At 46.4% G+C, this 122,021-nt stretch overlaps 6 protein-coding genes across 7 annotated transcripts; 4 read left to right on the top strand and 2 right to left on the bottom strand.

Annotated features, from left to right (window-relative positions):
- Positions 1-5,324: 5,324 nt before the first annotated feature.
- Positions 5,325-18,613, top strand: LOC149371746 (proton channel OtopLc-like). The gene is made up of 8 exons (XM_089585231.1): positions 5,325-5,397; positions 7,909-8,086; positions 12,322-12,608; positions 14,807-14,915; positions 15,318-15,564; positions 16,016-16,182; positions 16,280-16,418; positions 17,017-18,613. The coding sequence occupies exons 2-8, from the start codon at positions 8,069-8,071 to the stop codon at positions 17,922-17,924; spliced, it is 1,875 nt and encodes a 624-aa protein (XP_089441357.1). The 5' UTR covers positions 5,325-5,397; positions 7,909-8,068; the 3' UTR covers positions 17,925-18,613.
- A 6,901-nt stretch (positions 18,614-25,514) lies between these two features.
- Positions 25,515-52,364, top strand: Mtmr6 (Myotubularin related protein 6). The gene is made up of 14 exons (XM_089566032.1): positions 25,515-25,701; positions 26,073-26,189; positions 26,282-26,444; positions 26,557-26,714; positions 28,252-28,377; positions 29,042-29,176; positions 36,231-36,363; positions 36,638-36,870; positions 41,375-41,625; positions 42,047-42,178; positions 42,567-42,693; positions 46,574-46,778; positions 49,184-49,320; positions 50,433-52,364. Exons 1-14 carry the CDS (start codon positions 25,678-25,680, stop codon positions 50,577-50,579), a joined length of 2,088 nt encoding a protein of 695 aa, XP_089422158.1. The 5' UTR covers positions 25,515-25,677; the 3' UTR covers positions 50,580-52,364.
- A 5,653-nt stretch (positions 52,365-58,017) lies between these two features.
- On the bottom strand, positions 58,018-91,411 carry unc-45 (unc-45 myosin chaperone). Its single transcript, XM_089566031.1, has 20 exons — positions 90,244-91,411; positions 89,970-90,145; positions 89,728-89,817; positions 89,485-89,655; positions 89,252-89,420; positions 89,033-89,191; positions 88,763-88,940; positions 88,626-88,695; positions 88,131-88,223; positions 85,888-86,022; positions 85,620-85,714; positions 85,347-85,488; positions 79,947-80,087; positions 79,218-79,333; positions 70,563-70,629; positions 69,296-69,409; positions 66,844-66,959; positions 64,907-65,024; positions 61,766-61,912; positions 58,018-58,361 (listed from the first exon to the last, which is right to left on the bottom strand). The coding sequence occupies exons 1-20, from the start codon at positions 90,470-90,472 to the stop codon at positions 58,080-58,082; spliced, it is 2,808 nt and encodes a 935-aa protein (XP_089422157.1). The 5' UTR covers positions 90,473-91,411; the 3' UTR covers positions 58,018-58,079.
- Positions 91,412-91,737: 326 nt separating this feature from the next.
- Oscillin (glucosamine-6-phosphate isomerase Oscillin) lies at positions 91,738-95,836 on the top strand. 2 transcript variants are annotated; one of them, XM_089566030.1, is made up of 6 exons: positions 91,738-91,862; positions 92,411-92,536; positions 92,600-92,701; positions 93,059-93,241; positions 93,321-93,505; positions 95,379-95,836. In XM_089566030.1, exons 2-6 carry the CDS (start codon positions 92,413-92,415, stop codon positions 95,634-95,636), a joined length of 852 nt encoding a protein of 283 aa, XP_089422156.1. In that variant the 5' UTR covers positions 91,738-91,862; positions 92,411-92,412; the 3' UTR covers positions 95,637-95,836. The 2 variants fall into 2 exon arrangements, with proteins under 2 accessions (XP_089422156.1, XP_089422155.1); XM_089566029.1 differs by lacking the exon at positions 91,738-91,862 and adding an exon at positions 91,876-92,063.
- A 4,067-nt stretch (positions 95,837-99,903) lies between these two features.
- Positions 99,904-101,211, top strand: LOC149371742 (AH receptor-interacting protein-like). Its single transcript, XM_089585230.1, has one exon. It carries the CDS (start codon positions 100,114-100,116, stop codon positions 101,110-101,112), a length of 999 nt encoding a protein of 332 aa, XP_089441356.1. The 5' UTR covers positions 99,904-100,113; the 3' UTR covers positions 101,113-101,211.
- A 3,649-nt stretch (positions 101,212-104,860) lies between these two features.
- Positions 104,861-106,711, bottom strand: LOC149371741 (uncharacterized). The gene is made up of 2 exons (XM_089581009.1): positions 106,694-106,711; positions 104,861-105,733 (listed from the first exon to the last, which is right to left on the bottom strand). The coding sequence occupies exons 1-2, from the start codon at positions 106,709-106,711 to the stop codon at positions 104,942-104,944; spliced, it is 810 nt and encodes a 269-aa protein (XP_089437135.1). The 3' UTR covers positions 104,861-104,941.
- Between the last annotated feature and the right edge of the window lie 15,310 nt (positions 106,712-122,021).

Here is a 122,021-nt window from a genome sequence, read left to right as displayed (position 1 = left end):
AGCGAGCTATGGAAAAGAAAGTGATTAGTATAACGAAGCAGACAGGAAGAGAGCTGGTTAGGTCAGAGAACGAGCACCAGTTATTGACTTCCTTGTCAAAATCAAGAAGAAATGGGCATGGTTTGGTTTGGTTTATGTGGGTTTAACGTCCCAAAGCAACGCAGGCTATGAGAGACGCTGTAATGAAGGGCTCCGGAAATTTCTACCACCTGGGGTTCTTTAACGTGCGCTGACACCGCACAGTTGTTGTGTTGTTGTGACTGAGAGAAGGATGAAAAGGAAATTGCACGGGCCTGCCTACTGGCTCGAGCCAAGCCACCACCGCTGCCACGTGCAGATAGAGGAGAGTTAAAAGATCAGAGGAAAGAGAAAAAGGAAAGAAAAGACGCGCGTCGCAGCAACAACTGCGTCCGCCGGAACGGAGGCTGCTGAAAAAACAGATAAGCGGCCGAAGCCACGCTCGCTGAAAACACGGCCTCTAGAATTTCGCCTCTATCGAAATTCGACCGCCGCGGCCGGGATCGAACCCACATCTTTCGGGTCAGCCGAGCACCATAACCACTGAGACACCGCGACGGCTTAAATGGGCATGGGTAGGGCATATAATGCGAAGGCAAGGTAACCGATAGTCGTTAAGGGCAGCGGACTGGATTCTAAGAGAAGGCAAGCGTAGCAGAGGGCGGCAGAAAGTTAGTCGGGCGGATGAGATCAGGAAGCCATCACACTGAACTGGATCAACTGGAAGAATATGGAAGGGGCGTTTGTCCTGCAGTGGGCGTAGTCAGGCTGCTGATAATGATGACTATTCCGAGAGTAAGTGGCTGTATTTTTTATTTTATTTTATTTTTGCTTTGCAGTATAGAGCTTTGCATCGGGCGAGGGAGTTGGCGAAACTCCTCCTCTCTGGACTGTCGGAAACCGGTTCTGCCGCCGCTTCCACCGTGCTAGAGCGAGGTGCTCACGACAGTCCAGTGAACAATATGGCAGCGCCCAGGGAGCCCTTACTGCAAAGGTCTATAGTCGCTTCGAAGTCTCTGTTGAGGGTAAGCGACTTCGACTCTCCCTCAGCAGGCCTCTAACGGACACTATCGCAACAAGCCGTCCTAGCCCAAGTTCTGGCCGTAGTACGTACGCTTAAGAACCCAAAACTGTTGCGCTTCCAAGATCGTCAATAAAAGTCTTATGCAGATTTGCCGGAGAGGGGACGTGTTCAGTGATGTGCCCGGTTTGGTCATGCGAGTCGGGTGGAGTTCGTTCATGATGATTACCATGCAGGTCTTCGTGTGGGCACCCTCTGCGGAGGAAGAAGTCGCGGATAAGTCGCGTTATAGCTATGACCGTCACTTCGCTCAAGAGGAGGGCGAGAGAAAGAGGAATTGCACTGATGCTCACCAGCGAGACTGCTGAATTCTCCGCTTGCCGGTGTAGATATACATATATGCTACTCTGAAGTCATTGTCGCCGCCATATTGGAGAACAGGAGCATACGAAAAGTTGCGCTTTTATCTAGTCCATTGATATTTTGTTTGAATTGATGAATTTACATATCTGTTTAGTTATTTATTCTCTCATTCACTAATCGGCTTATTGCAACGTGCTCCGACATGCAATGTGCAAGCTATGCTTCCACGCACTACCATTGTAGCGCCCCTGATGTTAAGTGCCACTCATCTGTATACGCACTCTCTGTGAGGAGGAGGAGGAGGAGGAGGAGGAGGAGGAGGAGGAGGAGGAGGAGGAGGAGGAGGAGGAGGAGGAGGAGGCCTACTTACAAAGAAGGGCCCCTCTTGGCTCTGCACGGGAGGAAGGGGAGAGAGGTGCGAATGCAAGTCGGCGAATCGAGGTCCGCGCTGCTTAAGAAGCGGGGGTGCGCCGAACTGCTGCCTGATAGGCAATTGTTAACCAACAGAACAGTTCAGACCTTGGAGAAAGTGCACTTGCCGCATCACGTTCTCTTTGACAGTGGCTGAAGGTACATCAGACGGATCCGGTACCTTTCTTTCCCGCGAACGTCGGGCGAATCTGACCATGTGATTCTTAGTCGAAGATCTGCTTGATTTTGTTCTCGCTGCACTTCTTTGCATTAACGTGTACGAGGACAGTTGCACTCTGGCTCGGGGACGTCTACTCGCCGCCCGGAATGGGGGGATTGGTGAACTTCGAGAGCGCCATCAACCAACTTCTTGTTGTACTACGCGCATGTCCTCCGTTGCACCGTTTGCCGATCGTCGTATGGTCGCAGCGCGGGAAATACAAAACTTACTCCTGACTATTTACATGCAAGCATGGGGCACACAGTGCTTAAACTCAGGGGAGGGTCTCCAAAGGTTTTAGACCTATCCCCTACCAATACTGACAAGAAATCTGAATCTCTCCCCCCTCCCCCGGCCTTGTGCTAGAATGTAGGGACTGCATGAATCCGAAGCAAGCAACAATTTTTTTTTATTTTTCAATGGCGGTAATAAATTTTGTTTTAAAAGATATTTATTGTCTCAGGGCATAAAAGGAGTATGTAATGATGGTTAGAAGCGAAACTTCTCTTGTTCTGAAAATTTCACTGTAGTTTTTAGCAAGAATCAGTAACACGTTTTCTAAAACCCAAGAGAAAGAAAAATACTGAGTTGGAAGCGCTACACAAGGGGTGAATGTAAAAAGGGAAATCCGTGCCCTCGCACAAGGAGTCACTCCAGAGCTGGCTGCTCAGCTCCAAGGCTGCATAACAACTATGAGCACGCTGTTAGCGCGTGGGGATCGTTTGTTTCAGGCCTATGACACAAATTGAGCCAACAACCTTTAAAAATATTCAAGGAAAAAGCACCGTACTACCACAAACACGAGGGAAGAAGGGACGAGACACGTGTTTGCGCTTCTTTTTCCTAGAATGTCGTACCAACTCGCCCACCAGTCTATGCTGTTGTTTAAAAATAATTTCTCCCCTTTGCAAAAGCCATGCGTAAAACAGGCCGCTTTCTCTCTATCTCCCTCTCTACCTGTGCTCAGATCACTTCGATGAAAACATATTTTAAGCACTGGGGAAACATGTACTTTTCTGCCGTGCCCACTTTGTAAAATTGGAGACTTATTGTTTCCTTGAGGAGAGCAGCTGTCCTCCAATGGAAGTTCAGCGAAAGCTGCATCAGTGCTCCAATACATGTGTGATGGCGTGCGGCGATGGCTGAACGTGCGTCCTTCGCCTCACCCGAAACTCAAACCCGCGGATTGGTTTGGTTTATGGGGTTTAACGTCCCAAAGCGACTCAGGCTATGAAGTACGCGGTAGTGAAGAGCTCCGGAAATTCCCACCACCTGGGATTCGTTAACGTGCACTGACATCGCACAGTACACGGGCCTCTAGAATTTCGCTTTCATCGAATTTCGGCCGCCTCGGCCGGGATCGAACCCGCGTCTTTCGGATCAGCAGCCGAGCGCCGTAACCACTGAGCCACCGCAGCGGGGCCCGAACCCACGGAGGTTTAAACTCAATGTGCTAAAACTTCTGCGCGAGAGAGATCCGGGCACTTTCCTCGTCCCCCCCCCCCCCCCCCCCAAAAAAAAAAAAAAGTCGCAATTTCGCGGAAGTGGCTCGTACACACTACCTGCTTTGTTGCTTCTTCCCCGTGTATTGTAGCGAAGCACATATTCGCCTTCGCAGGCGCATCGGCCCGGTCGTCGCCAGGCCATCGCTGTTGTGCCACCATATATAGTAACCGTAGGCCACAAATAAATTCTGCACCCTATTGCTAAACTGCCATGACCGTGAAGCATAATCTGGAAAAAAAATTTAAAGGTAAACCTTCTGTTCACCTAGTACGATATTTCTTAAGTGTACGGATGGGTGCTGTGCAGGGTGAGATGAGCGCTGCACCAGGTACGGACGCTCGGTATACAGTTGCGTTTTACAGGTCGCTACAGAATTCGCGCCGGCACAAATGCTGATCATAGCAAATCGAGGTGATATATTACGAGACAACTTACTAAGACGGAGTGTGAAGGCACAGAGCGAATACACATATCCGCTCGCGTACGTCGCATCACCTGCCGCCGCTGCTTGCATGCAACTGTATACCAATTGACGACGCTGGTCTGCGCGCACAATCGGGAGTGAAGAAGCAGATCTATGCAAATTTTAGAAGTGCTCGGAGTGTTTCTCTACGTCTGAACATAATCGAATCAATTTTTGAATGCGGATTCTTCGACGAGCGGGGCAGTTAGATTCTCGTCATCGCGCTTCGACTGAAACACAGCCGGAGATAAAGTTGCGTGCCACATTCCGGCTACGAAAGCCGGAATGTGGCACGCAACTTGCAAACGCTTCGCGAAGAAAAGCGCGAAGCAAGTAGCGCTGGTATTATATGATGCGCATACGTTGGACGTGGCGTTGGACGTTACTTTAGCCATGGGCCTACAGCGACGTCCGCCATACCTTTAACGAAAAAGAACTGGGCCCGTCGGACGCATCTTTAGTCACTTCATTGTATAATTTCAAGAAGAGCGAAAACAATTTGCGTGCTGAAATCGATGACTGGAACATACGGTGAACGAAAGGTGGATGTCTCGAGAGTGACTCCGTATATGCCGATGACTTGCACCTTTGCTGGATGGAGAAGGGACTCCGTCCATGCAATCCGGCTGGGTTCATTCAAACCCAGCTGTTTCGCTCTGTGACGTGAGCAGTGTCGGCGGTCTCGTCGCTTCTGGGTAACACCATATGCGGCGGCACGGATCGGGGGTGCTCCGCAGCCTCAGGCGCCCTCGGTGACTCCAGATTGATTCCTGTCGCCTGGCGCCCCCCCCCCCCCCCCCCCCCCCACCCCAACACACACACTTATTTTTTTGCTTCCTTTTTCGCTGCATCTTCCGCTGTCGCTGAAGCTCTTCATGATGTCACCGTTACCTCACCAAAGCTAAGCTTTCTTTTTTATTTTCCTCTTTATCGCTGTCCTTTCCGTGGAAAAGAACGGAGAAGCTTCCTAGTTTTTTTCCACAGCGCGGCTATACCTACAGGAGCCTCCCGGTTTTTTGCCGCCGGAGGCGGCCTCATTTATGAGTGGAAAAAACCAGTCACAAAAGACGAGGGACAAGAGGAGTGTACACGCCACAACGTCTGGACTAACAACTGAAGTTTATTAGAGTTGTCGACCACTTCATCGAAAATGACCTGACCCTCCTCCAAGCGGACAAGGAAGGTGGCTTCGTGGTCCTCCCGAAAAAGTATTTTGGAGAGAAGGCATTGGCTGCTGTAGCGAAGAACTTCGTGCCTGCCATTCGGAAGCCCTCAATGTTAAAGACTGCTGCCATGAAGCTCCTGAAACAAAACAACTTGGAGAAACTTTCGCATAGTGTCATGAAATGCAGGGGAGACCGCCTGCAAGTATTCTTTTCAGCTAAAACACACAAGGTGGGTTGCCCTCTGAGAGCAATCGTCACGGAGACTGGTTCATGGCAGAAGGTAGCGAGCCAATTTCTTCAGCAACAGTTGACAGCCCTTCCTGTGCAGGACCCTTTCAGCGTGGCCAGCTCGGCCGCGGTTGTTGACGCACTTAATTGCGGTATCCCCGGTGCGAACATGGCTTTTTCGGTTGACATTGAGGACCTCTTCTACAGCATTCCCCACGATAAACTCTTCGTAGCCGTACGTGAACTTATTGATCATTGCAGTCCTGTGAACTTTCGGAACGCATGTAGCATGTCGGTTGATTCTTTTTTGGAGTTGTTATCTTTTTGCCTGTCATCAACTGTTGTTGAATTCAAAGGTTCCTTGTTCCTTCAGAAAAATGGAATACGTATTGGCTCTAGCGTTGCTGCAGTGCTTTCCCAGATATTTTTAGCAAAATTTGACAGAACATTTCAAGACTTACTTCATGACAAGCGGGTGTGCAAAGTTTTTAGGTACGTGGACGATTTTTTTAGTACTTTTAGAGCTTTCACCTAATGACACTCAACCCGCAGCAGTAGACGATGTTTTGACTGCTTTTAAAGCTTCTTCACGCACTCTAAATTTCACTCATGAACTCTCTACCAATCTTTCTATCAGGTTCCTAGAACTGCAACTAACATTCCTTGACGATGCCCATTTATACTGTATTTTTTTCCTAGAAGCAAGAAAGCTTTGTTACCTTTCGGTTCTGCACACTCTAAGATTGTAAAGAGAGGGATTGTGATGAACTGTTTCCGCAATGCACTCGAAAAAAGCTGTCACCACGCTATCAAAAGCAGCCTTGACAAACAAAGCTATGGTTTGGAAGCCGCTGAGTTCCCTAAACCCCTTTTGAAGGCAGTGGCTGAATCGCTGCTTCAGAACCTTAAGAAGGACGCACGAAGCGGGCTGACGTTGGGGCAACTTAACGCAAGAAATTCGAGGTCATGCCGTACGTGCATAAAGTGAGCCATAACATCAAAAAAGTTGCGGCCAAGCAGGGAGTGAGTGTGGTGTTTTCTGCTCCTTGCAAGCTGTCGGGTCTGTGTTCGCGCATTTCTCGAGGCAGGGAAAGGAACCACGTTTGCACAACGCAGCACGAGAACCGTTTCACGGCGTGTGTCGCACAGGTGGTGTACAAGTTCCCCCTCACATGCGAGAGCCAAACTGGTCGATGTGTTACTGACCGGCTGCGTGAGCACCGCTCCTCCCCGGGGTCCGATGGCGGTGCAAGCTTGCCTCGCCATTGTAATGAATGTGGCTGTTATCCTTTGTTCAGCAATGTCGCGATTCTTGGTAGAGGCAAGGGAAAACAAGAGCGAGAAATCTTGGAAGCGTAGCATATCTTTTGTCAGGCCATGATTGTATTAGCACAACCTCGGTGAGCTTGCTCGAGAAAGATTTTGCTTTTTTAGGTCGATCACGATAGATAAGATTTCTTGTCTCTTTTGCTCTGTGATTTGTGATGCTGCTGTTGCGCATGCTCTGCTGGCCTTGCTGGGACTATGTATTTTCTATTAAACTTCAGTTGTTAGTCCAGTCGTTGTGGCGTGCACACTCCTCTTTTCCCTCGTCTTTTGTGACTGGTTTTTTTTTTCATTTACAATGTACCAACTGGCCCCCCGCATTTCAACTGTTCTCATTTATGAGTTCTCGTCTAGAAGCACCGATCACGTGCACTCTATAGAACAACTACTACGGATATTCCTTTCGTGCACGCGTACTGCATCTCTCTGGGCATATTCCCACCGGCGTGTACACCTTTTGTACACTGATGGCGGTGTGAAAAAGAATATTTCCAAAGTATGTGGTATAGACATCGTAGTACGTCGCGAGTGAAAACTCTGAGGTTCGACTGTTTATGCCCGAGAAAGTTGCCCAAGTGACGCTGCAGCATAACGAACATGTGCGCTATTTACGATCGGTAGCAGCTCAACTACCGCTATCCTTTCTTCGCTCTTCTCTCCTGGAAGAGAGAAGAATGTTCCCTGACACGTCTTTCTACAGATGAGCATCTCTTTTCATTTCTTTTTTTCGTGCAGTTCAAAAATGCGTGAGAAATATTAGGGAGGGAAAATAAATCAAGGTGAAGAGAAACGAAACAGAGACTCAATGTCTCCTCTGACAAGTGCGCGCTGCAAAGCCTCACACTGACGAGATATTCAAGGTCGCAGGCGTAAACGCACGCCGTACATCAAGGCTTTCGGTACCTTCTTGCTTTGTCTTTCGAAACATGAGACAGCCGTGGCGAAGCACAGCGCGCGGTGTGGTGAAGACGGCTCGTGCGTCACAACGTGGGGCCGGTACCGTGACTTCACGCCAGATTGACTGACAGCCATGCGACCACCTGATATGCCGCGCACAGGTGCACGTGGCAGGCAGCGGAGAGAAGTGTGAGAGAACTACACTGCGCCTGCGTGCATGCTACCGCATGTCCGAGATTGGCTCGGCATTTCTTATTTCTTCTTTCCGATGGCGCCAACCTTCCAGCAGATTCGCCAAGTAATGTACCACCGGCGGTGACGCAGTGGCCCTCCTCTCCACATCCGGCGCAATCTGTAGGCGACGTACAGGTCCGCCCGACCTGGCAGCCGCAGACGTGTCCGTCGATGCTGACTGATCGGGATCACCAGGGTACCGCAAGCGAAAAGTCATGGACTCCTTGCCTGAGGTAAACGATTCTCTGGTTCCGCTGTAACTCAGCCCAGCTGGGATAAATCTCATCGGTCAATTTTACACTGATGCCCTTAATGCTGTCAGTAACTCACGACTTTGCAATTTTATTTGCGTGCAGTTTTCTCCTTTCTTGATTTTTGCAATCTGGCGCTCATGGACACTTTCAGGGACATTTTTTTTCCTTTTCTTGAATTGTGGGCGCTGTTAGGCTCAACCGGACGCAATGAATCTACCCCACTGCCTTCGACACAGCCCTGTAAATACGTTTTCCAGCCGCATAAGAGAATGCGGCGGTACGTTATTTATTCAGATTTTATTGCTTAAAGTGGCAGCTCAGTAGAATATCACGCAAGTTAGTATAAACTTCTACAGACGTAGCACAAGGAGGTGACTTTCATTAGATTTAAACGCACATGTGTACCGACCAACACGCGGACCATAATGTAGAACGAAATGTATGGGCAGCCCCGACCCACAAGCCAAGCAACTTTCGGCCGCAGGGGAACAGCGTCGGCATACGCCTATCGAGCGCCGCCGACCCAATGCATGCACTCTCACGGATCGCTTCTGTTGCCTCCGCTCCGAAGGAAGTGTGTTGATGTCGTAACTAAGAGGCTTGCCGGTGAGCCTAAGTGGCCATGGCGTTCGTATGCTGAGCACGAGGTCGTGGGTTCAATTCCTGGCCACGGAGACCGCGTTTCAACGGGAGCACGTATTGTGCGAATTCACGTGCCAATAAAACATATTCTTATAATTATTATTCAAAAAACTATCGCTTACAGAGATTTTGGCGCACCACAAAGGAACCTAGGAGATCGACAAGCAAGAAAATACAACGGTAATTAATGTAATAATAATTCGTAGCTTAGTGCGTCACAACTTGGGGCCGGTACCGTGACCAGAAGGCCACCGAGATAACAGTTAATAATACTGCCATTCCCTCTTACGGCTTTGTGCTGCAGTTGTTTCGTTTTCCTTTTCGTTTTGACTCATTCCGAGTGAAGTTGAGCATTCTTTTCAGCTGACTGCTCATTAATTACCACCCCTGTCAAATCCGAATGCCGGGTGTTTATGTTGTTATGAAGTAAAATTTGAAGCGGTTTGAAATGTGCTCACAGCGCGGATAAACTGCAAGAAACATACTGCTAAATGTGGGCGAGCTGGATACTAAAATTGTTTCCATCTGCTGTCATTTGACACAAAAATACAGACTCTGAATTTCTGACACCGTTCCTTCGACCTTATGTAAAGGCTGTGTTGGTGCACAAAAAATTACAATGCGCCACTTGCCCAAAACTTTATTCGGTTCCGCGTAAGTTCCGAACCTTTCTGCGTGCTTTTGGATCTTTCCCTGGGAGTTTCGTCCACTCCAGAGATCATCACGAGTCCGTGGTATGTCCTAAATGCGGAAGAAGTATCGTCACGAGAAGAAACGCCGTAGGTTCGTTCTAACTTCTCAGCGTTATCCGCTCCTGACCTCGCCTGTTTCGCACACGTTCGAAGATGTCTTCATTGGCGATTTTATTGAGGAAGGTTGCTAGGAACTATTTGGCGCCGCTGACAGGATCAACAGGAGGTCACGTTTAAACGAGCTATATGAAAACTACAAGTTGGGGCAAAAGACTTGGTTTTGATACAGGCCGTTGCAGCGTATAACTGGTTCTACAAGGCGGGTTAGTGAAGGAAAGGAAATGGGAGGTCTATTTTGTCGTCTCCAGTGCCTACGAGCGAGGAAATGTTCGTCTCCACAGTAAGCCATTTGTGAGTGCTATCGTCGTCGGCATGTTCACAAGAATGCCATCAAGTATCCATTGGACACGCTTGAGTTACCAGTGGCGTCACGTGTTCATAGCATGCACACAGCAAGCAAGTTCCACCGCATACGTCGGACAGGGATGAATCATTCCGTAGCTCGTGCCCGATGCAGGCGCAACGCAGGTACATACGCTGCGCGAATGCAAGACACGCTTGCTCACGCATTGCCTTTCTCTCCGGTTTAAGGCGGCCCTCAATCTAAATGGCGACGTTGAATAGGTGCATTCTCGACTGCCTTGTTCTGCAGGCCAGGTTTCATCGGCGAGGCGTACACATCCCGCACAACTTTCACTCGTCCTTGCTCAGAGAAAAGCTCAACTTATGTGGATCCTCCTGGGGCATGCACACCGTTCTATGTTCATAAAAGATGCGCCATGGAAGTTCTCTTAGGTATTCTCCGAGATTATGAAACTTTCGTGCGAAGCCGAATCACTCTGGCTCGCTCTTTCCACCTAGTCTTCGCCGTGCACGAGACAAGACTCCAGTCAGCCTTCGAACACTGCATCCTACGGAATGGTCTTTTATTCACGAGGTAGCGTTAAGGAGACCGTATAGCAGAAAAGCCAGGGTAGTCGTGGGCGTCGTTGTCTGTGAGCGCAATGAGATGCGAGTCTAATGGACATTCTTTCCTTATTGTTCGCTGTAAATCATTACAAAAATATACCCCTCCCAACAATGTAAGAAAACATGGTCCATTGTTTCTGGAAGATAACGAATTAATATACCCCTCCCAACAATGTAAGAAAACATGGTCCATTGTTTCTGGAAGATAACGAATTAAACAATGCGATCCCTACGGCAAAAAAAAAAGTCCCTTGCCTCAAAAAACTTCTTAACCGATAACGTTCCCGTATGTAGCTTTAAAAAGAAAAAGATATTTGCTCCAGGCTGCACCTCCATTTCCTTGACTCTTCTTAAAACATCCCTGTCTGGCCCTGCACTGTACAAGGCTTCGTGCATGGGCTCCGAAAAACAAAGTCGCACAGGGCCCGGTACAGTTTTTTTCCTATTGTCTTCACAAAGGTATTCGATGGAGTAACGCGTTACCAGAAAACGAACACTTGCTACAATTTCTTTGTAGTAACCACAAATCCGCCCCGAAACATTTTCGGTGGACGCAACAAAATGTGGCAGCACGCGGCCAAGTCACATTTGGCAGATCGTAGTCTGGAAGGGGTTCACTGACGTCCCGAAGAAACAAAAACTGGTTTACCAACTGCCGTAAAGACAGGTGCCCAAGCCCCCCATCCTGTTTTTAACCCGCCTGAACAAATTCGTCCTGCTACACCTCTCCCATTCAGAAGCCCATACAAACACTGCGAAAATCCTATGTAGCCTCTGAACGTTTAGACGTGTACAGTGCAGTACAGAGTCGATCACACTTGTCTAGAGCGCTCGACCGGTGCCGTCCGGTGGAAATAATGCGAGATTCTAAAGAAGGCATTGACTTTCACAGATAATACTTGCGCTGGGGAGAAGCCTAATAGGCATGTGCAGCACACAGGCACCAGTGCCTTACCCCCAGCAAAGCAGCTGCGATAAGATTTAACTTCACTTCCTCCCCAGCACACCGCTCTAGCGCTCTAGACAAATGTGATCAACTCTTGTACTTTTGTGTTTTTGCATTACATACCAGAGTTTACTGATAAAGAAGGCGCTGCAAAGAGTAGCTGTGGCGAAAATTGAGAGATTGGCCTCTTTCCGCTTTTCTGCTCTCTCCCGTATCACTTTCGTCTGCAAAGTCCTGCTCGCTTTCACGATGAGCATCAAGGGGGACACCCAAGTTCTTGCCAGGGCTCCTCACTCAAGGCGCATTCGCAGAAAAACTCAGGCTTGGACCAATTTAACCCACTGCCGGTGACTTGGCAAAATTCGCGGACACTTTTCACTAGGCATGTTCGGCTGCGGAGAGAGCCTATTGGGTAGTGAGTAGGACCACGAGGTTAGCGCCGCAGCCGAACACGCCTGGTGTTAAATTCCACCACATTCTAGCACTGTGCATTGCAGAGCTTCGTCTTCATCAACTTCAATCTGCTCCGTCCCGCGGCACTAGCCCCTCATCGTCGTCTTCTACGTAGCAAAAACCCGTGCTTTCGCACTCATTCGAATGTAGTATACATACTCTGTGGGTTTAAGCTATGTTGGTGCGCCTTTTTTCTTCTCCTCTTGTTCTTTTCTGATTGTCTGATATCCTCAAATCAAGTGACATGGCGCTATCCCCTCTCCTTTTCTTAGCATCTTCTGCAGTCTTTCCGTCTGCTCTCCTCTCTCTGTTCTTCAAGGGCCGCACCGGTGTCGCAGAAATGGCTATACGCACCGCCGCTGTCTGTACAATAACCATAAGCTTCCCCCTATCGCCTCCCTCCAGTTTGCTTGTCGCATTTCTGCTTTATTTTTATATTTCTTACCGCGCAGCAGTTCGCGGCACTGCGCGACCGGAAGGTCGAGTTCGCGGAGTGCAACAACAACTCGGAGAACGAGGACCACCTCCTGTCCAAAAAAGCGAGCGCCGTGGCCGACGAGCCGCTGTCCATAGTGACGCTTCCGGTCAAATGCGGCGACCAGGACAAAACGGGCTGCCCGTCGGCGGGCAGCGTCCGGAGCTCCAAGTCGGCTGGGGTCACGTGGAGCCAGAGCGTGGTAGAGCATGCCGTTCAGAGCACGACCAGATACTCCAAGGAGGAGGACGTCGCCAGACCAAGGTCCGGTCCCCGAATTGACAGTGCACCTCAGTGTCGCTCATATTTCTTCGGTTCTACACAAGGACAAACTGTGGAAAAGAATCACGAGTTAACTGACCACAGTGGCCATTACCTCCAGAAATACGCTCAGGGCTCTGTTTGTAGAGAGCAGCACACAATAATTCGCTTAGGTTTCGCATGCTTATATCCTTAACTTATGCGGTTATTTTGCGGAACTGCATCCCCTTTCTTGTTACTCTCAGTTAGTCTTCAGTATTATTGTGTAGTTGGTATACGCTTCTTACCACCACGTTGGATTTGTGTTATGATTTTGCATTTTCTGCACGACATGACGTAAGCCAACAGTAAACGAAACCAAGGTGCTGGGGGTGTTTTTTTAGTGTGCCAGCACTTATAGTGGCCATTCTCCGCACTTAGCCTTGTGTGTTTGTTTGTTTGTCTGTGTATGTCTGGGCCGGTTCTGTGGCAGGCTGCTCATCTGAGATGGCCTACTGACGCTCGTGCTGAGAACTGCTCTGTGTGTGTGTATATGTATATATATATATATATATATATATATATAGCGAAGTATACGCTTCGTTAAAGGAAACATATTTATTCAACTCGACGTTTCGATCGGAAGACCGATCTTCTTCAGGAGTGATTTTACATTGTTAATGGATCCCCTTTTATAGGGGCGGGCACAGAACAGGTAAGTGGGAAACACGAAGCACATAGCAGAAAAATACGCATAAAATATTATTACAGGCAGTGCGACCCACACACACACACACACCAAAAAAAAAAAGAGAGTGCGAGGAACAGGTACTCAGTCAGAAAATACAATGTCCAGATGCGGCCTCTGCTTTGTTAAGCACCACAGGCTTGCTTATTGACAGTCGTGTCCAGCTGGGAGGTGTTGCACGGCCACGCACCTGTCGAGCACCTCCCAGCTGGACACGACTGTCAATAAGCAAGCCGGTGCTCTACCTCTGAGCTACGGCGACGGCTGTCAAATCTGCTTTCGGGGGTATTTATGTTTACAAGTAACCTAACCTTGAGAGTGTTCATCAGCGCCACCCACGTTCATAAGCGGCGGACGTGGAACGTCCTGAGTTACCGCAGGTGTGACGTAGAACGTCATCGAACGAAGAGGGTGGAAGCTGCGTGAGAACCCTCTTATGCTTCCTATGGCGTCAAGGCTGCCAGAACCGAGGCCCTCGCTAAGCTATAAAGCAAAGAAGGGAAGGGGTGAGGGGCTCGTTATAAATATGACAGAAGCCAACAGCCACAGAAACCAAGGGGCACAGGGGATTTTTTTTTTAAATTGATTTTATTTAATTTGTGGTGTTGATCAATTTAGAATATTACTGAATATGTTATCGCTTAATGCTAATTGAATAGAAAAGCAGAAGAAAAAACAACCACATGCCATATATATATATATATATATATATATATATATATGTGTGTGTGTGTGTGTGTGTGTGTGTGTGTGTGTGTGTGTGTGTGTGTGTGTGTGTGTGTGTGTGTGTGTGTGTGTGTGTGTGTGTGTGTGTGTGTGTGTCCGCTATATATATATATATATATATATATATAAGCCTACCCATATACGGGCAAAAACGGAATAATTATAAGCGCTGCATGGGAAACGTGTGAACAGCAGTCGACCGGACCTGCTGATATATATATATATATATATATATATATATAGCGGCAGGTCCGGTCGACTGCTGTTCACACACACACACACACACACACACACACACACACACACACACACACACACACACACACACACATATATATATATATATATATATATATATATATATAGCGGCAGTTCCTTGCATGGTCGGTAGGTCCATGATACTATTGGCTGCATATCGCCGCCAATCCTAATGGCAGCCACTGGTCAGGCCCGGTCGACTGCTGTTCACACGTTTCCCATGCAGCGCTTATAATTATTCCGCTTTTGCCCGTATATGGGTAGGCTTCCGACGGACCATTTCGGCATCAGCGTCAACGTCAACTCGCCATGATTTAGAGCTCATGTTCGACTGAAAAGGGCCAGAATTGGAGCTAAACGCATTTCAGGCTTAACCAACTAACAACCAAGTACAATGAGTTAGGCTTCAGACTCCATGGTCACACCAATAATGCACACAGGAATTTGCCCTGACCATTTTTTTATGTTCTGTTTTCCATCCTTTCTTCAGGGGATTTTTCAGCGTCGTACTTAGCTGCATTTACGGTGTCTTCGTTTTCACCATGGGCGCTACCTTCTGCGTTGCCGATAGAGTCTTGGACGAGTTTCATGCTCCTGAGGTAAGTCGACGACTTATTCGTTTGTGTTACCGCTCAGACAGCACATCTGCGACACACTGACAGAGAAAAGCTTAGGTGACAAAACCATGAGCTCCGTAGGGTTCAAAACTCGAGTTCAATACGCGCGCCTCCCCCCGGCCGCCAACTCCCATGGCGGAACTTGGCTGGGGACGACTCACCCAGTAATGACAGCGTACCTAAGACACAGCAGTGCAATGTCTTGTCTTTCGTTTCGGATGATAAATCCAACGCTGATAGCTGTACGAGAGACCGTATCTTTCCGCTGTTAATACAATATCTAGTATGCGTACCACCCTTCGGAGACCTGTACCTCGAAGCAATATTTTACGAGGGAGTTGTTCACGTCTTCAAAGCTCATTTGTATGGCGTGTCCGGGCGCAGATCTTCAGCATCGCCATCGCGTCGGTGGGCATGGGCTGGCTGGCACTGTTCCACCTGGACATCCTGTGGTACAAGCACTCGGCCAGCCGCCAGGTGCGCTCCAAGGTGCGTCCCTCGCAAAGTGGCCTGTACGTGCACAGCGCCGCCAGCGTGTTCACCACGTACGCCCGCAAGACTCCCGCGCCACAGATGTGGTTCCTGAGTGGACGGCACAGCGGCAGTTTCTATCTCAAGGGCGGCATGGTCGGTAGGTCCATGATATTATTGGCTGCATATCGCCGCCAGTGACAGCCACTGGCCAGGTCCGGTCGACTGCTGTTGACAGAGCGCAGCGATGCACCTCACCAATGGCTGCATATTACATCCAATTTCAGCCATTACGTTGCTCACAGGCAACCGCTAGACTGGTCCAAACCATGGTCGAAGACAGACGTCTATATTGCTGTGTGGCAGATTCTAAAACACTCAGAGATGTAAAACTCTTCAAGTTGCAAATAGGTCTGGCCCTGCCCGTTTTCTTGAGTTTTTGTTTCGTTTTTTCTGCATTTTTTCCGCCTAAGAACATTCTCGCCTGAAGCATATAACAAAAAACCGATCAACGCTTCATGGAGCCGAACGCACTTACATAACAGACGCGCTTCATAGAGCCGTTTCCATGTCACACAACTTACTCGTTGGCCTGTTTTCTTCTTTGCTAGTTTTTTGCTTCTGCCACCTGGTGAATGAAGGCCTTTTGCTACAGCGAAGCATTCAAGCTCTGCTTTGGCGCGGCTGCAACACCAAGGACGTCCTCAACATAGTATTCCACGTGCAGAGGCCAACGTACTCCTTCTACCAACTCTTCATGGCCTTCAAGTACTCGAATGTAGGTACCGCTTCACGTATCGCACCTGTGCCTTTGTTTAATATGGGCGTCGACTGAGAGCATTGATTTCGGTATTCTCTCTCCTTTTTTTGTCCAGATTGTGATAAACCATTCTACCGGTCTGGCTAAGTTTGGCTTCATGCACATGATTGGCACCTGCCTCTACTTTTGGTTCAGCAGCATCGTGCAAGAGTACCGCCATAATGTCCACGATGATGAAGACGACGTATATTTGGGTACGTTCGCGGTGATGTCAGAAGTGTAGTCGCGGATTAGCTAAGTCTGCAAAAACATGGCTATAATGCTACTTACACAGTGACAGAGATGCTACGTAAGAAATGGATCATCAAAAATGAGGAACTCTTTTACAAGTGATCGATTTGCCTGAGTGCAACCGGTTAGAAAGCTTCGAGGTGTATGGCAGCTGATTCATACCATTGTATTGAATCAGGTTCCACCGAATTCTTCAGGAACGAACTAATACGATCTGACTATCAATCTTCAGCCATGGACCCCTAATAGTTCACACAGGGCGGAAGTTTCATGCGAATATGTCGCTATCATGAGCAGTATAGTTAATATAAAAAGGTTAAGAGACAGGCTGAGAGAGAAGTAGTCTCTCATCCCCTCTTCATTAATGTCAAGTTTGTTGCTTCAAACCGACGTATCTTTCTATAGGTCTGAAGTTCCTGAAAACCGCGACACTGCAGCAGCCCATGTAGCAAAGATCCGCAGACATAAATTTGTTGTTAATTTATTATGCACCAAGACCATAAGCACCAATAAGAAAAGAAAAGGAACCGTATCTCAGCACAGTTTTTTTTTTTTTTACAGCAGTGAATAACGCATCATCCCATGGTAACGGGTCTAGCGCGAGCAGAGGAGGCCCGATGTTCGACACGATTGCCATCACGCCCTACCTGCACCCGTTCACGATCGAGTACAACATCATCTTGGCCGGCGTCTGGTTCATCGTGTGGCAGCACGTGGGCACGGAGCCGAGCCACCATTTGGCACGGCGGGAGTCGCTCAGCACTCAGCAGGACGCCAGCTACCACAGCAACCTGGTGGTCAGCGCCGACTGCCACGCCGCCAACAAGGGCCTCTTCGCTGGCATCTTTCTCCTGCTCACAGCCATCGTGTCGCTCGTCATCGGACAGGTGGCCTTCAGCGGAGCAGGCTACGATGGCATCGAGAGCATCATCTTCCTCGTCCAGGACACCGTACTCGTGGTGGTCGCCCTCCTGGCGGTCGTCTGGGGCTACGTGGAGATTTCCAAGCTAGACTTCAATGTTCATCCCATCACGCTTCTGGACGACGTGCTCCTATACGTGCCGCTGCCTTTCTACTTCGTGTACTACATCATGTCCGTCACGGCAGACGTCTGGTACTGGAACTTCACGAGTGTGGTGAGCCACCTGCTAACGGTGGCACAGGTAGTGCTTCAGACTTTGTTCCTGAGCGACGGACTCCGGAGATGCAGCAACTCGAGGAGGCATCGGTTCACCAAGCCGGGCAGAGAGATGGTCACGTTTCTCATCATCTGCAACGTCACCATCTGGGTCACCAACACGTTCAATATGGAAAAGTATCACCTTAACCAGCACGTGCGGCTCTGCTTCGGAGACGACGCCTGGGTCATGGTCAAGCACGCGACGTTCCCGCTGATGCTGTTCTATCGTTTCCACGCTTCCGTGTGTCTCGCTGACATTTGGAAGTCGGCGTACGAGAGTGGAGATTGAGTGCCGCCTTCGCCGACATCCGCCAGATACTGTTCTACGCTAAGGGCTCTGTACCTGGCTCACTACACCCCGCGATCTTGACAGGACATCTTAGAAATGGTTTTCACTTTTTCATATGTTTAGCGATCATTGTTGCGTTGTTTTGTAGCTGTCATTTGTTTGGTGTGTGTATAATGCCTGAATTATTCCGTGTTTCGTAGCGCATACCGCCACCCTGTCCTGCTTACCGCAACTGCGCATGGGCAGATGATGCCGACGCTGCAGGTGTGCAGCAACTGGCGGGTATGTGACGCCATCAGGCGCCCTGAATGCGATCAGGGCACATGTATGCGTCGCAAGTTTTCTTTCGTCCATAGGTTTTTTTTTTTTGCTTAAAATATATCTGTAGCAGATTCCTTTAAACGTGTGAACCTGGGGCCTCTCACTTCTATGTGGCTGTGGTTGGCCAGGCGTTTGTTACGTGTAGTCTGCATGCAACAATATAGTAATGGCATTCAAAGCACCTCCAGTACGCCTTAGCGTTGTAATAATTTGCACCACTGTCCATCAGGAATTATTTCTCAAAAGGCGTACATATGCTAGCTTTGCCGCGTGACTGCTTTGTGCCACGACTTCATGCACCGTCGCCCTCTCGAAATACACCTAACCACGAGGTTTGCTCACTGAAAACGACCAAAACACAGCAACTGATTTGCATTTAGAAAAATCTTTTTTGTACGCGTACATCGCCATGAAGAGTCCGTCCAATAGTTCCTGCACGCGGGGTTGAAGAAACGTATCCCGCGAGAAGGACTAATTAAATGCGACGCGATGTGGCTGTACAAACCATAGAGTTTCGTAGCTTTTATAAGCTACGAAGCTTTTATAACGGAGCTTTTATAAGCTATAGCGAAGGTTTAAAGCAAAATACAGGCGCCGCTATCACTGGCAGATTTAAGCTTGCTCTGATGGGGCAAGGAATGGTTATTTCGGGGAGGTCTAGACTGCACCGCGGTGTTCGCGTCCACACCGTAATCATCGAGTCTTTGACGTGAAGAGCCTGAATCGAGTGGCGGCAAAATTTTACAGTGCAGCTGTTAAGCGCTCAACGTAACCAACACAACGTTTACTGAGACTTGTTAGCGTAGCATGTGTTTACTACCAAAGGACTTAATAATTACCCTCTGCAGACATCTTGCTTGAAAAGCTTAAAGAGGTTTTCGGCTTTTAAAAATTTCAGGGGACACTTAATCCTCGCCTTACCGGTATGATCTGATAGCATTAATTGGTTAATGACCATATATGTGGAATTGGTCATTTTCTATTTACATTCAAAGATCGCTGGGAGTCCTCGTACAACTCCTGCCCCAGGTGCCGTGGTTAAGCGATGAGCCACTGCCCTGTGATGGCAAGTTCTGTGACCGGTGGACCTTGTACGATCAAATTTACACGTCCCGAGGGAGTAGAGTTACTGTTTTGATATTCAGAGTTGCGCGTAGGTTTGCCAAGCTGCCGCAAAAAACATCCAAGTTATGCAACAAAGCCGCAAACCGAGACAAGCTTTCCGAGCCTTTTACTCTGTATAATTACATAAATCAGCCGTGTTCACGGTAAAATATCGGCAATGGGATTGCCGAAGGTAATCGCTCGATGATTTCCGCGTCTGAGTTGCGCAGTTGCGCAGTCGGAGTTGCGCAACCAGTAATTAATTTAACTGCCACCTTCCACGGTGGGCAGTTTGCTCATAATCTGGTGGGCGGTCTGTGATGACGCCACAAGGTCACGTGACCTAAGTGGCCCACCTCCCCTCAAGTTGCTTCTCTAGGGATTTTTTATGAATTTTTCACTCACGGCCATCGTCGACGACGCTGGCTTTTTCTGTGGCACGAGCTCTTTAACGCTCTCGCGTTAAGACGAAGCAGCAAAGCATGCGTTTTCTGGCAGTGGCATAGGTTAACAGTTCATGCCATTCAGGTAGAGAAGTAAAACTGTGTGCTTGCGTGTGAAATGGAATGTGTTCGCGCATCGCATTATCACGACAGTTCGACGCACATATGGACACTGAGGTAAAAGATAATGGAGTCGATTAGAAAACACATATTATTATGCTGAAAAGCCTACAGGGACACATAAGGGGCTCCAGGAGCGGGAAATTCTCTTTGATGCTACTATACTCCGTTTCATGCATAGCAATCAACGCTGCCATAGCTGCCGCTCCAGTCTGCGCAGGCCGCGCCCAAAAAAGTAGTTCGCCGTACCACTAAAGGGAACTCAGGCATATTTCGTCGCGACAGATACCAAGTACAGTAACTGGCAACCTCCTACCCTTCGTTTTTCCTCTTGCCACATTTTCGTCTGCGACTCATCGATATTTCGAGAAGAGGACATTTGAGGACACGAGACACGAGAGGACACGAGAGGAGGACATGTGCAGGTGGCTGGTAGGGCGAAATGCTCTGACTCGATCCGCGCCTTAAATATAGTGCACAATCAGTGCATCGTATATTCAGAGGGTCCGAACGCTGAGCGCCTCACAGCTTAGACCATGAATCAATGGCAGCACTTCGTTTCATACCGCTCTTTGGTTTCATCCAAACAATCACTGCGGCTTCCCGAAGAACGAACGATTGGTGGCGGAGTAATATCATTTTGCAGGCGCACTATTTCCGTAGCCTCGGCTATACCTTCGCAACGTTGACTGCTATGTATGAAATGCAGTATATTCACGAAATTCGGAATCGAAATATGAGCATGACCTATGGCCGATTTCCGAAGCAGACCAAGCCGCATGTATCGGCGGCGCCTTCTTACTTTTCATTCTGCACTAATGCCGTGTTTTTAGCACCGTAGAGCAGCCTCTCTGCATACAGTATCTGACGCGACAGTCAGCCAACCTGCGAGTTTTACGAGGATCAGAGCGCTGTTTTTTCATTAATGGGTTATATGAGAAGTTTCGCAAGATTTACGGCTATGGCTTTGACAGTTCAGCCTTCGTGTTTAAAATGTTTCGGGAAGCAACGAAGGCGCGCTTGTCTTTCTTTTTAATCGACTTGCAAGGACATTGCTACGCATATTGATATACGCGTTTTAACATATTTAGGCAATATTGCAATCTCTTGCCAATTTATTCACCCTCTTACGTTCAAATTGTTGGTCCAGGCAGTTCTCTGTGGCACAGAACGTTCGCGGAGTCTATTTCTTCGTTGATTCTCGTGTTCAACTATATGGAGGAATTCCATCCGGGAGGGGGTACAGTTAGAGGAATACGGACACCGACTCGTTTTGCTGGGAACTGCAAAGTCTTTTTAACTTAGCTGGTCGGTGTCCGGGCTTTTTAAAACTATCGTTTAATAAACAAGGCAAGTGCCGCTTCTTACTCAGGAATAAACCTTTAGGCATAGATAGGCGCGATTTCATCCTTTTTCGCGTGCATCTCGGTTAGCGAGGGCCTCTCCTGAGTTTTCCTTCCTCCATGTGCTACGCTAACGAAGCGAATGCGCCGAGCGGTGCGTTTGCTCACGAAGAGGCGACACTATAGCTAGCCATCCCTTATAAAAATGGTCTATAGGCAGTCTATAGACTTCTTATTGACTATATTGACTTCCTATAGATATTGCTTTTTGTCTATTCATAGTCTATAGACTGTCTATAGACAAAAGTCTACTAGAAGTGTATGGCTATAGATCTATAGATTGTCTATAGACTGTCTATGGCATTTGTATTGCCTATAGACTGTTCTCTAGGATTTGCCTATAGACAGTCTATAGACCTTATAGACAGATGTCTATAGACACTCTATAGACTGTCCGCAACGTTTTTTTGTAAGGGATAACCTCGTTGCAAGCGCGTTCGAGGAGCACTTGTAAACGCAACCACGTTGGCACGCAAGGCCCATAGCCGTGAAGCGCCAAAACATTGCTCCAACAAGTGTAGGTTTTATTGGGATTCCAACATGCGGGCCATGCGGGTGGTCTTTTTTCCGCCTGTCTTGTGTGATAAGCCCGTTGTGCTCTAAGCGGTGCGGGCCGGGCGCTATTTTTTTATTTCCTTTTACACGCCCACCCTAATTTTTTGTCTTGTGTGATAAAAGTGCACTAGCAGTTTCAAAGTAAAGCTTATATTCTTCAATATCGATTAAACGCGTAAACTTCATGCGCATTTGTCAGCCTCAGAGATCCATGTCTTCTTTTCCGGCTATTTCGTCATCGCGCTTGTATACTTGCGAGATTGGCCTGTGGCAGTGATACCTCTCCTCAGTGTCCCTTTAAGATCACGCCGTTCGGTCTTTTTAAGGCCCTCCGGTCGCTTTCGTGCGAATGATGAACTCTTTTCATTGGGGCTTCATTTGGACCAGTTGTCTTTTATAACTACAGCGACGATATTGTGGTCTTCTCACCTAGATTTTTTACACACGTCCAACAACTTTTACTGTAAGTGAAATTATTTATTTTCTGTCTTGTCGATCCCATCCCATCCCACATATACATCATTCTATATACGCCGACGACATCACCACATGGACCAACTCCGGATGGAGAGATTGCAGAGTCATTACAACGAGCTATCGACACGGTACACTCTTTCGTGCAGGGGAATGGCCTTGCGTGTTCACCGGCTAAATCGGAACTCTCAGTTATCAGGAACAAACAAGCCTCACAGGCAGCACCCGACCCTCGGGAACCCATCGAATTGCACATTGACAACCACCCAATGCCCCCGGCAGCCACGATCAGTGTTCTTGGCATGTTTATTTAGAATAATACTCACAACACGGAAGCGATCCGCCGTCTACGCGTCACGGCGCACCAGATAGGCGGGCTGGTGAGGTGCATTGCCACCCGTCGCAGGGGCATGAGAGAAGCCGACCTACGCAGGATCATGTAGTCATTCATAATAAGTCGAATCACGTACGCCTGTCCGTGCTATCATCTGCGTCGCAGGGACGAAGACACACTTAATAGCATCATTAGAACAGCATATATACAAGGCGGCCCTTGGCCTGCCGGCATATGTCAACTCAGATCGACTGCTGCAGTTGCGAATTTTTAACACGCTCGCTGAGCTAATCGAAGCCCATAAGACGGCACCAGTGACCCGCTTGTCGCGCACTGCTGTGGGACGCGTAATTCTCGACAAACTCCACATCCACCCCGCTGAGGAGGCATGTGCAACATCACATTTATCAGTCAACATTACTAGTAGACTTGTTAAACTAGTAGACAAGAACATGATGCCAGGCAGACGCGACGCCCGCAGGAAAGCAAGAGCGCAGGCCCTTGAGAAACAGTACGAGTACGAACCACGAGCAGTGTACGTGGACGCAGCTCAACACATCCATGGCGGTACATACCAGGCATATATGGTCACTCCAAAGTCAGCCCTCGTTAACGCCACAACCTTTAACGCTAGCTCTATACGCGAGTCAGAGGAAGTAGCTATCGCACTGGCCATCGCGGATTGCCGCACCGAAACTATTATAATACTCTAAGAGCGCCATTCAAAATTTCGCAAAAACAAAAACTCTGTAAGCGCGCTCGCAGTGCGAATTCTGCGGAACCGAACTCTCGATCGCAACATCAATCCCGTATGGGTTCCGGCTCACGCGGGTAACTCCGGAAACGAAGGGATCGACCGTCTAGCCCGAGGTTTAACCAACCGCGGGACTTTCGGTAACGGACGGCCCGCCGAGGCGCCTCGCTCGTACGCGGAGATTACAAACTTTTATCGCGAGCAAAGATGCACGTATCCCGCCCCTCACCCTGACCTGGACAGGGCGCAGGCCACGACACTCAGACTCCTACAAACAAAGGAAATTCTTAGCCCCTACCGATTATGTCTAAACGCAAATGTTAAATATGACCCTGCATGCCAGCACTGCGATGACGCGATGACGGGATGCACGCCATTCCAGGCCATATATTTTATGGGAATGCGCTAGCAAACCCCCTCCGACGACACTCTTGCCAGCTCCCTCAGCGGAGGAATGGTACAGGCTCTTGGCCAGTTCAAGAGTTACAACGCAACTGGCCCTCATCACGCGAGCTCAAGAGGTCGCCCCCGACTGGAGCCCCAGCCCCAACTAATCCCTTCCATATTGTGGCAGTAAAGTTGTAACCACCACCACCACCTTCCTGGGACGGTTCTCGCCTGCTTCGCGGCTCCCCTCCTCGCACGTTTGGGCAGTACCTTACAATATGCCTGCGACTCTGACTAGCGAAGCACAGATTTCCTCAGAATCTCGCATGATATCCTGCATTTCCAGTGAATGGGCGCTGCTGAGTCCGCGCTTCATCGTTTCGTTCCACCTGATGCGCTAGCATATGTTCCAAGCGGTCTAGCTGCTCTGCCAAAAAAGCAACCTCGGGGTTTGACTCTGTTCTCTCGACGACGCGTACTCTCTCTGTGTTCACCGTTAGCGCCTCATTTCGCTCCTCATCCAATGCAGCCTCCACAGCTCGGTCAAAATCGGTCGGCTTGCGTGAGAGCACAAACCGGCGCACGGGGTCTCGCAAACCGGCCACAAACAAAGCGGTAATTTCCTGTTTCACTATGTCCTCCGCGTATTTCTTCTTTAGCCGGTCTCCTCCCTCCTATCGCGTGCTTCGCACGTCCTTCGCACACGTTCGCACGTCCTCCCCTCTGTCCGGCCTCTCGGAACTTCTGTACACGACCATAACGTGGTTCAGTATCTAAATGCTTTGCTTCGTTGAGCTTGTTTGGGGATGTGCTATTGCAGACTGCTACGCAGCAAGTCATTTGTGACCACAGAACGCTGCCAATATAAAGAAAGAAGGAAGAATATAACGTACGGCCGGTTAGTTTCGCCGTATCTGTGCGGCGCGGGCATTCGAGCGCACGTCTCAGGTATGTGCCTGATTTGCGGACCTTATTTAGCACTTAAGTTGCGCTACGGTAGAGCAATTGCCGCAGAATCCGCAAGGCTAATCCCTCCTGTAGCTCGCAGCCTGCCCTTTCCGCCGCAAGGGGCTAAAGGGGCGTGCACAACCTCCTCTCCGCACGCCCGTGTGCTGTGCGATGTCAGCGCACGTTAAAAATCCCCAGGGGACCGAATGTACACCGGAGCCCTTCAATACGGCATCTCTCCACCCCCCCCCCCCCCCCCCTTTCTTCTTATTCTCCCTCCCTTATCTCTACCCCTACGGCGCGGTTCAGGTGTCCATCTAAATGTGAGACAGTTACTGCGCCATTTCATTTCCTCAAAAAACATCAAATTCGCCGTGTTATTCTTTGCCATATTAAACCCAGGGCGCATTTATTCGAGAACCACCTTAAATCCACTCAGACAGAGTTTCTATTGAAGAACCGGATTGAGCTCTTGAGAAATGTGCATGGCCAGAAACTTCACCTTGGTTAACCTGGCAAGAGGAAACCAGCATAAACCTGGCAGAATCGCCATCACAGGCCAGTTTGGGAGTCTTAAATTTTTCAGGGAGTACAATTATTAGTTCTGCTGGCCTGAAATGCCACCCAAGTGTTATTTTGCGTTTGATGAGAACGTGGCAGTGATTGAAATGCGCGCCATTTCGCTTGCAACTACACACGTTGGCCACGTTGGCGCTTCAGGCGCTCGTTTTGTGCCGAGCGTGCCTAGCGGAACGCAGCGACAAAATTACAAATGTGAGAGATGTAGCAAAGCGGCAAGCCTGCGTGTGGTTTTAGGGGGGACGTAAACAAAACTCTTATCCCTCCTCTGTACTTGGGGGAGGCCGTTCCTGATGTGTTTATAGTTTATTTTCGCCTTGATTGGACCGTAATGGAAGCAATTCGAACCCCCAAAGTAAGTATCCTCCGCCACCCGTATGCTGACATGACTAACCTTTCCCATTACGTGCAATCTGGTACCGAGCCAGTAAAACTTCATAGCAACTGCGATGCCGCCTCCGTGGTGTGCCATCTCCTCGTCTCATGAGCTCTTGAGCGAGCATATTTTAATTAGTCACACCTGTGGTTCTTGAACTGTATTCGGTATCTATATCCTAGTGCCCTGCTGCTGACAGGGCGCCTGCTTTAACTGCTGGCACACGCCTCGTTTCTATCGGAAAGCATGGAAGCTTATGCACGGAACACATAGATGCTGCAATGGTGTAATGGTGCATCTCTCATGTTAATCGCCGTTAATCGGCCGTTTTACGCCTTCTTTCCCGACAGGTCGAAAATGTCCGCATGCTGGATCGATTCAACAACCGTAAATCTTCTACCGGGTCCCTTTACTTGACTACGACTCACCTCATTTTTTTCGACCCAGATCGCAAGAAAGAAACATGGGTAAAATTTTGCGGTCCGCTTGTGTTGTCGCATGCACTGACCTGCGAAACAAAGTTTGTGGCACACACTGTAATTGCCTATGTTTGTCGCAGATTCTTCACATGCACATTGCATCGATAGCGAAGCTTCCTATTTCGGCAAACGGCACGCCGCTCCAAATCCGGTGCAAAAACTTCCTCTGTGTAACCTTTTTGATTCCTAAGGAGAGGGACTGCCATGACATCTTTATCTCTCTGCAGCAACTTTCCCAGCCTTGTGAGTACAGACGGTGATTGCATTCTGACACCGCTTTGTTCAACCAGTTGTGCATGGTGTTAAGAGAAAGACTGGTTGTGCATCTCTTGAAATTTTTATTGGACTTTTTCAGTACACATAAATGACCTGTACTGCTTCCATTATACTGCATCAAATGAAGACCTCACAAAGCCTTCGGGTTGGAACAAGTTTGACTTTCAAGCTGAATATGTGCGAATGGGTGTTCCGAACACGTATTGGTCTGCAACAAATATAAATCAAGATTATGAGGTATGCTTCTTCAGTATGTAGTCGTGCAGCAATGTTAACAGTTTATGGTTGCTTCATGCTTAATAATACTGGGAAAGTATCCTCATGCGAACTCAAAAATGTGGGGTGCACTGGATACGGTTTGCAGTACAGAGCACATATCACAGTGACACTAACAAAAAATGGGTGTGTGGGTAATGTTATTAGGTTTGAAGGGGCTCTGACATATAGGTACAGATTTCATTTTGTTTGCAGTACTGTATATGGAGTCACTCGGTATGAATAACTGTGGAAAATATGCCATACTTTTAGTGGTATGGAACATGCAGACAGAGTGAGACACCTTATCAGTGCAAAAACATCATAAAGTGGACGCTTGGTTATTATGATGAGTTTGTTACATAAAAACTTGCTCGTCATTGCTTATAGAGTGGTGGGATGTGAACAATGAGCTGTCTTTGTTCCTCCAGGGCATATAATCTACATTTTTAATAGTTGTGTCATTGCTTAATTCTGACGTCACATTGCGGGCTTTTCTTTGTCGAAATTGAATTGGAAAGTACTCAGTAGTCAGAATTATTGTTTATATTGGGCACTGTGCAATGTGTTGCGTTACAATTAGCTATGACATTTTAGCATTTTAGTGCACAAAATGAAATTTGGAATTTTGGTGTCATCACGTCTGTAGCATGTTGCATCCCGTTGCTCTGTAAGTACCTTAAAATAGCTGTGCAAAAATGTATAGAGAAGGCATTATGCATGGAGAGCATAGGCATGCACAGTGCCCCACCCCCCCTCTAATAGACCACGAGGAAAGGGGATGCAGTTTTTACACCATATTGTTCGTAGGCACTCAGAAGACATGAACGCGCACACAACAATAAACTTTGCCCCCACCCCCCCTTTATTGAAAGACCTGTGCATGCCTATGGTGAAGGGGGTAGCATATTTTTGTCTTTATTTTCTTTAATGTAAAATTATACTAGAAGCACAGTTTTTATTCAATGTCAGGCATTGTTAAAAGAAAGCTGAAAAGGCACTGAAGTTTTGTTTTTATAGCTGTAAATGACCTTGAATGCAAATATGTTGACAGACGCATTCCATGTAAGCAAAGGTAAGCAAAGGTCGAACTTCTGTGGCCTAGGTATCAATTGTTATGTAACCTTTGGTGCAGAAAAGTTAGTGATCATTGCTGATTAGTAATAAAATGAAAAAAAAACCTCCTGCATCTGAGGTGCAGAAGTTCTAAACTGCTGTATCAAGTGCTGAACAGGATTTTATTTCAGAGCACAAGAAGTCCATGGCATTTATATTTCACTAAGGAGGAGAATGATTGTGTATATCTATTAATGGTGACATTTTAATTCATTAAATTGAATAAAATACAAGGGTCTTTATGGGAATTTTCAAGGGAAATTACATTTGTTTTATATATTTCTTTCTTTATTAATTTCTTTATCAGCAAGGTTCAGCTGTATAGGTGACTAGTGAAACGGCTTTCTACCTCTCTCTGAAGTGTTGAAGAATATGTAAATGAACTCCTGCCGGTGTCTTCCAGATTTGTGACACCTACCCTAGGCACCTCTATGTCCCTTCTATGGCCAGTACGGCAATACTCGTTGGCAGCAGTCAGTTTCGCAGCAAAGGAAGGCTGCCTGTTCTTTCCTATCTAAATAAAAACATGGTAAGTGCCAGCACAGGGAGCCCAATACGGGCCATGCAAGTGGCTTTTTGAAGTGTCCATATTGAATTTTGCTTCAGCATAATTTGAACTGTTCCATCCAGGTCACCAGGATTGTTTAGTGCTTAGGCTTAAGGTAGCTGTACTTGCCTTTATTGGTTTGTGTGTGTGTGCATTTGTACACTAGAATTATTGTCATAACTGTTGTCACTCAGATTTCAGTGGCATGTGGAGCAGTCTGATTGAGGCGAAAAGGCAGTGGTATGGTTTGCGGGGTTGGTTGCAGAGGGTATAGATTGATGTTTAAAAAGAGTGTAGCTAGCAGATAACGAAGATACCTGTGAAAGAGTGTATGTAACTTCTTTAATTGCTTATTTGTTTGCACAGTTGAGCTTAGTATTGATATAGTTCCAGATATGTCAAGAAATGCTTATCTTGGTCTCTCATCTGCAGTTTGCTGTATTCTTTTCTTTACCATTGGATACATCGTTAGCAGAGCGTTGTGCTTCTATTAAAGATTTGTTTGGTATAGAAATAAATGTCACGTGACACAGTATGCACTATGTGGGACAACAGTGTGTACATTCGTATCAAAATCCGCACTATTTATTTTAGAACACTGAGTGACTGCAATGCTTGTGTTTTAAGTGCACTCACATGTTTTCAGGCAGCAATATGTCGATGCAGTCAGCCTTTGTCAGGATTCTCGGCACGATGCGTTGAGGATGAGCAACTCTTGAACTGTATCCTCAAGTCGAATCCTACCTCAAAATTCATGTATGTGGTGGACACAAGGCCTCGGGTAAGAGTCACTCCAACCTTTTCAAACCTTGTGAATTACTGTGGCATTCGCAGATTCATTATAGCAAGGGTTCTGAAACTGTGCTTCATGAGACCCTTGAGTTCCTTGGAGCATTTTTGGGTTCCTCAAGCACCTAAATCTATTCTTGCCTTAACCCCGCTCATTTTATTTTGCAACTTATCGTACTATAATCACTTATAGCAGACTGTTTTGATATGCGGCCAGTCATTTTTGTTTGAATTGCTTTATCTTGCACCTGGTGTCAGGCAGCAAGGGATGGAAGCCAAGAAATGCAAGGTTCCTCAGCATCTTTTCAAAGCTATGTGGGTTCCCTGAGGGTAAAAAACTGATTACCCTTCACTTAAAGATACCACAAATACCAGCATATAATACGGGCCTGCATATAACAGGAGGTGTAGCTTTGGGATAGCAAAAACGAAAAAAAAGTTCTTATTGGCACATAACGAGAGGGGGAAGGCTTATCAAAAGCATTTATTTGCACAGCATTTCGATTTTTGTGGTCATCATCGTCAGGTACACTGTTCGAAAGATCCTTGTCAGAGGTACCTTGCGACAGAAATTCGTCTTCAGTACCATGGACTGCACTTCACATCCTGCATTTCTTGAAAGCACAACCAACAAGCTTTTCGAGAATGATGGCCCAAACTTGTATGATTCAGCTATAGAGCATGGCTGGAAAGGTCTATTCAGCCGTCTAGTGATAGTAACTGCAGGCTCTCCCTACCTAATCCTGTTTATGCAGCAGCGCTTTTGACTTGGTACCAATGTCTTCGACAGCTACCACTGTTGTATAACATGTCATCCCTCTGCACTACAGTCTCTTACACGCCAAGGTATATGGGTGGGATTGCTAGTGAAGGGCTGTTTAACATTTTTTTCTTTTTCCCCCACCTGTCAAAGATGACCATCGCTCTAGGTTTTTGAACTATGATTAGATTGGGTATGTTTCTAACACAACAAATAGGCTGCATTGCTGGAAAAAAATTTTATGCCTAAAGTGCACATTTCATCACCTGAAGGTCCAATTTCCGCTTTACTATCCTGGGTAGTGCAATATCTTGAGATCCCCGCAGGGGGGCGTCTGCAGCATGCAGACGTTGGTGAGTGGCGACACCACGGGGTTAACCCGAGCATCCGCAGGGACATCCCCGCAGGGGGATGATGGTGAACATGCGTCACCACGGACCCGAGCATCCGCGCTTAGCCGTGCGTGGCATCGCCGTGTCCAGGGAAAAGGGGATCCTGGTGGTTGAGCCGATGCCGAGCGTTTGGACCCTTAAGGCCCCTCGGCGGAGGCAACACACCACTTTGGCCCCAGCTTCCTGTAGACGGCACCTCCGGCCTGACCCGACCGGGGGAAATCGGCAGTCGCCTTTTCCTATCCTCCCCTCTATCTTTCACTTTCCTATTTCCTTTCTTACGACTCTCCTGTCTCCTCCTCTTTTCTTCGTTTTTTCCCTCTTTTTCCTGGCGGCGAGGGTTAACCGTGTGTGACCAACTACCCTGAGTTGAATCATATTAGGTTATAGTTAAGGTGTACAGCTGGCGTGGGCATGACTTGCCTTCAAGTTCCTGTCGCGTCCCCTTGTTGGACTCCATGGTGGGTGGCTGCCACCATGACCGAAAAACCAAATTTTTTTATGGCTCCCCCCCTTTCAAAACTAGATCGCTCTCTCAAAAGAGTGCGGAACGAAGCATCAGACTTTTTTTCGAAAAAGAAACCTACATTCTCAAAGTTTCATGTGATACATAGCAACAGTGACCAAAAGCAAGCTCGAATAATTTCCCCATTTCTTGTAACCAAATGTTTAACAGATACCTTAGGGCCTGGCTACAAGGTATCCAAAATGTCCAGCGGCGACCTACTCCTCGAACTCCGTGAGAGCATCCAATGCTCGAAACTTTCAAACATTGCTTCCATAGGGGACATCTCTGTCTCCGTGACTCCCCACCGATCTCTTAACACAGTTAAAGGCGTTATCTCAGAAGCTGACTTCATCCATCTAACAGAAACCGAAATGCTTGAAGGACTTTCTGATCAAAATGTAATTGACGTGCACAGAATCAAAATCCGCAAAGACAACAAAGAAATAGACACCAAACACATGGTCCTCACGTTTAACACCAGCAGTTTGCCCGAAACAATCGATGTTGGATACCTGAAAATCACCGTCAGACACTACATACCCAATCCCCGCCGCTGTTTTAACTGTCAGAAGTTTGGCCACGGCTCACAGAGTTGCCGCGGCCACAAAACCTGCGCGAAATGCGCTTCGAAGGACCACCCTTCTGAGGAATGCGACGCAGCCCTACGCTGCGCGAATTGTGAAGGAGATCACGCTGCATACTCCAGGGCGTGTCCGTCCTGGAAAAAGGAAAAAGAAATCATCACCATTAAGACCAAAGAAAACATTTCATTCAAAGAAGCGAGGAGGCGTTTTGCGCTTACCAACACATTCTCCTTCACAGCCAAACCTAACTTCGCTGATGTGGTGCGCGGGGGCGTAGCACCACACAGCGCTCCGGCACCTGCCGCGGCCACTTCCACCGCGCCTGTGGCAGTGCCATCCACGCCCCAGGCAGAGACAGTGAAAGCTGCTCTGCCAACTACAAGCCAGGGAGTGCCGGCCCACAAGTCAGCATCCCGCAGGACTTCCCCCCGTCGGGGGAGGCCTGACACCCACACACCCGCGGCTTCTTCGCGGTCGTCCAGCACCTCTTCCGAGGTGATGGACCAAACTCCCAGCCCGCCTGCTCTACAGCGGCGGAACAGCTCTCTTGAGCGAAAAAAAGGCAGGGCTACCATAACGGCCCCAGAACATAAGTAAACCTCTCGTAGCTCCTACCCCAAAACATAAACATGGCTTTTCTAGTTCAGTGGAACTGTAGAGGAATATTGAGAAATTACGATGACATAAAAAACATTTTAGGGTCAATGTCACCCGTAGCCTTATGTCTTCAGGAAACCAATCTTGGTCCACAACATGCAAATATCCTGAAACACTATAAAACTTTTAGACGAGATCGTGAACAGGCAAATAGACTCTCTGGAGGCGTCGCGATTGTCGTGTAAAGCGGCGTCCCTGCTCGAGAAATCGCACTCAAAACGAAGCTTGAAGCTGTTGCGGTCAGTGTCGTCAGCCATAAAACAATTTCTCTCTGTTCTGTATATATTCCTCCACATTCTACATTAACAGTCCCCGATTTACAAGAACTTATCAATGAACTTCCAGAACCGTATCTAGTAGTTGGGGACTTTAACGCTCACTCCCCCTTTTGGGGAGGCGAGCACTGTGACTCTAGGGGTCAAATAATCGAAGATTTTATCCTCACAAACAATGTATGTCTTTTAAATACAGGAAAAGCCACCTACCGCTCCCCTGCCTCGGGGAAAATGACCTTTTTAGATTTGTCTTTTAGCTCACCTTCTGTTTTTAATGATTTTAAATGGGATGTCATTGACAACCCATATGGCAGCGATCACCTCCCTATACTAATCACTTTAACATCCCCACCGGAAATAACCCCACAAGGCCACGGCGCTGGAAGCTTCACCTCGCCGACTGGTCACTTTTTAGAGCGAAGGCAAATTTAGAAAATATACTTTTAGATAATCTCTCCATCGACCAGATAAATGAAAAGTTCACTAATTGTATCATAAGTGCCGCACTCACAGCTATTCCACAGTCGTCGGGAGTGGTGCAACAAAATCATAAAATATGGTGGACAAAAGAGTGCAAGGAAGCAAAAAAAGTACAAAACAGAGCTTGGGGTAAATTTCGCCGGTATCCGACACATGAAAATCTCGTTAATTTTAAGAAGGCAAGAGCTAAAGCTCGGTACATCCGTCGGAGTGCCGAGAAAGCATCATGGCAGAGTTATGTTTCATCCATTAACAGTCAGATGACATCTAAAAAAATGTGGGAGCAGGTTCGCAAATTAAATGGAAACTTTTCACCCTTCACAATTCCTTTTTTAACAACACCCGGCACACAAACAAGCATAGAGGAACAGGCAGACATACTAGGGGAACATTTCGCTGCAGTTTCAAGTTCATCTCAGTATACACAGTCTTTTTTAAAATACAAAAACACAGCTGAAAAACAGAGGCTCCCAACAAGTGGAGGCACAAATGAAAAATACAATTGTGTAATTACCCTCCAAGAAATCAATAAAGTACTATCTGCCGGCAAAAAAACTGCTCCAGGACCCGACGAAATACACTATGAAATGCTTGCACATCTTTCCGAGCCAGCCGTGAACGCACTTTTAAGATTCTTTAACACAATATTCATGTCTGGGAAAATACCGGAAGTCTGGAAGAAAGCTATTATTGTACCGCTTCTTAAGCCTAGTAAACCCCCAACTTCTCCTAGCAGTTATAGACCCATAGCCCTGACTAGTTGCCTTGCCAAATCCTTCGAAAGTGTCCTAAATATAAGACTAACCTTTGTTCTTCAATCTGGTGAACTGCTTGATATCCATCAGTGTGGATTTAAAAAGGGATGCTGCACTACAGACCACCTAGTCCGCCTTGAAAATACTGTCAGAGAAGCTTTTATACATAAGCAACACTGTCTTAGCGTCTTTTTTGATTTAGAAAAAGCATATGATACAACCTGGAGGTTCGGGATCCTCCAGGACTCAGCTGAGCTTGGCATCCGTGGCAGAATACTGAACTCAATTAAAGACTTTTTGACTAACCGTTCATTTAATGTTCGTCTAGGCTCAACCCTTTCAAGGGATTTTATTCAGGAAAATGGAGTGCCTCAAGGGTGTATTTTAAGCACAACTCTTTTTATTGTAAAAATGAATTCTCTTAACAAAATTATACCAAGGTCCATAACATATTCAGTCTATGTCGACGATCTTCAGATAGCGTGCACGTCTTCCAATATATCTACATGCGAACGACAAGTACAACTTACAATCAACAAACTGGCAACATGGGCAGACAAGAATGGTTTCCAGTTCTCACCACAGAAAACAGTAGCCTTACTTTTTTCACTCAAACGAGGCTTGCACACAGATCCCACATTACACCTAAACCAAACCAAACTGCCTTTAAAAAAAGAACACAAATTTCTAGGCATCACCTTCGATAAAAAGCTTACTTTCCTGCCTCACATAAACGCACTAAAGAAGAAAGCGTCGCTATCACTGAACATACTGAAAGTCCTTTCACGCAAACACTGGGGTTCTGATCGGGTATGCCTTCTACAGATTTATCGCTCTGTAGTACGTTCCGTTTTAGATTATGGCTGCATAGTGTATGGATCAGCAAGGCCGTCGTACTTGAAGCGACTGGACCCTGTGCACAATATGGGTTTGCGTCTTTCAACTGGTGCTTACAGGACATCACCCATAAAAAGCCTTTACGTAGAAACCAATGAACCACCACTTGCAGACAGACGAACAATGCTCACATGCTCATACATCTTAAAGATCCGTTCCCAGCCTAAACACATCTGTTACCCACTCGTTACAAAGTGTCCATCTCGAACAATATTTACCAACAAACCTCTAGCAATCAGACCACTTCTTCTCCGCTTTGAAGAGAAATGCCAAGAACTAGACATAATGAACATATTACCTAATATTGCCCACAAACCTGATCCACTCCCGCCTTGGTACTGCCTACCATCTGTGTGCGATCTCACATTAACACAATTTCGGAAAAAACATACACCACATGAACAGATATTACAAGAATACTTAGCACTCAAGGAAAAATACAGAGAATACGAAGCATTTTATACCGATGGATCAAAATCGGCGCACTACGTGGGAAGTGCTGTAGTTCAGAATAATTGGGAAAAAATAGTACGGCTACCTGAGTGTACATCCATTTTCACCGCCGAGTGTTACGCAGTCTCGGTGGCTGTAGAAAAAATAATAAATGAGAACATTCAGAACAGTATCATTTACACTGATTCTCTGAGCACACTAACCTCACTTCACCATAGAAATGCAGTGACACCTCTAATTGGTAATATCATACACAACATAACGAGCGCCACAATACAGGGACAAGACATAAAATTTTGCTGGGTTCCCAGCCACATTGGAATCACTGGCAATGAGAAGGCGGATGAATGTGCTGCGAAAGCTCGCAACAAAGAAATAAAGAAAGTGAACATCCCCTACAATGACTGTATGAAGTTGGTACAGTGCAAGCTAAAAAATAAATGGCAGTCGCAATGGAATATTGAACGAAATAATAAGCTCCACTTAGTAAAACCATTTATAGAAGAATGGAAGTCATGCTCCCACCAAAAACGTTTCATCGAAGTTATTTTATGCCGTCTCCGTATTGGACACACACATCTCACACACAACTTTCTACTTACAAAAGAAGACAAACCTGTTTGTGAAAAGTGCGGAGATGAACTAACAGTAAACCACATATTATTCTCATGTACGGAACTCGAATCACTAAGAAAAAAACATTTTACTACCTTTTACAAAGAACACATTCCTTTTCATCCAGCATTGATATTAGGCAAAGATGCACTTGTCAGTATACCCTGTGTTTTTAGCTTTTTAAGGGAAGCCAGTATTCTTCATCAACTCTAATCTACTCACCCTGTGCTTCGCTACATACAATTATACACCTCAGCCACTTTCTCAATCACGAGAAGGAGGCTGAGGTCTTTATCTGAGTTGTTGGGAGCCTCGAAATCCTTGCCGAGCCAAGGATGTCTGCGGAGGTAACCCAACCTTCAAAAGTTTCTGCTATCAGACATTTTTTAAAATTCTTGTCTTTCTTCAGCTAGTTTGTAAAAATAACTTTTAGGCCCTTTACACCACCGTTTTTATCCACTTTGTTTTCAAACTCTGCTCAAGCATAGTTTTTCCATACCTTGTTCTTGGCGCATGATAGCCTTAGCTGCTTATGCGCCAATAAACCCAACACAACACCAATATCTTGAGAGGAGCTGCACTGCAGAATTCCAGTTAGCTGTGCATTTTCTTAGATACGTTGATATTTCATGTGTTCTTACAGTTGTCCGTTTGTGTTTTCTTTGTGCAGATCAATGCAATGGCTAATAAAGCCGCTGGCAAGGGCTATGAGAATGAAAACTTCTACGAGAACATCAAGTTTCAGTTCTTTGGCATTGAAAACATACACGTGATGCGCAATAGCCTGCAGAAGCTCATCGACAGTGAGTAGCTGCTTTTCCTTGGTGTTGATTTTGAATAGGAATTATGCATTACTTATGATTTGTGAGTTTCGAACTGATTTGTGAGCACGCAGTCTGGAATAGATGAATGTGCTGATATCACATTGCATGGACTGCGAAATAATTTTGTTTCGTGTCAGAAGCTCAAACCTTTTTTCTGATATATGGTCATCAAGAGGCAGGGAAGGAAGTGTAAAAACTGTGGAGGTTAGCATTGCTAGCACATACTTGACGGTAGCATCCTTCTCTGTCTCAGCGTGCGAAGCAAGTGAACCCACCATGGGGGCCTTTCTGGGAGGTCTGGAGGCCAGCGGGTGGCTGCGGCATGTCAGAGCGATCCTGGAGACTGCACACTTTGTGGCCCGGGCTGTTGAAGACGGTGTCAGCGTGCTCGTCCACTGCTCAGATGGCTGGGACCGCACAGCACAGACGTGCTCCTTAGCAGGCCTCCTGCTGGACCCCTACTATCGCACTATTATGGGTTTTCAGGTGGGTTTTGAGTGAGGCCGATCGACCATACCGCATGCGCATAGTTATTGCAGGCAGCAAATGTTGATGCATCCTGCTGAATAAGTGGTGTAGCAATGGAATATGTGTATCTTTTGCAGTTTCATCTCTCACTGTCTGGTGCTTTGCCGTAGTTGTAATTTGAACAGCTGCAAATGCCCCTCATAGGATGCTGTCCAACCAATAGCATTGTCACAACATCATGACAAGTGCCTTGCACCTGCTAGCATGGCATCGCAGGTAGCTAGCAGGTGTGAGGTGGTTGACGGTGATGCTATGACAATAGGTCAACATCACTGGTTGGCAGGCCTCCTTTGAGGAGCATTTGCCACTTTTTTTATAGCCGTATTCAGCTATGGTGCACTTGTTCTCGTCACTGTGCGTTACATTGTGTATTGTTCTTTGCTGTGCTTGTTGCTATAAATACGAGGTTGGTTTGAAGAAAATTAACATAACAAGTCTTCTGCGAGAAAAGGTATTAAGGAAAGAGATACATAAAAATACTGAGGCATTGGTACATATTACTTTTCCACACAGTCACCATGGTTGTCAAAGTATTTGTTCCATCACTAAACAGATCTGTTAAAAACAGCATAAAAGAAATCAGGGTCCAGGTCTAGGAGCCACTTGACAACAGCCTCCTGAACTTCAGCATCAGTTCTGAAGTGGCGACAGGCCAGGTGTTTCCTTAACGGCAGGTGTGGAATTGCTGCGCCATTTGCGCCATGACTCGCTATAAGGATTTCCCTGCGTCATCCTGCTCCATAGACGGCAAATTGCACCTTGAATACTTTCTGGCGCCACTGCGCCACGCGGAAAACTGTGCGCGCAAAAAAAAAAAAAAAAACTGACAGTTGCGGTTTCTGTTTACCTGTGAGCGTTTTCCTTGGCTACGGCTTGGCTGAACACAGCCCTGAAGCTCGCATCAGCGGCCAGTGGCGCCACCTAGCATGGCAGAGGCGCGTCCATACCTGTCTGTGCGTGCATAGCCAGCGTAGCACGTCGCATCGCATCATGCATGTGCAGTGAACGGCGGCAGCTGTGGTGTTGTGCGGAGTCGCAGAAAATAGGGAAATGGCGAAAAGTAAATACCATTTTCCTTTATTCAGTGCTGTTAAACTGGCAGGAGCGAACCAAGCAGTGATGACGCTATGAAGGAGTGAAATTACAGCCCACGTGCGCTGCGGCCGTTGTTTCCAACCGCTTTTATCATTCTCTGTTTTCGTCACAGTCTAGAAACTGTGTATTGCCGCAGAGTTCAAGAAAGAAATGTACGACAGAAACGTCGGGCTAGAAGCCAGACCGTGCAATCGCGCCGCGTACAGTGCAGCGTGTGCGCCGGGGCGCCCCAGCGTGCTGCTGATGCTGTGAGCCAGCGGATCAGTTCAGGCGACAGTGTGTACGTGCTGAGGGAGTTTCTTCTTGCGGAAGGGCTGCTTTGTTCTCACATATGAGGAAAGGCCGTTGCGCTAAGGCTTGCGTTCGAACTGCGTCGGCCAAAGGGCCTTTACCAAGCTTCCAGGTTGTCCGAAACTGGGTTTCGCCCGCGAGGGGCGCAGCAGGGTTTACGGAGCTTCTCCCAAGTGTGCACCCCTAAAGAAAGCCGGGAGCCAGGCCAGGAGACGCTTGTACCCATATTTACCGGTGGGTGTCCGGCGGTGGGTTTCGAACCAACCGCCTCCCGCAACTGAGACGGGCGCTCATACCACTGGGTCATGACTGCGGTTTGTGCTTTTAAAGGAAACAAACGGCAGTCTACCAAACATCCTTAAACGTCTGGAAAAAGTTGATTCCGCTCTGATGCAGCATAAGTAGACAATTTAAAACTGACTTTGTGCAGTGGTTGACAGTGTGCAAAGAACCTCCTCTCATCATCTGTTCCTCTGTTATTTATCTCAATTTATTAATATTCAGTAGCATGCAATAGAGGAAGTTGCAAACATATTCCTACAGGGCTTGTCTATACATACAGCCAGACACCAGCAGTGTGCCGTGTGCATATACTAGACTTTAGACCTATGGCTGCTCATTGCAGTTGTTTCTACATGGTAGCATTATTTCCAGGCAGCTGCTGTGTTATGTATATTGAGGGACCAGTTGGTCAGATGTAATGTTTAAATGAATGCAGTATTAAGACAGCATACAGAAAACTAGAGGACAGGCTCTGTCAGGCTTTTCTGTATGCTGTCAGTGCTACCATCATAGTTCAAGCTGGAGTGTTTCATAGAACTGCTGGGGATGCTTTGGTAGAGTTAAGTATTATGAATGCACAATGTATTTTGAGGAGGGAATAGCTGGGAGTGCAACACACTTTACAAGTTTTGTAGATCGAATGGTTCGTTGTGTATGTGTAAGGTGTATACTGCTCTGAAGTGCAGTTTGTGCTAGTTTAAAATTGATAAATCCACATTTTGGGTGCTCCCAAACTGCTCCATGACTCCATTTTGCCTGCTCCAAACCTGCTCCAAAAGGCACTTTTTCCTGCTCCTAGGTGTGCTGCAAGATGCAGTTTGTCAGTTCCACCCTCCGAAGAGACTAAAATCGCTTGATGCATGATCCAGGCTGTGTGGAAGGTGTTCAAATACAGCCCTTTTGTCAGTTCCACCCTCCGAAGAGACTAAAATCGCTTGATGCATGATCCAGGCTGTGTGGAAGGTGTTCAAATACAGCCCTTCGGAAATGCCGTACTAAATCGCATGTAACTGAGGTCATGTGCAGTCGAGCATTGTCGTGCAACAACACAACACCTTTCAAAACCATTCCCATTCGTTTCCCCCAAATCGCCTTCTGCAAACATTACAGCGTGGCTCAGTAACTGGCAGCATTCACGGTCTCTCCTTTGGGGAAGAAATCAACCAGCAGCATACCCTGTATGTTAAACAACTGTGGTCATAACTTCCTTTGATACCATTGTTCTGGGCTTCCTATGGGAGGGAGATGAGGGGTGTCTCTGATACTTTCATTGTCTCAGGTGTCATATACCTTGTAGCAATATGGTGCAGGAATGGGACGCCTTCTGCCTGTACTGCACTAAGTGCTGGAGAGACAACTTCATTTGCTTGGCTCTATCCTAGTCTCAGAGTTGCCATGGTACCCAATGAGAACACGTTGATTACAAAAGAATTTAAATATAAGAAATGTTACACATGATCTTAGCTACCATCCTGGTTATTTTCAGCTTCATACCTTATTTACTCGAATGTAAAATGATACGAATGAGTCGCGAGGAGCGACTTTAGATGCTGCCCAGTGGGAGAAAAATAAAACCACTATTGTAACGCGAGACCAACAAATGCAAAAAAGGTATCTACCTTTAATGGACATCGTGACCAACTCTGCACTTCTTTTAAAAAACATTCACTAATCCTTGTTTTCTGAAGGAGAGTTCTCAGAAACTGAGTCCTCCTTCTCGCTGTCTACGTCCCAGATGATGTCATCCTCGGTGCCGTCGAGGCAATTCAGTATGGAACATTTCTTGAATGACCTAACAAACATGTCTTGAGGCAGGCTGTACGAAATGACAGACACCTACTCGGTGATCTGAGATGCGCATGGTTGCTTGATTTTTCCTGAGCGCTTGAGGGCATGATCCTCCCGGATGCAATTTCTGCACCCTGTCCTTAAACGGTTTATTTATGCAGACATCCAGTGGCTGCAGCACAGATGACATCCCCCCGGGAATAACGACAGGGTGGGTTTTTGTGTCCCTCAGCTTCTTCTTCACCTCAGGGGTCAGGTGTCCGCGAAACAAATCCAACACCAGGACTGACGCAGGGTAAAAAAGTGTGCCTGGTCGACGGCACCACACACGGTTTTAATCCAATCCAGCACCAGACATGAATCCATCCGCGTCTTCTGGCAGCGGATGATCACATTTTTCGGGTACATCTCCTTCAGTGCCCTCTTGCGCCGAAAATTTTTATACGGTGGCAGATTGTGGCCATCTGCTAGGCATGCCAGCATCGCCGCCAATCTGGTTTTTTCATTCCCAGTGGTCCTAATGCAGACTTCTGGGGCACCTACACTGTGCACAGTCGTGGCCATCGACATGTCTAGATACATGATAGTCTGGTCAGCATTTCCAGTATTCCCCAACGGCATATTTGATATAACGACGCAGGTTGATGACGTAGCACTGAAATTCCAGCAGCTTTGTTTCGAAAGTTCCAAGTAGCTTCTGTTGTATCGAAGTTGTTGGCTGCAGTGAGAAGCCGTTCCTTTTCATGAACTTTTGGGCCCACCCACAAGATGCTTTGAAGTTTTTTAAGGTTATTCCAATCTGTCGAGCAACGTCCCTAGCCTTCCAGAAGATCAGCTCAACGCTGACCCCCATGAGCCAGTTGCACTGCTTAACTACAAAGTCCGCCACCTTTTCCTACGCAGCATCTTGCTGACCTGGCAGCATCTCACTGACCTGTCAGCATTTCACACCTGAAAGTGCAGCATGCATCACCTGTACAGCGTGCACAATTTGCAATTTCTGCAGGCTTTGATTGAAAAGGACTGGCTGGCCTTTGGGCACAAGTTCATGGACCGATGCGGCCTGGTCCAGGGTGATCAGCGCGAAGTGGCGCCCGTGTTCACCCAGTTCGTGGACGCTGTGTGGCAGCTGATGCACCAGTTCCCCTCCTCGTTCCAGTTCAACGAACGCTTCCTGCTCACCATCCATGACCACGTCTACTCTTGCCAGTTTGGCACCTTTGTCGGGAACTGCGAGAAAGACCGGCTTGACTTGAGGTCAGACAGCTCTTCGATTCTGAACGTTGAATGCTTTTTTAGCTTTTTTGCTGTGATGGCAAGGCAGCATGATCCACAATGCCTAGTGAAAGCTTACTGTGCAGAAAACACTCATGTAACCCAAATTACAAGATGTGTGCAGCTTGATATCCGTGGCATAACAGAACAGTCAAGATACCCTTAAGGATTCATATAAAAAATTAACTGATAATTTGGAGCTCACGCTGCTACTGAAAAGCACACTTTTTTAAGTTGCTGTGGAGTAACTTTAATTTCTGGGTAAACCTTGGTGGTAATTAGTGTTTTGGGAATACTCTATAAGTATGCAAAAGTACCTTAGCACATTTTTTTTTCCATGCGTGATAACTGAATGGACTAGCTGTCGACATTACGTCTTATGCAGCAGTTATTCACTTTGCAGGCTCAGCTCCAGGACGTACTCACTGTGGGGCTACCTGAGCAACCATGTCTCAGAGTACATCAACCCCTTGTACAGGACAGACAGAAGGGGAGCAGACACCTTGCACCCGTCACTGGCTCCACAGGCGATCAGGTTTGCGTTCTTAAAAATTACACCTGTGTCGCATGGCCATGTCAGAGGTCTCGGGCAGATAATCATTAAACTGAGTAATGTTTCTCTGTGAAAGAAATGAATAAAACGCTATAGGACTGGTGTTACAACAGCACCAAATGGTGTCACTTGAGTAGTCAGTTGAGTTGATGGACATGTGTCAAATTCTGCTTTAGAGACATTAGACCATCAAGGGCCTTTGCCAGCATGCATTTCAAGGAGTGTGTTCACACTCCTTTCACACTCCCAAAGACATTTGGGAACACCCATCTTGCGTGGGGTTTGAGCAGGAACCAGCATGTGGTTTATAGATGGAGGGAACAGTTTTGCTTGTTTGCATCTGCATCAGGGATGCACCCCATGCTTGCAGGTTCTGGAGGGGTATGTACAACCGATTTGAAAATGGAGTCCATCCACGTGAGCCCCTGAGCGACATCCTGGCTGCTACAAAGGATCACATCCTCAGCCTGGAAGACCACATCCAACACCTCGTCAAGGTGGGTGCTCCTCAGGACAAGGCACTGCATTTAGAACATACTGATGTCGGCACACTTGATGCTTTACTAGTATACTGCTCAAAGTGCCTAATTGCACAACATGAGAAAAAATCATGGGACAGTTGAAAGTTTGTTAAGGCTTGTGATCGCAAACGAGCGGAGACATGTTAGAGTTGATATATTTAGGTGGATTCTCAAACCACTAAGCCACGACAGCAGTGACCTGGTGTTTAACACATCCGTTTGTATTCGGGAAGTGCAGGGTGGAACGTGTTGAGCTCGTATTTTGAATGTGCATATCCACGTGTGGGTGCCCAGCAGTCAGCTTGCAGATGCCGACGCCAACGGTGCAAAAGTGAGGAAAGAGCTAAGAACAGGTAACGGTGTAGCCATTAGTCCTCCACAATGGGGCCTAAGGATTAGAACGTCTGCATCATATATGGCAGGTGCCAGGTGGTAGGTGCTGAACTTGAAATTTGCCAGATGTATTTTAACCGATGGGCTGTGCAGATGGCACTGCCAATACCACATTTTAATGTGTTTGCATTAGGAGCTCCACCGTGAAGGAAAAGTGTCCAGCAGCACGCCACCAGGCTTAGTTGGCAGGTGGTGAAGTGGAGAGTGCACAACCTCCTCTCCACTTGTAGGAGGGAGGAGTGAGATGCCAAAACGTGGCTGCCATGGGAAGAACCCAAAAACGAAAATGGCTAAGAATGACTGTAAAAATGAAAATGACTTAGAATGACTCTACAAGTATTTAAATTACTGAGACCCAGCAAAAATGACCTGCCACAACAAGCTCAGCAGGTGGCGAAGTGGACAAAGGGAAATCCATGCCATGGGAAGAGCCAAGAGAGGGGATGCTGCAGAGATGGAGGGCCAATCAGCCAATGCCAATCAGCTTTTGGTGATTAATGCACTAAGCCTTAGCTCTTCAGGCAATTAGAAGACCTAATGCTAATCCATTTTATCGCATAATTATAATTAAGCACCCGCCTAATTTTTTTAGTTGAGGAACAAGTTAAGAAGGCTAAACACTGTAAAATATCATGGACTCCATTGCTGGTAAACATAGCCGCTGCAAATCATGTTCTCATGTACTGTCTGCAGCAAAAGTGCAGCAGGATGTCGGATCTTTAAAAAGTAGAAATTGCCATGCAGACTGTGCCATTTGAAATCGGGCTGCTTCAGCTCAGATTGCACCACAATTAAGGCTTCAAATGCTTAGTATCTATAGAGCGGTGGCACTTTCATTATTGGTGCCTGGTGTAGCCTCAATAGGCCTCTTGCACTGCCTTGGTAGCGCCACAAAAATGATGCTAAAAAGCTCCCTCTATGCATCTGCTGAGTAGTGCGAATCCCCCGCGTCTGCTTCCGAATGTATGCAACTGGTATGGACCCACAACGTGCATTTTTATTACAGTAGCGTGGAAAATTGGGCCTGTTGGTACATGTCTTGAACAAATAAATAGCAGCGCAAAGACACGAGGACTAGACGAGACAACAAGGACGGCGCTGTCCTTGTTGTCTCGTCTAGTCCTCGTCTCCTTGCGCTGCTATTTATTTTTATTACAGTATGTATTCTACGAATTTATGGCGCTGAAAATGTTTTTGAGGGTTGGCACACTGTGAAAACACGAGAAATTACCCAAGGCCAGGTAAATAGAAACTGATGGTACAGTCGTTACAGACACCCACACTATTGGAAATTCTTGCAGTCATTATTTTCTGTCTGCCTTTACTTGTGAGCGTGCCACAAGCAATATCACAAATAAGCTAGGTTCGCTCATGCCGGATATTGTGATTACAGAGCCTGGTATTGTTAACTTACTATTGCAAATCGATGTCAAAAAGTCCCCTGGTCATGTAAACCCCTGCACAGGGGAATTTGAGATATTGAAAATAAATAAATAAATATTTCTCAAACAATACGCCCAGCAGTTGGCTCCTGTTTTGCACAAAATTTTTTACACTTTTCCTTGAAATAGGCGCTGTCCCATTCAGTTGGCTATGTGCAGGGGTTATTCCTGTTCACAAAAGTGACAGCAGACTGTCCGTAGACATGTATAGACCCATGTCACTAACTAGCGAGTACTGCAGGCTGATGGAACATATCATTAACAAATCCATCACGGCGTATTCAGAAGAAAATGGCTTGATTTATAGCAAACACCACGGCTTCAGAAAAAGGTGTGTTAACAATTACCGAGCTGCTGGAAATAACAAACGATTTTGCACAGGTAATCGATTCCCAGCTTCAAGCAGGTACCATACAGGTTGATTTTAAAAATGCATCGTGTGGTATCAAATTAATCAACAAGCTCCGTGGCAGCTGACCCGAAAGACGCAGGTTCAGTCCTGGCCACAGTAGTTGCGTTTCGATAAAAGCGAAATGCTAGAGCGAAATGCGAAATGTATTGTGTGATGTCAGTGCATGCTGAAAAACTCCAGGTGGTCGAAATTATCTGGAGCCCTCCACTATGGTGTCCCTTTTAGCCTGAGTCACTTTGGGATGTAAAACCCCTTCAACCAGCCTGAGCCAATAAAGTACATCCAGAGCAGAGAACATTGAGCTTCGAGGATGAGAAAGTAGTCCCTAGCAAGAATGTGTCAGGATTTTTAGTGATGGTGTTGTCACTGCTATCACTGTTTTGTGTCATTTCAGGCCACACTGTCTTCTTGCATAATGTATGATCAGGGACAGGGTGCAGAAAGTTTGCAATAGGTACACCTTGTAGAGGCCCTGTAAGTGCTAAGTATTCAGAATGCCTTAGGGACATGACGGTAAGAGCCAGTGTTTTCTCAAGTCTGGCATACTTTTAGCACCAATAGTTTTGTGCCCATTCTCAAATAAACATGCAGTGCCAGCTGAACACTTGCTACTATAGAAAAGTGTCCATCACTGGTAGCATGTACAGTCAGGCCGGAATGAAACACGAACACGCATATGTCATACATTTCTGCTTTGCGGCGAGATATTCCTTTACAACCTATTTTCGATTATGCATTTCAGTAGGCCCTTTACCCAGACACATGAATCTGGCTAGTTGTACACTTCAGCTGAAAGTAGGCAGGTAAAATATTTTGTTTTCTTGACATGCTCTGTTCGCGTTTCATTCCGGCCTGACTGTACTATCACGCTCAATATGAGTTGCAACGTGTGGTCATCGACCGGGGCTCGTTCCGTGGTGTGCCTCCTTCAAACAGTCACTCGGAATTCTGGGAGAAATTTTTTCCTGAGCGGGGGTGCTGTTGTTTCCTGGAACAGCAGTTTCTCCCAGAATTCCGAGCGACTGTTTGGAGGAGGCACACCACGGAACGAGCCCCGGTCGATGACCGCACGTTGCAACTCATATTGAGCGCGATAGTACATTGTGCACTAGTCTCATCGTGATTAGCCATTCTCTGTGGTGCTCAACTAGGATGGCCTCAGTATTTATCTGTTAGTTGCATCCTGCAAGTACTAACTCCACCCACACACACACACTTGTGTAGGTCTGCGACCATGCGGTGTGAGTTAAATGCCTCTGGCAGCATCTTTTTCTAATGTGATGCAGATTCTCTTTGATGTACACCCCGCGTCAAAAGTATACGGCCCAAGGGGTTTGCTTGGGAAGCCTGCTGCATGCCTCGTTATGCATCCTCAGTGACCGTAACCTCTCGAATTAGGAATGGCATCGCGTCCTCAATGCTGCCAAACTTTGGACTACTAGATATGCTAGGGAGCCCCGCTAAAATCCTTCGAATCAAACCTCTCGGGCTATATACTTTCGACGGGGGGTGTATATTCTCGCTCCATGTGCATTATTGATGGGTGTGAGGGAGCGTGTTGTTCTTGTTGCTGGGTGCATGGTTTAAGCATGTGCGCGTGTGTGCACAGCGCATAGCGCAGCTACGAGAGCTTCTGCATCATGCGGACACGCCGAGCAAGGACCTGGATTCTGTGCTGGGGGAGTCGCTGACCGGGGACGAGCTGGACTCCCAGCCGGCCTCCTCCGAGGGGGCCGTCAGCGTGCGCGACTCGGGCTTCGGGGATGCCGACTACAACGAGTGCAAGGAACTTCAGCAGAGGCTGCACCAACACAGTGAGTGGCTTGTCGCTTTCGCAGCGACAGCTGTTATCCGGAGCACAACCCGGAAGATGCATCACGTTGTCCGTACTGCTTCAAATGGAAGTTCCATCCCATGTGCAGCGTGAGGAACAGGTGGCAACGCAGAAAGCTGGCACTGCACATAGGATAGCACTGCTGAGCAAGCTGGTTTAAAGTACCACCATTCTTTCCACTCTGCTGTCACAGCTCCTCACACTTCCTTCTCGCCCCCCCTGTCTAATCAGCAAGCGCTTTCCGGAGCGATGATTGTCTGCTGCCCCGGAAACAGGCGTGAGCCACCCGCGTTTCTCGTTTTTCTCTTTGCCTGGCGTCATTTGCAGGCCATCTGCCGCTGCTCCAAAAAGATGTGCCTCGGTTGTCCTGCATGGATCAAGCTTTTCCATGAAATGCCACATCTCCCCCTTGAGTCTGATTACAGCAGGCACTGTCGGCACTGAATGCAGTGAAAGATCATTAATTCAAACTTCAAGGGACCGGAAAAAATGTTTGAATTTTCTAATGATCCTGAAATAACTGTCAGGCAACGGTTGCCTGATTTTGAGATGAAAACAACGTGATAGAGACCATTTTCCATGTTTTCACCGATGCTTTATTGCTTCCATAATGTCGGGAGCATTAAAACAGAGCTGCTCCAAAACTGTAAGGGCCACCCACATCCTTCAAGGTGTGACGCAGCGGAGCTCCACCACTACTGCATCGCACTGATTATAAGCAGCACCGTTGCGTGCAAGGAGACTTCAATGCACAAATGAGGATTTGGTTGGCTACATGCAGTGAAAACGATCCATTCACTAGCTAATGCAAAAACTCCATTAGTTACCTGTAAAAAATGATTGGCCTCTAGAAGAGTCACTTCGCAAACACGTAGAATTTTAATGATGTATCATCATCATCATCAGCCTGACTACACCCACTGCAGGGCAAAGGCCTCTCCCATGTCTCTCCAATTAACCCTCTCCTTTGCTAGTTGCCGCCACTGTATCCCCGCAAACTTCTTAATCTCATCCGCCCACCTAACTTTCTGCCGTCCCCTGCTACGTTTGCTTTCTCTTGGAATCCACTCCGTTACCCTTAAGGACCAGCGGTTATCTTGCCTTGACATTACATGCCCTGCCCAAGCCCACTTCTTCCCCTTGATTTCAACTAGGATGTCATTAACCCGCGTTTGTTCCCTCACCCACTGTGCCCTCTTCCGATCTCTTAACGTTACACCTATCATTTTCCTTTCCATAGCTCGCTGCGTTGTTCTTAACTTAAGCTGAACCCTCTTTGTTAGCTTCCACGTTTCGGCCCCATAGGTGAGTACCGGTAGGGTACTGCTGTTATATACTTTTCTCTTCAGGGATATTGGTAAGCTACCATTCATGATCTGAGAGAACCTGTCATACGCGCTCCACCCCATTCTTATTAATACTTCTAGTTATTTCCCTCTCATGATCCGGATCTGCGGTCACTACCTGCCCTAAGTAGACGTATTCTGTTACTACTTCCAGCACCTCGCTACCAATTGCAAACTGCTGTTCCCTTGCAAGGCTATTGAACATTACTTTGGTTTTCTGCATGTTAATTCTTAGCCCCACCGTTCTACTCTGCCTGTCTAGCTGATTGATCATGCTTTGCAATTCTTGTCCTGAGTGGCTTAGCAAGGCAATGTCATCAGCGAATCGCAAATTACTCAGGTATTCTCCATTAACTCTTATCCCCAACTCTTCCCATTCCAGTCCCCGGAATACCTCCTGTAAGCAGGCAGTGAAGAGCATTGGCGAGATCGTGTCTCCCTGCCTGACACCTTTCCGTATTGGAATTTTATTGCTTACTTTATGGAGAACTATAGTAGCTGTGCAATCGTTATAAATATCTTCCAATATTTTCACATAGCACTCTTCCACACCCTGATTCCACAATGCCTGCATGACAGCTGACCTCGAGAGTACCAGAAGCTTGGAAGAACGCTAATGATGTATGTCTGGCAGTAAAGAAGTTATGTTAGCTTTTCCATTACTTTTGCACAACACTTGTAACAAGATAGACCAGCAACTGCCTCTGCTTCTGTTGACGTTTTTTGGCTAAGTTCTGCCAATGTTTTTGAGCGCAACTCTTAGGCACCAGTTCATGGGTTCCACGTTGGCGTTGTGAGCGTAGTTGGCGTAATGTGCCACTTGACAACCGTGGCATGTGGCGTGTCCTAGCATAAGGCGCCTGCCACAGTAACAGCAGAGCAATGGACAACCGTAAGGTGGCTGCCACGGGGCAGATCCTGGAGGGTGGCTGGCAGTGTAACACGCCACCTGCCACTGCTGGCAAGTGGTGTGCGAAGAGCACTGCTCAAATTTCGCATTACCAACTATCATAATTGTTAGTCAATTTTTTTGTTGCAGAGATTGGAGACAGCTTTGGTTCCACCGTGGTACAAAGGCTAATGGAAGAGTTTGATTCAGTGGCCGTGGATTGGAAGTCCTTCAGGAATATCAAGGAATGCCCCTGCTCCACACCATTTGATCACTTCAGGAGAAAGGTATGTGTGCACAGTCCGTGGCACGTGTCTGGGCAGCAGCCACTCCTCAGATCGCAAAACACAAGCAATTGAAAACTTGAGATGCATTTTACGACTGTAAAAGCACGCTGGTGCCACAGTCATGCAGTGCGGTTAGAAAAGCGAAAGTATTGGCGCGAGACGAAACCATGCGAGGAAGATTTCAGAGGGCACGCAGGCGAGGCGGGAAGCCTATGAGGAGGAGAAGTAGATATTTGTTTTTGTTTGCATACCATATTTCACGTTTCAAGTTTGGAAGGGAAGTGGCATGCAAGTTTATGTGGCACTCTTTTGAATGAGCCTGACCAAATACAGTCAAGCCCACTTATAACAATATTCAAGTGCCATGGAAATACCATTGTTATAACCAATAATTGTTATAACAGGGTTGTGCCGAAAAAAAAAGAAAAGATGACAAACTTCAGAGCATTTATTGACAGTAAATACCCAGAGGGGTTTGATTGTTCTAATGCCTGTAAAAGCTCGTTAAATCGAACTTCAGGGAACCGATGACCATAGCACCGCCATCACTGTGCCACCGGGAGCTTTGCGCACCTCCACGTCACAGGAATCAAGCCGGCTTTTTGGAAGCTATTCTTATGGGAAATTCAAGAAGCATGCAGAACCAAGGGTGCGGTGACAGCTGACAAGAGAAAAACTGCGCTGGCTGCATGCACGCGCGCTGCACTGACTGATTAGGGGTACGCATGGCGTGCGTAGCCAATGCAGCAATGCAGCAGCTCTCCTGACGCGATGACGCCTGCCTCTTTTGCTTTCGTGGCGTTGCTGCGCCAGCTTAGTCCATTGGTCGGCCCCACACATGCACGCTTTTGTGTTGTAAGCATGGTTTTGCTGGTGTGGTTGTAGCATTTCTTTTCTTTTTCTGTAATGGTTGACACTCAATTACCAGATTTAATTGTTATAACCAATAATGTGCCTTGACAGCATTGCTATAAGCAGTTTATTTTACCATAGAACACATGGCAAAGCTGATGGTGCCATGACCGACCATTGTTATATCCGATATATTGTTATAACCAGTATTGTTATAAGTGGACTTGACTGTAATCCCGCACTGTTTTGTGTCCTCGCAGTTTCACTGCTGGAGCTGTGGAGACGTGTTCTGCATTCGTTGCATAGACAAGAGGTTGTGTCTACCCGGGCACATGACCAAGCGGCCTGTGCCAGTCTGTCGGCACTGCTACAAGGAACTGACCCACACAAATTCGATAGATTCCTAAGAAGATCTTCAGCAGCAAGAGGCAGGCATGCGTCCTCTCTTCCTCCCACCAAGTCACAGCACTGACGGAACGTGTCGCGGGCTCGCGAAGACGTTTGCCACTCTACATTCTTTTTGTACTCTGGGGATGTGGGGGTCTGAAAAGCAGGCCATGGTTTACTTGAGCCGGAGAGATAGTTAAGCCTGTGGCCAAAGGTATGGCCATCTCAAATTGAGTGCAGCTCGTAGAAGCCGCTTGTTCATATTATCAGGTTAGAGTAGAATTTATGTAGGGTGGAGCCTATGAGCAAGAACGGAATACATTTTACTATCTCATGACTACTACCATTGGATCTTAGGCCATAGATAGCTATGCAAGAAAAAAAAAAAGAAAATGAGACAAGAGAACACCCCCTACTCCCCCTGCCTTTGACTGGCTGTTAGCAAATATGTGCCGGTTTGCTGTTTAAGAGACCTCACATGCTACATAGTTCTTGTTTTTATTAACACCTGTTGATGATGGCTATGGCCTCTGCTAGATTTGGTTGCTTTTGCACTGTTCTTAACTGGAAAAGCTATTTCATTTGGGCAGCATTCTGTATCGCACTGCATAGTATAGAAGATTATCTACAAAGAGGAACAAAAGGTGACACCAGTATATAAAACTGTGCTGAGATAATTTTACTGACATGAATGCCCTTTAGAATTCAAGGAGCCTCTGGCTTGGTTTTGTACCTGTACAATGCAAGTGTGCGTTTTCAGTTTTTTTTTCCCTAGTCATTGTCAGGAAATGGTATTTGTGGTGATTGCTGCTTTTTGCAACTAACCTTTCGTTTAAGTCATGTGTCAGACATTGCATGGGCTCAAGTTTGTTGGACACAAGGCTGTAATGGAATACTTTTGTCCGTTGAGTTTATTTGCTAGTGCTTGTTTGTAATTTCCTTGCTACAATGTTAATTTACTAATTCCAAGCATGACTTCCTTCTCCCCGTGTTCCTGTCGACGTCAACAGAGCCCAACATTCCAGTTGGCTCTTTGCAGAGAGTAGAGATGTCTTGTGCTTTGCTTCACCACAAAAAAAAAGTAAAAAAATAATGGCCCTTTACTATCGTATAGTCCTTTTATAACCCCTCACGTTTCCTGTGAGAGCTGTTTTTTGCACACTATACATCACATTTTGTGCAGTGAATGGTTGTGCACGAATTTACTGTTATATACTCTTACTACGAATGTTGTGTGTCTTCTACTACATGTTACATTTCGCAGTGAACCTGTCTTTCTGTGCCTCTTTGCACCAACACAATCATGGGGCATTGTGAAAGTTGTGTTTCCCTGTCAGCGCTTTTTGCACGCAACCTTTCCTTTCAATATGAATGTGGAGGTGTTTTTATTTTGTTCATATTCCTGAGCATGAAACTGTTTTCTTCACATTCCTTCCCCGGTTGCCTTTGGCCCTTGCTTCCCCTTTGGATCTGTTTGTAGCTCTGTCTATTATGGATGACACAACCAAGGCCCATGAAGTAGTATATGTGTATATATTGCTTTGTTTAGCTGTATAGATGTTCTTGACCTGTTTTATCCTTTTCTTTTTTTTCCTTTAGAAATTGTTGCTATAACTTCACTGTTAATGATTCGTTGGTGTTTGTTGTTCTGAACACCACTTTATCAAAATACTGCTATATTTTGTGATGGCTTTTGTTGTAATGCTGTAATCTAGAGGTGTTAAGCAGAATGGCTCGTGAATTGTTCTGTACATGCTTGGTTGTACTTGAAAAACAAAAGGGAATATAAAGTATACTCTACACTGCATCAATGTCGCTTCTATCTTTGTAAAAGCATACTGCTGACAATACAAAAGAACTACCAAAAGAAAAGTCTGCTAGGACTGATGTAAACATTGACTTCACGTCAAAAGAGGCTAGGACATTCTAGTTGCCTACAGTGCCGTTCTTTAGCTTCTGAACGAAGTGCAAGGATTCCTTCACATAGTACGTGGTTGTTCTTCCAGCCAGAGGATGAAGCACTTAATTCAATTAGCCGGACAGTGCGTGCAATGGGAAGCGCATAAAGTCAGTTTGACGAGGCAGATAAAATGACCGTAGTGCTTCTGACTTCTTTGATGGATTCCAAAGCAATATTTGCACACATAACCAAAATAGGTGCACCCATGGCTGTACCCAGTAGTAGTTGCTTATAGTGTTGCTTTCTGAAGCTGAAATGCGTGTTGCGCAAGCAGCATGCCAGCAGACGACAAACCTCAAAAGGCACATGTGAAGGGAGTGAGGCATCGTTTCCCAGATCTTTGCAGGACAAAACTGTGAAGTCTACCAGGACTGATGTAAACGTTGACGCTCTCCACTGTACACATTGTCCATCTATCTGCACGAAGTGCTTTGCCCTCTGCCTGGAAGAACGAGCACTTACGTAAAGGACTTTTTGCATTTCCTTCAGAAGCTGGAGGATGTTGCTATAGATGACGAGGATGTCTTAGTCTCTTCTGACAGAAAGTCAGTATTTACATCAGTACCGATTCACAAGTTTGTCCTGCTAGCACAACATGGTACTAGTATTTCGTCTTCAGAAGCAACTGTTTGGTTCAACAATGGTTAAATCCATCTGGGTTGTGTGCACAAACATTGCTTTAGAATCCACTGAAGCAGAAGCACTAGGCTCATTTGATTCGCCCCCTAAACTGTTCCTTCAATATGTTGACTGTTTTTCCATGATTTGTCTCCAGAATGCAAACCGATTCCTTAACCATCTACACTGCTTCCAGCCAACCATACAATTCACCATGTAAGAAGAACAAAATGGTGCCATTCCCTTCCTGGACGTGCTGTACAAAGAATAAGCTACAGGACTGCAACATTGGTGTACCCGCAAGACCACTCGCACTAGTCGGTGCGCGAGTTTTCTTCAGCACACCCTGCTGGGCTCCAACGTTCCATTGTGTCCACACTTTTCAGCCGTGCATTCTACCTGTGCTCAAACCCATGAAACTCGGTTCCGAACAGTGGATCACGAGGAAAGATCTTGCCAACAACAGGCACCTGTAACAGATGCTCAAGACCACAGAACGCCGTTACTTGCGGCATAATTACGAAGAAACAGTCGCCAATAGAAGAAAGCAGGTAACCATCCCCTACACTCCAGGAGCCAGCAAGGCCCAAGCCAGGGTTTTCAAGGACTATAATGCCCATGTAGCCTATGTGCCATCAAGCAAACTAAAGCAAAAACTTGTTAGAGTGAAAAACCCGGTTGAACGCAGCAAACATCCTGGAGTTGTGAACAAAATTCTGTGCAATGATTGCAAAGCTGCATACATCAGCGAATTGGGCAATTTTATCAAGCGGTTTCAGCAATATCAGAATGACATCACCAATGGCCACACGAAAGAAAATGCCCTGGCTGAACATTGTCACTCTGCCAAACAAAGCATCGATTGGGACAATGCTCAGTCATCACGACAGAGAAGTATCTTCATGCCTATGTCTCGAATCACTGCACATTCCAAACAGCGATACGTTTTAAGGTACATGACACCACTTTTGAAGGAAAAATGTTTATTTGATGGAATAAAATTTCTTTTACTGTTCTGAACTGTTAAGCATACCATGTTAATATCATCAGAGGGCATAAAGTTTCAATGAAACATTTTGTAATTTTTTAAGCGTAACTTCTTCCTTTGAAAGGTGCTAACTTTGCCTGTCACGTCAACAGCGATAACTTGCAAACAAACTAATGCACACCGTAATGCTTTGTAATTTATGCAGGTCTACCTATTAGCTGTGCTTTGAACTAGAACAGGGGTTCTCAAACTGGGTTTTGTGAAACCCAGGGTTGCTTTTATGGGTTTCGTGAGCACCCACATTGGCCTCTCCCCCTTTACGGTACACTTCTAACAGGTGTCTGCTAAGGAAGACATGGTATTTCGGTTTGGTTTATGGGGGTTTAACGTCCCAAAGCGACTCAGGCTATGAGGGACGCCATAGTGAAGGGCTCTGGAAATTTCAACCACCTGGGGTTCTTTAACGTGCACTGACATCGCACTGACACAGCTTTCCGTTTGTTAAAACTCACTTAGGAGCCTTAGCTCTTTGCTCGTTCCTCGTTAGATTCATGGTTGTCTTCTCCATCTCTTCCAAAATTACCACTGCACTCTTTTTTTTCTTCCCTCTCCTCTTTCTCTCAAGTGCCACGTGCCAATTAACCTGCCTTTCCTTTGGTCCAGTGTTTTATTAATTCCTCTCTTCTTGTTCGCTCGTGACAGAGTGCATGATAACAAGACATACAATTCCTACTCATCTCAACCATACAATTTCTCACATCCGCAAAATTGTGTGCTCATTTGCTAAACCCTCAGTTTGTATTCCAAAACCCTGTTTTTCTATATAAAAAGCATGCAAAAATTTGTCTTTAGTGAAATTCTTATTGAAACTGTCCTTGCAATTTTCACACAACTGAATGGGCTTTACAAATTGGTTTTATTTGTTGTTTCAATGTAGTGAAAAGGGCCACAATCATCAGCAGCAGCCTGTCTATGCCCACTGCAGGGCAAAGACCTCTCCCATGTCTCTCCAATTAACCCTATTCTTTGCCAGCTGCGGCCACCAAGTCCCCACAAATTTCTTAATCTCATCCACCTGCCTAACTTTCTGCCACCCCCTGCTATGCTTGCCTTCTCTTGGAATCCACTCCGTTACCCTGAAAGGGACACTGAGGAGAAATTGAAGTTGGCTTGTATCGACAGAATACCAGCTCCTGATTACAAAAACGCCACTCATACTGACAACAAAGCTCTTGTAACGTAGAAAAGAGCAAGAACCAAAATACAGGTATCGCCGCCACAGGCCAAACTCGCAAGTACAAGCATCATGACGTCATATAACAAAACAGTGTTGCTAGAACCAATGGTTCTAGCAACGCTAGGACACGAGAAGCAAAAATCACTGAGGCGCAGCCAATGCATGCGCAAATCTCCTTGACGTCGCCAGATGGCGCCACGTGCCGGGCAGCTACGCGCTCGCCTGAAGCATCAGGACCAATTAGCGCCTGCTCGCCGGCGTTAGGCGGGCTCCCGGTATTCCGCTAGCGGTATCAAGGTACACGGTATGCTAAAGGTGTCTATGTGCGAGAACTTCGTTGACGTCTTCGAGAACGAGATCCATCGTAACACTCGCAAAACGCCGGTGCAAACGTAAGCGAAGCGACTGTAGCGACGGCCGCAATAGCCGATAGATGCCTTCAACGTGCGGCCGGCGGTAGCTTTCTTTTCGGCTGCTGCTAGGCCGCACTGCTGGAAGCCAGAAATCACGGAGTCTGCATCACGTCAAGTCACGTCATGTTTCACGTCACTTAGTCCTCTGTCGTCATAGCCGAATCCCAAGTTTGAATCACAGCGGCGGGAAAAACCTTTTCAACTTCGAATCCAAATTTCTTAGAAATAAATGCATTTTTCGCTGCCGGCCAAGTGGCAACAAAGCCATGACATGCCGAACTATCGGATTTTGCTATAAAAAATATATCAATAGTGCTCTCCTCAGTGTCCCTTTAAGGACCATCAGTTATCTTGCCTTCGTATTACATGCCCTGCCCAAGCCTATTTCTTCCTCTTGATTTCGACTAGGATATCATTAATCTGCGTTTGTTCCGTTACCCACTTCCAGTCCCTTAATGCTACACCTATCATTTTTCTTGCCATAGCTCGCTGCATTGTCCGTTAGCTGAACCCTCTTTGTTAGCCTCGATGTTTCTGCCCCATAGATGAGTACCAGTAAGATTCAGCTGTTTTATCCTGTTTTCTTGAGGGATATTGGTAAACTGCCACTCATGATCTGAGAGAACCTGCCATATTCACTCCACCACATTCTTATTCTTCTAGTTATTTCCCTCTCATGATCCGGATCAGCGTCCACTACCTGCCCTAAGTAGACGCATTCCCTTACCACTTCTAGCACCTCGCTACCAATTGTGAACTGCCGTTCCCTTACAAGAATGTTGAACATTACTTTCGTTTTCTGCATGTTAAGACCCACTGTTCTACTCTGCCTGTCTAACTCGTTGATCATGCTTTGCAGCTCATTTCCTGAGTGACTTAGCAAGGCAATGTCATGAGGGAATCACAAATTACTTAGTTATTCTCCATTAACTATTATCCCCAAGTGTTCCCACTCCAGGGAAATGAACATCTCCTGTAAACAGGTGGTGAATAACATTGGTGAGGTGGTCACTAATGGGAGAGTACTTCCAACAGCAGTTGGTTATTCAATCTACACACACGAGGTGCAGAAATGCTATGTATGGCAGCCACTTCAATATTTTGAATTAAATATTACACCAAACCCCAACCCACACAAAAAAAAAAAAATTAAGGACTTAACTAAGCTAAATATCAAAAACAAAGAATTCAAAAATTTTTAAATCAGCTCTGTATTTATAACTCGACTACCTAACTACAATGTCACGGCTGCCATGCACGTAATAGAATGTAGTGGGACCATGAAGCTGTTGGTAGCATTTTTTTTTCATGCCTCTTAATATAATTTAAGGGTAAATATAACAACAGTAGATCAGCATGGAAGTTACAATGTTCACTGCAATTTCCTTGTTCAATATTTACTCCACCTAGAGGGGCTTCCCTATTACTATTGAATTTGGCTATCACCATTACTGCTTCGCTTCATTGATTCAGCCAGCGTTGCCATTCCATCCAGTGGCCATTCAGGTTAGCCAAGTTGACCGTACTAATCACAAGAGCCCCGATTTGATCCCTACGTCAAGGAATTTTTCAATCGCACGGACTTCAACTGTGTTGATGAAATGTGAAGAGCAAGTGGCACAACTTTTGTTCAGTGGTGTTTCATTGTGAGAATTCTCTCTTTTGAAGGGCATTTTCAGCCTAAAACTGGGCCTAAAGGGAAAGGGGAATCTTCATTAGATTTCAGGGAATTTTGAAAATTAGCAGGAAAATAAGGGAAGTTGTTTGGCTAAAGACATTGCTAGATGGCTCAATAATAGTGTCATGAGTCGTTCAAACGAAGCGGCCAGTGGGAACATTGGAGGACCAGGACCACAGGCGAGCAGGCGCCAGAGACAGGCCAAGCGGTCGCGGTTGGGCTCACGAGCGATTCTCTCCGAGCTTCTTCCTCTTTGCCGTCGATCGGCACCCCGCTGGTTGAGGATCACGTTGAGGAAGTGGAAAATCACAAGTAACACACACGACAATAGTACTTCGCAAATTCCTGCACTATGGACTTTTATTAACCTTGGTGAACAAGTAAGAATTAATGAAACAATATCCTATGGAATAACACAAGAAAAATGCTGAGATTTTCCAAAAAGTGCCGGAAACGGGGATTTTTTTGCGTCTAAGTAAGGGAATTTTTTATTGCTGCATGAAACATCACTGCTTTTGTTGGAAACCTGCTCCACCTTGGAGGACTCCCATGAACAAACCAGACTAAAGTATAAACAAGTTTATTTTCTTGTTTGGCAACATTCACTGCAGCTTCCCAGCCACTAACTACTGAACATCACTAGAAGGCTGTTCAGACTTCTCAATCAATTTCCACTCCTCAGCTTTCTTGAGCGTATCCTGTGCTAATCCGCGAACTTGCTCGCTGCTTGCTGCTCCTTCTATTTGGGTGACGGCAAGAAGAACCTCCAGGATTTTGCTGTCCACAAGTTTCTCGGCCACCTCCCTCGTGGACTGCACAAGGTTACTCAGGATGCAGAGCCCGCGGTGCTGGAGGCCTTCGTCCTTGTGAGCAGCCAGGCCACCAAATATGTCAGCCCAGTCCTGGACCTGCGCATTGTCTTCTCATGTAGCAAGCATGCAGGCCTGTCTCTACGGCCAGGCAGAACAATCAGCTAGTAGATGCTCTTATACATCAAATTTTACCCTAAATAATGAACAAAACTGACATACACACTATCTAGCGCAGAATCACAGTACTTCCCAAAAAGCAAGTGCAGAGGCCACTGCGTAATGTCACACAGTTATGTAATTGCAGAATGTTGAGTTGGGCGAGTTGGTAAAATTCACACTGACTGGACAGTGTAAAAAGATGACAGACATAAAGAAAGGAGGACGCAGGATGAGCGCCAACTCACAACTAAGGCTTTATTCGCGAAACTTGTCATTTATGAAAGGAACATTTAAAGAAAAGCGTAAAAGCCACGACGCTCAAGAATTGCCTAAAAATGCGATCTCTTTGTCAGACAGACAAAGACAGACAGGTTTGCTAAAGCATTTTTGCTGCTCCTTCATGATGTACTTCAACCATTTCCCATGTGGACTGGTCCTGGTGGGTGTACAATATCTGTGCATGACGCAAAAATGCAGTGCACTTTTTTTCTTCTTCATTACTTCGCACCTTTGACAATGAGTCACCAGATGAGACAAGCCGTTCTCTAAATTATTTCTATGCTCTTGCAATTGCTTGTTCAGGCAGCTGTGCATGATGCCACACCATTCCCTTTCCTAACTTTCTTACTTTGTACGTATTGCTAGGCAAGTCTGCTTGAGCTTTATAGGGCCGGAAAGAACTGCACCTACACTATACCTACTTGCTACGTTCTTTAGTCTGTGAGAGACACGATGCAAGTTTGGCAGAAGTATGCAAGTATGGCAGGAGCAACAGGGCAAAAGGCTCAGGTCACAGGCACAGGATTTTGTGACGCATTGCTGTAGGCCGTCACGAAGGGCTCCGGCTGTGGAACTGGTGACCACTGCATCATTCGCCAGATTTCACCTTAGACCACTTCCACTGTGGCAGCAACGCTTGCCTGTGGAGCTTAGAAACAGCGTTTCTCAAGTCATTCACGCACAATGCTCCTCACAAGCTCCCAAAACTCCTCAGCAGGCACTAGTGAGCGGCTGCTACACTAGCCTGACGGACGTACTGAGCATCCTATTCCTGCAAAGAGTGCTCCATGCTCATTGCCTCTTTGGCAAACTCGGCCACAGTTCTTGGAGGGTCACGGACAAGTCCGGGAAACAAATGCTCCATTACACCACGCATCAAGTGGCGTACCTCATTGGCCTCGGGCATAGCAGGGTTGGCCCAACTGAAGAGTTGCCGCATGTCCTTGATGAACATGGCAATGTTCTCATTTGGCTGCTGCAATCTCAAGTGCAGGGCAATTTCAGCCTTCTCCTTTCTCTTGCTGGTACAGAACGTAGCTAACGACTCTCAGTGAAAAGTCTTTTCGTTGATGAAAGAAGCCTCGCGATTTTTAAACTACATCTTGGCCAAGTCCTGCAGTGTGAAGTAGATGTCCCGAACCTTACGCTCACCGCCCCACTCAATGAAGCCTGCCGCACAATCAAAACTGGCCAACCAGTCTTCAATACCTTCACTGACAGTCTTCATACCTGTCACTGTAGAACGATGGCGGCGACAAAGGACGAATGGCAGGACATTTCTGGAATGATGAGTTGTCTGGCTGCCCATAATGGAAGTCATATCCCTTAACAGGTGCTGTCATTCAGACACACTCTGGTTGTAAGCCTCGCAGGCAGCGGCTCACCATGTGAATGGGTGCTGAGTCCACACATCGAGAATCGACTTCAAGGGTGTTTTTGAAGTCAGTGTACATGAGACGCTACCCAGCAGCTCCACCAAATATATCACCGATAAACGGCTGATGTACACAGAGGTGGTTTACTGAAACATGCTGGGGCGCGCAAGGCAGCAGGGAGCTTGGAAGAAGGAAGACAAAAACTGCTAGCCCCTAGCATGACCAAGGCTAGCCAAGTGCCAGATGAAGTCGACAGTTGGACGAAAACTTGTCTGTGTCAGGATAAATCATAACAATGTGAAATTGTAGACGCAGACCAAAAACAAAAACGAGACGTTTTGGACCCTGTACGGGAGCCAAAACATCTGGTTTTTGTTCTTGGTCGGTGTCTACAAATTCACGTTAATACAAGCGCCAGATAATACGAATCGACCACGTGACTACACCACTAGATCGATTAGTAACGTGGCAGTATGATTAGCCAAGTGCCAGGCATGCTGCACCTCTAGACATAGATTGGCCCAGTAACTTCCAACAAACTAGAAATGCCGAACAAAGATGGCAGGTTGTGGAAATGTAAAAACAGCAGCTTTGAAGAGCAGTGGTTCAACCCCCTTCAAAGAATGATATTAAAATCTTGTACCCCCCGCTATCACTTTGCTCTTCTATAATGTGCGAATGATGCCCAAGTTTATAAGTAGAATGCAGCCACACTGTACATTTAGCAAAGTAAAGTACTAATTACCCTATTCTAATGCACCTTCGATTCTAACGTGCACCTGATTTTGATGCTCGAGAAAATTTGAGTGGATCTCTGAAGAGGCATTAATTTCTGTCTGCGCGTTAGTGCTCATCTCTCTCGGACAGTTCTTTTTCACCGTCCATGCTCCACAACGTGTCGTCCACGTCACCGTTCTTTGCAATTAAATTGCCAATTCCCTTGCAATCTAGCTGAACCGTGTCAGATAGGATAGTGCCCCACACCTTGACCAACCATGCTGCCACTTTATCATCTGAAGCAGCATGCTTGAGCCTGTCAATTGGCAGGAATGCATAGGAGCCATTTACTGACTGCCCGCAAGGCATCCAAAAAATTCAGAGGGGCACTTTGTTGGCCTAAAGTGCACTGAGGCGAAAGCCTTTAGCACGGTGTTGCTGCTTGTGTCACTGATGTATGGTTAAGATGTTAATTAAGTATGCAACTGTTTGTGAATCTTAAATGCTGGAGACAATGGAGGGCATTTGGGAGGCATCCGTCTGATTCGACGCCTTTCTGCAAACACTCTCCAGCGTCCTAGACAAGGAGAACTACATATGCATTGGCAGGAAGCAGAGTAGCCATTAGCACGCTCGGCTGCGGAACGGAAGGATGGTGGTTCGAATCCCATCGTGCACAAAAAGTTTTTTTTTCTCGTCTGACTAGAAAAAGCGTGACACCTCGGCTGACAGCCTTCTGTCGACAACGATGAGACATTAAAGGCTTTCGCCTTAATACAATGTTTCACTGGTCTGGGCAGACATCCAGCAGTATGAGTGTCACACTGCTCGGTATTACAACAAGACTGGTACTGCATGCAGTAGTGTGGTAGTGTGATAGTGTAGCACAATGTCTATAATGTCTATAGTGTGGTAGTGTGATAGTGTAGCACTTAGTCATAATGTGGCAGTGAAGGGCAGCTGACTTACCTCAACCACTTTGCGACAGGCTTCAGTGCTGACATACGTAATCATAGCCAGTGCTCCAGCAGCAGCCACGGCTGTGTCATAGTCATCGTCCTCAAGGCACAGTGTCAGGTACTTCACTCGGTCACCCTTCTCGTACACTTTGACAACCTGATGAACATGCCATTATTAGAATCTGCACATCCTAAGCAATCTACTCAGCTCATCACAATCACATCTTTCACATCTCTAAGCTTTTGACCAAAGTCATCATGACACTGCTTTAATGTTATTCCATCTGTGGCAGGCATAGTCTCTGGGAGCATTTCATGGCCCCCAGCTAACTTTAGCCCCACATTAAAATATACTGAGGCACAATAAGAGGAGGCAACTTCAACCACTTTGTTGAAGTAGTTATTCAGACTATTTTTTCTTCAACTGAATAATTTAAATCATTTGAAAAAATCAACTTTTTAGCTATTAATTTCCGACAAAATTTTCCATGCTAAAAAACAGTTAATAGTCAGTTTTAATTTTTATGGGTGCTCTAGATTACTTTTTTTTTTCTGCATTGAAAGGAAAGTGCGCAAAATATGATAAAATCCCGTGTGACCATGCATTTGACCGTGTGACCATGCATGACCTGTCACACCTCCTGTAAAATTGCAACACACTCTCGCGCTGTACAGGGTGGTCCACTCTAAGTGCGAACACGGCTCCGCGTGGCCGCGCTCCGCGGAGCGCCAGCAGATCCGGCGCGTTCGCACATCGCAGCAAAGCCGCGCAGGCGCACAGGGGCCCGGGGGAGGAGCTTCGTGTCGTCTGCTACCAGCAATGCAAGCGAGGTCCGCGCCAGCGCTGTAGCAGACGACACGAAGCTCCTCCCCCGGGCCCCTGTGCGCCTGCGCGGCTTTGCTTCGATGCGCGAACGCGCCGGATCCGCTGGCGCTCCGCGGAGCGCGGCCACGCGGAGCCGTGTTCGCACTTAGAGTGGACCACCCTGTACATTGCACATCGTCGCCTTCATCAACTTCCATCTGAGGTGCAAACTGATAAGGTCATCTTAAGCTGAGTCTAATATCATTGCCTGATGTGCCGACGACCCAGCAAACCAAAACCATGAGCCAATCAGGCTAAACATATGCTTTCAAATGTCTGCTCGGTTTAACTATGTTAAAACCCTGCCATTTTCTCATATTTTATGTGCTTGCTTTTCAACGAGAAAAAAACTCATCTACTGCATACACTATAATGAAAACTGATGAAGCAGACGTTTTTGTAGCGAGAGTTACACTAGGCTGGCAGAAGCACATTTCGCAGTGCTTGGTACAGGACACTACTGCGCATGCGCCGTTACCATGGCAACCAGTACCATGGCAACCATGGTGCCACTCGGACTGTCAATCATAACAAAAGAAAATTGGGGCCTAGGTGGGAATCGAACCCAGGCTGCCGGCGTGCGAGACAGGGACGCTGCCACGCTGCCACGCTGCCACGACACTTTGACATTTGAAGCTGAATAAATAAAGGCGCGTCCAGTGAATGCACAGTTCTTAAAAACATATCTTCCAGATATGTATTAAGGCCTATATGAGTAATTATGAGCATGTTAATTACAGATGCCGCAATCAAGCGAGTACCAAATTTCCTCCGTTTCCGGTAAATTTCCTCCTTGCTTGGCGTGTAGTAGAAGCACCATCATGCGACACCCACTGAAAACCCCTCTCGCAATGTACGGCACTGGCCCAGCAGATGGCGCAGGTGGCGGACCATGCACAGCTTCCACACCAGGTGAAAACGAGGCAAAAAAGGCTACGTGGGAGGCCAGGACGCCCGAAGAACAGGAGAAACGTCTCGCAAAGAGACACCGCCAAAGTGCTGAACGACAACAATGGCTTGGCGCTACCGAAATGTCACGAGACGAAACTGCTTTCGCTAGGTATATCCTGGTCTAGATGAGCTAAGCCACAGCCAATTTATTGGCAAGCTCTGCATTTTGACACTGAAATTTTCGCCAGAAACGCAATAGCTTAAAAGTCATTTTTTTAGTGCACGAGCACTAAGGCTTCCAATCGCAAAAAAACCCGTTGCCTGTTTCTCTACAGCCAGCCAGACCTGCAGAAATAAAATAAACATGGCTGCAACTGTGTTCTGAACCCTTTCCCCGAAAGCTTTCCTGGCCACTCTGCACAGGAGCACTATGCTATCACCGCAATCGATCACCCCACATTTTTAACTGCCACTCTCTCACGCTGTGCATTGCATGCTGTTGTCTTCACCAACTTCCATCCATGCACAATGAATCCAGAACACACCGCAATTGCAATGTTCTCTTAAGGTGCGTCCCAAAATTTTATAGTGCTACCATTAAATAACTGATTTCGACAAACTCTGCCTGAAGCTAGACCTTGAAAACTTAGCCTCGAACCAAAAGCGAAACAAAACGCGACATGCTAGCGCACATACTTCGCATTTGGCCAAGTAAGCTATATCGGCTGTAATTTTTTCTTCTCGTGGATTCCTGCGTGCATAAACTTTAGTGAATGCGTTTATATTGGTCTAACGGTTCAAAACAGTATTGAAATTGAACGAAACACTTACTTATGGGATGGAAAATGAGCGACAGCTTCACCTACCATAGTGAAATACATGTTTTACAAAGCTTGAAATTAAAATTCTGCATGATCATGTTTGATAGTTATTCTGGTGCTTTCGTTTGAAGCGTGCTCACCCATTATTTTTCAATTTGTTTAATTATTCAACTGAACACAATACAAAAATAGTGTAACTGCACCCAATGGTCAACAACAAGGTTGAAGTTGCCTCCACCTATCTTTCAACGGTATATTTTTAACTTTTGGCTAAACTAACTGAGACACCTCATATAAACTGTCATCCAACCAACATTGCTGCAATGTATTCATGTCTCATCATGCTACGCTTATGCAATACAATCGACTCACGACAGTTTGAACTCAAAGGGCATCAAAAATTTGTTCCAATTATGCAGAGCTCAAACTGAAGGAAGCCTTTTTGATACACTTCAATGTTGACGGGACCTAAGAGTCAGTTCAAAATAGAACGGAAGTTTGAATTAAATGACTTTGAAGTAATAACATGCACTATACACAACAAGCAGTGAGTTCAACATGATGGATGGCTTGCCTCTTCGCTTTGCATCAAATTTAGGATGCACTGGACGCCGGCACGCTTCAGCATGACGTGGTCCTCGTAGCAGTAGTTCTCTATTGTGGTGATGCCTCCATCCTTGATCATGCGGGCCCTTTGGGATCAGATCATGGGCGCAGGGTCACAAGCAGCCACCTCATACATGTCACGGCAGAAGTTGGCAGCTTTGCGTCGTTTGACATAGTAGCACTTCAATGCAGTTGTTTGTTATGGCCATATTAAAACACTAAGGCTGGATTCTAAGCATTCGGTTAATCAGGCCTTGCAAAAAAAAAAAAAATTGTAGCCATAGTCAAGGTTGCTTGATGAGACCACTGGAGGAATGCATGCACCTCCTCATAGCCCCCTTTTCCTCCTCACAGCACTCAGCCAATCAGTACACTTTCTCAACTGCTTTTTGTGAACACTTTCTAATTTAGACAGTAAATGCATAGGAGCATTGAAAAGCATTTTCAACCCAACCACAAGCAGTAACGTGCTTTTGTGGCAGTGCTTCCAGGAAGGAAAAAAATGTTTGCCGAGAAATCTGTCATGCAATATGCATACATGAACACTAGCTGCTACAACCATTCAGAATACTGAGGCCCATTACATAAAAGCGAAGTCTGCATCCAAAACCGACCAAAATGGTTTATCTTCAGCTTAATAGATTATTTAATTGATCACACAGCCTAGACAGGAAATCATTTTAGGGCGACCCAACACAGGGGCACCTATAATTCCATTATATGCCCCGCCGCGGTGGCTCAGTGGTTACGGCGCTCGGCTGCTGACCCGAAAGACGCAGGTTCGATCCCGGCCGCGGCGGCTGAATTTCGATGAAGGCGAAATTCTAGAGGCCCGTGTGTGGTGCGATGTCAGTGCACATTAAAGAACCCCAGGTGGTCGAAATTTCCGGAGCCCTTCACAACGGCGTCTCTCATAGCCTAAGTTGCTTTGGGACGTTAAACCCCAATAAACCAAATTCCATTATATGCAAGCAATGCGATACCATTCGAAGGTGTTTATGCCTTTGCGAAAAGTGACTGGTGGAGCTTGCGAGACCTAGGTGAGACCTAGGCTGCTCTTCCCGAGCTGTTGCCGTACACCACCTGCCATGGCTGGCAGGTGATGTCACTGCCTGCCAGCCAATCAGGACTTTTCTGGACAATGCCAAAAAGTCGCCACCGGCTTTTTAACGCAGCAGTGTTAAGGCTCCCGGTCAGCAAAAAATCTGATGGCGGTGACGTTGTGAGCAAAAAATCTCTGGAGAAGCAACCTAGGTGGACCACTTAGGTCACGTGACCTTGTGGCGTCATCACAACCTGCCCACCACATTGTGAGCAAACTGACCACCGTGGCAGGTGGCAGCTAAATAAATGACTGGTCACGAGAGGTTGCTCGGGAAGAGCAAATTGGGTCACGCAAGCCCCACTGTTGGCAGCACCTGCTATAGAAGGGCAGTGGCGCATCGCTTAACCGCTGCACCACTGAGCCAGGAGGGGTATGAGGACTCCCAGGGATCTACGACTGTAAAGTCAAGGGTGACCGATTTCACACATATGGTCAGTAACCCATTCATGCTATCATGTCATACACTTAACGAGTTTTAATGTCCCCCCTCAAATTTTTTGCTTCAAGGAGGTTTCTATGCTATCGCATACAACGCTTCCCTTTGAGTGTCAAGTTTAAAAACAGGAACTGATTTCCACAGCCCACCACCTTAGCCCATCACCACGAAATAATGTGGCAGTTACTACACTGCCACGCAATCAAGCACAAGTACGCAAACTCAGACAGCAACCTGGCAGTTTGGATGCAAGATACAGTGGATAGGAGCGCAGCTGTCGCCAAATGCCAGCAAAAGAGCGCCGGTTTCTTTTCTGCAACCAGTCACGAGATACTAATCAGACAATATGTTAATGTGGGCTCACCTGACACTCTCACTGACCGTTGCAAGGTTTGTGAGTGCCATCAGGGATTCAAAATTCTGCAAAGCTGAGCAATCTGGGTGCAGCAAGGACATCAGAGGCCGGATCACTTCCACAGCCTGTAAAGCAAGCATGACACATGAAAATTTAGATACCACTGCCACTGTGCAAAGCTAACCTGAGGAGAAAAGTTTCATCTTTATCTTTGTCAAAGGTCCAGCCCACAAAATATGCTGTCAAGCCATGTAACAGGGCTCAAATCCCTGGAGGATGAGAAGATACCTTGCCCATGCCCCTACAGAACTCTGCGGTTTCAGGGGTGCTATAGGTTCCCAACACACGGCTCAGTAGCAAGCTCTGTGGGTTGGAAACCAGTCGCATCAGAAGTTAATGACACATAAGCTTCCACGATGTAATCTAATTTCGTTCATGTCCAGGGTATCGAAATTTGGAGGCCTTTATAGTATGTTTGCACATACATGGGGAACTGAAATGCTTTTCAAGGCGCAGTATGCCTTATAAATTCAGCAAGGCCTTACTTCAAAGCACTCTCAGAACTGCGCTCCGTTCACTGCAGATGCCAGTTGCACATGCAACCTTGACCACTGAGAATGCAAATGAAATTAGATCCAGTTATTTGCCATCAACTATTTAAATACTCAAAATAAAAAGCAGCTTAAGTTGGTAGTTTGTACTTTTCAGGCATGAGACACATGTTAATTGTGGCAATTTTGAGACAGCACCAAACTCTTAAACAAACACCACTGTGAAAGCAGTCTATCATCAGATGCAACTAAATTGACAAAAAAAATTTCGCTTCTGAGCCAAGTCTGTCAGATCTCACTTCCCAGACCACTGTTTTACTGACTGACCTATTGGGAACTGACAAATGCTAAGAGGAGCAGACAGTGTAAGTAGAGTACTATACAGCATCACATGAGGGAGAAGACACACTACATGATGATGCCGACACCTAGTTAATGAACCTGTTTGATACCTACTGCAAGCCTGTGCACGACAGCAATATTACCAACGTCCTGGTGTGAGAATTAGATATAGTCGGGTGTTTACATGCAGAAAGTAAACGCAAGAATAAAGCAGCCCCTGTGTACAATGCCAAAAACATCACCTTCAGAAATGACGATGTTGACATGGCCAAAGAATACGCTATGAGGAAAATAACAGGTGAGGACACCTTGAAAATTCTTCTGAACAGGTTTCTGAGTATTGGACTATTGTGGGATACAACTTTAAAAAAAACAGCAGTTGGTAACGGTGCACCATGGTCCACGGTGGCCTATATTATGTTGCTATCACAAGAGTAAACTAAATAAATTTGAAATGTTTTACTATATCAAAAACAAGCTCACGGAATCAACATTCTTGAGCTTACAATTTTTGCTAGTAGTTACCTTGTTGTTAATGTAAGAATAAAAAGCTTTAACAACGCATCACTTTTTTGTCACAGTGGAATCCTGTGAGGCGGTCCTAAATGTGGGTGGAGCTTCACTGCAGACTTGGATTGTATACGAGTATAGTTGCTGGTTCGTTACAGACAATTAGAAAAGCAACACAAGGTATGAAACACGTAAGGAAGTATTGCGGAGACACTGAAAGCTAAAAATTGACACTGGAAACACTGTCTTCAGTGCTTCTGCTAATATCTGCGAGCTGCTGCAGTGGAGCAGCGGTTATGCTGGTCAACTGCTGACCTGAAAGATGCAGGTTCGATACCAGCCACAGCGGTCGCGTTTGATAGAGGCGAAATGCTGGAGGCCCATGTACTGTGCCATGTCAGTGCACAATAAAGAACCCCAGGTGGTCAAAATTATCCGGAGCCCTCCACTGCGCTGTCCCTCATAGCCTGAGTGGCTTTGGGATGTTAAACCCCATAAACCAAACCTAATATCTACTGTGACAACATTCGTTTTGTTTATTGGTTTATTGGGGTTTAACGTCCCAAAGCAACTCAGGCTATGAAGGACGCCGCAGTGAAGGGCTCCGGAAATTTCGACCACCTGGAGTTCTTTAACATGCACTGACATCGCACAGTACACGGGCCTCTAGAATTTCGCCTTCATCGAAATTCGTCCGCCGTGGCCGGGATCAAACCTGCGTCTTTCGGGTCAGCAGCCGAGCGCCGTAACCACTGAGCCACCACGGCGGGGCCTATGATAACATTCATCATGAGATTCGGTAAAAGAGAAAAGCAGAATAATGGCAATACAAAAGCAGCACAAAATGTGCCGTAGCAGTCAATTTCAACAATAATCACCATGCAAAACTGTTTCCTTTTTAAATGACGCTCTGCTGGTTCAAGTAGTAAATCATACATTGAAAGCAGATCAATCCTGTTGTTAACATCAAGACAAGAGTGCAGTTTTCATTCTTGTGCCGACCCTCAATAATACGGCAAACCTGCAGCATCAAAGCCACAAAGCATCTGCTTGCTCACCCTTTGTCCAGGAAACGCAACTTCAGGATTGATGGTGATCCCAAGCCTTGCCAGGGCTTGTGCCGCTATCGCTTTCCCGTTTGCTGTGTTGTCCAGAGCGAGCTTGAGCAGGGCCTGTGCAAAATGTAGCATGCTTAGCAAGAAAATCTGCCACACAATTCATTATGCAGCCAGCCCAGCTATATGATGAAGCAAATTTTTGCACTCGTCATATCCACTGCCAAACATTTTAAGCCAGTTATATGACAATGATATTTACAACACCACATTTCAATTACTAGCACTCACAAGAGCTTCAGAAGAGGTGGAGAGATTACTGTAAAATTCCAAGCAAGCACCCTTTTCTGTGCAAGATCCCCCCCCCTCGAACTTCACTGCTAATTTCGCATTTCCACGACATTACAGGAAAGCCCCCCACTCACCTCCCCGCGCCCTTATCACGCACCACATCCATGCAAAACTAGCCTGCCACATCCAGTCCACGAATCCAATCTAGTCCAATTCTGCTTTGCAGCCCGATCAGCCCAGTCACGATACGCCATTTGTCATTTTGTTTTCGCAGTGTCAGGTCGGCTGTGCATACTACACAGCACTTTAGACAGGAAACAACAGCGCCTACCAAGACTAACACAACGGAAGAATGACGCAGGATAAGCACTTGTCCTGCGTCATTCTTCTATTGTGTTTATCTTTGTAGGCATTATTGTTTCCTGTCTCAAGTACTATGCGCCATCTAGCCCCTTGAATTTCTTCTAAATACCTACAAGTGGCAAAGAAAATCAATGCCATCTAGTGGCATCGAGAAAACGAGAAAACGTGCACCAGGCATCTCGAAACTTCAAGTTCGACCGGAAACAGATACAGGAATGGGACAACAATTTTGACAATTTGCCTCAGCAAAAGTAGGGGAAAGCCAAACTTGGACGAACGGTAAGCAGCAAATCTTTGGCCCAATAAAGTTCATGTTCCTAGAGATAAATAAAAATTTTAAATCCATCTGCACTGCGCACTGTTTTTCTGGCGGGAAAATTTTGTCATCGCCATCTTGAATTCTGGTGCCATTCGGGATAGCCCCCCCCCCCCCCCCTCAATTAGCCAGTAGTTTCAACTTGTGAGGGAAGCTCTTGCTCGGAATATTATGGTAGCCCAAATTTCAGAGTCCTATTGGTAAGGCTTAAAACACGGTAAATGTGCTGAAATTTTCACCTTTCACGCCATATAAGCCACAGATAAACCCACCGAAAAAACATCACTTTGTATATCTCACCTTCGCACCACCTTGCTGAACAACGTAACCACGAAGTTCCTGATGCTCACAAATAGCATTGAATACCCTGAAGAAAAAGACAGACATGACAACTTTGACAAGCATGACAGGTATGACAAATTTTGTGCTGTCTCTCTTCTCTGTTTTCTCCTTGTTTTACCTGTCTCATGCTGTCCACTTCTGATCCAAACAATTTTCACAGAAGGTGCCCAAACTATAGTTGCAAAAGGCAATCAATGCGCCGGCACTGCATAGCTTAAAGGGGCCACAACACCCAATTTCTTGTACGCAAACTGCTTACAGCACCACATTTTCCATATGTCAGATTACAATTTCGCAATACAGCAAACTTCGTTTAAATGTTAAGGCGAACTTGAAGAAACCAGAAAATTTATCCGTGTTATAAGAAGTTTGTCATAAAAAATGACGCTAAGAAAGATATGTGAGCATTCTAGGTGTGTTCAAATATGTGTTACATGATGACAAAGAACAGAAAGGTCTTTCAGCAAGAGAATATTAGCAAATAGAGCATTTATTGCACTATGCATGAAGCCACTGAGCCACTACAGCAGCTCTGTGCAAGCCAATCAATAAGTCAGTAACCACATGCCTTGTTCTGATCTAGGGAGAAGATTTGCATGCGTATTACAAAAGTGTTGCACCATGCGACCTTCACTGTGCTTCAGGAGGGTTGCTGTAGCTGTAGATTCCAGCTATTGTGTTAAAGGTTAATGTGAAGCAAAGCAACACTTCTTTCACAGCAACTTGCGAGTTATTCTGACAAGCCATCTGAGTAGTCATCAACTGCTGCGACGGCTTGTGCCCAAGCCCATGCTTCCATGTGAAAGTGTGCACTACTCATGCAGTTCGTTGGCAGTTAATAGCCAGTACTGCAGATGATTCAGCAGTGGCCATTGGTTTGCGACAACTCACAAAGCAATATGGCAGTCACTGATGGTTGGAGGGTGTCCAGACTCTCAATTTCACTTTCAGATTTTGAAATAAATAGTGGATAGCACATTCAGAAGCTCAAACTTCAAATTCAAACTTCAAACTTCAAAAATGTTCACCACCATGTCACAACTCTTTAAAGTGTCACAATATTTTTTCATGGGCAGATGAGGAGCTTTTATGGGTGCAAAAAGAAACAAAACAACACTTCTCCTCAGTGCAATTCCAATACCTTTTTTCTTCAAACACAGCCTGTGCCATAGATCTTGTTCACACCCCTATGCAGCCCAAATTTCACTTCTGATTCAGCAGAGCAAAAAAAGCATGTCAAACAGAAAGTAAATAAGAGAATACTACTGCCACCACCATGTGCTGCACATCTTGGCATCACTTGGCAGCAAACACTAGAAAGAAGTGGCACCCACTGTGCACCTTGTGCACCACCTATAGGGGTGCCATTGAAAGCCACCTAACAATCGCTTTAGAAAGTAAGCTTGGGAGGGCAGTTGCCGCTGTTCATCTGTTACTACAAGGATAGCGCACTTGCGGCTGTGATTTTTCATTTTTCTCCGGTCCCCGCCAATTTCTTCTGCTGTGGAGTGCAGCAGAAAAGGTGCACCCTTGTGAAAACTGAGCATGTGTAAGAAGCAGCCATCAGGGAGAACCCAATCTATATACGCTCCAGGTGCTCCCCACCGACAAGCCTAAAATAGCTAGCTACAATGTGGTGTGCCGATCTCCTTGTTTAATTTGCTTCAAAACAACTAATTCACCACCTCGGTAGTCAAATTCACTGTTCTTTCATTCATCTTTATTTTACTGTCTTCTATTAGCCCTAAGTCAGCACTTAAAGCACCTTCAACATGAATGTTGTCTCACACCTTCCCAATGAGAACTGTTGTGCCACCCGCTACACAACATCAGCATGACATACCGCATTAACAATACACACTTTCACATGGAAGAGCAGCTTTTAGTGCAAGGCACTGAAACTCAGCTGGCTTGTCCCCTGCTCCAAATTCACCTTCCTATATTGTTCTATCAGCAGAGGCTGCTAAAAGTTTTCTTTTGGAGTGCACAGTTCTGCCAGAAAACTGCCACAGCATCAGCCACCTCTGCATACAGAACCCTCTCGTGCCAGTGACACATTGCACTGCAAGTACAACCCTAAATGGATGAAACAAGAAAATGCGAGCGCTTGGGATTCAGAAAAATTCAGCACCTGATAAAGTGCAAATGCTTTGGTAGACAGCCAAAAATACCGAGTGAAAACACTCTGAAAAAACATCACAAGCGTATACCGTGCCGCTTGGAGCACTACGTTTCAGTCATTGACCCCTGAACCCCATGACCGTCCAGCCCATTTTTACTCTGCACTTGACACCTATGAAAAGTACCGCAACAAAATAGAACGTTGTACTGCATAAATGAAGCCTTAACAGCAATACGCAGTGATCAACCAATTTCCTATAGCTAAACACGAGTGAGAGTGAATGTGTCACAATTAATGATACCATGATGATCGCCTTAAATATTTTTTTACATCACAAAAGTGAAAACTGAAGGGGGAAGCTACGGCTGAAAGGTATGACGAGATGGAGTTAATGGGTTACTGTCCATATACGCGGAATTGCTCATTCTCTGCCTTGCATTCATAGATCCCTGGGTGTCCCCATACCACTCCTGGCATGGTGGTGCAGTGTATAAGCGATGCACTACTGCTCTGCGATGCCAATCATTAATTTCACCAATCATTAATTTTAGTGACCAATCATTAATTTAATTAATAGCCGCCTGCTGCGGTGACCAGCCTGCTCACAATCCAGTGGGCAGGTTTCTACCTGCAAGCTCGGTTGGTTTTCTGGGAACTTATTGTGGAGTTTTCGCTCTTGGCCAATGATGCCGATGCTGGCTTTTCTGCAACACGGGCCCCTAACACTATCGCATTAAAGGTGTAAAAGAAACATATCAAGGTAAAACATAATCAAACTAAGCTACCCCCGTTGTGTTGATGGCCGAACTGGAAAGTAGTAGACTCACATTGCTGCAGCAAGTTTTGTGAGTGTTAGACTACCCAACTAGAAAGAAACTTCCTTTTTTGTATAAAAAAAAAAAGCTTCCATCAGTGCATCAGCAATCGACATTACTTATATCACAACACAAATGCCAAGACAATAAATTCGCGATGAGACAACAGCACAGCAATGTACGGCAAGTGGCCACCTCCCCTCCTGAATGTACTTCGCAAACCCACCTCGGCGCGCCAATCGCTTTGCATGTTGCCTATTCATAGTGTTACTGGGCAGGCATAGAAAGTATACTGGAGCCTATGCCACAGCTTTGGAGGAGGCCATAATGTTTCAGTCTATTTATTGATACTGAAGCGGGTAGACGACGAAGACGACCAAGAGCGTGGGAAGAGTAGAAGACGACGACGAAGTTCGGACTGTGTTCTCGGTGCTGCTCGCAGCTGTTCTTTTCTATTTGTAAATATTTGTAAATATATTCTCTCCCGCAACATATTTGGTGGAGGTGCGGCTTTCCCCTACGTCTACCGACGACGGAGCTCCGCAGCGGCCGCCAGTTGCCTTCACTCATCATGACCCAAGACGCCTCCCAGCAATCCTCAGCCCCGGCCATGACATCACTCGTTCTTTCTCCCCCTCGTGACCCTGGGACATTTTCTGGTACCGACAACACTGACGTCGACGACTGGATCAACACGTACGAGCGAGTGAGTACCTACAACCGCTGGGATCCGACCCTTATGCTCGCAAATGTAATATTCTATCTAAAAGACACCGCCCGGGTCTGGTATGAGACCCACGAAGACAATCTAACGAGCTGGGACGTGTGCAAAGAGAAACTCCGCGAATTGTTTGGACGGCCGCTCGGCCGAACGCTTGCCGCTAAGAAGGACCTCGCCTCCCGAGCTCAAACATCTACGGAGTCCTATGTGTCGTACATTCAAGATGTGCTGGCCCTCTGTCACAAAGTTGACGCCAACATGCCCGAGTCTGAAAAAGTCGGCCACGTGTTGAAGGGAATCGCCGACGATGCCTTCAACTTGCTCGTATACAAGAGCTGCACTACAGTCGACGGAATTATTAAGGAATGTCGACGCTTCGAGGAAGCCAAAAGCAGGCGTATTAGCCAGCCGTACACACGCCTCCCCAACACGGCTGCGACTTCTTCATGTGAAGACCTGCGACACCGGGAAACTCCAGCGCCCCCAGAAAATGTGACCCGCATCATCCGACGCGAGCTCGAAGCTATGTCCCCTGCCCCCCCTGCATCTACATGATGGCGACAACCGCTTGCCTACCATCTCTCTGGTACAAGCTGTCGTCCGCCAAGAGCTTGCCAACCTTGGTTTCCAGCCCGTCAGCCCTGTACGGTCTTCACCACCACCCGAAATCACTGCGATTGCTCCTGGACCACCTTCGTACTTCTCTCCACGTCGCCGAAACCCTAACGACTGGCGGACAGCCGACGACAGGCCCATTTGTTTCCATTGCCACCGCATTGGCCACATCTCCCGCCACTGTCGAAATTATTGGTCCCGTCGCAGCACATACCGTCCTCTCAGCTCCCACCGCGACGACGAACAGCCCAGCCACTACATGCCCCCTCCAGCCCAGCACAGTGCTACAGTCGACGGCCAGATTCCCCGCTCCAGCCGCTCCCCGTCCCCCCTGCGTCGACAGTCTCGTTCGCCCCAACGCTGTCGCTCCTCTCCTGGCCCCTACGGACGCTCGCAAGCGGAAAACTAGACGCTGCAGTGTCTGGAGGTGATGCTGCAGTACAGCCCCAGTCCCAAAATCCTCGATTAGCCCTTCGCGCACACCATAATTTGCTCGCCATTCATGTCGATGGAGTGCCTGTGAGAGCTCTGATCGATACAGGCGCGCACGTATCCGTCATGAGTTCAGCCCTACGACGCCGCCTCCGAAAAGTACTGACCCCTGCACCCAAAGCCGTTCTCCGCGTTGCCGACAGCGGAACGCCTCATGTTGTTGGACTATGCACAGCCCGTGTGACTATATCCGGCCGCCATACATCCGTTCTGTTCTCTGTTCTGGACCAGTGCCCTCATGAAGTCATTCTTGGCCTCGATTTCCTGTCTGAGCATTCAGCCCTCATTGACTGCGCCACTAATGTTGTTCAGCTTGACCTTCCTCTTTCTGCTGAGTCGCCGTCCCCAGTTATACACCGCCTTTGTGCTGTCGACTTTGTCCGTCTACCGCCTCAAGCCTCAACTTACATTTCTTTCTCATCTGTTCCCCCTGTACCTGATGGTCACTACGTAGTCACTGCGGAACTTGACGTCGCCCTGACGCGCAGCATTGCGCTTCCACACACTGTATTTACAATGTCGGCCAACCGAGCGTACCTTCCGGTCCTGAACTTTGGTTCATCCATCCAACCGCTACCGCAAGGCATCTCACTCGCCACGCTGTGCCCTGCTGCCGAATGTGTGATATCAGTGGTGGACAGCTGCTTACCTTCCACTCAGCAATGCCGGTTGCCTGCGGCCCCATCAACAGCGAACCCAACGGACGACTACGCCGACATGATCGCTTCTGACCTACCGCCGATGCAAGCTCGTGATCTTAGGTGCCTCTTATCATCTTTCCGCAACATCTTCAACTTTGATAGCCGTGTTTTGGCTCGGACCTCTGTGGTGACGCATCACATAAACACCGGTGATTCCACTCCTCTCCGCAGACGTCCGTACCAAGTGTCCAGCGCCGAACGCACCGTCATAAATCAAGAGGTGGACAAGATGCTCGCAAAAGACATCATCGAGCCCTCGTCAAGTCCTTGGGCTTCACCAGTCGTCCTGGTGAAAAAGAAGGACGGCAGCTGGCGTTTCTGCGTTGATTATCGGCACCTCAACCGCATCACAAAAAAAGACGTATATCCACTCCCAAGGATCGATGATGCCTTAGATTGCCCCCACGGCGCCAAATATTTCTCTTCAATTGATCTTCGATCGGGGCACTGGCAAATTGCCGTTGATGAAAAGGACCACGAGAAGATCGCCTTCGTGACGCCTGATGGCTTATACCAGTTTAAAGTCATGCCGTTCGGCCTCTGTAACGCCCCGGCTACCTTCAAACGAATGATGGACTCCCTTCTTCGTGGCTTTAAATGGTCCACCTGCCTCTGTTACCTAGACGATGTTGTGGTTTTCTCACCTACTTTTGCCACGCACCTCGAGCGCCTCTCCAATATTCTGACAGTGTTTCGTAACGCCAGACTTCAGCTGAACTCATCGAAATGCAAGTTCGGTCGTCGCCAACTCACTATTCTCGGACACCTCGTTGACGCTTCTGGTGTACGCCCAGATCCCATCAAAATTCAAGCTGTGAAGGACTTTCCTTTTCCAAGGTCGTCGAAAGATGTGTGCAGCTTTGTCGGCTTGTGCTCGTATTTTCGACGTTTTATCAAAGATTTCGCCGGCATCGCTCGTCCCCTCACCGATCTTCTGAAGACCGAGCCCCCCTTTACCTGGGGTCCTGCTCAAGAGAACTCATTTTCATCCCTCGTCCACTTGCTGACCACTCCGCCCATCTTAGCACATTTTGACCCGTCGCCTCCCACAGAGGTTCGCACCGACGCCTCCGGATATGGCATCGGCGCCGTCCTAGCCCAACGCCAACAGGGTCAAGATCGAGTCATCGCTTATGCCAGCCGCCTACTTTCAGCCGCAGAGCAAAATTACACCATTACTGAGCGCGAGTGTCTTGCCCTTGTCTGGGCAGTAGCTAAATTCAGACCCTACCTGTTCGGCCGTTCATTCGCTGTGGTCACTGATCACCACGCTCTCTGTTGGCTGTCTTCCCTAAAAGATCCCACCGGTCGCCTTGGTCGCTGGGCATTGCGCCTCCAAGAATACTCATACTCCGTCGTGTACAAGTCAGGGCGCCATCACCAGGACGCTGACTGTTTATCCCGATACCTTGTGGAACCACCTGACCTAGAGGACGCTGAGACCCTGTCCTGCCTCTTAGCTATCTCTGATCTTGCCGATATTGCCAACGAACAGCGCCATGACTCATCTTTACGACCTATCTTTGATGGCATCCGTTCTGCAAACCGATCTCCGTCTCTGAACCTTTATGTGCTCCAGAATGGCATTTTGTATCGCCGAAACCTACGCTCCGATGGCCCTCCGCTCCTGCTCGTGATACCCCAACGTCTACGCTCTTCTGTCCTTGAAGAACTGCACGATCTGCCGACAGCCGGTCACCTTGGCGTGTCCCGCACGTACGCTCGGGTGCGGCATCGCTTCTTTTGGCCTGGTCTCTACCGTTCCGTCAAGCGTTACGTGGCCGCTTGTGACCTGTGTCAACGTCGAAAAAGGCCCTCCACTTTGCCTGCCGGTCTTCTGCAACCCATCGACATACCTCCGGAACCTTTTCACCGTGTTGGCCTCGACCTTCTTGGCCCTTTTCCGACGTCCCTCTCCGGCAACAAGTGGATCGCTGTCGCAACTGATTATACGACTCGGTATGCCATCACGCGTGCTTTGCCGTCCAGCTGCGCTACCGATGTCGCCGATTTTCTTCTGCAAGACGTCATCCTTCACCACGGCGCCCCTCGTCAACTGCTCACCGACCGCGGTCGTTATTTTCTATCCAGAGTAGTTCACGACATCCTTCGTTCGTGTGCCACGCAGCACCAGCTCGCGACAGCTTACCACCCACAAACCAATGGGCTTACGGAAAGGTTCAACCGCACGCTTACCGACATGTTAGCCATGTACGTATCGCCAGACCACCGAGATTGGGACGCAGCCTTGCCTTATGTGACATTTGCATATAACTCTTCCCTTCATGACAGAACAGGCTATTCTCCTTTCTACCTTTTGTTTGGTAGGCATCCCACCTTGCCTTTGGACACACTCATGCCGCCTTCTTCAGCCCCCTCCACTGCTTACGCTCGGGACGCCATCTCCCAGGCCACGCTGGCGCGCCAAATAGCACGTAGTAGGCTCCAAGCCTCTCAAGTTTCCCAAAAGTCAGCCTACGACCGCCGTCACCAGGCCGTCGAATTCACCCCAGGATCACTCGTCCTTCTCTGGACGCCCTCTCGCAGCGTCGGTCTCTCCGAGAAGCTCCTTTCGCACTACCGTGGCCCTTACCGTGTCGTGCGCCGTGTTACCAACGTGAACTATGAAATTGCTCCCCTTGAAACCTCGCCATCGTCCTCTGGCGCCACCACCGACATCGTCCACGTCTGTCGCCTTAAACCTTATCACGACGCTCATACGTCGCCGCCCTAACGCCGAGACGGCGTTTCAGCAGCCGGGGGTCCTGAAGCGGGTAGACGACGACGACGACCAAGAGCGTGGGAAGAGTAGAAGACGACGACGAAGTTCGGACTGTGTTCTCGGTGCCGCTCGCAGCTGTTCTTTTCTATTTGTAAATATTTGTAAATATATTCTCTCCCGCAACAATACGAAAGCACATCTTTAGAATGCATCCACCAGCTAAGTCTTGACACAGGCCCTGGACCATGTGCTGAGCCCACTGCATTGTTTATAGCAAAATTTATTTAGTAATTTTGAAGCAATGACTGAACAGTGCCCAGTGCCTAAGCTGATAGTATTAGAAACAGTGGCACAACAGTTAAAACATGAAAAGTGAACAAAACACTGCACACACGCAAAGAAATTAAAAGGATCACCAACAGTACCTGGAAATCATCTCTCGGCTGTTTTTGCTTTCTGTTGATGACAATGCCACAAGTGCCACAGTAACGCCAGTTTCAGCAAGAATTTTAGTGCGCTTATCAACGTGTTCTTTGGAATCCTGCAAGTCAGACAATGGGACACAAAAATGACAAATACTTGAATCACATTAATCAATCAGCCCAGTCACAACACGCACTGCAACTTGACAAGGGTGGACTCGGTCTCAAATACGACTCTGTTTAAGCAAGGAGAGCTTGGAGGCAGTGTCGCACAAGTTTTTAGGAGCAATGTGTAATAAAAAGCCAAACAACTCCTCATCAAAAGTTATTCTAACTAGGGCCTGTATTTAAAGTTTTAGTGGTGGTGCAGAATTAGAAGTTTGCAAGATAATATTATACTGAGATATATAGAGACATGACACTGAATATTAAGTGCTTTCAGGTTTCTTTCCTTCGTACCTAAAGGTGCTATACTACCCACTGCAAAATACTCCATGCTTACATCCACTTTTGGCCATAAGACAACCTTGAAATCATTACCATGCTAATTAGGCAACTGAACTGATAACGGTGTCATAGGAGGCCAGTCAAAACTACAAGTGAGGGAAACAAAGAAAACAAAATCAAGACCCTCAATCCAATCAACCAGACTTTTGGTCTTGAAGATGAAGTTGTTCTAGCTTTGTTTCACTACGGCACTCTCCAGTGAAAGACAGCAAAAAAAAAACTTACCAAAATATGCTCCTCTGGTACATGCTGCTTAGCAAACTTTGCAAGCTCCTTGAGTTCTGGTATAATTTCCTGCTTCTCATAGCTGTTTGTGAGGTTGACCAATGTTGTCAGCACACCGTAGAGAACAGACTTTTGCTCGGTCTGCAGAAAAGTGAGGTAGCACAAAATTTAACACAATGCTCTCTCACATGCTTTTTCTTTTTCTGCATGACAAGTCTTTAGAGCTTGCAGAATTTCACTGCTAGCAAAACAAAAAAAAACCTAACGTCAGAAACTCCCTCAATACACGAGAACTTAATGAAGCCAGGTTTACATAGTTGACTCTCGACTATGCAAAGTTTAAATTAAGGAGAGCCATTTAAATACACCGACAGTTGATGGGGCCGGAACATTAGTTCAAATAATCAGAAGTCCCAGTTAACTTTTTCGTTACTGTAAAAATTACTGTTTCCGATAGGCCTGAGACATAATTTTTTCCTGCAAAATATATAAGGCGCAAAAATGCGAAAATTACATGAAAATGATAGCAACAGAATGTGCTTTTAGATGACATTTATTTCAACACAAATACCTTGTGTGAATACTATATCGAAAACGAAAAAAATCGGCAAACACACAAAAAGTTTGAAAATTTCGAAAAAGTTGTATTCACGAGACAATGTCTTGGAAAAAAAATATTAAAAACATTCTGGAATGCACAAAATGTTTACAACTTAGTTATTAACTAGCCACCAAAAGTTTGACTTTATAACAAAATCTTTTCAAGATAGATATTTTTTCTGACACTTCATTAAAATAGCCATTTTCTAAGTGTTTTTGACATAATTTTTTACAGCGTGTAAAAAGTTTCAAATTAAAATGCAGTGTATCAAAATACAGCTTGATAAATGTACTTTTCGACATTATCAGTTTGAGCTAAAAATGTTTCTAAAGTAGCAGCACAAAAAGTAATTGGCCATACGTTTGGTGACCATCTATTCACACAAAAATTACAAAACGTAATACAGTGGTCCCTCTTTATAGCAATTAGGTATAAAAAACTAAAATGGTTCGACATAGCCAAAATTTATTTTAATATTTCTCTAAAAACACTGGAGGAGCAAAATTTAGTCAGTGAAAGAACAGCAACTGGGAGATACATTTCCGTAGCTTTAAGACTCTTTCAAAGTCACTCACAGCGACTGCAGAGGCCGCAAAACACCGAGCAGCCAACGTGAGCAGCACGCGACGGTGGCAGGTCAAGTGCAAGCTAGGGTGGCTTCCTCAGATTACAGCGGTATCGTGCAAAAAATTTGACGCCAGGATGAAAGTTACCGCCATTGTAACTACCTCCACTACCGAAACACAAACAGTCAACGTGAGCAGAGGATGGCTGCTGGAAAGCTACGACAGCCGACCGTGTTGCTGGTTCCGAGGCACTCAGGTGCGAGAGGCACAAACGGGTGCTGACCACCTCACTACTAGCTGTTCTCGCTATTATATCTTTTGTGCCACTGTTTACAAAAGTGAGATAAAGAGTGTACAGTGGTGCTAACACTTGCCGCACCGCCACTATGTATTTGTGCAGTGAGGGAAAGCCTGCCATTGAAGCAGGCACAGCTTGGCGCTCCACTGTTCAATGTATGCGTTTTATGGCAAACCGCATTTGATATACAGAGAAAAAAAATGCATGTGTTTGTTGAAAATATTTAGGAACACTTTGATGTAACCAATAATTCATAATACCCTTCTTAGTTATAAGGAGGTTTGACTATAAGTTGGTTGAAAATGCTCTACAGTGCTCTGATTTTTACAAGAAACTATGGCAGACTTTCTGGACGATTTAGGACCAGTCTGAAGACATCCACAGCTTTCGCAAACAGCTTAGGGCTATTACAAAGCGTCAACTCAACGTCAGTACCCTGGCTTCTAGTGGGCCTGGAGTCGATTCTTTTGATGCCGATGAAAGTAAATCCTGCCCATATGATGTCAAGACACTACAGAAACCAGACATATCCTTCATGACATGAGTGCAATGCGTAAACCGGCTTCGTGCGTGAAAAAACAGAAAAGAAGCGGAGAACGAAGCCTACAGCCAACAAGTGCTCACATTTCGTCCTGAGGTTGCGCAGTTTCTTCGTCGCAGTTAAATTTCGACGATGTAATATCATCGTCAGGGTCACTGCTGCTTGAAGCACTGAAAAAAATCTGCTCCATCTGCAGAATTTTTTCGCTGCTTCGAGCAGCAGTGACTCTGACACTGATATTATGTCATAGGAATTTGATTCTGGTGAAGAAATTGGACAATTGGCGCTGCTCTTAGCTTGTTTATCACTGAGGCTCATGAGGCACTCTTGCTCGCCTTGTTTACCGAGTTTCCTTCTAGTTCTTCAGTTGCATGGCAAAGTGGCGATATGGCTGAATGCACTGTCTGTTCTCTTGACACCGACAGCGATGACTCTTCCGCATTTTGTGCGTGCGGACTGCGATAAGGTGCTGTGCATAGACTCGCGTTTCAAGGAATACCACACTCAGAAATATTGCTGAACATTTTGCAGTTCTGAGTGATGCTGACACAGAGATACACGTTCTTTATATTTTCTTTACAATAACTTCCCAACTGTACACATTTTGTGCATTCAAAATCGACAATAAAGTAATTTGACCATGTGGGAAAGTTTTTTCAAAAAAATTCGACCTTCAAAGGGTTATCGTGTACTGAAATCACACAGTACACAGGCCTCCAGCATTTCGCCTCTATTCAAATGCGACCGCTGCGACCCGGATCGAACCCGCGTCTTTTGGGTCAGCAGTCCAGCACCATAGCCAATGAACCACCGTGGCGGCCATCTTGTCTTGTCTACACAAATTTTTTCTTAATTTTCAACCTTTTTTGTGTGTTTGCAGATTTTTTTCACAATATTCACACCAACTATTTTTCCTGAAATAAACGTCTTCAGACTGAACATTCTATTGCCATCATTTTCATGTAAATTTCGTTTTTTACACCTCATATTTTGCAGGAAAAAATTATGTCTCAGACCTATCAAAAGCAGTCATTTTTCCCATGGTAATGAAAAAGTTAAACCGATAACGCCTCAAGCACCAGTGCAAATGTTAACATACACTATAGACTCCCGTTAAGGCTAGCTCGGTTAAGATACTTCATTAAAACTTGTTTCTGGGCAAGTTGGTACATCCTGATTCTAGAAAAAAAAAAGCGCTAGAGTTTAGTGTCCAGTGTTTCGTCTTTTGTTCTGTGGTTTCATGTGTTAGCACTGTGTTTTCTAGAATCGAAGGGGATATCTTTAATAAGCTGACAATGTGAGACCATTTGGTTAATTTCCCATAGGACTCAATGTAAAATTTATCTGCTTAAGACAAACTGTTTTGTGTGTGCTTTTCGGGTATGTAATGCGAAGGCAAGATAATCGATGGTCCTTAAGGGTAACAGACTGGATTCCAAGGGTAGGGAAGCATAGCAGGGGGTGGCAGAAAGCGAGGTGGGCGGATGAGATTAAGAAATTTGCGGGAATACGGTGACCACAGCTGGCACAGGACAGGGTTAATTGGAGAGATATGGGAGATGCCTTTGCCCTGCAGTGGGCATGGTCAGGCTGCTGCTTGTGATGATGATGATGGTTAAGATGAACTTTTGCAGCGACCGCGAACCAGAGCAACCTCGCACAATGGAATTCACAGTGCCTTCGTGCAGTAAGGAAAGAAAACAATATATAGAATGGCTCTATGCAAGAAAGCACACCCCCACTTCCGTGCAGCTTTGCACAAAACTGCAAGGAAGGTGCCTTGTGGAAGCGCGCTTTCTTAAAGGGACTATGCAATAAATTAATTGAGATTACGTAAAGCAGACTAGAGATAGGCAACCCATCACTCGTCACCTCAGTGCAAGAATTTTTAAGCTAGCATCAATAAGAACGAAGATATAGACGATTAAAAATTACACTCCTCCTCTCCCCCCTCAACTCGTACACACGGGGCACCAGAAAAAAATAAAGAAAACCGCTCTGGGACTGGGCCCCGTCCATGATTACACCATTTGCTGACGTTCGGATTGCGACTTCCGGTTGTCATACCCAGCACCCCAGCAGCGTCGGCAACGTCTCTCCGGTCTCTCTTCGCCTCGGGCGGACGAAAAAGACGCTGCGAGTGGTTCCGGAACTCTCAACAGAAAGAGGCGGCAGAGGTAAATGAAACCATATGCGCGAAGGCAATCCCATGGCTCGCGCTTGCCCAAGGGGGTCGCGCGGCAGCACGAGCAGACGATTTTCACGGCTACCGGAAGTGGCCTGTGACATCGTGGCTACCGTGGCTCCAGCGAATGACAACGTGTGGTGGCCTGCCGACGTCACGGGACTAGTGACGTATATTTTCATGATTTTAGTTTCAAAATCGGCCATTACGAAGACACCAATCAGCCCGCGAATTTTAAAAAACACGGTTTTTAAAAATTCATCACAAATTGCCAGCTCAGCTCCGAAGACTCATACTTGGTGTGAATGCTTCTTAGCATCATTTCTAAGCATTGAAAGCATTTACAAGCGACCTTTAAATCATTGCATAGTCCCTTTAAGGGGAGGCTTTCTTGTCGGAGCAGCAAACCATCGTCATTGCGTCTGTGCTGGCGCAGAAATCTGATATGGCCAGAATGGCACGCAACTGCCTCTCACAGATGAAAAGGCGCATGTGCGTGAAGTGCTTCTCGACTCGGAGCTTAAAAACTGCAGGGCCGCATTTTCAACTGATGCGACGTTACAACATGTGTTATCACTGCGCAGATATGGCCAGACATTGGCGTGCGCACATTGCCTAGAGCATACATAAAGGCACGTGGTGTGCCTGCTCATCGAGATGGTAACAGATATGCTGCAGAAAAGAGCAGGACGGAAAGCAAAGGTCAGAAAAAGAAACACGCAAATAGCAGCAGCTGTGGGATACAGTGACAAAAAAAGAGACTGTGACAAACAAAACCTAGACCATTGCATTTTCAAGTAGAATAACATGAGCTTGTTTCACGCCCTCTTAGTCTTCAGCTCATTTCATGCACAGGGCAATAAATGCTCTATTTGCAATTATCATCTCCCTGACAGGCTATATTCACTGCTTTAATGTAACATATAAGGACACATCTAGCATGCTCAAATATCTTCTTTAGAGTCACTTCTGCTCAGCCAAATTTCTGATACGATGAACAAATTTTCTGGTCCCTTCAAGTTCATTTTAAAGGGAGACTATTATATTTGTATTAAGCAAGTCTTTTTGCAGATCAAGAGCCATGCCTTGTGGTATTTTTATACTCAGTACAGAAGCCAACAAAATTCTATGTTCAGAATACTAACTTAGCATTGCCTTGCAACTGGAATTCGATTAAATCATGTTGAAGAGCTGCCCTGAAAACCAGACCTTTGCCAAGTCGATGAGAGCATGGATTGCATCCTTGTCACCGATAAGGTCTTCTTTTACCTCGGCATCGAGAGTAAGGTATGCGAGACCTTCAGCAGCCCACTTTCTGAGGCTCTTGTCTTTCTTGGGGTTAATGAGAAAGCTGAAAGGTAGACAAAATATCAGACTGGCACACAGCACTTAAGAGTAATGGCTCTATCGTCTTATACAGGAAAAAATCACTGCAGAGGCTATAAGGCCAACACCAATTCACTTTGAAAAAAAAATACTCACTTCCGGCATGTGGCTACGAGCTTCAGTGTGGTGCCATCAGAGAAGGGCCGCAGGCTGCTGTCAGTGCCACCAAAGGAGCCCAGCTTGCAGAGGCCCTGTTGCAAAGGCCCAGTAAAGTGAGGTTTGCTGCACTGTTTGCCACAATTTCTTTTTTTTTTTTTCAAATTTCCAAAATGCATCTCCTCTTACCCAGTATTATCTCTTTCCCACATCTCTTTTAGAACAAACTAAAACATGTCACAAAAAAAAAACCCGACGGGTCACTTACGACAAGTGCACGGACTCTGATGTTGTCATTCTCAGACTTGTAGAGCTTCTTCAAAATGCCCATTCCTGTGGATATGATACTGGTGCATTTGTCCTTTTTCGAAGCTGCGGCTATGATGGCCTCAGCAGCGACTCTCTGCAAGGTGCAAAGGTGTATTGCAGTGAAATGAATGCATGCTTTGGGGCATGAGAAAGTGACAAGAAGCCATGGACCTAGCCTTTTAATTGATGACTAGGACCCAGAAATCCAGGCACTAAAGCCAGGCATTTAGGCTAAAAAAAATTAAAATAAGTGATTAGGTAAAAACGAAAAATAGGTGTCTTAAGTGATACCTGTTGTCCTTTAGCAACAAACTGAAATCGTATGAGCAAGCTGAAATTTACTGAAAGCAACCTCTTCACACTGCTACTCTAAGAGGACAGAGCATCACTGCCTATACTGGTCTAGCATGGAGAGCTCACACTCTCGGAAACACTCTGCAATAAATTACAAATGACATCATTAGGTTCTCAAACTTTGAGCTTCTCCCATTCTCTGCAAGCATTTCTGCATTTCTTTATACTTTGAAGAACTCATTCTGCATCGTAAAGAGCAATTTTGCAGCACGAGCAAGACGGGGACTAAGATAGTGAACAAGTATGACAGGACAAGACCTGCACTTCCAACTAATACTTTATTGAAAAAACCAACACCTCGTCTCATGGACAACAATCTCAGTTTTCCAAAAATGCCATTTCATTGTCATGCAGCACTAATGATTGTGCACTGACACATTGACTGCCTGCTATAATGCCTCTATGATTTCTCTTTCTGCCTCATGTTTTCCTTACCAGAGAATTTTGGTTTTTCGAAACACGGGTTTGAATTTGCAATACCGACAATGAACGGCAAGATGCTCTCTCTTCCCATCTTTAAACAGATTGTGTTGATGCCTAGCTCTTTCATTGAAATGAAACCCTTTTTGCCCTATGTGCACAATGTTGCAGGTAAGCGGAATACTGCAAACCGCATTAGTTGTGCACCATGTTAAACAGAGTTGGCACTTGCTAGTACATATCCCCTTTTTCTTTTGTACCACCATCAGACAACGTTTTGACAGCTTGCTTGGAGCGTAGAAGAGCGCAATTACATTGTATCTGCTTGCTATTATCTTTAGGTTGTAGGATACCTTGTGAACATACGGAATCACTTGTGTTCTGTACGGTCACAAAGAATCACTTGTGTTCCGCTCATCCTGTCGTACTTGTTCACTATCTCAGTCCGTCTTCATTAAAACTTCTTTTCAGGATCTTGTTCATGCTGCAAAATTCTTCTATTATGTATCAACACCAACTGGCCGAAATATTGGTGCTTCTGCTTTCTGCATCACATGTGGTAAGTGCTGTGAACCTGAAACACGAGTTCTTATGGAGACACAGGCTTCTGGGTGGTGTAGCCATACACTCCTTGCATAGCACACGTCTGACCTGCAGAATAGTCATCAGGGCTTCATTTCTTTTCTTTCCCCGGCAACTGCCCCCCCACCTCTGCTCCACACTGGTCTGCTGGCTACTACACCTGTGCAGTATGTGCGTTGCCAGGCAAAGCTGACATTGCAAGCTTCGTTACCTCGATGCAATGCAGTGATTATTTGTAAGTGAGTTGTCTGCTCACTAGGCTCTTGTCACTTGTTGGAGCATGAACCACTTCTGTCACAACACTTATTCACTATAATGACCTCTTCCTCTAAGGCCAAGTGGGGAGGGGGTGGGCAAGCCATCTCATATCTACTTAAAATCACAAGCGGGGCAAGTAAATCCCAGAATGCCAAATGTCGGCACTTATAGACATTTATAGGCAAATGCTAAGACTTTCAGGTCCTAACATTGATGCCAAACATAACAATAGCACAGTTCTTCTACACAGTACCTAGCAATGGCTTAGGAGCAAGACATGCGCATGTACAGTCCTGGCCATAATACTACGGAGCATGCTTCAGCAACCAAACTCTTGTTACACCTTACTTAGGAGAAATTAGGAAGTATTTTTATATGCATATCAGCACATGCTGCTGCTGCGCTCCTGTACGAACCCCCCCCCAAAAAAATCTTCTGTACAGAACTCATGAGAAATTTCCAAACACCGAAGCATGTGCTGTAATGCTTCCAACCCCGAAACGTGCACTGTAATACTTTGGCAACACCTCTACAAACCACCCTACATATATGTGGACCACAAACAGAACAGCATGACTGAAACTTCACCTGCTGCAATTCTTCTTCTGAACTTGCCATGGCAAGCATCATTTCCACGACACCCGGTGCAGCGAGACAGTTGTTGCCAACATCTAGTGGACCCTGAAGAAAGCGCATGAGGTAACGCTTATGAGAACAGGGTCAGCTCATTTTTTTTAAAACAAAACAAGATTATCTGTGGATTTTTAAACAATTAAGCACCACCCCAAGATTTACATTCAATTTCAGGAGGCTTTCGGAATGAGCAGAATCTTAAATAACGTTCACGGAGTGGCTGAATTGTGCTTACAGCAATGTGTGCAAAAGCAGCTTAGAAATGGTAGGTCACAAATACACAACAGAAGCAGACGAAGGCTTGTGTTTGGCTTAACTGTGCTCCAAGTATTATTCTTCCTTGAAATTTCTTCACCTAAGTTTGGCTAAAATGCTAATAAGCTCGTATATATGTGTTAATAAAAAACATACAAAGATGCCAAAGGCACGTCCACATAGAAAAAGACTTACCAGAAGCAAGGTTGTGATAGCAGCAGTAACACGAACCTTGCTTTCAATTTCCGGATCTCTCAGCTTTTCACTGAAAGATGCAGAGTGGAAAATTCAGTCCAACCACCTCAATGTAGGATGTGGAGATGTGTACTTACTTAACATATTCCATCACTTTCTCCCTGTACTTTTCCTTTGCTTTGTCATAGTCCATGCAGAAGTAGATCCTTTCGAATGCAACAGAGCAGTTGGGTCTTGTGTTTGGAGTTATGTCCATGCTGCTCTCATATTTTATGTCCTCAAGCTCACTTGCAACTTCCAGTAATTGCCTAAGCCCTGAAGCACATCACAGTCGTGAAGCTTCATCAACTTCATCGAGCATGCACAATCAGTAAAAGATGAGTTGAGCAGATCATGCTGCCTATTACCATCAGCATCAACCAGCTTGATGCCCCAGTTCAGGTGATCATAGTCCACATTCTTTGTGATTAGCTCCAAGATAGCATCACGGCCCAGTGCTGTCATAACACGGCTGGAGGAACTTTTCACCAGTGCAAGCATGATTGCATCAATGTGTGCTTCATTATCTGCAGAAGAAGGCCATATACTGGAAAATCTCAAAGTTCAAAACAACAAAAATAAATTACCTTTCATCAGTTGCAGATCTGGCTTTTTCGACTCTTTGGCATCCATGCCACTGAGGGCATTAATAATAGTCTGGAAAAGGTACTGTACTGCCGTGACGTACTGTTCCTCCTTGCTGATGAATTGGTCAATCATTGTGGGAAGACCAAACTCCTTCAACACCCTCAATGCCTGCAAAAGTGCACCTGGTGTCAGTTTTGTTGCCAGTGACAAACATACTATGAAGTCTACATACCCATTCAGGCTTCTTCTTGCTCAGTTCGCTGAAAATTCGTATGCAGGACAGGCAGAATTCAGAACTCTTCAGCGACTCCATAACTTTCAGACACTTTGCAATACCGTCAGCAGCCAAAATAGCCTCTGCACCAGCTTTTTCACGAGCTATAACAACGAGGTTGTTAGCAGCCTGGAAGTAAAAGCAACTCTCAATAAAGTCTGCAAATGCTAATAAGACTCGGCTGTTTTTTCAAATGTTTACCTGGTTCTTCAGGTCCAATGAGGCCGTGTCGTTCTCGATAACACCCATCATTTGTGTGACTTTGTTAGAGGTACTTGCGTTTTCTTTTGCCTGTGGGAAAAGAAATCTTTGGCACTTCGACCTGGCTAGTTCCATGTATTCTGGGGAATGATATTTACATCTAGTGGCCACGAACAAATGAGGAGGAGGAAGAAAAAGAAAAGATCTAACTTGTGCTTATGACATAAAACGAAAATACTCGCAATTTGCTCGAGAGTTTGGCTAAGCCGGCGCATGGACTGCTGAACTGCTGTGTTTTTTGGTTCCAAGTGCAAAACTTTACGGGCATCCTTGAAGGCTTCGTCAAGCTTTCCAAGCGCTTCGAGTGCTTGACTTCGTCGATAAAGGGCTTTTGCATCCGTTGGGCTAAGCTCCAAAACTGTAAGGACGAAGAAGCACAGTCAACAACGCTATCAAAAGTGCTAAACACATTTTACGTCAGGAATACTACAACTAATTATTTACTTAAACACTTACCTTCGGAAGCGTCACGTACGGCGTCTTCAAATCTGTGGAGCTTCAGGTTAGCCGCGGCTCTGTTGTTCAACAAAACAGTCCGCTCATTGCTGTCCACAAGCGACAACGCTCTCGTGTACTTGTCCAAAGCACCAATAAAATCGCCGGCCTTAAACATATCATTGCCTTCTTGTTTTAGGCTCGTCGCATCATTCGTCGGACTGCACTCCTCTGACGTTCCTGTAGTCATTGTTTTTCCTTTAAATCAGCCAACGACGGCACGACCAAGCACACGCGTAGTTCGCGCTGGGACCCTCAAAGCACAAGTTAGTTTCCCACGAAGAAGCCAAAAATAACTCTCTACGGTGGCTTTCTAGACCTTTCTAAAGCACCACCCGCGTTTTTCGAGCTCAATGTTACAGTTCTTTCGAGGCTTTGTCAGTTCGCACACGGTTATAACGCGGTTACATTCCGCGGTTTCAGAAAACGAAACCTCACGAAGCTTACAAATACCGGCTAAAGGCCGTAGCTACGCAAACTGACAACCACGCAACTTTAGAATCTATTGCCATATAAGGCATATAAGGTATCAGTTATGCACTAATTTAAACGCAATATAGCTATAATAATAAGGTATTTAATCAATGCTAGGAGGTTTTATACACACTCCTTTAACGCGTCATTTCAGATGCGACACTTTTTTTTTTTTTTACTGATAGACTGATAGGGGACGGGATTAGCTCTATGGGGATAAAGCCCGGGACGGCGCACCAGAGGCATAGAGCCATCGGAGGCCCCAAAAGCACGGAGGAAGCGATGTAATAACTCCATGTATAAAGTTCACCGACAGAAAAGGCGAACGATGGCACGAAAATCTAGAGCCGCTCGTTATACAGCCGCTGCAGTTTCAGTTTCGAGTTGCAGTCGGCTGATGATCTCGTCTCATCGATGTCGGGTGATGTGTATCGCTTCCTCCATGCTTTCTCCATTACAGCAGACGTTACACGAGAACAACGCAAAAAAAAAATGGCTGTGGTTTAGCTCTAGTTAAACTTGGAGTGACGCGATAGTCTTTCGCCGCTGCGTTTCGCTGGGCGTTCCTCCTCCATCTCCGTCCCTGGACGTGGATTCACAGTTACTGCGTAATTTCCTTTCCTCCAATTCATTTTCTTCATTACGGCCCCTCTTTGTTTATTCTTTCACTCCCACTTCCTCCCTTCCTCTACAAACGGATGACGGGTGTCCACCGAGATATGCGAGACTGTTACTAAATACAATTTTCTTTTTCTTCATTACGGCCCCTCTTTCTCTTTCATGTTTCACTCCCACTTCCTCCCGTCCTGTGCGGTGCGGTTTGAGCAAGGTCGTTTGAGCTTTTGGGACGGAGGAAAACATGGAGGAAAGGAAAGTTTTCCTTCCTCCATGGAGGAAAACCTCCATGTTTTGGGACATGCGTCCAACTTCCGGTAGCTTCACTAGAGTATGGTGGCTAGCCCAGTCTAGCCACCCTAACTAGAGCGAGGGCGCGAGGGCAGCGCCGCCTGAAGTGCATAAAGTGCATCCACACGTCAGCATCATCATCACGGTGGCGGTCACACGGGCTGACCGGCTGACGTCAACGTCGTGCTGGCTACGCTGAGGTGCGTGCTTTTCGCGTGCAGTAAAAATAAACCCTTTAGCTGCGCGTGACTTTTCGAAAGCGTGTGGTCATGCAGGGGTACTGTGAGCCTCCAGCACTTTGCATGTGACTTTATGCCATGCATTTTGTCATGTTGCTGCCGCGGGCCCCTTGCTGACCGCATTCAGAGCGATGGCGACATACACTGGGGCCGAATCTCGCGGTAAATAACGACTTAACTACTAGAATGCGTCTAGTGTGACAATCGCACCATTAGGCTGCTTTGCGCAGCGTGATGCGTTCAGAGCGGCGGTCCCGATTAGCTCGAAATCGTTCGGAGGGAACACATGTCAGCGACGTTGCTTGGAGTAGCACGATAAGATCGGCCTATCGTTGAGGGCGTGCTCGAGTAGGTACGCTTTCATATTGGTGCTTATCACAAGCAGTGCCTTTGGAACCAGCAGCTGGTGTCTGTCGAGGCGGTGTCGCGACCGAAACCGTGTGTGCGCGTTTCAGCAAGTTTGCTGACGTCTGTGGGAAGCTTGTTACAGCTTAAGAGTTCTGTTCCAGACATGAGGCTCGTCATCCTTGACAATGACGCTGCAGTGGCTGACTGGGCAGCTAGATACATTAGGAAGCGCATCCAAGATTTCAACCCTGGTCCCGACAAATATTTTGTTTTGGGATTACCCACAGGTAATACTGATCACGTGAACACAGTGTTGACTCCTCAGTTCTATAAAACGTGATTTTTTTCAGGGAGCACTCCTCTGGGTTGCTACAAGAAACTAATTGAGTTTTATAAGCAGAAGACCGTGTCATTTCGATATGTGAAAACTTTCAACATGGATGAGTATGTAGGTAAGTATGCAGTATAACCATGTCATTTGATACCTGTGTTGTACAAAAACACACTGTAACTCTACATGCTCTATTTTTGCACAGAAAAGATCGCCCAACTGTGTAAAGAAATAAGTGCCAGCAACCGCTGTTTACGTAACACTTATTTATGCTTTAATTACAGAAATATGCTGCTACTTTATGCTGTTGGAGCAAATTTTGCTTGGTAGTCATGTTCCAAGTTCTTTTCTTTCCAAAACCAAATGGGGCCACAAGTGTGCGATTAGAAGTGCCAATGCGCTTGCTGTGTCTATTTTGCTTCCGACTGCTGCATAGTGATGCATGCTGCTTTTCAGTCATAAAACTATCTAAATGCAGGGCTGCCAAGGGATCATCCAGAGAGCTACCACTCGTATATGTGGAACAATTTCTTTAAGCACATTGATATTTTACCTGAGAATGCCCACATCTTGGACGGCAATGCACCCGACTTGAATGCAGAATGCGACAAGTTCGAGCAATTAATCTCTGAAGCTGGAGGAGTAGAGCTCTTTGTCGGAGGTAAGAACAGAGGGATAAGGATTTCTTTTTTGTACACTTTGAAATTCTACATTGGCTGATGTTTTCTTTTTCAAAAAAGGCATCGGCCCAGATGGACATGTTGCCTTTAATGAGCCTGGTTCCAGTCTTGCTTCACGGACGCGTGTGAAAACCCTGGCCAAGGACACAATTATGGCGAATGCACGTTTCTTTGGAAATGACTTGTCCAAGGTTCCCCAGGAAGCATTGACTGTCGGCGTCGGCACCGTAATGGATGCACGCGAGGTAAAATTGCATTGTTGTAGTACCTACTGTTGTGCCACTAGTGGAGATGGCTATGAATGCATCCATTTCCTAAACTGTCAGCTTCTTTGTGCTGGAAATCTGCAGAGATCTGCAGTTATGTTGCATTTATTTATTTATTTATTTATTTATTTATTGTACCCTCAGGGCCCGAAGGCATTACAGAGAGGAGTGGGAATACATAAAAATTCAGCCTAAACAGCAACAACAAGGAGAGAAAACAAAAATAAACCAGGAATACATAAAAAATGAAAACACAGGAAGGCAATGAGATTAGAATGCAGTGGGGATATATTAAAACAGTGTGTAGACAGTGAAAGGCAATTTTTATACAGTAATAAACGACACATACTCAGAAAGAAACATTAAGGGCTTTACGAAATGCATTGTTATTAGAAATACCTGCGATGTCGTGGGGAAGGTGATTCCAGCTGACACAAGTTCGGGGTATGAATGAGTCATGAAAACATTTGGTGTGACAAGATGGGATTCCAACTTTATGACGGTGATCAACGCGTGCTGATATGTAACATGGTCTTGACAGTAACTTAGGATTGAGAAAGCTGTTGTGGTAAATTTTATGAAAAAAACACAATGAGGCTATTGATCTGCGGTGGGAAAGAAGTGGTAGGGACAAACTTGATTTCATGGCGGTTACACTGCTTGTTCGGTGATAATTAGAAAGAATGAAACGGCATGCGCGGTTCTGCACAGCTTCCAAATCTGAAACGAGTGAGTCGACGCCAGGGCTCCAGACAGATGCAGCATATTCTAACTTGGACCGTACCAATGTTTTATAAAGTAATAATTTTATTGAAGTAGATGAACGTGAGAAATTTCTGCGAAGGTACCCAAGCATGCGATCAGCGTTATTTATTATGTATTCAACGTGAGTTTTCCAAGAAAGGTTACAAGAAACGTAAACACCCAGATATTTATAACATGACACGGTTTCGAGTGACACATTATTAATGTGATAATTTGGTTTGGTCTGGTGCGTGTCTGTTGATGCCGCTTGTCAGCTCTGTGCCATTGATAAAATATTTCATCATATGTGGCAATGCCAAACCACAGGAGATGAATTTTGCTCTTAGCAAGCAAACTACTCTTAGTTTCTGCAAGGGTGAAATGGCCACTGTGCTTATCATTTTTCTTACAGGCGTTTCACCCCCTTGGTAAGAAGTGATGCAAGATTTTTTCTGTGCAAACATGCACTTCCTAGTTAAACTTGTCAGCGGGCAAAAGCATATTTAACTTACTTTAGATGAACATAGCAAGTGCCATCACTGATCATTGCATTGGCCATACCCACGGCTGAATTTCACCTTCTGTTTTCAAAGCAACTTGGGTGGCAGTTTTGGATCGAGGAGCATCAATGCTTGCTTCATGAGGTGATGTGTAATGATCAGTAGGTATGGCGGTGTAGTCTCTTGTCCTGTGTCCACGCACCGTTTTCCATCATGTTCACCAACTTGCCCAACTCCAAACTGTTAACAAGTACTGAGTAGATATAGAAAGTGGCCTCACTGATTAAATTAAATTGGTTTTTGAGGAAAGGAAATGGCGCAGTATCTGTCTGATCACTGTGGACACCTGACCCACACTGTAAGGGAAGGAAGGTGGGAGTGAGAGAAGAGAGAAAGAAGTGCTGTAGTGGAAAATAATTTGGACCACATGGGGATCTTTAACGTGCCCAGACATCCCCACAGCACACGGGCACCTTTTGCGTTCTGCCTCCATTGAAACGCGGCTGCTGCGGTTGGGTTCGAACCCGGGTACTCCGGCTCCGGTAGACGAGCACCTTAACCATTGAGCCACTGCGGCGGGTCCTCACTGATGTTTTTTCTCTTTTCAGGTCATGATACTTATTGTTGGTGCACACAAGGCATTTGCCTTGTACAAAGCAGTTGAGGAAGGCGTCAATCACATGTGGACTGTGTCTGCATTTCAAATGCACCCACGAACAATCATAGTCTGTGATGAAGATGCAACCAATGAGCTCCGTGTGAAGACTGTGAAGTACTTCAAGGGCCTGATGCGCGTGCACAACCAGCTGGTTGATGGTCGGGACAGCGTGAAGACTGATGATCAGAAGAACGCCAACCAGCAATGACATGTGCTTGCACATGATGCACTTTGTGCACTTCTGCACTGCATGAGATTTGGTGTGGTGTGAAGTCTGATGAACACGGGTGCTTATTTCTTTTATTGCGTGCAATTAGGAGCAGCATTTTGATATAAACTGTTAATGCATTTTGTTAATATAAGAAGATGCTGTATTACATAGTACACTATTAAATGTATTTGAACTTGCTTTTGCTTACTGGTGTGCAAACCTTCATTTGCACTTCAATGAAAACATATAGCAGTGTGGCACAATTGTAACAACTGTATCACCTCTTGGATGCAATGCAAACAGAAGAGATTTCTTTTCTGTACAGTGCATTTCCACAAGTTGCTGCTTGAGGCTGCTTGGCGGTCCCCTTGTCCATAGGTTTACTTGCGCTACATTTGCACCATTTTTCTCATTACTTTGTGATGCTAGTTCACTGTGGCTGTTGTATATATACAGTTTCTGCCCTAAACCACACATTGGTTAAGTCCCCAGTCACTTGAGGCAGCAACAGTGAACATGCTTGATTTCAATATGCACAGACAAAGTTGCCCCCCATCTAGTGCAAGGCATATTCTGAAGCTCATGCTCGTAATTAATGTAGCGACCGCTAGCTGGGCTGTGTTGAAATAGAGGTAGAATATTTGTGGTCTCAAGTAGATAGAACTACTCCTGACATTTCAACTTCATTAGACATTTAATGACAGCTTAACATGATGCTTGCTATGTATTACTTGTTAAATGTGAAGCCAATATCTCTGGCATGCATGCAAGGTTATAGGGCCATGCAGATCTGTGTATAGAATAAAAGACCAGCGAATTTGCCTGGAACAGAGAAAGAAACTAGCCTGCTTGTTGATGTCATTCAGATTAAAGCAAAAAGTTACAGGTATGTTACCATGTGAAGTTTGGTGCAAGCATCCTTGCATTTATTTCACATTTTAACCACCGACACAGTTGTCACAAAATGAGCATTTGGTAAAGAAAATGCGGGGTTTCACAACATTGTCACTGTTCATTGTGTCATTCATTCGTAAATTTCTCTCATCACAGAGTCGGAAAACGTGGCTTGCAGCCCCTGATTACAATGTAACTTACTAGACTGGTTCCAGGGTTTACAACTGTGGACACTGCTGACACGGCAGTGCCCACCGTTTCTTTAGATTGCAGGAGAATATTGCCACGTGCCTTGCACCGTGCGGCTTCCACGCTTAGTTGAAATGACGACGAAGCGGCGGTTGGCTTGAGAGGTGCACTCGGGCTAGACCTGGCTCTGGGATTACAAGGACCGACCTCATCCTTGGGTTCTCCCCTACGCCTACCTGCACGGCTCTCCTTGGGTCTTGACGATATTAACTTCAATCTCCAGTTATTTGGCAAAAACAATGTACTACACAGCGCCACTGCTGATAATCGTCAATCGTGCGCACGCAGTGTACGCATTTACAATTTCTGCTGCATATCGCACCAGTGGTATTGAAATTCAATTGCATCTTGCCTTTCTTGAGAACTTGCAAAGATAATGTAAGACGAAAGTTCGTAAAAGAAAAAAGGGGTACATTTCCAAGACTTCAAACTGTGTCGCGAAAGCTACTAGCAAAAAAACGAACGACTGCAGTGCATCCCATGTTCTGTTGGGTGTCTGCTTTTATAAGACCTCTTCAATGATATGCCCGTATAGAAGCAAGCAAATCTTGAGCCTCGGAATTCGTTTTGTTGAAGACTATAGACACCAAATTTTTGCTTGCGTGTTTTATTCTTTGAAATGATTCATTAGACATTAATACCCATGGATCACTGCGTCATATTCACCTACGACTGCTGAACAATTTTTAGTTGAATCTCTTCTTGACGCTGTTTCAATTTCATCATCCAAACAATGGCTGTGATAAGTAGTTGACCTTTAGGCCACGTGAGGCACGAAACAACATAACTGCTGATATCTCATTTGCTGTCATTCAAGCTGTTGAGGCAGGTTGGATTAAGGGTTGTAGTGAATTAAAACTATTAGAATTTATATTGCAGGTTTTTTTGTGCATCACGTGACCTCAAGGTCAACTGCACTTCACAGCCATTGTTCAACTGATTAAACTTGAAGCATTTTAGTGGTTTTAGGCTAATTGTCAATTCTTGTATTGCAAAATCTTTGAATGTGCCCCTCCTGCTAGGACCATGCATGGTCAGCAGTAATTCAAATAAATAAATAAAATAAATAAATAATACCATGAGGTTATTCATGTATTTTTAAGTCTAAGGCATAATTAAAAAAAAAACATGCAACTAAAATTAGGTGCCTGTAGCCCTTTAATACCTTTAGTGCGCCCGTGCCACACACGAGAACCAAGGGTACGCCGATGTCATCATCAGCCTGACTACGCCCACTGCAGGGCAAAGGCTTTTCCCATGTCTCTCCAATTAACTCTGTCCTTTGCAAGCTGCAGCCACCATATCCCCGCAAACTTCTTCATCTCATCTGCCCACCTAACTTTCTGCCGCCCCCTGCTACGCTTGCCTTCTCTTGGAATTCTTTCCGTTACCCTTAAGGACCAGCAGTTATCCTTGCCTTCGCATTACATGCCCTGCCCAAGCCCTTTCTTCCTCTTGATTTCGACTAGGATATCATTAACCCGCGTTTGTTACTTTGGCCGCTTTCGGCCTCTTAACGTTACATTTATCATTTTTCTTTCCATAGTTCACTGCGTTGTCAAGTTAAACTAAACCCTTTTCGCCCAGACGAAGACAAGTCCCCTTGTCGAAACGTTGGCTCAAGCAACCTGAGGTTTTCCCCTCCCTTGTTCATTTTGTGATCGCCAAGGACCATCTACCACACCCTCTCTCTACCATAAACCCTTTTTGTTAGCCTCCACATTTCTGCCCCACAGGTGAGTACCGGTAAGATACAGCTGTTGTATACTTTTCTCTTGAGGGATATTGGTAAACTGCTATTCATGGTCTGAGAGAACCTGACATATGCGCTCCAACCCGATCGTATTTTTCTAGTTATTTCCCTCTCACGATCCGGATCAGCTGTCACTACCTGTCCTAAGTAGACGTATTCCTGTACCACTTCTAGCACCTAGCTACCAATTGTGAATGGCTGTTCCCTTGCAAGACTGTTCATTACTTTAGTTTTCTGTGTGTTAATTTTTATACCCACCGTTCTGCTTTGTCTAACTCATTGATGGTGCTTTGCAGTTCATCTCCTGAATGATTTAGCAAGGCAATGTCATCAGCAAATCGCAGATTCAGGTATTTTCCATTAATTCTTATCACCAACTGTTCCCAATCCAGGCCTTAGAACACCTCCTGTGAACAGGCGGCGAGATTCTCCCTGCCTGACACCCTTCTTTATCGGAATTTTATTGTTGACTTTATGCAGGACAATGGCAGCTTTGCTGTCATTACAGATATCTTCCAGTATTTTCACATCTCTCTTCTTCACCCTGATTCCGCAATGCCTGCATGACTGCTGAAGTTTCCGATGAGTCAAATGCATTCTCGTAATCAATGAAGGCTATATTAGGGGTTGGTTGTATTCTGCGCGTTGTTACTTTTACAGCGAAAGCTGTGACAGCTTTGCACAAGCCATTTCGTAGACGCAGTTTACGGGGTACAAGGGCGCCGCGTGTAACGCGTTAGGTGGACACCGCCGTCACGTATCTCAAAGCGTGATTAAGGTGTGCACTGACGCCGGGAGCCAGTTATGCGTCTTTCCTTTTCTCAAAACCAACAGAGGAGATAGAAGCGCCGAAAGGCGCCTAACTGCCTCAATTTGTAGGTATAAACCACCGCCACCTCTGAGCGCGATTGAGGTGTGCAGTGAGCCAGTTGTGCGCCTTACCTCTCTTCAAAACCCACGGAGGGCTTACTCTGGGAATAAGACAACACTGAGAATTAGACTATTCGCTTCGTGCAAGCGGGCCCTGGAGCTCGTGTAGTGTATCGGCAACGCAATCGAACCGAAGACAGCAAGCGGAAAGGACTCTAGTATTACCCCGCTCGACACAGCTCACATGGCCCACTTCGCTTGGGGCTTGACTTGGCTTCGCTTCGCTCCCATGCGTCGCTCTTTGCAATCTAAAAACATTGGTTTAGATCGGCATAAATCTAATAACTGCTTGCATTATAAGCGTTGACCAAAATTACCTCACATAATTTTTTTAACTTTTCTTTAACGATGTAAGAACTAAAAGAACATTAAAAGTTTAATTTCGGCAACTTCACTTCTGACGTCGGAATAACAGTACTTTTAGTCTCACGTCTGCCGTCGTTATTGCATTGGAATTATTCTGAGCAGCAATGTCTACCGCTGTGCACGGCAGCGTTCCGCTTACCAGTATTTTTATGCATGTGACCGACTTGAGCCTTGATTAAATCAGGTCAGTCTATGTTGGAAATAGTGGCATAAGCTACCGTATGCCTTATGTTCGCTTCAGCTGTTGTACTGTAAGCCGTATGTAGCGCGATAGTAAGTGCTATGCAAGTCCCGTGTGCGGACATGAGCTCTACCATATCGAAGTTCGTGCAAAAGAAGGTGGTGTACCCCGGCGTTGGTGATATCCCTCGTTTCGAGAAGGGTGCGAAATGTACATTTCATTTCTGCGTGAAGCGCCTGAGCACAGATGAAGATGATCCAGACGGTGTTATCGACGACAGTCGCAAGCTTGATCGCCCTATGGAACTGCTCATCGGTAAGGAATTCAAGCTGCCCATTTGGGAACAATGCATCAAGTCTATGAAGGTTAAAGAAGTGGCCGAGTTTACGATAAACAAGTGTCTACTTGATAACTACACTCTGGTGTCGCAAAGTTACCGCGCGTTTGCGGGCGTCGGGAAGCCACACCGGCGACGTTGTTGCGGTATGATGGAAGAAAAATACACTACCGGTCACGAAGACCTGGATAAACTAATGGAAAAACTAGTGGACTTGTCGTGCACTTTTGAACTACTTAAGGTAGAAGAGCCGGGAGAGTATGAAAAGGACGTCTGGGCGATGACGGCAGAGGAGAGGCTTGGGGCCGTACCCAACTTGAAGGAGCAAGGTAATCAAGCTTTTCAAGCGGGCGACCTGGACACAGCCATGAACAAGTACAGGGAAGCTCTGGACCACCTCGAAAATTTGATGCTTCGCGAGAAACCGGGAGACGAGGATTGGAACGAACTGTTAAAAATGAAAGTGCCGCTTCTCCTAAACTACTCGCAGTGCCTGCTTAACCGCGGCGAATACTACGATGCCATACGGCACACTTCCGAAGTGCTCAGCAAGGATCCCAGTAATGCAAAGGCTCTCTTTCGGCGGGCCAAGGCTTACTTCGGCTCTTGGAGTCCGAACGAATGTCGTGCTGATCTGCTGAAGCTTCAAGAAGTCGACCCGACCCTCTCGAAGGTTGTGAATACCGAGCTAAAGAAGCTCGAAGCGGAAGAAAAGAAAAAGAACAAAGAGGACAGCGCCAAACTAATGGGCATGTTTCAATAGGCATGTTACTGAACGCACAGACATGCTATTACCATTTGTGCATTAAACATAACGCTCCACTAGTCCAGGTTACAAAAGATAAAGTTTTACTTTTGTTGACGCTCGACTTGTACCATTTATTGCCGTAACCCGTGGTTTCATGAGCTCCTTTTTGAAGAAGACATGGCGCTATAAGTACACTCTCAAAAGGCGAGGAGACGAAGGACAGGCGCTCTCGTCTTTTTGTGCGTGTACTTGTAGCATCATGTCTTTTTCAAAAATGCAAAACCATGCAACTAGCCCGGCAACATATGTTCGTAAGCTCCTGCTTGATTTTGCTCTTTTTTTTAAGCTTGCAACTGACTGACATGGCAACAGCTGCAGCTACTGGTTCAGTGCAGCATGTATACCTATAGTAGCTGCGTGCGGATTTGTTTCACTGATATAGAGACTCTTAAAAAAACCTTTATATGGAGGTTATTTTTATTGAAATTGGCTACCAGAGTGTCATAAATAACATTGAAGAAGAGCTTTGTAGTGAACTTCCAAGCATCCATCTGTGCAGAAATCTGAAACAGGAAAAACAAGTAGTAATTACGTTGCGATGTACTACGAGGTCTTATTAACTCCGCCACGATTCATGACGTAAGCACAAAGGAAACAATTAAAATGAGTTGGACAGCATATTGCAACACATCACACACCTAAACCCGCGCAGCAACGATCATTGTTGCCTGTGGCTAGCCGCATGACTGCTCTGCAAAGCAACTTCACTGCTTTGGGATCAACAATGCAGAAAAGCTAACCTAGAATTCGGCGCGGCCAAAAACTTAGGACTGTTGTCGGATACAAGTCAAGAAAAAAGCGGCTTTTCCTCGTCAAAGAACCCCCTTCAGCCAATGGCATCTGTCGATTTTCTTGGCCATGCTAGCGTGGAAGACATGACTACGCAGGGAGCGGCGTGACAATGCAGAGAGGGGACTGAGGCGTCCTACTAATCTGAAAGTGAATTTGTCTCTCCCGCCCTCATCACCCTTCTGCACACCTGGTGCTCTCCCTGCTCGCCCTATCTGTCCACGTCAAGCAATAGTCGGATAGAACTGCAGTAAAGCTTAGCCCACATTTTGGACCGCCGAACAGAATTCCTGCATGAAGAAAGTAATAAAAAGCTAATCATGAGACGAAATTTGTGGAAGAATTTTCGATGCCCCTGGCTTGTTTGATATAATAGTTAAGCATTAAAAAGCTGAATTTGTTCATTGTTGTGATTGGCCAGCGAAGTAATACAGGACGCCGTAGACTGTTATCAAACGCGTTTTTTTTTTTAAGTTGTATCCTGCTATAGCACTCACGCACCACATGACGCAATAGCGCTAACGGGTTAATGACGGTATATGCGAAATTGGTCGCTCTCCACTTTTCATTTATATTTTGCTGGGAGTCTTCATATAACTCCTGACGCAGCGGTTAAGCGATGCACCACTGCCTGCGACGGAAGCTGCTGCCACCGGTGGGGCTTGTGAGACCCAAGTTGCTCTTCCTGAACAACTTTTCGCCACCAATCATTAATTTAACTGCCACCTGCCACGGTTGGAAGTTTGCTCACAATACGGCAGGCATGTTGTGATGACGTCACTAAGTCACGTGACCTAGGTGGCCCACCTGCCCCCTATGTTGCTCCTCTGGGTATTTTTCAAGGAAGTTTCGCTTACGGTCAACGACGGCGGCTTTTCTGCGACACGGGGTTCCTTGCGCTATCGCGTTAAAAGTTACCGGATGATCAGAAATCTGGTGCGGCAATTCTGAGAAAGCAGTTGTATTTACCCTCGATGACTAATCTGGTACTTTTACTCAACTGAATGTTCTTACTCTAAGCCGAGGCTTCACACACGCGGCAGAATTTTTCGTGGTCGGGTCGTGGGTGGGCAGCCACCCATCTAGTAGGGTGAGGTAGGATAGGGAGGTGGCCAGTGCTTCTGGAGGGCACCTGGCTTTCCCATTGCGTCTTTGAATTCGGTTTCACTGTCGCTTTTACGCCGACAGCCCACCCTGTGCCTCCGTCTAAACATGGTACATAAAATTGGGCAGGTGCTCGGAGGTGCACCAACCGGAGGGTGTGATAACATAGAGGCGCTGGGTATGCTGCTCACTCCTTGCCCGTCTACATATCCAACACACCACTCTCATGGAAGAGCGCGTACGCATTCCATCCCAGTGGAGATGCACCCTCCACGTGCGCCCTTTTCCCGCGAACATGACTCGTGAGGACCATAATGGCCGGCACCTGGCGCGGGCGAAATGCCTGGCTCGCCACTATGGATCGAAACCCGGCGTATTCTACGTGTATGCCTCCGGCCCTGACCATTGGGGATGGTTCACGGCTGCAGTCGTCCACCAGTCCAAAACATTGAACGGTCTTGATTTCCGAGTCATTGACACTTGCATTGAAAGGCTGCATCTCATCCCACTTCCAAAACAATTATTTCCGTCTCGCGAGGAGCCTATCGGAACGTCGAGCAGGGCTGGGTACCGTACCTAGCCTACCGCGTTCTCCAAAACACCGTGGACCGCGCTCACCAGAATATCGTTTGGGTCCTTCTCACATGGGCCTTGAGGGAAAAGAGGCAGCTGACGCCGCCGCCCGCGCGCTCTCTCACCGGGCACTCCCCTCCGTCCACGGCATTTATCCCCGTCCGTGTAAAGGTCTCTCAAAGGCAGAAGAGCGGCTTCTGCTCCGCTTTGCTGTGCCCGGCAGCTCTCAAACACTTCGACCCTTCTTTCTCGGGCAGCTGTCCGTCCGCACTGTGCGGTACGGACGCCTACCACATGGTGTGGACCTCCCCCTCCAACCTTGCTATCCCCCTCACCCCAACCCTACCCGGAAGGACTGGGAGGTGACCCTGCTCGGCTGCTCTGGCCTGTAGGGCCCAAAAGGCCCCGGCTGAGCGCGCCCGGGCAGCGGCCGACGCCACTGGGGTACCGTACTAGGGACCCCACCTAGTGCTTGTGAGGGCAGGCCTCTTAAGGGTCGGTCAAATCACACCTCTCTGTACATATTCTTTTCGAACCAAGAAAGTCAATAAATGTCACAAAAACTGAGTGTACAGGACTGTATTCAAATTATAATTGCCGTTAATTTAACATCAGCGGTACCTCAGGACGTGCTACGTCCGCCGCTTAAGAACGTGGGTGGCGCTGATGAACACTCTCAAGGTTAGGTTATTTGTAAACATAAATACCCCCGAAAGCAGAAGATTTGACAGCCGTCGCCGTAGCTCAGCGGTAGAGCACCGGACACGTAAATCGGAGGTCGTGGGTTCGGATCCCACCGGCGGCATGTGGTTGTTTTTTCTTCTGCTTTTCTAATCAATTAGCTTTAAGCGATAACATATTCAGTATTATTCTAAATTGAACAACAACGAATTAAATAAATTAAAAAAATCCCCTTGGTGGCTCTGGCTGTTGGCTTCTCTCACATTATATCGAAAGGTATGGCATGATACGAGAAAATATGAATACGGACAATAATAGTTGGTCCCCGTGGCTTAAATTATGTAAACAAAGCATTAACATTGATTATTAATTTTTTTGCCGAAGGAAATCAGACTTCAGATTTAATTTCAGTTCGACTGGCACGATATTCTGCGCGATAAAGTTTTCATACATTCAGGCACACCTTCGGGCGAGCCGCTATTTCTATTGAGTGACGTTAAGAAATGCTCAGCAGCAAATACTCTGCGCAGTTTGACACTGCTTTCCCCGCATACTTGGCTCGAATGCTCCGCTTTACGCCAGAAAAGGAGCAATTTTTGCTTGACTGCGTATTGTAGACTGCATATACGTACCGAACCTAGCCGTGACCATATCCTCCCCCATGGTGTCCGTAGTGGCCTTTGTGTCCGCCGTAGTGTCCGTGTCCATGCCCTTTGCTCCCGTGCCCGTAGCCATGGTTTCCGTGTCCGTAGTGGGAGCCACCATGGTGTCCCCTCTTGTGTCCTCCGTAGTGTCCGTGTCCGCCGTACGAGTCGTGTCCGTGGTGGCCGTGCTTGTGCCCGCCGTAGTGTCCCTTGTTGCCGTGGTGCCCGTAGTGGCCGTGGCTTTCGCCGTGCCCCCCGTATCCGCCGTGGCTACCGCCGCCCTTGTCCCATCCCCACTTGCGCTCGTGGCCCCAGCCGCGGTCCTTCCAATGCTGGCCGTGGTTCTTCCAGTGGCCGTGCCTCTGGCCGTGACCCCCGTACGAGCCGTGGTTCGAATGACCACCGTGGTGGCTATCGCCCCAGCCTCCGTAGCCGCGGTTCGAGTGGTGTCCGTGGCCCCCGTAGTGTCCACTGTCGTGGCCCCCGTGGTGCTTGCCCCCATGGCCCCAGCCGTCGTGGCCATAACCGTGCTTGGAGTGACCGTGGCCGTGGCCGCCGTAGTGGCTACCGTGACCTCCGTAGCCTCCATGGCCACCGTGTCCTCCGTAGCCTCCGTGACCCCCGTACCCCGTCTCAAGGGCCACGAGGTCGTTGCCGCCTTCGGTTTTACTCTTCGCCTCCGACGCCGCTACCTGCTGTGTAACCTCTTGCTGGCTTTCCTTGTTATCTTTGCTCAGCGCACGCGCGGAGAAATACAGTAGGAGAACCGACGAAACCCATAGTATCTGCGAAAGAAGCAAGGCACAGTTAAGATCCCGAAGTGTTTCTAGCATATCATAATCTACTTTTGAGTGAGTCACAACCTAACTAAATGACTTACTCGGTTTATTTTATGTACAGTGTTGCAGACACTAGCCCTTCTATTTGTCGACCTTTCTTCCCCGGTTCGCTGTATACATTTGCGAGTACTTATGAAACGGATCTGGTGAATTTGTTAGCAATTTTACCCCGCCGTCTGCAAATAAAAGCTCTACAGCGCTGCTCGCACCACAGTTGATCGCTAGCTGACCTCCACAAGCGCTAAGCAAAGCCGAAATGACCCCACCACGCTACGTACAAGGGTCAGCAGCTGCACTGCTTTGCACAGCTGCATTGGGTATTACCGCCGGCAGATTTTGTGTAAAACACCGATTAGTAAGCGAGAAAAAAAAGCAATTAGCTGTAAACTGTGGAGTTTAATGTCCCGAAGCTGTACATATGTGGCCTGGGGCCCTAGTAGTGGAGGGCTCCGGATTAATTTAGACCACCAGGGGTTCTTTACCGTGCGCTGTAGGCACTTTGCATATAAAATTTGTTTCTACAAACACGCTACCAATAACGTTGTTCGCATCATAAAAAGCCGGCAGAGGTTTGCATTTTACACCCGACGCTAAGGAAAGATAAAGCAGCATCTTGCGGACAAAACTACCGTTACTGCACAATCGACTTCACTCGGTGCTTTTTCTTTCTTGTTATCCGCCTAGTTCGCTCCATCACTGCATAAACTCCTCAGCGCAATCCACGTTCAGACTACATCCGCGACGGTTACCCTGCATTATCGTAAAGAAATTTCACAATTATCGCCGATTCTGCAGTCATATTATAGGGGTTAACACGAACACTGACGCATAGTGAAGTTGTGACCCGTTCGAACGTGTACCCTCAATCGAAAATCGCACGCTACAAAGAGTGCACGGTGGACTCACCTTCTGGGCACGGCCCATGGCTTCTCTGCCCGTGTGGAGCAAAGTGTCGCTGCGTTTTCCTCGAAATTCGCTTTTATACGACGGGGGGCCAGGGTAACCGAGGGCGCGAACACGTGGTCTCTCGGAGACGTCGTCGAGGTGCCCGCAACGAGCGGCTCGAAACAGGTCGAGGAAGAAGAACTTTTCTTTCTTTTTCCCCGTCAGACCCCATGCATGACCCGAAGTAATCGCCGGTTTCCGCAACTGTTGAAGCAGCTCAGCCCTGTTCAGCCCCAAGGTTGCTTCGCCAGCCGCCCGCGTGTTTTTTTACACTCCAGCACTAATTCGCGGCCGCTTTTTGTTGCACCTGCCACCTTGATCATCAAGCCAAGCATAGAGTAGAACGGGTCTTAACCGAACAAAAGTGCCTTCTTTTTCTGAGAGGGAACTATTTTTCTCCTCTGTTTCGGTTTCGTGGCCTAAAAGAGTCGCTTCTGTTTCTGTTGAGCACCGGCAGTGGACCTGAAAAATGGTCTCCTTGTCCAAGCGCCGGTTCTACAGAGCACTGCGGAAACGGTTCAGTGGTGTCAGCTTGTCCCGAACGTCTCTCACTCTCCTTTTTTTTAACGAATCGTTACAGCATAATTACGTAACCGATCACACCCGCGGCCGGTGCCTTGCTCCCTTCTGCGCTAGAATAAAACAAACGGAGCGCCTGCAGCTCTCCTGTCACGGCCGCTGTCGCAAACGCACTAAAAGCAACGTATCCATATACAAGTAACACAAAACTAAAAAAAAAAGCTGCCCAGAGCTTTTAAAATTCTTTACTGTCACGGCGTAGTGTATTTTCTTTTGCATATTTAAAATATCACAGTGCCACCTAGTTACATTTTGTGTTGGCAATGTGACAGCATTTGTAGCTGTCGCAGATGTTGATTCTTTAACAAAACTTCTGTTTGGGCTAGATGGTGCATAGCTTATTTTGAAACGAATTCAAGCACACAACAACACGCACACAAGAGAGGAAAGACACAGGACAGGCGCTAACTTCATCTGATTTATTCGCAGGTAAGAGAGCAGATTATATACATAAATGGAGACATGCGCAGTAAAGAAACACATCGTCAGTTCACAATGCGTGCTCTAGATACCTGTACTCTGCGTGCAAAAGATTAACAGACGTGTCACTCACACAGTCATGCCCCCTCTTCCTGATGTGAAAGGCTTCTAATAGTTCACGTGCCGTCTTATCACCGCCTCTGCCAAGTATCTTTATCTCTTTCAGCTCACTGACAGGCTCACCCGGTTCGACCGGTTAACCGACAAACGCTAGTGTGTGTGATGTAAAGTTTGCCGCGGGACGAGGGAATGGAGCCGTCAAACCGACTTCCTGCTGAAATATGGAATGTGCAAGCTTGTGTAATAGACAATGATGCGACAACTCAGCGGTTTGTGGTTAAAATCGACAGTGTTAGCAAACTGAGAACGAATCAGGAGCCGCCGCCGCGATCGGATTGCGGCCGTTGGAGGGCCCAACTTCCAAGAGGAAACTTCGAACGCGAATGCAGTCGACATGCGTGCTTGTTTCCTCACGTGCGACACGCGAAAAGTTTGCTGTGAAAATGCGGAAATTAGCTGTACGCTGCAGTGTATTAATTATGCGAGAATTGCCTTGCATATAGATGACAGCTGCATATATCGTTGTTTTCATCATGACAAATCGATCAGCACGTCGATGGCTTTGAAGTTCGCGATCGCTGGAGAGGCGGAAGTCTGCCACTTGAGCCAAGCGTGCACGTCTTTAGCGCATTTGCCTGGGAAGCAGCAAAGGTTGTTCGTGACGAGCAGTACGCTGCACACGCTGCATGCAGAAGTCACGCGCCGCCGGGCTCGATCAAGCGAAGCGCGCTCGACAACGAAAGGAGAGACAAAAAAAATAAAAGAGGGTGGTGGTGGCAAAGAGCGAAACACGCGGTGCGGCGCCTTTCAAACTTCCGCTCTGGCGCGGCAGGGAAAGCGCACCGACACGCGTCAGAGAGTGAGGAAATCAAGTGCTGGACGCGTTTCTTCCTGGCGGAGTTTAGTAGGCGCCACTCGCCGGCAGTGTTTTGGCATAGAACGATATAGAATACGTACTCTTTTTTTTACTGGCTCTCTAGCGAATCACGTGACAATTGATCAAAGGGACTAGGAAATGGGTTCGACAGTTGCTGGTAGATAAGTTTAATTTGTAGAACGAATGCTTTCGAGCATTCGTACTAAGTACGAGTCCTTGGAACGCAGCCGGAGATTTATTAATTTTTAAAACCCGTTTTTTTAAATTAACCGTTAAAAACCACGCACATCAATCGCGGGCCGACTGGTGTGGGCGTAGTGTCGGTTTTGGAACTATTTTGTTGCGAAAGCAACGCTACGCGAGTAGCCGAGCCACTTCGCGGAGCTGACGAACGGCCATACTGCGCATGCGCGAGGAGCAGTGACGTCTCACGGCGCACAGCTGGCGCGCCGCCGCCGCCGCTGGGCTGACTCAGGTGCCGCCGCCGCGCTCGCAAGTTGCGCATGCGCAGTAGCGGCGCATAGCGTGCCGGAGCCGCCGCCGCTGCCGCGCGCTCTCCATCGCCTCTCTCTCTCTCCTCGTTGCTTTCTCAATCCTCCAGGTTTATCCAGAGCTAAACCACTGCAAATTTTCTCAAGGAGCTATACGTCACTCGTATCGTGATGTCATAATGAGCGACAGACAACCGCTGCCCCGACGTCATGAATGCACTTCCGGTAGCCGCGAAAGTCGTCTGGTCGTGTTGATGCGCGAACAAGGTTAGCGCCTTTGCGCGCGTGTTTCCGCTGCCGCATCCGTCTGTTCCGGAGTCATCCGCCGTGTCTTCCGAGTCCGCTTCGGGTAGAGGCCCAGGACAATAACCGGAAGGAGGAGCTCTATCGTCCTGGGCCTGTGCCCCGCTGTTTCCCTATTGCCAATGCAACGGCGGAAGACAATGAGGAGATAAGCAGTGACCGAGGGGGAGATAACTGGTCAAATCGGTAAACCAAGGATCAAACGATGATGCTTTCATGGGCGGGGCCGCGGCGGGGTGCAGCCTCCAAGCTGTTTTGTCTATTTTTTTTTTTGGTGCCTCGGCATTTATGAATGTAGAGGGGAAAGGAGTAGCCTCATTTGTAATCGATGATACCTTCGGTTTTAATGAAGCTAGCTCAAAAATTCTTGTGATTGGTTAACGTGTGATATGTAATACCTATTATGAAGGTATACAGCGCTAAAAGGAAAGAAAGGCGACAGAAGGGAAGAGGCACACGTGAGCGCATAAATACATGCGAAGAGGCTTGCATGCAGAAAACATTTGTTAAAACTCATGGCGTATTAAGATACGCAAACTCGTGGCGGTGCAGCGAGACTGAAGGTTTGCTAACACATGATGCCCCCCTACGTGCGATAGCACATGCCTCAAGTATTTCCCATGTCCATGCATTGAAGCAATGCCTGATGATAAACCCCTTTCGCAGCAATTGTGCAGTGGAGCGCCAGGTTGCTGTTGGGGCAGCGGCATCTATAGGGACAAAGCGGCCATTTATGCACCGCCCTGTTTGGCCTACATGCGAGGCGCCGAACGAAAACGACACTTCATAAACGACATACGTGCGGCAAGCATGACAACTCGTTTCATGCCGCTTGCGGCACACAAACGGGCGAAGCCCTGAGAAGCTCACTTTCCTGCATAACCGCTCTCGCTTGTATGGTGCTGAAAACATAACCCTGCGCGCGCTGGTGAACTGTGGGAGAACGGCGATGTTTCGCTTGCGCCTGCGTTCTACTTCTACAGAGGTTCGGCGCCATCGTAGAAACCTTTCCACAACAGTCGGCAAAAGTGATTCTAGAAAGTCAGCCAACTTCAATTACGCATCATCTGTGCAAGGAAACTCGTCTGCATCTGGTGTTGTCAAGCCCTGTCAGTGGTGTTCTTTAGAGCTCCTGAAGCAATGTGGCGTTTGAAGATCTTTGAGTGTGCGGACGTGAAGGGAAGAAAGCCTGTACGAGCTCGGGGCTCATAGCGCCAGCAGAGATGATCGCGGCGTATGAAAACAGTCATACCCAGAAAACGTATCTCCCCTTCATTTGGGAATGAATGCAATCGCCCATCAATTGTATGTTCCCGTCGTTATGCTCGCTATCCGACCGGTACTCACACACCATTCGGCTAGAAGTGTGCTGCTAAGCAGACAGCAGTTTAAACGGGCTATTTCGTGCCACATTATAACACATTGTGGGGCAAGCTGGTGCATGGTTGTAGAAAAAATGAAGCGTCAAGCACAAGCAGGACAGCACAGATGAAGCGACGACGAGACAGGCGCTACTTGCATTTGTTTATTGAAACCAGAAGCGGCTTAATATATAGCCATGAGGGGAGGGATGTGGGGTGAAGGAATAACAGGTGCGTGATCACGCGCGCGTTCATAGATAAGGCATGATAGAAACAAGTACGATTCAACGCTTCAAACGATAGTTTAGAAATAGTTGAATCATATCGGAGAGAGAAATCGGAGACGTCACACTTGTGGCATGATGAACTGAAGGTCGGAGCCTTCGACTCTGCTTTGTCGGTTCTTCTTCAGCAGGTGAACTGGTGTACTGTCAGCTCAGTTCACTCCCTACACGGACTGACTTGAATTCTTCATGGGCCCAATGTCATTCCCTACTTGAGCTGGCACCCTATCGTCTTTCTCGCAGATAGTTATATTTGTGCCATCTCTGCATGACACCCCATTCGCGTTCTGTATTTCTTCTGCATGACTGGTCATTTGCACCTGTTACTTGTAGCCCCTCGGATAGGTATCACAGCTGCAGGAACTGTGAATTTACCTGCGTCAGATAGCCTGCCTGAAGAGTGAGACCAAGTCCTGTAGGCTGAAATATCTCACAGACGTCGTCAGAAGCAAACACCTCTTCGACCAAACAAGAAAAGGTGCCTACATCTGCAGCACTCGGCTTCTCCGAAATGGCAGCCGCATCTCTCTGATCTTCTTTGCGATCAGCTCCACCGGCCTCGATTTCAAGAGAATCTGTTGTATGAGTATTCGTCAAGTCTTTCCCTATATACAACCACCGACAAGCAGCTGTCGAACGCGAGTACTGTGTACTCTGCGGCTTTTAACTTCTGCAAGCGCCTTTCGCGCGGCAGCATTCCATCCATGGATTTGGGTGAGGCTCCTGCCGAAATCCTCTGCTCAATGTCTGGCGGATAAATACTGCCAGTTCCAACACCTTCTCTACAGCTTGTCTGGTCAAGGGACCGCCAACGTTGATGTCTGTTTTGCAGTCTAGATCGACAGAAACGGGCATGTGACCAGCACTGAAAGGCTTCAGTCTATTTTGGACCTTTCCCCCCTTGTTCTTCAGCGCAGTCAGCTTTTCAGACATGAAAGTGAGTTTTGAGGAAAGGCAATGGCGCAGTAATTGTCTCACATCATATGTCATATTTGGTCCAGCAGCCGAAGTTTTCGTGCTTCTGAGGACGAATAAGCATTGCAATAGCGTAGACTGGTGGGCGATTTGGTACGACATTGGGGAAAGTGCTTGGGGAAATTTCTACAAGAGAAACTTTCTTTGCCAACTATTGACGATCCCTTCCAGGTCAAGAATTCTGACAACGCAACGGATTTTCTAAAGGATAATCAAGACAAGCGGTTGCGTGCTTTTTCCATTGACGTGAAAGATTTATATTACTCTATTCCTCATGACAAACTTATGATTTGCATTAGTGACGCGATTGACAGTCACGGAGCTGTAGTTTTTCAGAATGCTTCAGGCCACTCCGTGAATAACTTTCTAAACTTGCTGCAAACCAATCTTGAATCCACCTATGTAGAATGGGATGACCGCACCGTGCATCGCACCGTTGCTCAGTGACCTGTATCTAGCGATGCATGATAGAAAAGATTGTTTCCACGGTTCCAACGTCACAAAGGTTTTCCATTTTGTTGATGATTACTTGGTTTTAATTGAATGTGACCATGCAGTTTTTGACATGGAAGTGAATTCGATCTGCTCTGTTTTCTTTGATGTCCTTCAGCCACTTGTTATTACTCATGAAGTACCTGTTAATGATTGCATCAAGTTCCTTGATAGGACTCTTTATTTCACTGCTCAACATGTTTGCTGGTCCTTCGAACATAGGGGAGGAAAGCCGTTATTTCCGTACTGAGCCAGCCACTCCAAACTTGTGAAACGAGGCATTGCTGCGTCCTGTTTTAACAATGCCCTCAAGAAATCGTGTTTGCATATGATTGGTCACAGTTTTTCAATCCAGGCCGACAGGCTCACTGCCTCTAGTTATACCATCAATCTTCTCGCCTCTGTAGCTGAGGGGATGTTAAAAAAGTTGAAATTTGGCACTTCCTCTCCTAGCAGTAAAACAAATGTGGCGGTCATTCCGTACCTTCATGCCGTGTCTCACAATTTGAAAAGGATTTTGAAAAAGGCGGGTATGGACGTTGTATTTTCGGCTCCGCTGCGGCTGGGTAGCTTGTGCGCACGTGGAAATGCACCGGAAAAGCACGTAAAAACTGTACCCGTCTGCATGAAAAAGCACCGAAACAAGTTTGTACCCTGCAAAGGCAACATTGTCTACTCTCTCCCTCTGTCCTGTGGCAACTGCTATGTTGGTTAAACTAGTTGTTGTCTTAACGACAGGCTGAGGGAACACTGCAGTAATGTAAAAAATGCTGCTCGCAACATCGGGATCCATTGCCGTGATTGTGCTTGTCATCCGCAGGTCGCGAAATGTGAAGTTGTAGCATATCACAAAGATACGGTCACAAGAGAGATCATTGATTCGGGGATTGCGAAGCTAGGTCCGGCATGCGTTAGCACTCCATCCATCGCTATAGCAAAAAAAAAAAAAGAACATGAGTTTCTTGTATCGTAGATTTTTTTGTCTTGTTTTCCCGTGTTTTATCAGATGTGTTTTATCAGACTTAAACAGAGGCGCTCTGAATAAAACTATCAGTAGTTAGTCAGCGCTGTGCCTCGTCCCTAGCTTGTACCTTCGTGTTTGTGATATATAGTGTGCTGCTTTTTCCTAGAATAAGCATTGCTTTGATCTACCTATACCACGCAATACCCCTTTCGCTGCGTCCATCCTTTCGGGAGCAAGCAACAGTAGCAACTGACCGACGTAACGGAACCTTCGTGTCGTTGCGCTAGCAGCTAGCACTCTTTTCGGGAATTGCTTTCAGTTGAGCCTGCGGTGTAGCTATGAAGCAAGGACTGGTTCAGTGTTTCCAATTGTGCCGCATACACGCGTGCATCTATACCGGCTCTTATTACGCGTTCATAAACCTCTCTATGAGTGAACTCAGAGGTTCATCATCAAGCCGTTCAGCTTGTAAGTTCCTCGACATCTTCGTATGAGTTGGTCTTCCGCAAACGATCATCATACCAAGCGAAGTCACGGGCACTTGCAATCATCTTGCACTTTGCAAATCCTATTTTGTGCGCATCACTCCAACCCCTCATTTCTGTAACTTTCTCGAGCATCTGCAAAACACTGTTTAACGCTGGTGCCAGTACATTCTCCACTAAATATCGGGATCAGGGGTACCTCAGCTAGTAATATGGTGCTCCAAGTGAGTCCGCCATCGAAGGCGCTGGTGTTTCACCGTTCGCGTTATCAGTTATCCTGATCTGGGGTTCAAACCCAGGACCATCGCTTCACTGGAGTAGTCCAACTGAGCTAACTGGGATGGTAGCATGTGGTTGGACTAGAGCGAAATTGATCAATAACTCAAAGTGGGAACAGTGTTGGTGAAATGTTTAGGGCTCAGTGTCGGTCAGCACTGCTGGTCAAATGTTTGACCAAAATTGTTCCTACTTCGAGTTATTGATCAATTTGCTCTCGCCCTACCATATGCTAACCGTCCCAGTTAGCTCAGTTGGTAGAACGACTGCTACAATGAGGCGGTGGTCCCGGGTTCGAACCCCAGACCAGGACGCAATTTGTATAGCATTCCTTTGTAGCCGTATGGCTGTGCTTTGGTGGATGCTAATGAGTAATTACTCTCTTTTTATTACTTCACTTCGGGGTTTCCCCTAAGCATTTGACCAACAGTTACTTTTCCTAATGCGGATAGCATTTCTGCAAGGACAGGTATAAATGCAACAACTTTTGCCTTAATTGCTGGTAGATCTACGGCTCATGCTAACAAAATGGCCAATATAACCTGGAAGTGACTCTTGATCGCCTAGCAATACCACGTTATAATCGTTGTCATAGTTCCTTCGTAGAAAATATTTGCTGAAAAAAATCTAATATGCTGTTTTGAAATAAAAACCGAATAATCGGCTGTATCTTTAAATGAATGAGTATAGTGTAATGGAGGGTTCCCGAGTAATTTCAAGCACCTGGGGTCCTTTAACTCTTTCAGTGCCACAAAACGCCTATGCACACCGATTGCAGTGCCCCTAGTATACTCGTGTTCAGTCTTGGACTCCTGACAACTCTAGAGTTTACTTGGGTTCGAAAACAAGTCTTGGACTGGTTCCTTTGTGTACTGAGCAATTGTTAACACTAGTTGACACGTAATTTTCTTAATTGGAGGGCAGAGGCCGCTGTTGTATTTGCTGCAGATGGTTTGCAGCATTCAGTCTCTGTCGGACATGCAGGTGTTGCGACTCAGGTGACATGGTCGGGCCATAGAGGGGACGACGAAGATTGGAGACGGGGTTACGAGAAATATAAGGAAAATTTTATACAAGTATTTGCGATATGCGCAGACGTACAGAGCAACTGAGAGGGTGCCTCAGTAAACAGTCGAGGGGGCTTCTCGCCTGAACTCGGAGCCGAGTTTTATAGGGTTTTCCTTCCTTGAAATACCTAGATGGAGGCCGGGCATGCCGAGGAAGGCGTGTCGACTTTAGAAGCGAAAAGCTTCACTACGAGGGTCGGAGCCGAGCTTCGCGTGAGCCGGTGCACAGATTTGACAGTTCTGCGCATGCGCGAAACCGAGTGACGTCACACGCGGCGCAGGTGGCCGCAGCCGTCGCCGACTCCGTTGCCTGACATTTCGCCGCAGCCGTGCGCTTCTGCGCATGCGCGCCGCTACCGCTGCGCGCGCTACTCCTCCTCGCCACCGTTTGACCTTTCGATGCAGCCATGCGCTACTGGGCTATAAATGCGCTTGTCAGAGAATAGGCGCTCGCGCTCGCCATGGAAGGAGAAGCACCCAGACGTGGCTGTAGATCCAGAAGTGCTAGCTTGGGAGTTTGCCGAAAAGCAGCGAAGAAATGAAAAGCGCAAAGCTAAACGTATGGCCTAAACGCCAGAAAACCGGCCAGAACGCCTCTCAAACCAAGCGTAACTGAAGCTTTTCGCTTGTATATCCAGGCTGAACCAGAGCTGAGTCACTGCCAATTTTTCTTTTGTCATCTCCTTAAGAAAGGCTTTATCACACAATCCTATTTGCTGTTTGCTTCTGTTGCTACCATATATGATGCATTTATGGTAGACGTCAATCTTCTTCAAAGTCATGCATAAAAATCTCGTCGAAACAGTTCCTGTCCCTTGTCTGTTATGTTACCACCGAAATGTGATGACATTCAAGTGGATGAGATACAACTCACAACTTCAGCATCCGTCGCGCACTCCAGGACTAGCGACTTCTTCAGGAGTGGCCGGGCCTCTATGAAACTACGCAGAAAAGTTAAAATCGGCAGTACAAGAAAAATTTTGCTAACTATACTGATGGCAAAACATCTTGTTTGAAGCTACGGGAAGAGCCAATATTTCACTTTGGACAAATTGATTTTGTCCGATTACGTTACTCAAATTACCCCATCCTTGCGTGGCCAATGTAGTATCGCCCAAGGCGCCCTTGTGAAGAGACCAAAGATCGACGTGAACTGTGACCGAAGACAATTTATTCGACGTGCACAAGTATTTATATATAACAAGCACGTGACACAAAGAGCCACTCCATGAGTACACATAAACACAAACAAGCAAATGGCCAATCCATAAAATTGAAACCTAAACTAAAACCAATGGATACAACACATCCCTTATCAGCCTCTGACAAGCGCAGATGTTTCTGCTCTTTTGGGTGACCATAATGTTCAGCCTGATATACCACAGTTACCTCATTGTCAGTTGTGGTCACTGCCGTAGTAGAGGAATAGTGATTGTTGCATTTCACACTGCCCTGCGACTTTGCCTGTTGTTTACCTAGCCCCTATTTCTCATAAAAACCAGAGCGATGCAAACATGGGATCGACTGTTTTGGCCCACCAGAAATGACAGAATGAGCTGTTTCTCGGGCTTCTTCGCCATCCTTCCAGACTTTGAATGCTACGGACAAGAAAACGAAGATTTTTCAAACCATTAAAGGAGTATAGACACCTAATTTTGGTGGCATGTTTTCTTCTCTATGGTGATGCAGAAGACACTGCTGTGCATGAATCACCATGTAGTATTTGCCTACGACCGCTAAATAATTTATAGTTGAATTTTTCTGTCATGCTGTTTCGGTTTCAACAGCTGAACAATGGTTGTGACGTCAAAGTGAGGTTTTATGTCACGTCAGGCATGGAAACACGTCGATATAATCGCTGCATCGTCGTTTTAATTCGCTAACATCCTGAAGCCAGCCTTCCTCAAGAGCCGGAACGATAAAGAATGTAGAAGCAGCGGTTATATTGCTGTTTTTTTACGCATCACGTGACATACACTTTGACATCAGAGTCCTCGTTCGGCTATTGAAACCGAAACATGAGAAAGAAATTCGATTGCAAATCATTTAGCGGTTGTAGGAGAATACCAGGTGGTAATCCATGCATAATAATGGCTTACACATCATTACAAACAAGAAAACATGCACCCAAAAGTTAGGTGTCTATATTCCTTTAATAAGTAAGTCCAAAGTCAACAAAAAGATATCACCGAATGAAATTAGAGCACCCAACCTGGGCCATCTTTAAGGAGCACTAAAGGAGAATACTCAGTCCTGCTAGATGGAGGCTAGTAACCCAAGGTAGCAAATATATTATTTTTACTCAGATGTAAAACCAATAATACCGGTAACAGAATGTAGGCAGCTGTGCAACTCTCTTCATCTATTTCTGCTTATGATGAGTCGTGACTTGAATGTAACAAACATGACACTACGGTTGCTACAAGGCCCGTTGGGTGGCTTAGAAGTAAACTGCATGCTTGGGCTCTTAACATTCGACAAAGGCTGTACATCGCTCACCTTCCTCCATTCCTCCGCACATTAATGTGTTTGCTGACAATATTATGTGGTGTGCTGCAAAATACCTGCACCAATGACAAGCACCCTTCAATACAGTGCTAACTGGTTGATAAAGACATGCATATCGAGAACATATCACACACTGCCAACTCAATACTTTAACAAAGATCCTTCATAACCTGTGGCTCATTATAAAATATTATATATCTCCGAGTTAATATCACGACTACCATGTTCGTACCTCAGAGATTACCAAAACTAATCAGATCCTAAAAGGACCATCAGTGACCAAAACATGGCACGAGATTATGCCAGAAATGAAAGGGTTGTGCCTGATACTGTAAGAATTGGCTACTGCAGTATCGAAGAAATGAGGGATTATAATTTTAACTTGGCAATGAAAATTGCATAAAACAAACTGAAGCGGCATCTTCTGGTGAAACTCTGCCATTATTAGTGTACAGCATCACGTGATCACATCTCAGTAAAATAGCACAGATTTGTTTAAAATACACAGTGCTCTTTTTTTTTTTTGGAGTGTACCTTATGTCTCATCAAATTTTACGCTCTCTCCAGTATGCCCTTCAGTGAAAAGCAACGAACCCTTCGCACCGTTGAATATGTGCTTTTAGCTTCTGTCACAAGATGGCGCTGCTGCATCTTGCATTTCTTGGGTGGAGTGGCAACCAAGATCCACTAAAACTTTAATCAATGAAGTGTACATCATTGCACCATACCTTCAGGTGTGGAAACAAATGAATGCTACCGTATGTTAAAAATGACTAATTAAAGTGGGTCAGCTTTTTGATATGTCACTTTTGCTGATGTGCAATTGCGAGCGCACTTGCTGATTATGCTTCCAGCATTGGGATGAATGAAAGTGGGCACATGCATTGATTGAAAAATTCTAAGTAAAAATCTTCTGCAGCATTTCTAACATAACCGTTGCTGAATCAAGCACGTTAGACAGCAAGCTTTCCATTGTGCCAAAAAAAAAAATTGGGTGCTTAAAATTGAGTGTTCAGTCCTTTAAGATATGTTAATGCCAACTTTTTGCAAGCACTCCCATCATTAAAATTATTGCTTTTCAAAATGTCCATTTACTTCAAGTTACAATATGCTGCATCAGTATGAGAGCCACGGGTCATCACAAAGAACAACTCCGTTCAGTCATGATCTTTAATTATAATTGAACTTAAGTGTCATTAAGGTAAGCGCCAGCGCTAACCTGCCACCCGTTTCATATTATAAACTACTTCACTAACATTTTTTTTTCAATCTATATTCTATCATTTTCATTGCTGTGATAGAACCATTTTACAAGCAAGTGTCACTGCATAGCAGCAGCATGTCAGGCACGCCTGAAATTTCAATGAACATGATGTTCAGTGGGCACTGAAATCGCTGTTGTGGCAGGCATATAAACTGTCAATAGCCCATAGCAGCAGTAACCCAATCTAGTATGACGTTTAAAGGAATGGCAAGGTATACTTCTACACTTAATCATTTCACTGCTATGCAACATTTCTGCAGCTTTTAATATTTTGTTTACCAACACCTAATGAACTGAACACACTTCTTGCAGGCAAGGCACTCTTAGTTTGGTATATTATTTTGTTTTGCCAGCTGTAACAAATGTACACACATAATGTTATATTTTTATCACTATGAATTAATTTGTTATACCTGCTCACGCACTTCAATTCTTAGGAAACTAAGGATGACAGCTGCAACATAAATGCACGACTTAGAAGAAAAGCTGATATATATTCTACTTCAGGATATGATGGTCAACAAAACCTTTTTGGCAACTCTATATATGACCTGGATTGCAGCACAACCTCAATCTGTCTGCCTGTCTGAAAAATTACTACTCTGACAGCAAAAATGAAAAATGCACCCGGCAGGATATTTCTTACTCAGAATGTTTCATGCCTTTTGTCCCAATCATTGGCTAGCTATTGGAAAACATGTTTACATAATGAATAGGCCCTTTTTTTATGCAATTTGAAGGGCACAGACCAAGAAACACTTTCTTTTCATCACATTTCAGCACTGAACGGTTTCCTGTTCAAAACAGTCAAGGGGACAAAGGACGTAGTTGTTCAAAGGTCGCAAGCACAAGCGTGCATGCATCCTGTACCTACTTGTCCCAAACACTGCAGTGTGCTGGTCAAATGTTTTAGGGGAATCCCCAAAGGTGCAGTAGATTTGACGAACACTGTTCCCACTTCGAGTTATTGATCAATTCGCTCTCGCTCTGCCATAAGCTTGCCGTCCCGGTTAGCTCAATATGTAGAGCGACTGCCCCGATGAAGTGGTGGTGCCGGGTTCGAACCCCGGACCAGGACGAATTTTTCTTTAACTGCGAAGTTTCTGAGAAAGCTGTATAGCTTTCCTTTGTAGCCGTATGGCTGCGCTTGGGTGGATGTCAACGAGTAATTACTCCCTTATTTCAGCAGTGTCCTCTTTTCATGATTCGTTGAGTTTGTTGCCGCTTATTCCACTTTACTCAAATAAAGACATCACTAGCAATCAGTAAAACGAAGAGTAAGTGCTTAACACACACACTACTGGTTGACAGGTGCGTGGGGTGGTGTCACAGGAATATTCAGTAGTTAACGATAGCAGTGAGACCAGTTAAAAAATTGTGAGATGTTGAGTGAGAAGGAAGAATGCAAACATGCCATGTGTCTGATGTGGGGCATTGTCATATGCTTTCAAAGGCAACATGTGAGATTTCACAACGTCCTGCAAGGATGGGAAAAAAGGCACAAAAGACTGGATGCAATATGCGTTGCAAAAAAACCTTGGTTGGTTTGGTTTGGTTTGGTTTATAGGGTTTAACGTCCCAAAGAGACTGAGGCTATGAGAGACGCCGTAGTGGAGGGCTCCGGAAATTTCGACCACCTGGGGTTCTTTAATGTACACTGACATCGCACAGTACACGGGCATCTAGAATTTCACCTCCATGCACATGTAAATATGCTGAATAATTACAGATTGGGCGAGATGGTATTCATAATTTTCCAACAGTGCTTCAAGACGGAGAATGAGAGGGGACTCAGACTGCGCTGACATGTGTCATGTAGTGCTCACCTTCAGTCATGCTGAACTTGTGTGTGCTGTATCTCGGCACAAAACCATGCAGGCACTGGCAGTGCTGAATCAAAAGGGAACGATTAGGAAGACTTACATAGCCACAAACGTCACAAACAAATGGCATTGCTGCATTTTGCACAGGGGGTCCACACTGGTTAAGATGCTTTCGTTTTAAATGAAGATTCTTAGCTATATTAGAAGCATACCGCATTGTACACAGTGGATAATTACACATATCTTTAAGTTTCAAATGAAGATTCTTAGCAGCATTAGAAGTGTACCGCATTGGACAGAGTGGATAATTACACATATCTTTAAGTGGTGAAAGTGCAGCAGACGTTCCGGGGATGCTAAGCAGAGCACGGATAAGCAGAGCACAGCACCAGGAATGTGAGTCGCCGTCCCACCGCTGCCACCGACTCATAGGGACAATATGAACTAGGGAAGGCCAAGGTTCAGCTCGGGTGAAGTTCACAAATCCAAGCAACACTGTGCTCTTTGGGGGTCACTCGAGGTAATTGGCGGCTAAGTTTTTCCTTCCTCCATGCCTAGTGTTAAATTTTTTTTTTTAAAGTTGCATCCTACTCACGACCGGCTTTATTATCCTACTATAGCAACTTTGGTCTCATATTACTTGGAGGGAAACTGGTGCCACCGTCAAGAGCGCTTTATCCGCCATGGGAATATGGCGAGAAGCTAGGTTTTTTATTTAGCTCGATTACTGTTGGGCCAAAAATACGAATTCTGCCTCTGAATCGGCTGCTCCTCTCCTTTGTGCACAGATTATTTTAATAATGGCCTTTTCGCTTCTTTAATTAATTTAACACGTGTTAGACTGATATGTAAGCTTTACCAGTATTTCTTTGAGGGTCTGTTGCGAGAGGAGTTGTATTGTTTGGCTACCTGAATCCACATTTCATGCCTAACATTATCTAGGGAATATTAAGAAACTCTACCTTTAGGATAACAAAATGGATTCTAAGGGAAGGTATGG

The sequence above is a fragment of the Amblyomma mixtum genome, chromosome 1, assembly GCF_055824585.1.
Source record: "Amblyomma mixtum isolate Tamu chromosome 1, ASM5582458v1, whole genome shotgun sequence".
Lineage (NCBI taxonomy): Eukaryota > Metazoa > Arthropoda > Arachnida > Ixodida > Ixodidae > Amblyomma > Amblyomma mixtum.
Note: the sequence above shows the minus strand (reverse complement) of the source record. Positions and strands in the feature narration are given on the sequence as shown.

Coding starts and splice junctions, on each gene's coding strand:
- LOC149371746 (XM_089585231.1), top strand. Junction 12,609..14,806: donor GAGGACGTCGCCAGACCAAG/GTCCGGTCCCCG, acceptor TCCTTTCTTCAG/GGGATTTTTCAGCGTCGTAC. Junction 14,916..15,317: donor ACGAGTTTCATGCTCCTGAG/GTAAGTCGACGA, acceptor GTCCGGGCGCAG/ATCTTCAGCATCGCCATCGC.
- Mtmr6 (XM_089566032.1), top strand. CDS start 25,678: ATGGAAGCAATTCGAACCCCCAAA. Junction 26,190..26,281: donor ATCGCAAGAAAGAAACATGG/GTAAAATTTTGC, acceptor TGTTTGTCGCAG/ATTCTTCACATGCACATTGC. Junction 36,871..41,374: donor GCACTATTATGGGTTTTCAG/GTGGGTTTTGAG, acceptor CAATTTCTGCAG/GCTTTGATTGAAAAGGACTG.
- unc-45 (XM_089566031.1), bottom strand. CDS start 90,472: ATGACTACAGGAACGTCAGAGGAGTGCAGTCCGACGAATGATGCGACG. Junction 89,421..89,484: donor GCAAGAAGAAGCCTGAATGG/GTATGTAGACTT, acceptor GCACTTTTGCAG/GCATTGAGGGTGTTGAAGGA. Junction 89,192..89,251: donor AGATCTGCAACTGATGAAAG/GTAATTTATTTT, acceptor CTTCTTCTGCAG/ATAATGAAGCACACATTGAT.
- Oscillin (XM_089566029.1), top strand. CDS start 92,033: ATGGCGACATACACTGGGGCCGAATCTCGCG. Junction 92,537..92,599: donor TGTTTTGGGATTACCCACAG/GTAATACTGATC, acceptor GATTTTTTTCAG/GGAGCACTCCTCTGGGTTGC. Junction 92,702..93,058: donor CAACATGGATGAGTATGTAG/GTAAGTATGCAG, acceptor ATCTAAATGCAG/GGCTGCCAAGGGATCATCCA.
- LOC149371742 (XM_089585230.1), top strand. CDS start 100,114: ATGCAAGTCCCGTGTGCGGACATGAGCTCTACCATATCGAAGTTCGTG.